The sequence below is a fragment of the Ursus americanus genome, chromosome 1 (genome assembly GCF_024610735.1).
Source record: "Ursus americanus isolate L20-20 chromosome 1, mUrsAme1.1.p, whole genome shotgun sequence".
Lineage (NCBI taxonomy): Eukaryota > Metazoa > Chordata > Mammalia > Carnivora > Ursidae > Ursus > Ursus americanus.
In genome coordinates, this window is record NC_142127.1 from 43,333,517 (window position 1) to 43,455,412 (window position 121,896).

General features: G+C 38.2%; 1 protein-coding gene across 4 annotated transcripts; it reads right to left on the bottom strand.

The window, feature by feature from the left end:
• Nucleotides 1-11,913: 11,913 nt before the first annotated feature.
• On the bottom strand, nt 11,914-121,688 carry GRB14 (growth factor receptor bound protein 14). Of its 4 annotated transcripts, XM_045780709.2 has the most exons (14): nt 121,340-121,688; nt 119,936-120,068; nt 54,112-54,268; nt 38,270-38,391; nt 36,387-36,461; nt 33,470-33,607; nt 28,836-28,946; nt 28,546-28,641; nt 21,906-21,986; nt 16,621-16,737; nt 16,463-16,535; nt 16,239-16,326; nt 14,007-14,100; nt 11,914-12,369 (listed from the first exon to the last, which is right to left on the bottom strand). In XM_045780709.2, exons 1-14 carry the CDS (start codon nt 121,528-121,530, stop codon nt 12,223-12,225), a joined length of 1,623 nt encoding a protein of 540 aa, XP_045636665.1. In that variant the 5' UTR covers nt 121,531-121,688; the 3' UTR covers nt 11,914-12,222. The 4 variants fall into 4 exon arrangements, with proteins under 4 accessions (XP_045636665.1, XP_087717233.1, XP_045636676.1 ...); XM_087861107.1 differs by lacking the exon at nt 28,546-28,641; XM_045780720.2 differs by lacking the exons at nt 119,936-120,068; nt 121,340-121,688 and adding an exon at nt 71,301-71,521.
• Nucleotides 121,689-121,896: the final 208 nt, after the last annotated feature.

Here is a 121,896-nt window from a genome sequence, read left to right on the forward strand (position 1 = left end):
AGACACACTGAAACATAGTGAGAGGAGAAAATATCTTCACTGGTCATGTGATCAGTAAATACCAATATTGTCATTTTATATAATAAAGAGAATGTGGTCAATTGTCTTGCTGCTGTAATTTTGCAAACAGTGGAACATTTGACCAAGACTAGAACTGGGCAGAAATGGTCAAGTGCACTAAGACAGCAGCTCTCGTGTTTAATAAGCATCAGGATTGCTTATTACACATGCAGATTTCTGGGCTCCATTGTAGAGCTACCTCAGAATCTTTGAGAAGTTTCTAGTGCAGTTTGTTCACAAATCACACGAGGAGGAACACTGCACTAAGAGATAGAAGCCCTTATTCTCGATGCTCCGTGGAATTGATGGAATTCCATACAGAATGCAGAACATGAACTATTTTGGACAACCTATTGGGGGCAACATGGAGAAGTGGAACAAATTCTTTAATTATTTTGCATTATGTTACTTTCCAAATGCAATCATCAAATCATTAAAAAATTGTTTTTTTTTAATTTCTTCAAATACTCAGGCAGTGCATAGAAGACGGAAATAATTAATGATTATGTATAAATAAAAGATGCCCAGAAATGAGTGGAAGATAACTAGTGTGAAACACTCAAAGGCAATACTACGTTATTCTCACTCTACATATCAGTGTGTTAGCACGATTATTAGTGGTAGTAAAATGACAGGTGATTTTTGTTTTTTCCTCCCTACTTTTGTCTGATTTTTTCTTTAACGAAGACATGTTACTTCTGTGACTTCTTCTAAGGTTAGGTAGGCGTACCATGCAGGTTCTGGGGAAATCATGCCTGTGCAGGGAGGAGTCAGGGGTGCTTTCAGCAGACCCACGATATTTAATCAATCATCGTCATTATTTTCATCATCATCCCCCTAAATCTCACCACTAAGCCTTCAATCAACCAGAAGCTTGTGGATGATTTTAAGAATTGAGTTAGTGCACAAAGAGTTTGGGTACTTCCTTGGGAACTATGATTTAATAACTTCAAGTTAATAATTATGACCTGGAGTAAAGAACAGTTTTGAGAAGAACCAAGGAGGTAAGAGATGTAAGGGCAAGAAAGGCTAAGGCTAAGCTATTTTCTATGAAAACCACGGAAAAGTTATCACAGAGATGGGGCTATGAACTGGTGAGAGCAGGAGAGACAACATTTAGAACTTAGTTCCCTTTGGGGGGGGGGAAACTATTGTTTTCCTTTTGGGGAAGAGATTGAAAATTAACCAGGGAGCTTGCATTTCCGGGTAAGTTATTTCTCTTTACTGTAGCAAAATGTCACGATGTTGGAATGTACCGCAACAACAACAACAAAAAAGTAATGTCCTTTCAGAAAACATGCTCAAACAACCTGCAGGCTCCCAAGGACCAGGGTGGGTTTCATGTGTGTCTGGGATAATGCTGCTGGAAGAGGACGGGGCCGTTTGATGCCGAAGCCATTTTGTGATCTCTACTTGTCCTTCAGGATAAAAGCTGAAAGCTAGCCTAGACTTGGAAGATAAAAACAGGTTTCTTTTAATGAAAATTCTGTAGTTCCTTTGAGTTACAAAGACCACGGCCTGGTGAGAGAGCCTAAATGTAGATTTCTCTTCTTTCCTTAAGGGAATGGCAGGCGACTGCCGAGATGTGTGTTCATTGTTCATTGAGAATTAATGGGAAATAACGAACCCTCATGTTCTGGCAGACAAGTAACATGCTCAGATTGAAACACTAGATTGGACAGACAAGACACCCCATAATCCACATGTGTATCCTACTAGACAAGAATGCCAATTCACATTAAGAGGTGACAAGCCATTGAAGTAAGCAAACTTAAAAAAGTAGAGAGTATAAAATGACTTAAATAACTTCCCCCAGGTAGGTAAACCTTTTTATCTCTAAAGTGCAAAGAGATTTAGTTTTGTTATTATAAAAAGTATACTCACTCATTAAAAATTATAAAGAAATAAAATAAAGCCAAACGTAAAGCCCCCTAAAAATCTCACTAATTTTATATTCTAGCAGAGCAGGGTCAACTACTTCTACTATCAATTTGTGAACAGCCTTCCAGCATGTGTGCATGTGCACAAGCTTACACAAACACACACATATCCAAACACACACATACACACATGCTTTTTCTCAAAAATTGTGGAGGTTTTTTCCATATCCGTGAATACAGATATATGATCATTCATTATGATGATTATGACAAATCCCCTAGGTATTTCTTGTTGACGATTTTTCACAATATAAATGACACTGCAGTAAACAGTTATTCTTTCCCACTTCCAATCCATTATCCACATACCCTTAGAATAAAATCCAAATCCCTTTCCTTGGTTTAAAAGGGCCTGTCTGGTCTAAATGGTGCCCGTCTCTCTGCTATCTGTACTACTCCCCCTTACACACCATGTTCAACCATTGTGTTCCTCAAACATGTCGTGTTATATTGTGCCTCGGGCTTTCACACATGTTCTTTTCATTGCTTGGAAAGCTCTTCATCCACAGAATTCTCACATGCCTACTTTTTAATTGTTTGTCTCTCCTTAAATGACACTTCCCTAGAGAGGTCTTTTCTGCCATCTTATCTAATGTACATTGCCCATTCTCTTGTTCTTGTGAATAGTTCCTTACAAGTAACTTGAAACCATTTTTTAAATTTGCTTTCTTGGTTTTTGTCCGTATTCTCAACCAGAACTTAAGCTCCACAAGATCAGTGACTCTTTCTTTCATGTACATCCGTTCATAATCAAGCATATAGTGGGCACAAAGTATCTGCTGTGTGAATGAATAAGTAAACAGAAGAACAAATGAATTGATGAGAACGTGTTGATGCATTACCTGACAAATTTTCTCCTCAGAATAAGTTTCTAGAAATAGAGTTTCTAGATAAAGGGGGAATTCACATTTTCTCTTTTATATAAATATTGCCAAGTATTATTCATCCATAAACAAGAAAGAAATCCTGACATTTGTGATAACACGTGTGAACCTTGAGGGCATTATACTAAACAAAATAAGTCTGACAGAGAAAGACAAATACTGTATGATCTCACTTATATGTAGAATCTAAAAAAACAAAACAAAAAACTGAACTCATAGAGAACCGAGAACACATTGGTGGTTGCCAGAGGTGGGGGGTGAGGGTTGGGTGACATGAGTAAAGGTGACCAAAAAGGTACAAACTTTTAGTTATAAGATATATATAAGTCCTGAGAATGTAACGTACAGTATGATGCCTGTAGGTAATACTAAGAGTAGATCTTAAAAGTTTTCATTGCAAGAAAGAAAAGTGTATCATGTGTGGTGGTGAATGTTAACTAAGTTTATCATGGGAATTATTTCACAAAATATACATATAGCAAATCATTATGTTGTACACCTAAAACTAACACAATGTTATATGTCCATTATATCTCAATTTTTTAGTTGCAGATTAAAACTCTTCTACCAAAAGCATGGAGCACTTGAAATTCCCACCAGTAACATAGTAGGGATGTTTAATTTTCCTCCCCACATTCTTGACAATACTTGATACCAATCTATTAGGAAAAGAAATAACTGATCAAAATTTAAATTTTAGTTCTGAATGCTAATGAGGCTGAACATCTTTTTATATGTTTGTTGGCTATCTATTATTTTAATTACCAGTTCGTTTCTTTGCTTTTTTCTCATTGGAATGCATATCTTGCTTATTGATATATAAAGGCATTTTGTATACTAGAAATAATAATCTTATTTCTTGTTAACAATGTTGTTAATATCTTATCCAATTTTTCTTTTGTTACTAAGCCTTATTTATGGTGGTATCCTTTTCTTTTATATAGATTTTAATTTTGTATGTGTCAGTGCTTCTTTTATTTTTGGCTTTAATATCATGTAAATACAACCATAATTTTACAAAAATATTCCCCCATAATTTTTCTAGTTCTTTATGATTTCATATTTTATGTTTAGGTTTTTGAACTATCTAAAATTTATTATGGCATAAAGAGTAAAATAGAGAGCTATGAAATGCTAGTTGTCCCATTAAACCTAAAAAATCAACTCTTCCCTCACTGATTTCTAATTCCATGCATATTCTTGATTTTTTGTGTGTTTCTCTCTTTTTTCATTTTAAAGATATATGGATCTTTATAGAAACCCAAGGCATGATTCCAAGCAATGAGGGCCGTGTCTTGATCTTTCTCTGGTGATTAGTGCCATTTATTCCTTTAGCTAAAAATGTTGCTGTCAAATGGATCTCCTGCCATCAGAAGGCCCGTTAGTGCTCCGGGAAGTCTAGTCCCAGCTAGAGGTTCTGCCACAGAGGCCCTCGTCTCTGCTGTCAGAGATAAAAAACCTCAGAGTCTAGTGTCCCAGGCCTCCTCCACTCACTCACCCATCCGCAGAGCTGTAAGAGGAACACACATTTCTGCTCCTTGAGGAAAACCTCAGTCATGGGCTTCTCAGTTTAGGCTAACCCATATTTCTCTCTCTTTTGGTTAGGCCATTTCTACTTCTTGCAACATAGAAATTCCTTTTCTCCTCTTTGGATAACTAGCTTTACTATCGTTCAGTAGTCAAAATGTTAGCACCTTTTTCCCCCCCAGAAGTGTAAGATAGAGTGTGTTAGAGTAGGCTTGATGTGTACACTCACGATGCTGGTCTCTGCTTCCTGAACTAATAATAGGAAAAGTAGCAGCTTTCTTCTTCTCAACAACAAAAACAAGTTGAATTAACTCAATTACACAATGATCACATCCGTCTATTTAAAAATTATTTTAATCACTTCATGTTTTAATATCTGTTGTACTAACACCTCACCACTTCCTAAGTGTTCCTGCTATTCTTGTATGTTTATACTTCAAGGCAAAATTAGATTATATATATAATATATTCAAAGGCCCAGAATTATTTCCTCACAATGTGTCACAGCAACTCTGGATTTAAGAGTTCCAAAACTGACATTATGTTCAATTCCTCCCCATCATTGTACTGATTCAGTCAACAAATCTCTACTGAGCACTTAATATTAGCCTTAGACACTTTGCTAACTTCTGAGGCTATAGCCAAAAGCAAGAGAATCCTTCCTTGCCAGGAACTTACACTTAATAGGAAAAAAAAAAAAAAAAGAATAATTCAACAAAGACTGAGTGTTATAACAGAAAAGTTGAAGGTAATATGCTGTTGGGTAACCTAACCTAATTCGTAGTCAAGAAAATTGTCCTGAAGAAAGTAGTACTGTTACATGTACTCAAAAAGGGGAAAACGTTATCTGAATTGGAGAGAAGGGTAGAAGAGCTTGTTCGAGATAAAGGGAACACTGTTTACAAAAGCCCAGCATTAAAGAGAACATTTCAGAGTAGAGCTCATTCCAGGGAATAGACTGGTTGGAAAATAGAGTGCAAGGCAGAGTGGCTAAAGATTATACTAGAGATACAAAGGCAAAACCACAAATGCCTCATAGCCATGTTTGGACACTTTATCCAAGGGCAATAGGAAGCCATTGAAGCTTTTAAGTAGTAGAGTGTATGGCCAGTAATTTTGAGAGATCACTCTGACTTTAGAGTGTAGAATGAACGTGGGGAGGGAGAGTAGGTGTGGAAAAAAATCAGAGGAAGAAAGGAAATTCAAGAGCCTGCTGTGGTAGTCTAGGAAAGAAAGTGGCCTCGATTTGTGTAATGGCAATGGGAGTGGAGAGAAGCACGTGGACCCAAGGGACATTTACAACACTTGGTTTTCTTTGGATGTAGAAGGTGACAGTCTCTCAGTACTTTCCAGGTTACTGTTTTGGAAAATTGAATGGTGGTGCCATGTTTACTGAACTGAGAAGCTCTGGTAGCGACCAGGTCTTGGGGGAAGATAAAGAGATCCATGGAAATGTGGCATTTGATGTAACTATAAGATGTCTAAAGGGAGATGTTGAATGGGTCACTGAATACGTGGATCTTAAGTTCAGAAAGGAGGCACAGGTTTTAAAGCCACTTAGACAATATGTGAAGCCAGGACATAAAAGGGAAGAGCCTACAGGGAGGGGGTAAGATAAGAAGGGAGAGCAATTAAGCTGAGGACCTAGCTAAGCATAGCAGCATTGAAGGATGAGCAAAAAGGAAAATGAGTTGTAAAGAAGACCAAAAAGAGGTACCAGAAGGCTAGGAAGAATATAAGGATTCTCTTCACTGGAAACCAAAAGAAGGGAGTGATTCGAGGAGAGAGTGGTTAACAGCACCAACGTTGGTGAAAGAGCAAGTAAGAAAGGCCTGAAAAGTGCCCTTTGAAGTGACCCTACCAGTTCAGTGAGGTAGCGGGTGGTCAGTGATTTTGAGTAACAGCAAGCAAAGCAATGGTGATGTGCAAGAAGGATGAGGCCAGGGAGTGAGTTAGGGTTCATGTTAAAGCAAGCAAGAGGTGACCTTAAAACAAGGTTATAAAAAGTGCAAATTCTTTGTTAGCTGAGGGCAACCTGCCTTTCGGTTTTGGTAAAACAAACTACATCCCCTCAAAAGACCAATGCCCAACTCAAAGTTTCCGTCCTGTGGTCCTATTGTTTGTCCTGTTTCTGCAGAGACTTTAGTGGGGGGCCGCCTTCACATGCCGCCTGAACCCTGACGTGGAGCACGGTCCTTCCTCTGGACTTTCTGCAGCACTCTCCCAGAGCGTGTGTATGTGCGGAGACTTCTGTCAGGTTTGGGAAGAGCAAAGTGGTTAAACTGTAGAAACACAGAGAAAAATCCTAAATATATGTACTCGGTATCTATGTTCTTGGGTGTGTTTTTGCCACCTGGTCTCTGGACTTTTCAATGGCTATTTTTCTCCTCAGCTTCCAGCCTCCCACTGTCTCGTTAGGTCCCTTGATTCGTTCTCTCACCGCCTCCTGTCTCGGCTTTCATCCCTAAATTCTTACTTTCTTACGCTAAATGGAGCTCTTGGTACTTACCTATTTCTTTCAGCATGGAATCTTCAGGGCTCATCTTCATCTAAGAAGATGTTCTAAATAAAACAAGTCTTCCTCTAAGAATTCTGATGACATCTGTTAAAATTGTAACTTTTTTGAAAAAAGATTTTTAAGTTTATAAGAGAGAGAGAAAGAGAGAGCGAGAGTGTGTGTGTGTACGAGCAGAGAGAGGGGCAGGGGAGGAGAGTGCTGAGCAGAGAGCTCTAGGCAGGGCTCCATACCAGGCCCCTGGGATCATGACTTGATCTGAAGGCAGCTGCTTAACCGACTGATCCACTCAGGCACCCCTGCTAAAAAACTCTTATATACAAGTTGGCTTAGTTGGTAGAGTGGGTGACTCTTGATCTCGGGGTTATGAGTTCAAGCCCCCCTTTGGGTGTAGAGATTACTTAAAATCTGAAGAAAAAAAATAAAAAAGAACAACTCTTAAATTCAATCCATGCCCTTGTCAAGCTGCCCTGTGTTGCCACCCCCACCTTTGCAGGTCCCACACAGTTTTTGCTCACAGGTTTTAGAAATGTTAACTCCTGGGGCGCTTGGGTGGCGCAGTTGTTAAGCGTCTGCCTTCGGCTCAGGGCGTGATCCCGGAGTCCCGAAATCGAGCCCCACGTCAGGCTCCTCTCCTGGGAGCCTGCTTCTTCCTCTCCCACTCCCCTTGCTTGTGTTCCCTCTCTCGCTGGCTGTCTCTCTCTGTCAAATAAATAAATAAAATCTTAAAAAAAAAAAAAAAAGTTAACTCCTACATACCTCAGGCTCCCCCCCCCACCCCTCCCATCTTTCAGCAAGTGTAACTAGCGTCTCTCTCCCATTGTACTAACAGTACAACACTTACCCAGCCTGGCTTCTAGGACAGATACTTGTATATCTACACTCTATTCAATTTTGCATCTCAAAGTGTCTTTCACATAATAGGCACTCAATACATGCTGAAGTGAACTTGACAAGCACACAAGGTAAGAACACCGTTTTCAGCTCCTAATCAGATGGCTAACATGACAAGAGCTTCTGAGGGCAGCAGAATCCGCAGGTGTACAAGTAGGGACATATTCATTCAGTGAAACTTTCTTAATTCCTCAGGGATGCACCAATCACCTACGAGTCTGTTCATCTTCCTCCGCTCGGCTGTGCATGAGCCCATTTCCTGTGTTGTCCGGGCAGGGTCTCTAAAGACAGTTTTCAATCTTCTCTATTTCCCATCCTATCAATCCTGGTTATTTGGGGGGGGGGGAAGAGATGGAAACTGTAAGAACCCCAAATCTCCCTTTCTATTTTTTTTTAAGATTTTATTTATTTATTCGACAGGATAGACACAGCCAGCGAGAGAGGGAACACAAGCAGGGGGAGTGGGAGAGGAAGAAGCAGGCTCATAGCGGAGGAGCCTGATGTGGGGCTCGATCCCGAACGCCGGGATCACGCCCTGAGCCGAAGGCAGACGCTTAACCGCTGTGCCACCCAGGCGCCCCTCCCTTTCTATTTTTAATCAGCCAAGTGGCAGAAAGCCTGAGAGTCCATAAGTTCTGGGGCCGGTAGGGACAATTGTCCACAGAGTCCCTATGAATGGGCTGGGCACCCCCCCCACACACACTGTAGTGTAACCACGGCTGCTTCCATCAGCGCAGTCTCACGAGCACTAAAGCCAGGGCAGGGGCACAACACACACTGTGCACGGAATTGTTCCCGGCAGGAGGAAGAAACAAAAAGTGGCAGAGCGAAGGCAGTAGTGGAAAGGACACTATTCCCGGGAGGCGCAGCACCTAAAACACAATCACTAATGTGATAAAAAAGATACCAATTAAAATTCTAGACCGAATCAGACAGTTATGCACTTTACATGACTGATATCTCTTGGGAAGTGACAACAGTGATAACGGTGATCCCTTCTATAGAAATGAAGAAACAGATTTGACCAAGGCTACATAGCCACCACGGGATGGACTGGAATTCAAATCCAAAAAGTAGGATTTCATGGCTATGATCTTAACTCTAGTTTCTAATACCTTATGCATTACGTGGGGTTGAGTTAGGAAGTGGTGCATTTTTTATAATTACGGAAGATATTAACATGGCAAAAGGTTTGCCACCTGGCATCCCCACTGCAGAAAGGCTGGTTAGAAATTCACTTGGATACCTTTCTCGAGTTGGGACATCTTTGCAATGAACTGGGTGAGTATAGTTATGTGCTCAGCCCAAAGTCTGGCTTTTCTCTGGCTCACATCTATAATTCGTGGCCTGTGGTGTATGCAATTAGAGACAACACAAACAGTGCCTGGGTTGCGAGCATCATCCCAGACAGCAAAAATGTGGCAGCCAGGGCTGGCAGGAGGGGGTCCATCCCACGAGAGGGAGGTATGACCGTTTGGCTGAATGTTCAGTAAGTGTTACAAGAATCCTGCATTTCGAGCAAACTATCCTGTGCCCCACTCGTGCGGGTAACCCTGACTGAGGATCACCTGCTGTGTTCTCTAGAAGTTACGAGACAGAAAACTTGGAGGCTTTACACGAGCAATCGTCACCAGAGCCGGGAGACATGGCAGGTCCTAGCACAGCAGTGTTTCCAACTACGGTACAGATAACATGATCGTTATGTTTCTATCATTAGTTTGCTTTGAAATTCTACTATTTTATTTTATGCATTAAAAGACATTCTGTGAAGGGGGTCCAGAAATTTCATCAGGCCGAGAGACAGATCCAGGGCACAGAAAAGCTTAGCTATGCCCGGCAACAGCTTTCTAAACAGAGGAGGCAGCTCAAAGCACCAAGTTGTAACCACCACCAAGGACAAACTTTCCTTTTCAGAGAAGTCATAATCCAGGGAATAGTCTAACGTCATTATCATAATACAACTCCCATGAAGAGTTGCCGTTGCTGGGGATGAGAAGCTAGGGACCGCGTGGGACACTGATTAACCGATGTTGACCAGCCTAAGACAAAGTTAACACAAAAATCTCCAACTCATGAGCTCAGATCAGTCACAGATTATACCATTATACACATAAAACAAGTAATAATTCTGAGTTGAAACACTCCTAAAAATTTTTATCTTGTGTGATTGGGTTTCCTGAATGTTTTCAAAGTAATTACTTAATTCTTCCACATAAGAAATAAAAACAACATAGACCAGACGGTCTGCAGAGTTTCTTTCTAGGAGAGTGAAGCCTGCTAATTTCAATATATGAAAAGAAAAAAGAAAATATGAGCTGGTATGTCCTAATCCTTATCCAAAATGGTACAAGAGAGTAGAACTTCACCAAATTAAATGAAAAATAATCCAAGGATAATTCACATTTTTCTTGGAAATCCATTTTAATACTGTACTAATGCTGAATGTGTCTGATATTTTCAGATTTAATTTCACATCAGATTTACACACATGTACACGCAAACATACACATTTAAAACCCTATTTATCAGAAGGAATCATGAAGGATAATGTCTACCTTTCCTCAGTAATTTTGCTTGACTCATGCTTTAAGATCAAAGTGAGCAGTAACGTACAACATCTGGGCTCCACAATAATAAATTTAGATTGTGAATTAAGTCAGAGACACAAATAACAAAGACAAGCACAGACTGGTCAATTTAGGAGTCTAGTATTTAAAATATGACATTCTCTGATATTGTCAATTTAAACTGGGTGCAAAATGAGAAAATGCATTTCAGTTCATAAGACAAACTATTCTTATAAATTGGAAATAAGTCAGAAATACTCAGGGCTATTCTGAAAGTTTGAAAAGTCTAGTGTGTTTACGTCTCACCCTCCCACGTGGATGGAGGTCCTTTGTGTCTTCCGAGCCCTTGGACACCAGATGGATATTTTATAACATCAGATTCATGTTCTAAGTTTCAGTGTTTTAAGAATTAGGTTTGCCCTGGCTGAAAGTAAACTGAGTATTTTTTTTACATTCCACCAATATTTTTTTCAGTAATAACTGGTTTAGTAGCACTTCATGAATGTTCTCAGATGCTTTCTTGCCAAAAACGTAAAACCAAAGTATGCATTTTTGAAATGTTTTTTAAAAATCTTCCTAACTTGCCCACAGTGTTGTTATAGGATCAATTAGAGGAGATGGGCATATTTTGAATGATTTTAATTTGATGTTTTTCTTTTCTTTTCTTGAACAGTGAATAGCCATCCCACAAAAAGTAGGGAAAAAAGAGTCACAGAATCCCAACAAAAACTTCCCAGATGGTTTTAGAGAGGTGATAAAGGAGGTGAGTGTTTTGAGTTTTTAAAACCTTTGGTTTCCATATTGATGTTGCCAAGAAACTGAAAAGGGGTGAGGCAAAGATAATAGCACAAATTTGCCTATTACAAGCTTTATAAATTTTGAATCTTTGATCTCACCAATTTTGATCAGGTTCATGATCGAGTAGTGAAACAGCAGGGGGCAAGTGTGAAATATTAAGGTGACAACTGTCATAGATTACAGGCCACAAGAAGGCATGTGCAAATTATATAAAGCCCTTCTATATCTTGATCATTTTCTTTGAAAAGATAGTTCTGGTTAGTCTTTTAAATAATGAAATAAAACGCGATCAATAATGTGCCACTAATAGGTAGAGTGTAAATATTACAGTATAGTTAATAATTTAAGAACCTAATAAAAGTCATCCTGAAAAAAAACCCAACGTATTTCAAAATAATTTTAAGCTGATACTTGAAAATATGATTTGATTTTAAGGTTATAATAGACTCAGAAAATATATAATTCAAAATACTTTCTAGTTTTATTAACAAGTTGTGGGTAGCTTTTTCAATTGAGAGCTTGAGATTTTATCATTCTTCTTAAGTTACAAAAAAAGTAGTGTAATTGAAATTCAGTCTGCAAATAATTCATCCAGAACCTTCAAGTGTTTTCCTATTTGTGTTTGAGAATTCAAATGCCACTCTAGTAAATGAGGAGAGAAAGATGGTTTATGGGCATATTTGACGAAAATACTATAGTTACGCAAAATCACACAAGAACACACCAAATCATTTTTTCTGAGGTTTAATTTTAGCTAATGAATTTTAGATGATGAATGTAATGTCAATCCAAATCTTTGCTTATCTGCAATGCACGAGCTATTTTTTGTAACTTCTGGTGAAATAGATTCTTTTCACCATGGCAACCTTTTCTCCCTTGTTTATGGTCTTTTTTCTTTTCTTCTCTTTCTCTTTCTTTCTCTTTATTTTTCTCTTTTCTTTTCTTTTCTTTCTTTCTTTCTTTTTTTTTTTTTTTTGTTGTTGTTGTTGTTGTGAGTCCTTTTTCTTCAACAGCTTAACAAGTCACTTCCGGTTTGGCTAAAGAGCAATCCTAGCACAATAATGTTTCAACTTGCACGGAAGAACGCCCTTATTGAGTTGATAGAACTCCACCAGTTGGATTAGATCCGTAAATCTCGTGTGGCCATCATCCAGGGTGTGGAACAGTTCGCCATCATCTTCCACCTTTTGGAGGGAAAACAACAAACTGGTAAGAAGGGCAAAAACCCCACAAGGACGATCGTACTCTATTGCTTACTGTGTCTTCATACACTAAAATGGACAAGTGGATGAAACTAAAGAGAATGAAAAAAATAAAAAAATCCTTATGATGTGTTCAGTTTTTCCCTGTAACTTCCCTTGTATACAGAAGAAATATCATCTGACCCTAAGGACCCACTGGGTGGCTCTACTTTCCAGACCTCAAATTCTCCCAACGTTCTGTAGTTAGAATAGTATGACTATTGTAAATCAACAAACAGTGAGAAATCTGCACTATTCAGTGTAAAAGTAAACAAAAGATTTTAATACCCCCACAGACAGAAATTAATTTCCGTATCTGAATGTTGTCTATCTAACAGCCTCACTTAGTATATTAGAAACAAATATTCATATAATTTCTACCCGTAAATTGATTCTGAAGCAATCAAACATTTTTTTAATTTTTCTTCTTATTATTTTTTAGTATATATGAGTATTTTATTCCTTTATATTAAGAAATAATACTCCATTGTATGCATGTACATTTCAACTATCAATTCATCAGTTAACCAAAATTTAAGTTGTTTCTCGTTGGGGCTATTAGAATGCCTTTCTGAGCATTACCACATTCTCACCAACACTTTTTTTTAATAATAATTTTTTATTATGTTATGTTAGTCACCATACAGTACATCCCTAGTTTTTGATGTAATGTTCCATGATTCATTACTTGCGTATAACACCCAGTGCACCATGCGATACGTGCCCTCCTTAATATCTATCACTAGCCTATCCCAATCCCCCACCCTCGTCCCTCTGAACATTGTGTTAAGGGGATGACAGCTTCTTTCTTTTTTTTCCCCCCTGGCAGTAAGTTCTTGTGGCATTAAACAACTCATACTCTCACCCAGGGACATTATTTACATACTCAGTGAAGTTGGGAAGATACTTCATATGGACTTTGGGTCATTCCAAACAGAGGCCATTCAAAAGGAAACACTAGCAAGGTAGCAATCCTATGTAAAACTTCCCTGAACACAGACAGAATCTCTCTTCCACGCTACCTGGTTCCGATATACAGATCACATGCATATACCCAGGCACACACACAGAGCATCAGCAGAAGCAACAAAAATCCCAAAGCCCAGCTGTGCCATCCAGATGCAGAATTACAGACATTTCTGAAATGTGCTCAGAAGAGTTTAAATGTGCTCTGGTTCTGCAGCACCTGGGTATCTATGCATAAGGATGAAAAACAAAACTACGAAAAAAAAAAAAGTCTGAGATAAGAAAGGAGGAAGGGTTTGAAAATAATGGTTTTTAAAGAACTGCTAGTAGAATTCAGAAAGAATCTTTAGTGGCCTTTTAACAATAGGTGGCATGGGGTCTATACAATATTGGTAAATCATATTTCATGGAAAAAGGGAAATTTAATTTTTACAATTCCTGTATTTCTTATATTAATTCAGGCTCATAAAACCATTTCTGCCAAACTTAAGTCTAGTCAAAGCATAAGCTCCCCAGTTATATTTAATAAAAGATCCAAAGAAAACCAAAGTTTACAAAAGCTTATACATTAAGATCATGTCTAATATACGAATGTGAAATCACAAATTACTTACTGGTATAATTTGAAAATGCTTTATTTTTTGTCCATGACTCATTGACAGTACGAAAGTTTTGGGGTTGCTCTGACTATCCCGTACCAAGAAAACTCTAAAGAGAGAGAAGGAATTTCAATATGTCTCTATATTTACTCATGTATTTCATAAAAATATAGCATGCAACAAATCCAGGAAATGTATTTATAACTGTAGCCAGAGTTTTCCTTTACTGTGTATTCAATGATAGGATTATCCAACATGGTAAACAATATGGTATAACATAATCTTACACTATAAAACTGTCATCAATGCTAATTTCATTTTAATAGGATAAATATACAGCCCATTTGTCAGATTGTTTGCTCACAATAAGCAATATAATGCTATGCAGACATCAATAATTAGTGTTATGTTCTTTTTCCATTGTAGAATTGGGTATTCACATGTAACGTGTTAGTGCAGAGAATGGGGCATTAGCATATTTACTTCAACTTGTGGGTTATGTTAGCCCCCGAAAAGAGAAAATTACTTAGAATGAAATCATTTTAAACCCCTCTTCAACACAGATGCCCCTTTTTCCTTTTGATTCTGGTTCCTATGTTACATATAAAACAGAAAGTGAGAAATGAATATATTCTAAAAAATCAATCTTGAAATCATCTATTAAATGTTGGAGTACAATGTTTTAAGTAAAAGAAACACCCAAACAACATATATTTTAATCTTGAAGAATGCAGCAGAAAAGCCTCTATAATGTCAGGCTAGCAAAATATAAGACGTGGCCTAATGGCCTAAGAGAAAAACGCTGCCAGGCCTGGGTACTTATTTACTGGCAATACAGTGCAAAACCAGCTTTGTGTTAATTGTTGGCAAACAGATTGTGCAAACGATCCCCTCTGGTGACTCCAGGACTAATCTCACTGTGCCTGGGCACGAAATTTGACCATCACAGATGTCGGATGAGATTATCCATTTCATTTGTACTGTGTGAGATTCCTACATTACATCACTGGGAGATGGGACAAAAGGGAGGTTCACTCATAAAGCAAGCTGTAATTCTTCGCCCATTCCCTAGCGGATCACCACTGCCACCTAGTGGACCGCCTGGCGTCATCGCATCTTTCCAAAGGATTCTGGCCTCCACCCCCGCCCAATTTTTTATTAAAAATCTTAAAAAATAAAGATATTATCATTCTTTATGCAATTATTTCATTCAACTTATAAAAACTAGGCTCTGAAAGTAGGGAAATTATAATTCTCCAAAACATTTTAACAATTCTTTATGATTTATTTCTCTTCTTGGTCTCATCAGATTGTAATTCTGCTGATTGTTCAAATTTATATCTAAAAAGACTGTGCTCCGCATTGAGAAGTATATTAATATCTTCTCTTATTTAGAGTCTCGTGAAATGCTGACTCGCTATTAATAATCTTCCATGTGAAGATGCATTTTTATCCAAATGTCAGTATTAAATCACCTTGAAATCTTGTCATCATCTTAAGCCAACCCTTGAAGATAAAAGACCCCATCACCACTTGTTTAAATTGACGCTGGTTTCATTTCTCATCCAAACCTCCATACAACCTCCTTGATTTGCACTGCATTTGAAAAGGGAATTTAGCCAGTATTACAGGAAATATTTGAAATACCAAGTCATTTGAGAAAAATAAAACTCTACAGATTGTAAATATTTCGTAATACAATTTACATTTCTCTTATATCTCCCATGGCATCCCACTAAAAGGTGGCATGAGAAACACTCAAGCACTCTTTTCATGGATTTATTACTACTTAAGCTATGAAAATTCAGAGAAAATAGGAATGTAAACAGAGAGAAAAAATAAAACAAGCAGTCAAAATATATTTAAAAAAAAGTGTTTTAACTGAATACACTCTGCATCAAACTTAAAACTATATGGAACATGTACGATTGTGTCATAACACAAACCATACGTTGGAATCACATGTTGTTGACACCTCAAAACAAGTTTGGTTTTACCTGAGTTACTAGTATTGGCACAGAAGGGGTAATATTGGTAATTATTAGTTAATAGCAGAGTATCCTATTCAGTTATCTGTTCATTTATGCACAAGTACTATACAGACATTGCTAGGATACAATGGTAACTTCTAGAACAAAGTCACTTCTGTTTTATGATAAGCTGAAGTCAAAACTATGTGTATTAAATACTAAGTAAGTACCGATTCTAAGAGAAATCAAAATCAACACCATTCAAAATTAAACTTACCCATCCACAAGTCCTTGCTGAATAATCAATCGCTGAGCTTCATCTCTAGAAATTTTGTGGTGAAACCATGGCTGGGACCGGTGGATGGCTAAAGAAATTAAATGGAGGAATACAGAGCTTTGTTTGAAATCTTCACAATTTAATTACATATACTTTCCACCCGAGCTACCCAGTCACCTCACCCATGTCATCCAGACATTCAGTCCCTGTGAACACAGACATACCCATGTTTGTGGCAGAGCTCTGGGAAGAGGCAGTTGGGCTACCATGGGTGGCCAGGCGTAAACATCCTTTTTTCTGCGCAAAGAAAGGGGAAACAAATTTCAACTTCTTTGACAAACTCAAATCGTAAATATTTTGAAGAAGGTGAAGCTATTTGTACCCTCCAAGCAAGTCCTTCTTCGACAGCGACTGAAAGGGCTTCCGTGGGATTTTCTATAACTCTGCTTTTCTGTCCTGAGAAGTCCATTGCTACGAGAGAATTCTCTGATATACTTCTCTGGAAAAAACAAAAAACAAAAAACAAAACCACAAAAAAAAAAACAAAAAAAACACGTTTTTACCATGAAAATATCTTTGAGGGGCGTCTGGGTGGCACAGCGGTTAAGCGTCTGCCTTCGGCTCAGGGCGTGATCCCGGCGTTATGGGATCGAGCCCCACATCAGGCTCCTCTGCTATGAGCCTGCTTCTTCCTCTCCCACTCCCCCTGCTTGTGTTCCCTCTCTCGCTGGCTGTCTCTATATCTGTCAAATAAATAAATAAAATCTTTAAAAAAAAAAAAAAAAAAAGAAAATATCTTTGAATGTTATCTCTCAGTGTTTTGCTGGCAATACATTTCCACGCTAGAATGTGATTCCAAAGGTGGCTGGCAGGAAATTTAAAAAGTAAAAAGTGCATATTTAAGATAAAAAGGGTGCTATGAAATATTTTGGTTAAATAAGTTACATAGTTATTTGTTAATGTCACTGAATTAAGTGGTTGAGTAAAGAGACTGAAAGCTTTCAGAGTTAGCATGTCTTTCTCTTAAAAGAACCCTATCTCTTCATATTCTCTGGTAAAATGGGAAAGCACCAATTTGGAAAGGAGTAACCCTTGCTGTAGCTAAAAGACCCACCATTTCTGAATGAATCTCTATTATGATTTGAGATTCACCCATTATCATTTAAATGTCAACTCTATCTACTGACAAAGCAGCTGTTTTATAAGATTCAAGATAGACAAAAGCTGTAACTTAGATTGACTTACATCACTTCTTAAGAAAGAAATCGTACTCCTATTTCATAATGGAATAAACTGTAATATATTTTAAAACTGTATCACATCAATGTTCATCTTACTTAGAAAATAAAATTTAGCGGTGCCTGGGTGGCTCAGTTGGTTAAGCTCTGACTCTTGATTTCAGCTTAGGTCATGATCTCAGGGTCCTGGGATCGAGCCCCGTGATGGGCTCGACACTCAGTGGGGAGTCTGCTTGAGGATTCTCCCCCCCTCCCCCAGCTCATGCACATACGCACGTGCATGCATCCTCTCTCTCCCTCTCTCTCAAATAAATAAATATTTAAAAGAAGACAAGAAAAGAAAATTTAGTGAAATAATGACTCCACTAATTCCATAATACTAAAATTTCTATGATTTACCATATGAATATTTTTTTTCATCTGATGAGGATGCATGTGGAAAACTGAGAGCTGCAAAAACAAATCTGACTGACAAAAAAAAAAAGAACTGATGTAAGAAGGAAGACATCTCCAAACAAACATAATTGAAACAAATAATACAGTCTTCCTTTGGCATTACTTTTTGTTTCCTATTCTCTGAAGGTGAATATGTCCAAACCTGGACTTTATTTTTACTTTTTGTTTGTTTAGGGCTCTACTTTGTGACCATCTTTTAAAAAGACTGCCATTCCCAGTCACGCATCCTAAAAAAACCACAATTATCAAATCTCCAGTCAAAAGTCTCAGTCAGTTTGTAAGAAGTAACACTCTTCCAAAGGAAAAAAACATCCAAAAACAGCACGGACAACATTTAACACTTACTCCCCGCTCATTAACAGAGGAGCGAAACAAAAAATGGAGTTCTAATGGTAAAGGAAGGGCCAGTGTGCCTCTGGAGACTCGCGGCTGAAGACCGTTTTATAGCTCTCCACATGGATTCAGCCTTTCCTAGCTTGTAGTCAAATGTATGCTTGAAAGAACACTTGTCCATGCAAAAAATTGGGGGGCCTCACTTATCGCTGCGTCACACATCCTACGTCATTAGCATTTGCTCTCTCCTCTTTAAAGCCTGCTGTAGTGGCCCACAATCTTATTACGGTTCCTCTGGATTTCCAGAGATCCGGCATGCAATCTTTCATTTGTTACGGAAGCCTTTGTAACTGACAGCTGCTCTTTCCAGACAGATGTTGTCTCTGTAATCTCTATCTGCTGTCACACCTTAGTTTGCCCTTCTCCCCCCCCCCCGCCCCCGCCATGATCTTCTGTGCGGGCTGCAGACCAGTCGGATACACTTCTGCTTTGCCAACATTAATGAAAAGCCTTCACCTGCCCAAAGCACAGAGTAACTAATCTCAATCATAATGATCACTTTATCCTTATAATATCTCTACTTCATGTGCCAAGATGGGCGCTGTAATCACAAGGTCCTGATAACATAAAAATACTGTTAGGAAAGAAAAATAAACATAACCAGTTGTTTTTGTTTTTGTTTGCCTACGATACAATAGGATAGAATGTAAAACAAGGTCCCATGTTCCATAATTATTTGACATTAGTACAGAGTCTACAATACAAATAGATATTTTCATTTGCTACATTACACTAGGGAAAACGCAAGAATACAGCAAATGTTTCCTACTGAATAGCAGGTGGTGGATGAAAAATTAATAGTTTACCTTTGGCGGACAAAGAGATAGAAGTGAAGCCAAATCGGACTTGAACTCAAAAGGTCATTTTCAGCTCAATTTCGTTCACATAAGAAAGCGATGTTGATAACATTCAGAATCAGTGTATTTCTCAAATATTGGTCCCTTATTCTAGCTCTTTCTTCTGGTGGAATAAACAGGGCAAGCCCTGGAAAAGGGTCCATGATTTTAATGGCATCCCTCTTTTTTCAAGAAAGAAAAGGACTGGGTACACCCTGGTTTATCCAGGTCACACTCTGAGATCAGATCCAGTCACTCCTAATGAGCTTTGGACATGAAATGTTTTTCAGGCGGTTTAAGTAGGTGGCAACTAGTGGCCACACACTCTCTGTCACCCCATTAGAAAGATGTAGATAAACCTGCAGCATGATCCTTAGCAAGAGGGCACAGGAGTTCCTGATATCGCTCTCTCTACTCCATACAGAGTCATAGGACATCAGAGATGTAATCGATTCCCAAACTTACATAACCGTCCCCCTTATTTTATACTGCAGGATACCAGTGACTAAACCAAGGTCACAAAGGTAGCTTCCGGTAAAAGCAGTGACGGATAGACCTTCTCCAGGGTCTTTTATGTCCCACAGAGCAGGAGGTGCAGGGAAGAAAGTGCAGTTTTCAACACCTAGCCCAGGGTCAACGTGAGGAATAATAAGGACTTGAGTAGACTGGTTTTCCCCATCCCGGCCCTCCAGGCAGAACCATACTAACAGATGCGCCTTTGTGCTGAAAAGGACCAAATATTTGGCTTCCTGAAATATCTGCTGATGATTCTCATTTCAAAGGCAGACAGGGGTAACTATGATGTGCTGTATTTAGCTAGGGTGTGCCTTATGGTATATGACTTTTTTTTTCTTATTTCCCTCCTCTAAATGTATCCCTAGAGAAGTTAAGAATATTTTTCCTTTAAAAATACATAACTGAAGTATACTCAGTTTTCTAAGATTTGAACTGAAGACAGTGTCTAAAAGAAAACCAGCAGACACAGGCGAGAAGCACTGGCATCCATTATATAGGTCACTGCTTCTTCCCTGATAACCTAGAAAGGTGGGGTGCTGTATAGACATCAAAGTAAACAAAAATACCTCCCAAAACATCTCCGTTTCCTTCATGTAAGTTAAGAAGTGTGGAGATATAATTCTCAAGTGCTATTCTGTTTGACCTTGACAACTGCCATACAGGACAGCCAGGTCCTCGCTACACGGGCCCCCTACAAAATCTCTATCGCCAACCAGATTCACTCAAGAAGTGTCTCTCCCTATACATGGTGTTGAACAAGCAAAGTCACACTAACCAAACTGCCATGTACCTAGTGATCAACAGTGGGACCACTTTCAATGGAAAGTGGCAAGAATAACACCCCACTTATACGCTAATGACAGCGATGAGACTAGACAGTACTTTGTTTATGACAACTGTTTCCTATGATTAAGAGGACACGAGGCAACTGCCTCCAAACGTATGACTGCTATTAACATGCTCATCCTAATAACTTTAGACTCTAAGAGAAATTGAGAAGGATTTAGAAAAGGATTAAGATAATAAAATCCATTATTCTTTATATACATGTGGATTGAAAGATAAAGGTAAGCTGACAAATTATAAAAATACTCACCTAAAGCCATTGCTTTTAGAAAAATTCATTCCAGTCTTTAGTTTCTTATTTTAGGGCTTAAAAGTAATATGATACAAAGATGAAAAGTTACTCTTCCATAACATAAAGCAACGTCACTACAGAATTGGAGTTCTTTTTTTCCTATTAGTCTATCAGACTTTGTAATCAACATTATTTCATGCCTCATTCCTAGAACTGAGCATTTCATCTGCTCCATTACATGTGGGGAAATGCACCTTCCTTGGTCACAGCTATGAGGGGCATATTTTTAACCTAAGTGGAAATGCAGCGTGTTAGCTGATTTGTAACACAGGCGCATACACCTAAATTCCTAATATACTCAATATTAAGGAGCAAGAGCAAAAATAGCCAAACTTTTAAGTTCAGAACTAAATTTCTTGTGTTAATGTACTATAAATCAAACTTAGATTCTAAAGTAGGGAAAAGATGTGTCTGTGTGTATCTGCAAATAAATATTCAAGTTGCAGTTACTATAAATGTGAGAAGTGTTATTAGACTTAATGGAATGCACAAGCTATATTTTGGCTTGCAGTTTTTGGGTTTCCTGAAGAGCAGTTTGCTCTTCAAGGACCTAGACCTTAAAAAATTTTATTGTTAGAAGCCCAGAATGCAAAAGAGCTCACCTGTGTATAGTGCAGCTTTTAAGATTCCAAACCACTGGCATCTTTCTACTAGGCTATGACAATTCCAAAATCAATATTAAAATAAAATAAATAAACCCACGACCAAAATCAATGACTAAGGAAACAGCTATAATCCCAAGGAAAATATTCTAAAAATCATATTAAAATTTAATCCTCAAATGTCGTAATGACACAGAATGATTCACATTAACTCTTTCAAATATTTACAAATTTTCTTTAACATATAACATTATCTATTTTAATCGAATACTTCATGATCTACTGCTGTGACTTGATCACATAGGCTGCAATCATGTGAAATCCAAGAACAAATAATTCAGTAACATTATGTTAGGATGGTGTCAAAGAGTTACTTTACTTGACCAGAAGGAAAGAACGTAAATGTACTGTAATGCACATTTATTATACAATATTATTGCAAGTTGATATAAATATAAAACATATAGATTAATAAATATGGTCCTTACCATGGGTGATATACTCTGAGAACTGCAGCCACTTCTACCTTGATATGGATGCATGTAATTCTGGTACAGCTGCATGCCATACTGCAGAACACATAAATAAAAACACGTTCCCATCACTTTTACCACATAGGTAATTTGGGGGAAAAATCAATACTTTAATCAGTTATATATCATAATACAAAATATAAAAATTATAAGCTTTCCTTAAATTAGTAAAGCAACCATAATTTTGAAAGATAAGCTTTTAGTGCCCTACGATGATACATTTAAAAAGACTGTTTTTTGGGATGCCTGGGTGGCTCAATTGGTTGAACATCTGCCTTCGGCTCAGGCCATGATCCCAGGGTCCTGGGATCAAGTCTGCATTGGGCTCCTTGCTCAGCGGAGAGCCTGCTTCTCCCTCTGCCTGCTGCTCTCCCTGCTTGTGCTCTCTCTCTCTCTCTGACAAGTAAATAAATAAAATCTTAAATAAATAAATAAATAAATAAATAAATAAATAAGAATAAAAAGAGAGTGCTTTTTACCTGAACCCACACTTATGGTCTGGCTCACCAGTATACAGATCTGTAACTAACATTCCTACTCATTATTCTTTTTTTTTTTTTTTTTTTTTAAAGATTTTATTTATTTATTCAACAGAGACAGAGACAGCCAGCGAGAGAAGGAACACAAGCAGGGGGAGTGGGAGAGGAAGAAGCAGGCCCACAGCAGAGGAGCCTGACGTGGGGCTCGATCCCACAACGCTGGGATCACGCCCTGAGCCGAAGGCAGATGCTTAACCGCTGTGCCACCCAGGCGCCCCCCTACTCATTATTCTTAACACCAAAACCACCTGGAATGGTATATCACCTAGTGAAAAGAGAGCTCACTCGGGAAGGATGCCAGATTTTACGGAACAAAGACTGAAAACCTTACACGCGCCTTAGGCAAAACAGGGTAACATTCACCGTAACTCTTCAATGACTGACGAATTATAACGTCTCTTCGGCAAATCCACAACCTTGTCCTTATGTTAAAGATTCTTGACCCTGAAGCATCCTCTACTAACAATACTCTTACCACGTTGTTTAATTTTTGGCTTTAAATTCGGGGAAATCAAAATGGTAGGGATCGTACCCAAAGGGTCACAAAATACACTGTAAACTGCAGTAGGAAAAGAACACAGCATCTTTACTGTCAGGAAGTAGCACTGCAAGACTCAGCTGCCAGGCTACGATTGCAAAGTGGGTCTGGACTGTAAGTGGATTACTAGGCTTGAGAAAATTAAGAATGCTAACTGCCATGACCAAACTTATTTTGGAGGGCTCACCATCTGAAGCTACAAGGTACTCCCCTTAGATTTAATCTACTTTGTTTAAAAAGCAAAAAAACAAAAAACAAAAAAAAATCAAAAAAACAAAAAGGAAAAAGAAAAAGAAAACAAAGCAAAACCACAACAGGACAGAGAGGCCTTTACATTTCTTTTCTTTTCTTTTCTTTTTTCTGGCTACCCTCAGCAATTCTATTTCACAGAGCCACAATGAACTTAGAAGTAGGTCCTATATAAAAGAGATTGAGGAGACACCACGGAATCCAATCTCACCCTTAGGATGAATTCCTTTAAACATTCCAACTGAGCTGTTTCTCTACTGAAGACTATTTCCTTAAAAGCAATTCCAGCAAAGTGGATCTATTTGGTAATTACACAGAAAAATTAGAGGGCGCCTTGGAGAGTCTCTGTTTCCAAGATTTTGCTTTTAACATGAATACAAATCCACATTCATTTAAAATTCTCTATGTTGACTTCTTTATCCAATTATTTCCCAACTTCTAAAAATTATTTTTCAATTTACAGTTTGATTGACATTAATGGGACCTAATGAAATTTACTTTAAAACAACTCTAAACCTACTGTAACTATAAAAAAGAAGACAGAGGAGCTTAATTCCTAGTCAAGTTCATTTTGGAGACGATACAATAACCTCTAAACAATACTTTCACAAGGTACATGCATGCTGTTTGGTCGCCTTTTATTTATCTGCAATGAAAAGCCAGCTACCTACTGATAAGACTGTTTCCTTCAAAGACGTATTGTCCCTGGTACCTGTAGTGTTAGGTCATTGCCTCTGTGCTATTGGTGGTCTTTAGTAGGCATTGAAGTGTGGTGGAGGGGTAGGGCATGAGTCACCTTAACATGTCCCCGTCCTACGGAGGGGCAGACAACGGACCAAACTACGTAAGAAGTGAGCAGAGTTCTAGGTGAAGGGAGGGAGGAAGACAACATGTAACTAGGACACTGTACGTGAGCAATTCTCAGATTTTCTATGAATCTATATGTAACTGGAATTTCTCCAAAGAGAACAGGAGGACCTTCCTTTGCTACCACATGAACAGTTCACACGTGTGTATGAAAAAGAAAAGGAAATAAAAATAAAACAAGAGGTCAAATTCCTCGAGGAGGCAGGTTCTAGTAAGTAGCGTGTGAAAAAATCCGAGGCCCTTTCCATCTCATCAACATAACAGACTCGTCTGTCCCCGCACCTCCAACTAAGTATGGCGATAAACTGGAAATACAATAGACAACCAGAGTTGAAAATCAACCAAAAGATACCTCTAACACCATGTGAGTCCAGGTGCACCAGCTGGGGGATGAAACAGGTGCCCCGTGGACGACAAGCTGCCAGGGGAAACCACCCGGGGAAACTCCCCTATTAGAGTCTTTCAAATGTGTCTGTGCTGGCAAGCCCCGGCTTCCTGTATCTGGGTAATTTAAAGGGCAAAGCAGATCATATCACTTTCCCATTTGAAACTGTTTGGTGGTTTATCATTGCCTCCAGGAAAAAGGTTCTCCCTGATGCCTGCCTCCCTCTCTGCCTCAACTGGAAAAGCTTTACCACAATTAAAAAAGAAAAAAATATACAAGGAACATGGATATGGTAGGCAGAATAATGGCCCCCAGAGATGTCCACATCCTAATTCCTGGAGCCTGTGAATATGTTGGGTTACCTGGCATGGAGGAATTAATGTTGCAGATAAAATTAAGGGTACTAATCAGCTGATGTTGAAATTAAGTGGTTACCTTGGATTATCTATGTAGATCCAATATAATCACAAGGCCCCTTAATAAGTGGAAGGGGGAGGCAGAGAAGAGAACCAAGTCACAGCATGAAAAGGTCTTAGCTCGACATTGCTGGTGGTTGAGGGTAGAGAAAGAGACCACGAGCCAAGGAGTTTGGGCAGCCTCTAAAGTCTGAAACGGGCATGAGAAATGGATTCTCCCCCAGAGTCTCTGGAAGGGAATGCAGGTCACCTTACATTTAGGCCAACAAGACCCATTTCAGACTTCCTGAATGACAACAGTGTAGGATAATAAATCTGTGCTGTTTTAGGTCACTAAAGTGGTAGCCATTTGTTATAGTAGCCACAGAAACTAACACAACAGAGCATCCTCGAAGTGGACATCTGTGCCCTGGAAGAAGCTTCAAAAAGAATCAAATGAGAAAAAAAGTGAGAAGGGGACAATCTTCTAGGAACAGCATTCTGGATATACAAGGATCAAAAAAAAAAAAAAAAAACCACCAGCTTTTAGTATATTTCATCCATTCTTGGACACATGCGTCTTTTCAGATTTCAACATTCATAAATTTGCCTTAACTATAGCATCTTCTATTCACTGTGGACCAGGTGACTTGTCACTGCCTGCAATGTTTAGTGAGATCAAGTAATCACGTACATCAAACCTTGCAGAAGGGATGCCACTAGCTAGAAAGACAACTCCAGAGACCACGGCAGAACACCTGAGAAGTTCTGCCTCCTCGAAGCTCTTGACGGCACAGAGCGAGGAAGTCTGTATGAAATAGGGTATCCATAGTTCTGAGATAAAAATGATTCAGGAAAGCCAGACTTAGAATATGTTTTCCAGCTACCTCACATAATTTATTTCATATATATGCGCGCGCGTGTGTGTGTGTACACAAAATAGATAAATGATGAAAATCTACATCTATAGGCCTAAATAAATCTAAAATAACTAAATGAAAATAAAAATCATAAAGGATATGAAAACATCATATCATAATTTTATTGGCATAATTCTTTTCTTTCTACTTATAGAAAAAAATAATGGTGTTCCTAGTAAAATCAGTCACATTAAAGGGAGTGTGCTTACCACCTGCTTTGGAGTTGGGTGTCTGTCACTGAGATCAAACTAGAAGGGAGGAAGGCTTGACTAACAAGGTTAGAAAGCATCTCCTTTACCAGCCTAGCCTGATTTCCAGAGTTCTGATGGAAGAAAAAAGAAAACCAGAGACCTCAAGGTATTTTCTCTATTACTGTGATGTGTTAAAGTATTCAAAGAGTGTCAGCCTCTTCACCTGTAAAAGGAGAGGACTGGATGAGGTCGTTAATTCTGAATCAGGCAAACATCTGGAGTTCACTCACTAAATTGGGATCCCCAAGGATGGGGCTGGACGCACAGAACTTTAGAACATTCCTCAGGTGACTCCAATGCACATCCGGAGTTAACTAGTTATGACTTCCTTGACTGGTTGGTTCCCAACACTGCCCCTTTCTTTTCTTTCTTTCTTTCTTTTTCTTTCCCTTTCTTTCTTTCTTTCTTTCTTTCTTTCTTTCTTTCTTTCTTTCTTTCTTTCTTTCTTTCTTTCCTTCTTTCTTTCTTTCTTTCTTTCTTTCTTTCTTTCTTTCTTTCTTTCTTTCTTTCTTTCTTTCTTTCCTTTCTTTCCCTTTCCTTTTTCTTTTCCTCTTCCTTCCTTCCTTCCTTCCTTCCTTCCTTCCTTCCTTCCTTCCTTCCTTTCTTTCTTTCTTTCTTTCTTTCTTTCTTTCTTTCTTTCTTTCTTTCTTTCTTTCACATTTTATGACAATGAGAGCAATGTAGAAGCAATTACTTACCATGAGGGTTTCAAAGAATCAAGACTTCTAAGCTTTGTTGAAACCAAAATCATGACAGTCATTTAATAGTAGACTGTCTGAGAAACAAACCTCTTGTAAAAAGGTAACTACGGAGGCTATCTGCAATAACAGCAAAAGGAAGCAAATTTCATAGTTAATCCAAAAGCTTCCTTTAAGCCATTTAAAAATCTTTCTGCTGATACCACTTCACATCCACTAGGATAATTATTTTTTTTTAAAGGAAAATAACAAGTGTTAGTAAGGATATAGAGGAATTGGAATTCTCATACATTGCAGGTGGGACCATTAAACAGTTTAGCCACTGTGGAAAACATTTTGGCAATTCTTCAAAAGGTTAAACGGAATTACCATATGACCAGCAATTCTATTCCTCGGTACGTACCCTCCAAATTGAAAACAGGTACCCAAATAAACACATGAACACATATGTTCATAGCAGTACTATTCACAAAAGATGCAAACAACTCAAATGTCCATTAATGAATAAATGAATAAACAATTGTTTATCTAATATATATATCCAATATATACATACATAAATACATACATACATACAATGGAGTATTATTCAGCCATAAAAAAAGAATCAAGTACTGATCTACACTATAAGGTGGATGAACCACAAAACTATATGCTAAATAAAAAAAGCCAGACACAAAAGGTCAGATACTGTATGATTCCATTTCTATGAAATGTCCAAATAGGGAAATCCTAGAGAGACACACACAGATATGGATGGTTGCCAGGGGCTGGGAGTAACTGTTTAATGGGTATGCAGTTTCCTTTTGAGGTAATAAAAATGTTTTGGAGCTAAGAGCTACATAGAGGGGGCGGGTGCACAACATTTTGAATGAACTAAATGCCACTGTATTGTTCATATAGTTAAAATGAACACAGTTAATAATACATTCATCATGTTAGCATAGTTGATTAAAATAGTTAATTCAGTTGATTTCATGTTTTGTGAGTTTCACCTCAATTAAATAAATTAAAAGAATAAAAAATAAACCTTGCCTTCCCAACCTGGTATGACAACTAATAATTCGGATTCTGATTATTCTGCTCTTCTTCAAAAGGAAACGGTTGATAATTTTTATAATTATGAAGTTGTGTTAAATTTACTAGCATACAAGTTTTGAAATTAAATGTGTTTTCTGTACATTCTAGAAGAAATCGTTCTTTCTTCCCCATGTAACTTTTAGAACACTATTACTCCTTTCAAAATGCTCCCCAGTAAACTATGCTTATTTAAGTTGTAATTTCTACTTAACACAAAGGTTGATGTTTTAATAGTATATTATAGTAAAATTTACATAATAATTTGAAGTAAACTAGAAAGCAATTTATACAACACTTAAATGAAATGTGAAACAGCTGCATTAAACATACCTAAATGGGCACATTTTAAAACACACACGTCATGTTGGAGTGACAGCAATATTTAAAAAATGCAGACTGAGTCATGTATAGAAGTTTTAATCAGTTATATGTAATACTCTTGAAAAAAATAAAATTCAGAGCATTCATAAAAATGGAATACTTACTCCACACGCACAAGATTAATTCGTTAGGCTATTCCACTCTACTAATGTTTATCTTTTAGATAAAAAAAAAAAACATATATTTGGGTACACGGACTTATAGTGAGTCTTCACATTTTGAAATACAGATATTTTCAAACTTTGATGGCACTCACAGCATTAATAGAAATTCACGCCTGCAGTGAGATTACCTTAAGCAATCTAATCGCAGTCACCCAGCACGTCCTACTCTGCTCTTCTTCTGCACAGAGCATTTTCAGGTCTCGGGGCCCTCCCGCTTTGTTAGGCTAGAAGGCCACAGCACATTGTTTATCGTTAATGCATATCTTGAAGGTAACACCTGTTGAAATAAAAGCCACTAAAATTCTCCTATATATAAGAGAAAGCTGTCTCTTTTTTTTAAAAGAAATTAAAAGAAACCCAAGCTTACCTAACAGGCTGAGGCTTGCTTTATTCATCTATCAAAATATTAAGCCTGTACCTTAAAGCCGAATCCATAGTTAGTCGGTGCTCCGTGTTTTTTTTTGCCTGCCAGGGACACATAAATATCACTATTGCCAAATTCGCTGAAAAACTGCAAATGCCGTGGTTCCTTTAAAAAGATACAGATGTGAGTGTTGAAATGAATCCATACTTTTGCACACTCTCTTTTGTATTTTTATTATATCACATAACTTATACCTTGGCAAAAAATTATTCCAAATAATGGCACAGAAACAAAAAGGGAAGAAAAATGAAGTTACTAGATCCTTCAAGAACCAGGAGCTTCATACAATATTATTTGAGAAGTGGTGACTTGTTGATCATTTAACTGCCAATATATGCCAAAAAATTTAACTTCCTATTTTAAAATTATTCTCTTTAAGCACCATTTCAGGTATCTCAGGGAGAGAAGGCAGCAAAGAATGGCTTTTGAAAATGTTTTCCTAGTCCAAATTTCAAATAATGGGAGTTCAACAAAGGCAAGAAGGGTGGTTTGAGCTTCTACAGCAGTGGGAGAAGAAAAAAAGGAGAAAGAGACGAGGATCCCTGCTTCGTTTAGAAAAGATCCCCCGTCACATTTGGGTAGTGCCTACCTCACCACGGCAAGCCATGAAACAGGCGGCATCACTGCCTTCTGCAGGAAAAGAAGGAGGCCTGTGCCGATGAGTTCTGGGAAATTACCTGGCAGTGGAATGTGTCTGATTTTCAAGGTAAAGTGGGATCGTGAACAGCTATTTCTTCTCTGGGAAATCCATGAGTTTTAAAGCTGGTCATGGGAAATCACTGGGTCATATTATTCTGTGACAGGTTAATAACTTGGAGAAGTGCTTAATTCCGGGGTCGGATGTATAATCAAAACTGACCAAAATGCATTTGTTCTTTAAAACCTTGCTTAGTAGTGTGGTCCCAGACCAGGAGCATTGGTGTCACCCAGGAGCTTATTAGAAATGCAAAACTCTGTGGCCCCCACCACAGACCTACTGAATCAAAATCTGCATTTTAACAAGATCCCAGGTGATTCGTAGGCACTGAAAATTGAGAAGCAGTGCTCTAAAACAAAACAAAATGGAAAAGACAGAAAACCCAGGACATTCAGCAATTTGAGCAACCCATTCAAATCCAAACCCAAAAAAATTTCAGTCATTTACCAGCAGGCTATTCCATCCCTGATGATTGGTAGAGCAAGAGTTTCTGTGTATGTCACTGTCCTCTGTGTGTCACTATTCTTAGGCATTTTGATCTAATGAATGACTACAGTTCCCATCTCCATGGGAGAATACGGCAGAAAAGAAAACTGTTAAAAGAGACCCAACCTAGGGCCCTTGGAACAAGGGAAGAGGAAGGAGAAAGGTACTCTTACTGTCATGGCCTTTAAAACTGTCTTTTGATAGAAACTGATTTGCTAGTAAAAATGTCTGATTCCTATGAAGAAAAGATAAAACCAGCCCTGTCCACTGATCCTGTAGAAGTCTATGTAGCTGAGTCTTCTGGATGTAAGAAAAAGGCAGCTTGAGAAACTTCTAGAAGGCTACAGAGGCATGATGAGTTTCATCTCTTGGCTGACTTTGGCTCCATTAGTGCAGATGTATCAAGGCTCATGATACTGTAAGACCACAAGCCTGGCACGGTCAGCAAAGGCTACACGTGCACACGTGTATACAAGGGGAGAGCTGGAGAGAGGCAGAGTACTTAGTCGTTTCTCTGTAAATAAAAGTCACGGCCACATCTCCAAGGCTTGTAGCTGTGGTTAACTAACTCCCATGCAGCCCACATCTTCAGAAAGTATAATAAATCGAGACCTTCTCACAGAAAAAGGACAGGAAATGGTCTCTTTCCCAGGCAGAAATGTCATATTAGACATTAGATAACATGCATAATTTATATCGAGGTCATAATCCTTGAGGTTACTTAATACCTTGTATTTCTTTCTTTTTTTTTTTTTTTTGAGAGGAAACTTAAAATGATTTTCATGTATAGACTGTGGAACATGAGCTCATTAGACACAGGCTAGAGAGAAGAATATTATATACTGAAGTACAGCAGAGTCAGACACTATGTTGAAAAGAGCTAAAATATATACTGAGAAGAGAGGTTTGATGCTTGTAATTCTGCCTGGCCAAGGGGAAGACCATTGCAAGCATAAAAGCATGGATCCAGTAGAAGGAATAAGGAGTCTTTTGTATAATGGGTGGGCAGGGAAAGGAGGTGAAGGCTGGAGTAAAAATATAATGGGCAGTTGATTTTAAGGAGAAACCAGTTGAAGAAATAAGAATTTAGGAATTAAAGAAACATCCTATCTTCCAGTGAAGGTTCACTGGGAAGAGTGCGGTCAATATGATTACTGGATTTAGAAGCCAGTTTTCTCTGATGTGAAAAGTATAAAGATATGTATGTATTTGTTAAAAAAACACTTTCATATGTAATTTCATACTTAGGAACACAGGGAAAAAAGGCAACCTCACTAAAATTTAGACTAGAGAAAGTCTAAAACCTTAATTACAGAAATAGGTAATTAGGTATTCTAACATTATTCCTGATAGAAAAATTTGAAAACTAGTTTAAATGTTCAAGAAAAATTAGTTGAATACTAGTAGTCAAATGATATATACTTAAAAACAAAACATTTCTGTAAGAGATTGTGATGCTAAATTTGTAGAGCTCCGTTCCATCACTTACACTTCAAGGGGACACACACACGTGACATGCACACAGGTGAACAGCAACAAGGAAAACCGCGTATGAGGGAAATCTGAGGAAAGTATGGAGGAGTCAACTATTACTCCTTGTGGCTCCGTGTCACCCAAATATCTGGTCGCTGTCATTAACTGTATTCTGGGCATTTCCATTTGGATTCTTCACCCTTAACACAATATATCTAGAACTAAGATCATTATCTTCCTTCTAAGACAATGTGATAGCAAACCTCCTATTCCTGTTTACTGCATTAAATCATTGACTATTTCTTATTTCTTTCTCCAAGAACATTTAAAAATGCTTCCTCTCCTTTCACATCAAGCAGTCTGCAAAACCTGGCCAGCTGCCGTTTAATCTTGTATCCATCTCTTTCTTCCCCCTCCACTGCTCATCCTAAATTAGATCCCATCACCTCCACTCTAGATTACTGAATGACCATCTAATTGGCATCTGTGCCTCTAGTCAATCTCTCTCTCTCTCTCTCTCCTCCCACTCCCTGCCTCCTTTGCTCCCTTCCCCTTATTCTCTTTTTTCTCTCTCTCCCTCTATCTACCTGATTTTTTAAAGCTCCCTATGACCATAGCAATCTTACAACTTGATCATCTCACTCTCTTGCTCAAAATTTTCCACTGGCTTTCTATAGTGAGTTGAGTGATTGCCCTCCCCCCAAATATGTCCATGCCCCATCCCAAGAAACTGTGACTACCACCTGATTTGGAAAAAGGGTCTTTGCAAATATCATTAGGTTAAGAATCTCAAGATGAGACCATCTCAAATTATCTGGGTGGGCCCTAAATCCAATGACAAGTGTCCTTAGTGAGAAGGAGAAAAAGAAGGCCATGTAAAGACAGGGAGGCTGGAGGGAGGCTGCCATAAGCCAATGGGTGCCTGGAGCCATGACTAGCCAAGACAGAAAAGCCTACAGAAATTTAAAGGATCACATAATGAGAGTGAGAAATAAATAATGGATGAACATTTCCAGCATAAAAGAAAAACAGAAATCTGCAGTTTGAATGCATATGTTGAGAATCGAGTAAGATTTATCAGAATACATTTGAATGCATCTAGAAATATGGTCAGGGAAATTACTGAACAATGACTATCATAATATTTGGAAAACAGCCAGAGAAAAATGACAGATCACCCACAAAGAATTAACAATATTGTTTGACCATAACAGATGCATGAAAACAGAATTAAAATAGCCACCCATGAAAACTCTCAAAAGTAGTTTTACTAGAAAGAGATCAATGCTTTGCATAAAACCTCAGCACTTACAAAACACGGCGTAGTTGACCTTGACTAGACCACACAGACGTACAGACAACCCAGTGCTGAGCATGGAGGGAATAACATGGGCGAGTGGTGGTGTGTGGGAGCATCTGCACAAGTGTGTCTATGTGACTGTATGCACAGGCATATGCACACCAGCACACAAGTGAACATGTGCATCCACCCCGGTCATAGTACGACTCCCTTAAGAACCTAAACTCTAGCTAAGGAGACAGAACTACCGCATGCACAAAGGAATTAAGGAGCAATTACAGACTCAGCGGACTGCTACTAACTACATCAACAAAAAGAAGTTCAGAAGTGGGCAAAATTAGCAGGATGACCTGGGGGGGAAAGAGGAGACGTGAACTGTGCCGGGTCTCACCATCTAGAGCCAAGGGTAAGGAGGAGAGGGTGAATGTGCAGCGGAGAAGAAATGGGCACAGTATGTGGTCCTGAAATAAGAGCGTCTAGATTCCATCACAGGATATATATTGAAATTAGCGGGGAACGAAGCTGAATAGTCAGTTTTTAAACAGATTATGGCAAACGTTTGGGATCTAAACTCAATGTACCAACTCTTGATATCTAGTAAGAAACTAATAAAAACAAAGGAAAACCCACTTTCACTTGTAATTCATAATACATCATGGACATTTCAATTACCTTTGATGTCCCTTTAGTAGAAAAATATAAACCAGATCTTCTTAGAAGGAAGTAAATCTTTTTCCAGGACTTCTTTCCCTGCTCTTTTGCATGTAAGAAGCCATGGATTTCAGGGTATGTGCTTGAACTCAGAAACATCTGCAAGAAAAGTTAGACACCCTCATGCTGTTTCTTGAATCGGTAATACTGTAGCCTTATAATAACCTAAGATTTCAAATATAAACATGTAAACTCTAACGGTGTCAGTACCACTTAAATGTATCATTACAGGTATGGCAATATAAATACAACAGAAAATAAATCAGTTTTTTGATAACCTGAGGCAAGTTCCAAATGAAAATCTGTTCACAGAATATACATTCTAAGCAGTCAGGACTTAGCCAAACACCAAAATGATAACTTATTTGAATGTCTATTATTTGAACATCTAAGAGCTAAGTCCTGATACTTTTCATCCTTTTCTATGATTTTCCCTGAGAACCTATCAACTTCTTACAGTATAAGTAAAAGACCGCAATCTTAACTTCAATTATTCAATTGTTTAGAAAGTTGAGCAGAGTTCACCTCTCCTTGATGAGGTAAAGCAAACAATCTTTTCTTTGTCCTCTGCGGGGCTCAGTGGGGGGTGGCTACAGCACATTGTGTTTTCCAAAGAGAACTGCAACACTATCTCCCATCCCACCTGCTCTTCTGCAAAGTGATCTTGCCACCTAACGGTGAAGAGCTGGAGTCTTGTTTCTCTACCCCTTTGAATCTAGGCAAGGCTTATTAAGGCTGCTTTGATCAATGGTATATAGCAGAAGTGACAGCTCATTCTAGTTCTAGTCTGTAACTAGCCCAATGGCCTCCACTAGCTAACTCCTGGAAGCTAGCGGTCACTAAGAAATGTGACTACCCTGAGACAGCTCTGTGGTGAGAAGCCCAATGCACTAGTAAAGCCCTTGAGGATGGGGACCCCAAGTGGAGAAAAGAGAGGCCAAGGGGTAGCAGGGACACAGAGTGAAAAGCCATCTTAGAAGGGGATCCTCAACCCCCAGAGAGTCAATGTGCCTCAGACATGACCCACCCAGCTAAACCCTCTCAAATTCCTGACCCACAAAATTGTTGGCAAAATGTGAGTGGGTACTTAAGCCATTAAGGTTTGGAATAGTTTGTTACAAAGTACTAATGAACTGAGAGAGTAGGCATGTGTTGGTCAGGAAAATGAGAATGAAAAGGAATAGCTCTGTAGGAGTGGTTGTACTCAGCATCCTTAATGAGACAATGGAAATGCATTAGCATCTCATTAAAAGAAGAAAACAGAAATCCCTGTGAATAAACAAATGCAAAATGGAAAAACTGAAAGTAAGAGAAATTACTACCTAAAATGATGTGACATATTTTAAAAGGCTACTCAGGGAAATGCTGAGAGTAGATATGTATGTTTTTAAGTAAATTATTAAAAAATTTTTTAATTTAATGAGCCACAGTTATTAATTAATTGACATGCAAAACAGGCAAGTAGGTTTTTTAGTTTGAGTGCTTTCCAAGTTATTAAACCAAACCAATTAAATTTTAAAAAGGGAGTCATGGAGGTCATACTAGAAAGAGAAGAAACGTTTTAAAAAGTGGAAACATTGCCTCAGTGGAGAGAAAAGGTCAGGTGCACATGCAGGACTATCTGATTCCAAAGCTATGATTTTTCTTGTTTTTGTAATTTCACATTAAAGTAATATAACTACATTAGAGGAGAACTGGGGAAAGGAGGCAGAATAAAAACTCCAACCCACCACCCTGTCACAATCCAGTAGTGAAGCACTGAGAGGGCCTGGGAGCTGGGGGTCCTCGGGCACAACTGCTGCTGCCCCTGCATTCAGCCTAGTATTCTGATGGGGTGTCTGTGAAACCCGGTGGCATAGAAGCTTTTAGGAAAATCTTTTGAGACTAATCATAGTTCTAAAATATTATGAAGAGCAAAAATGAAATATAACCTATTAAAAAGCCCATAGAAAACAGATCTGTACCACCCAATATATTTACTATTTAAATACCAATATATTTAAAGTAGTATCTATATTGGAAATATTAAAAGTTGTCTTCTTTAAAGATCAGAGAATACGGAGTGGGTCTGAAGATACCCGCGGGCTTAGATCAAACAGTAACCATTATAAAGACATTGTTGAACATTAACCCGTTAACAACTGCAGAGCTTCTGATGTGAAATCTACTGATCTACAAAAAATAAAATAACGAAATTCATTCTTTTGTTGTAATGAAAATATCTTTTGGACCATGTAAAGCCACTGCCAGTTTGGAAGAAATGAGCCCCAAAGATGCAAAACTAAGGAGATTTTTAATTACATCACTAGGATTCTTAATTCAGCTAAGACATTTCAGAATTCTGCTCAAGGATCCAATGTAGCTATGACACATGTCAGTGAACAAAATATATATATTTTTATATCTTTGTTTCTCCTTTCACTTAGTTGCTAAATATTTTATCACAAATAGGATTGGGAGCATTTGTTATAAAAGTTAATACTAAATATCTGTTAGCAAAATGTCTACAATTTACTGGGGATTTTGATTTTTCAAAAAGACTAACATGGTCTTTAAACACATCACAGAGCAAAATTCTGCAAGTTTCCTTTCATGATACACATTTTTTGAACACATTTTTTAAACACTGAAAATCCTTTGACAATTGGCCAAAACTAGAAAGAAAAATGGTGTTAGGAGCCTTTCCGGATTTAGGGACTTCTTTTTTCAGGTTTTGTTCTTTTCTTTCCTATTCTTTCTTTTCTTTGCAGGTTCACCTCCAGCAAAAATTCATCCATCAAGGTATAACATTTCAAAATCTGGGCATGTAAAAATATGGACCTTAAAGTTTCCCTTTATTACACTGTTACTTACATACTTTAATAGAAATATGTTTTACCTGCAAAATCTGTGTGGGGGATATTTCACCATTGGTTTCAGTTGCAAAAGACACCATATGCTCTGGAAAAAAATACTGACGAAAAGATAACAGGTTACATTATCTCAAAAGCCATGCTAGAAAAGATTCAATTATGACCGATATAGTAAGCTAGAACAAAAGTTCTTTAAATCAGTGTGTTGAAAATTCACCTAAAGTGCTTCTTAAAATGCTAATCCCTGGACTCTACATTCAGGGGTCTTAATGAGAAGGTAGGAGTAGGGCCCAAAGTTAGGAAACACCCTCAGATAATGCGGATGCAGAGAGAGCCACATTCGTCAAGTTCAAAACACTGCCTTCAGGATGACGGCGTGCTGTGTCCCATATCTCTTTCCTGAGTCCTGTGGCCGCTCTAGCGGGTACTAAAGGACCATCAACTCCAGGTCACAAAGCCAAGGCTCCTAGAAGTAAAGGGTATACCCAAGGTCATAGCCCCATGTAGAAGAACCAGGACTTGCCGTGGGGCCAGGGAGCTAAAAGTCAGGACCGCTCCAACCTTGTTCAATCATAAAATTCACCCAGGGCAGTTGTTTAAAATAGGAATTCCCAGGACTCATTCCTGGAGTGTCTGATTCAGCAGGTCTGGGTACTTTCTCCTCCCCTAGGGAATTTTTATGATCGGACACATTTGGGGAAATAGAGACTACTCTACTTCCTCCAAGGACAGGGTTTTACAACCATTCTATTATCATTTGGTCTAATACTGTGGTCAGTATTAGTTAATAGCATTCCTGGCCTCTACCCACTAGCAGCCCCTCTCCCCCTCCACCCCCAGAATGACAAGCAAAAACATCCCCAGACATTGTCAAATCACCCCTAGTTGAGAAGCACTGCTCTAGGTCTACAAAATGAGTGTACAGCTCTGTTCAAATAATAAGAACAATAAAAAATATAACTCAAAACAAGCACTAAAACCATATGTCTTTAACTATACTTTTAAATTCTTTCTTTTAACAAAGATTCACAACAAGAAAACAGTTTCCCTTCAAATTCTAATTCTATTTAATTTTTACTAGGACTCTTTTATTTTCTTTGTCAAAGATCATCCTATTATGTTTTTATTAATAGGTTCAAATAAAAGAGAACATAAGAGGTCTTTCAGGGTTTGAAAATATTCTATTATAGTGTGTATCATATATTTTTCATAAAGGATCATTTCAATCCAATTATCCAAAACTTCGTGTAAAAATATGCTACAGCTGCAGAGACAAAAACAATTTAAAATAATGAGCCCAGAGGCTATTCTGACTTCTCCAGATCCCTAGTCTTCACTAGAATGTGACACACATTTCTTTTCTTTAAAGAGAACTATCATGAAAGTAGTATTTATTAGATAATGCTCTGGTCTTTATCTCATTTCTACTTAGCTCAGTCATTACTGCACTGAAAAATTATTTTGGAACAGCAAGATTCATGTCAATCTGAAATTTTTGGGTAAGATATAGCACTCCTAACAATCATCAATCTGTCTTTACTTTAGAAATTTTCTTATTTAAATTTCCTAAATTCTGTAAAAAGTGTTAAAACTATAGTATTTTGGAGCTGCTTAAAGATATCTGATAACTGATACCCCGAATTAAATGTACAATAGTTTCCTTTTCTTTAAAAGCAAGAAAAAGAAGAAATAGCTCCCAAAACAGTTCATCTGAACTTCTGTCATAATTCTGACTAATCATTGTTAGAGTATGAAGAAATGTGACTATGATGTTCATGGAACAGAATTTTTACCTAGAATTTATTGTAAGGGGAATCCTATTGGATTTGTGATGACTCTTTTCTTCACATAAAATAACATTTAACAAATTCATTTATTTCCCAAAACTATTAATGAGGATTTTACTTACCATTGGGTTTTTAAAGAATTCATATTTGGCATAATTTTTTCTAAAGTATAGTTTATTTTCTTCTTCCATTCCCCAGTTAGATAGCACTTCAATCACCAGCTCATGGTCTTCCATTGTTCTTTCTGTAAGGAATGTTTCCATGAGTATGTCAACAGATGAATGGATGGGTGGATGGATGGATGGATGGATGGATGGATGGACAAATGAACAGAGAGAAAGACAGACAAACAGGTAGGTAGAAAGAAATATATATGGATACATGTATCCATACAAATTTATAAATTATATTATGTATGTATCTTTATTAAATATAGCAAATTTCACCTCAATTCTAGAATAGCCAGATTGATAATGTTTTAGCAATTTTGAATTAGTAATGTTGATTTTTTATACCTAAGCAGACTGTAACCTGAGGAGAAAAGTGACAAAATATCACAATGCACTTTTTGCTAATTCTCAATTCCTTTTATTGCTATGTAAATTATAATTAAGTTTGATAATAAATCTGCATTAAAAATGCAGGAGCTATTCTTTTTTCTCCAATTCGTCGTGATGCCAAAATTAAAATATTTGCCTCAAGGTTGAACAATTCACCCCATTAAGAGATGAAAAATTTTGACAGGTTCAAAATGCATGTAAGATACATAGTCTAGATAGTTGAAAAAAATTAAAATAAATGCTTTAAAAGGAAAAATTTGAATGCAAGCACATATAATTTTTAAGAAACCTAATTTCTTGTGGCACTTTATCCTTTCAAAGCTAATGTTCAGGCAAATATATTTTAGGTAAGGTGGGAAGGCACTTGGAAGGAAAGGTACTTAGATGAAATAAGCAAAAACAACTTTACAGAGGGGAACAGAACATGCACAATTCCTATTTTAATAAGAAACTTGATGTCCATAGTAGTGCTATTCATAATAGCCTCAAACTGGAATCTACCCAAATGCCAATCAACATGAGAATGAATGAATAGTGTAAACAGTGTAATAAATAGTGGATATACTACAACAACACACAACTGTATGAGTGAATTTCACAAGCATGATATTAAATGAAAGAAGTCAGGCACAAAGAGTACATACTACATGATTACACTTACATAAAGTTCAACACAGGTAAAATAAATCTATAGTGTTCGAAATCAAGATAATGGGGAGAGTGAGTGAGGGGGCAAAAGCATGAACGGTGTGGGAGATACTGTTTTGTTCTGGGTGTTGGATAGCCAAGTTTATGCAACATCTGAGAGTTCACTGAGTTGTCCACATATGGCTTGTTCACTTTCCTTAAGGTATATCATATTTTAATAAAAGGTTAAAGAAAAGTTACTATGAAATTACGAATGAAAACAGGAAGTGAAGAACAGTCAATTAAGGAATATAGACACCCTCTGCTTTTTTTTTTAGGTGCTTCTAGGACCTTTTTGAAAAGTATCGGTGTCTCAAACATTCAACACTCAGTAGTGATCTGCGACCTACAACACCTGAACCCTTGAAAGTAATGTCATACTTAAATAGAAGCTTATTCATCTGAAAGGAAGTTCTTGTAAGGGTTCTCAATGAATATGAATGACTTTGAGCTAAGTGTACATCAGCACTCTGGGTTCTGTTCCTAACTCCAATTGCTCTTTTTCTGTCTCATTGACGAGTTCCCATAGCTCCTCCTCCCTCCTAAGATGCAATCCTTGGCTAAAATCTTTTCTTTCCCTTTCTTAAGCTAACTCACTCTCCCTTCTTCAGCCATCCCATCTGCTGAGTCCCTTGAGATGAACCCTCTGGCTACAGTTGCTTTTACTCATGTTCTAGTCCCGACCTTCCACCACTTCAAACACTGTTTGTCTAAATCCAAAGTCAGTATGGTGGTTCCCCCAAAATATTAAACAAGTCCAGCAATGCCAAACCTGAGCATATAAGCAAAAGAAATGAAAGCAGGGACTAGAACAGATGTTTGTACACCAATGTTCATATAGTAGCATTCACAATAGGTAGAAACACCCCAATGTCCACCAACAGATGAAGGGACAAACAACATGTAGGACACACATACAATGGAATTTTAGCCTTAAAAAGGAATGAAATTCTGACACATGCTACAACATGGATGGACCTTAAATATATCATATGTAAAATAAGAAGACGTAAGAAGAGATATATGATTCCATTTATATGTGATACCTGGAATAGACAAACTCGTAGAGACAGAAAGTAGAATGGTGGTTACAGGGACTGGGGAGCAAGAAGTTATTGTTTAATGGGCTCAGAGTTTCACTATGAGAAGATAAAAATGTTCTGGAGATGGGTAGTGGTGATGGTTGTACAAGAGTGTGAATGTACATAATGCCAATGAATTATACCCTTAAAATGGTAAATTTTATGTACATTTTATCAAAATAAAAATAAACTTGAAAACAAAGTTGTTTTGCTTTTTCTCTCTCAAACTGCTTTTTTCCTAAATTTTCCTATCTTCACTGCATCTTTATATCCTTTATATGCTCCACTTCCGCTATCCCCAGATACCAGGGATTTTCCCTCCAAATGTCTCTCAACAACCCCTTACTCATTCCCATTGTTACAATCCCAGTTTAGATCTTTGCTTTTTCTTAACTAATGTCCAAACTTCTAGTTTCTCGTTCTTCCAATCCAACCTGGACACTGATACCATAGCAAACCTCATAGAACACACGTGTCAGTGTGATCCTTGCTCAAAATTTTGTCTACTCCCTACTTACTTCCTATATCTGGCAGAGTCTGGCAGCTATCCTATTCATTCATCCATTCGACAAATATTTATTGATGGCCTACCATGTGTCAGACATTCGTCCTGGGGCTTGGAATTTTGTAGTGCATAAAACAGTCAGAAATCACTGCCTCATGGAGCTTTCATTCTAATGGGAAGACACGGACTATAAATAAAATGTAAATCTTAATAGTCAGCGATAAACACTACAGAGAAAAAATAGAACAGGGCTTAGGGAGAGAGGAGACCACAGGGGAAAAGAATTCATTTTCACCAGCTTGCCAGGATAGGTCTCATTGAGAAGGAAATGTTTGAACAAAGACCCAAAGGAGAAGAGGGCATGCGCCAAGCAGACCCCTACAGGAAGAACAAGAACAAAGCCTCTGAGGTAAGAGTGAGACTCTATGTTTGAAGTGTCCCAAGAAGGTTAATGTGGCTGAAGCTGACCGAGCAAAGGGGCAAGTACTAGGAAAAGAGGTTCGAGAAGCAATGGTGATGAGCTGGGAGGACTGGAGAAAGCCCTGCAGTTCATAGTGAGGTTCTGGCTTTTCCTTGGAGTCAGATGAGAAGTCATTTTGAACAGAGAAATAACATGAACTGACTTATATTTTCATTGGATCACACTGGTTGTGGAGAAGAACTGATTTTAAAAGGTGAAAAGGTGGAAGCAGGAAGACCGTTTGGTAGAATACTGTGATCAATGAGAGGAGAGAGGATATGGCTTGGATTAAAGCAGTAGCAGTGGAATGGAGGAAGCAGGCAGAAGCTGGATATAATCTGAAGGTAGAGCCAACAGGATTTGTGGACCAATTGGACATGAAGTGGGAGAGAGAGGGTACTTAGGGGAGACATCAAGTTCTCCAACAAGGCTGTTGGAAGGATTGTGTTGCTATTAATGAGTTTGAAAAACTGTAAGAGAAGTGGATTGGGGAGAGTCAACGGTTACTGAGATATCCAGTGGCAAGTCGCATCCCTAACAATCTCTCTCTTCTTACTTTCGTCTATTTCTCACACAAACCAGCTGGCATTTTCAGGCTTATTAAACATAGGTTCACATTAAACATACTATATGCCAAGCATGATGTCCATATTTTTTGCAACTGCAGAGGAAGAAAATTTCAAGGTAGTGAGCAAGATGTTTGCTGGTTGTTTTACCAACCTGTGTTTCTTTGTACCCATTACCTCTCTCCTCCACTGAAGAATCCTATGTTCTGCCCTCAAGATACACTATGCAGAGAGGGAAAAACTTTACAGAAATGCATTTTATTTACTTTTGAGCTTCACAGTAGACCTTATCAATTTTCGACCAATATAAGTGTTTGGGAAGAATCATGCCTAGCCAATCTTTGCCCCATACAGGGACCCACCTTCTGTCTTCTGAGAAAGGAACTGCAGTTAAGAGGTTGGTGCAGGAGAGGATGGAGTACAGACTGAGCTAGATAAAAGTGGACAGTGTAGGTCCCAAGTGACCCTGTATCCTGTCCCCTTCCAGAAGGAGAACGCTTTCAGGGTGATGAGTTGATGGTGATAAAACACCAAATAAGTTTAATGATGCTATGCGGCTCAAGCCAGAGGGTAGCCTTAGGAGACTTATAGCTTCCAATAGAAACTCTACATCTAGCATGGTGGAGAAGCCACAACTGAGGGCAACACTGAGGCAGATGAGTCCATAGCATCCCATTATGGAGAAAGAGCCTGGCAACAGTACCACATCCCCCATCGGGAACACGGAAGAGCTAAGAGAAGGGTATGAACTCAAGTGGCTTTATGGTACAGTCAATAAACTTGAGAGGAACAAGAGTTTCCAGAACATGAAGAGCTGGACAAGCGTTAGGCAAATACCCGTGCTGGGACTTAATGCCTCACCAGCATGTTGCAGAAGTGGAAATAGGTCTAAACCTTCAATTGAGAATATTTAAGCCTATATGTAACTCATTTATAAAACCCAATAAGATGGAGAACAATCCATAAAAAAACAAATAATAGAAGATTAAGCTGCTGTTAAGGAGACTGAGAATAAAAAATTATTCAAGTTATTGAAATAAAAGAAGTTACATCTCTGCAAGTCTCCATCTGAGACATTTTTCATTGCTATACTTAATTCTCATAATATTTTTTAAAGGTTTTATTTATTTGTTTGACAGAGAATGCAGAGCGAAAGAGAGAGCACAAGCAGGGGAAGGTGCAGAAGAGAAGCAGGACCCGCTGAACAGGGAGCCCGATGCAGGACTCCATCGCAGGACCCTGGAATCATGACCTGAGCCAAAGGCAGACGCTTACCAACTGAGCCACCCAGGTGCCCTTTTAATTCTTATGATATTTTCAGTAGGCTGAATAATGGCCCCAAAGACATCTGGAACCTATAAATGTTGCCTTATATGGCAAAGTCTTTGCAGATGTCATTCACTTAAAGATACTGAGAGGAAGAGATTATCCTGAATTATCCAGGTAGGCTCTAAGTCCAATTACAAGGACCTTTATAAGATAGAGACAGAAAGAGATGTGACCCAAACAGCAGAGGAAAAGGCAATGTGACCACAGAGGCAGACTTAAGTGACACAGACACAAGTTGAGGAATGATGGCAGCCACCAGAAGCTGGAAGAGGCAAGGAACGGAATCTCTCAAAAGCCCCAGAAAGAGCCTGCCATCATCTTGAGTTCAGCCCAGTGACCTTAATTTTGGACTTCTCACCTCCAGAACAGCTACAGATTACACTTCTATTCCTTGAAGCCACCAGGTCTGTGGTAAAGCAATAACACTGTCTAACGAGCAAGTTCTAGTTCCAGCTTACAGAAAAGGAACCTGAAGTTCAGAGCAGCGAACATCTCAGGATTTGAACGGCAGCCGCATGTCTGATCCCAAGTCAATGCTCTTCCTCTGCAAGCACTCCGTCTGCCTCTGCCTACAGCTCCCACTGGAGGGGCGTCCCCTGCTGCCTCTGCTAAGCCTAGTTACAGCCGTTCATTCTTTCCACATCCACTAACATCTTCTCTCGTGTCCCTGTAGCTCTCAGGTTTCAAATGCCTCCCATTCTTTTATTTTGAAATGTGTTCAATAAATATTTGCTAATTAAGTGAAAATAAACAACCACATTTTGAGTGTAAGGGGAACGAAAATAATGGGCAGTATTTCAAATTCTATCAATCTTAATCTCAAATGAAAGTAACATAAATCACTTGAATTGGGACTGCACCAAAAAAGGAAATAAAACAAAAAGGGCAGAAAAGCCAGGCTGTATTTGAACAGTTATGACAAATGTGTAATGAAAAGCACTTTGGGTAATATCTGGGATCACCAACCAAGCGGCAATCTACATGCAAACAAAGCCCAGCAAACCAATCTAGAAAGGAAAAATAACATTCAATATTCACGAAAAATTTCACAGAACTATAATACTGAATGTCTAAATAACACATAACTAACACGGGGAAAATATCCTGGTAATCTTAAGGAGAAAAATTTCTTCAAAGAAAGCCAGACTAACTAGAGTATGTGAGAAAGCAGAAGACATATTTTTCTTTCTTTTTTTACTTTTTAAGATTTTGTTTATTTATTTGACAGAGAGACAGCCAGCAAGAGAGGGAACACAAGCAGGGGGGAGTGGGAGAGGAAGAAGCAGGCTCCCAGCAGAGCAGGGAGCCCGATGCGGGGCTCGATTCCAGGACCCTGGAATCACGCCCTGAGCCGAGGCAGACGCTTAACGACTGAGCCACCCAGGTGCCCCCAGAAGACATATTTTTCATTCCTTCAAAGATGATTTCTTGATATTCTATTGAAAATTCAGATAACGTATAAGAAAGCAAATAAACAAAGTCCAGAGAATCAGATGCGGCTTCAGGTTCTCACCTCATACACTCCTCTGGTAATGAAGCTGAAACTTCCTTATCACAGAATCAGGCTTTTCAAAATTATATTATATTAATAATCTTTGTAAATTTATACATTCCTAGCCCAATTTGGATGCACCATCATATGCCATCCCCCAATCAAGTCTCATTATGTTAAAGGATTAATGTTACAATAATCCAAATAATCCTAAAAGAGATGATTATCAGTTAATCACGTCTTGCAGACAATTCATGGTTTCTTTTTTTAAAGGCAGATACCTAACTAAATGCAGACCTTAACAGGGCGGAGTTCAACATGAAGATGCAAGATGCCTAGACAGACAACTTGGAGAGGAAAAGAAGAATGCATAAAGGGAGGTGAAATATTGCTGAAGACCAGCTTTGTTTTGCTTACGCTAGGCCTGGGACATCAACACCGAGATCTGAGAATGGGGGAAAAACAAAACATACTAGTCCAGATGGCTTCTAATTAACTTTCTATTGACTCTTCTCTTCAGTGACATTCTAAAACCAAGTGGGTTTTAACCAACTGACTGATCCTACTAAGTAACTTATAACACATGTTTTAAATACCAAAAAGAAACAAATTAATTCTGTAACTGGGGGCTCTCTGCTGCAAAACTCAAAAAAGGGATAACTAAGTAGTGTCACCCAGAATGAACTCAGATACTTTTTGGATTACCATGTGATAAATGACCCTAGTAACTTTCTTGTAAATTCATCATGATTCTTTTAAAGACCTTACTTTTAAAACTTAATAAATCCACCTAAAATACTATATTAAGTATACTATCAAAACTTTATAGATACAAGTCTACTTAGAAAACGTTCTGTAGTATTTGTCAGGCATTGGAAAGTGAATGACAATGACCGAATAGCAGTTCTCTGTAGGTAGAAAGAGGCGAGAAGCCCTCCCATATCACTTCGGAACAGTATCCAAAAAGGAAAAGAAAAGGGGGAGAAGCCTCTGAAGGAGTAAAGAAAAGCTTTCTTAAAACTAAAACAAAAGCTTTATGTCACTTTAAGTTTTATCTTTGTTTCTGACAGACCAGTGTGCAGGGTCATAGCAATACAATGAAATATGACCAAATAATAACTACATGCAATTGTTTTCTATTTAATTTCCAGAAACTTTTTCTTTAAAAAAAAAAAAGAGAGAAGAAGAAGAAAAGAGGAAAGAAGTTTCTTCTGAAACTGTTGATTTCACTTCAAAGTCTTTTAAAAACCCTCAATCCTCCCAGAATGGAAAGTGTTCACCTGTGACCTTCTGCCTGGATTTCTTCGCTGAATCTACTGAAAGTACAGCGTGGGGCTCAAATAGAAACCTGAGTCCCTACTCTTCTCATCACTTGATAAGAGAAGAAACAAAAGTCGCTTTTACCTCTAATTCGCCCAGAAAACAATTCTTTGTGTACCTTTGTTACAGGAAACTCCAGGAGACAAACGGTCCTTGTACTTCTCTGGGCGAGGCAGAAACTACATACGTTCTGTCAATCTTATTTTCAGATAAAAATGAACAGCCTTTGACCAAGCAAAACAAAAACTGGAGAAGCAAAGAATAAAAATGGGGCTCAATTCTGAAAGATTCCTTAACCCAGGAAAACCACCTAATACCAGTGAGCTCGCCTGGAAAAATTGCTAGCACCATATTCAGCTCCCCAAGAGCAATTAATAGGAAAATCTTGACACTTAAGCTTGATGGGTATAAAGGCCTTGCAGATCAATCTTCAACAAACTGAAGTAGTCTTCATATTAACTACACACTCACCGATCACAACTTGTATTCACAGAAATCCTTACTACACATCACCTCAAGCTGATTGATAAATACCCGAAGGGTTTAGCAACCACTTCCATAAATTCTAAGTTACCTAATGCGTCCTTTAAAGACAGAGCGAATTTGCATCTGGGCACGGCATGTCACTCCTTTGGCTTCTTTTCCCAGTCTCTTCCTTCTATGTACCTTGTTATCCATCTTTGAACTGCTTGATATAAGTACCTTACAGTTTAGTACAGTGTAATTCAAAATCCATATTTGTCATAGACCCTGGGTTACAAAGAAGTATACAAAGAGTTCCAGCTCTCGTGGAATTACTGTCTAGTTTTAATAATATGATCACTATTAAGATAGTTGCAAAAAATGTTAACAACAGCTCAGAAGATGGGTATTTGGCCCAACCTGGAGCTTCAGGAAGACGTCTAAATCTTTAAATATCTCTTAAGTTTTTAAAATTGTGTTTGCTTCCTTTTTTCTGATTTCTAAAATGATATGTTTCCATTATTGGAAATTTGAAAACCATGGACAGCAGACAATCACAATCCATCTTTAAACCTATCAATCATGAATTAGCACTTAACATGTCAGTATATTCTTAGTTTTTCTCTGGGTCTAGATGAATGTATTTGTATATATTTTTCACAAAATTTAGGAAACACTGTATATATGTTTATATATATATATATATGTTCAATCAATCAATCATCTTTAAAATCTTATTTCTGTCCACATCAGTCTTCGAAGGAAGAACTCCAAAAACATGACCAAAAGCTGCATAACTTTTATCCTATGGATATGCTGTAATTTATTACAGTATAGGCTTTATTTTTTCTGATTAATATTATAAATAATCCTGTTTGAACAGCCTTATATCTATTACTTGGCCAAATCTGCTTTTTTTTCCACACCCCAGTCTAGCATGTACTTGTGGAAACATCCCCTTCCCAGGACACAACTCATCACTCACTCCCGGGGCTTCTGTTATTTTCAGGATTTGCAATTTCCTAAAGGATGTATGAAAAACGGTGGTGCCAGCAAGTACCCTAATTGTCTTGAGGAACGGCTGCTTGGAACATAGAAGAGACAGATCTGTCTCCTACCTGCTCTCCATTGGGAGGAGCGACTCCACAAGGTTGAGCGTGGGGTGCCTCCAGTTGCTTTTCTCTCTCTCCTCTAAGACTGTGGCACAAGGTTAGCTGGCTGTCAGCTTCGACAGTTGAGGGTTTTCACCTTGCTTTGTTTCCGTAATATTTTTAGGAAATGGCGAGCAGTTATACTTTGCTACCATTTTTGACTAAGATTCCAAGGAAGCCTTGGAAAAGGCAGAGCCAGGCAAAGATGGATGAGGAAGAACTCGCTGAGAATCCTAATGGCAGAAGCAAGGAAACCAAGGCGTAGAAACTGTAGCGTATGAGGGCAACCATGGGCACTTCTTTAATGTATAAACTTAGAGGAGGGAGAGAGGAGACACAAGGCTGGAGATAGGAGGGGTAGGCAGGTCACAGGTGCTACAAGCCCTGCAAAGGACCTCAGACCTTAACACACGAAGAACCAGGTCTGTATTCCCATGGATAACCTTGGTGTTACCGGAGGCAAGGGGACCAGTCACAAGGCTAAAATAATCCCTGAGGAGAGAGATGATAAAACCCGAACTTCGGCTATGAGACACTGAGAAGGAAAAATCAGTTGCAGCAGGAAGCAGATTTAGTTACAAGCACTGTTCACTGGTTCATATTTTCTGCCTCCAGCCTCAGTGTGCCACCAGAACACTGTGCCTCCTCGAAGCTCAGGTCAGTGTAAGTAGAGAAGGAAGCCCAAAGCCACATATCCTACAGGCTTCATGGTTATTTGTGCTGGTGATAAGGGCGGTCGCAACTCTGAGGGCTGGCAGGTTACAAACAGCGCTGAAAGTACAACTACATATCAGCTCCAGACAACAGGAAAAACACTTGTGCCTCTGTTGTAAAAAAAAAAAAAAAAAAGAGAAAGAAAGAACGAAAGAAAGAAAGAAAAGAAAAAGAAAAAGAAAAAGTGAAGAGGCAGCTTCAAAGCAGGCAGCTGTGAAGCGTTTCCTCGCCACTGCTGTGCACTGCTTCTGTCTTTAAGAGATCACGTGGGTAGAGCTGCACACATAAAAATGGTTTCATTAAAAGCCTCCAGTCATTCATTTTGCTTATTAAAGCCACTCCACAATGATATTCACAATGGAACTCTCAGCTGTCCCTAGCAATGACACTAAAATACAATTAATTCCTCTTCCCGAGGAGTCTATAGGTACGCGCTTGAGGTATTGTGTTAATTGCCACTGCTTCATACCATGGCTTCAATTAGGACTCAAAATGGGAGCAAGACAAACATGGATCCCATTAAGTTCCAGAGGACTTAAGACTGAAGTTTCTGCCCCCACCGACTCCCCCCTCAATCCTCACGCTGATTAAAAACGCTGAAGGTTCCATCTGGGGAACGACAGTGACATCCAGTGGCCACGAACTAGAACACACCAGTTACAAAACGTCATTATATGAGAGAAGGGCAAATATTTGTTGATGTACTGTTATATTAAATTCAGTGTCCATAAAACTGTGTGCAACTGGAACCTCATCATAACATGATCTCAAATTAGGATAATCAGAGACTCATAACAAAATCAGGATGTTTCCCTGCCTCTGATGATGAACTCTGCCTATTAAAATTCCCAGCAGCATATTACTAATAATTATTTGCCAGAAGAGATGAAATACTGATATTATATTCAGAATTCCAAATGTCATATGACCATTTATGTTGCATACATATTCCAGGATAAGTCATTTCCAATGTGATCCTCTTGCTCTGCCAAAAGAAATAGCTGGCTCTGTTATACAGTGAACCGGGTTAGATCAGTTGGACCCGGCAATTTCAATACTACCTTAGTAAGAAAAATTTATCTGAAAATGTTTTCAAGGGTTCCAGATTTTAACCTGTACTCATACCACAGATGAGAGACAAAGACAGAGAGTGAGAAAGGGACAAACCAACCACGGGATCCCAGGAACATGAGGGGAAACAAACTCACTTCAGTGGAAAATGCAGAGACTTTAGAATCTGAAAGGACCTACATTTGAGCAATGCTTGACTCTGGGCAAGGACTTTCATCACTGAGTCTTTGTATTCCTATATGTCAAAGGGAGATTAGAAGACACATCTTGCAGGGTTGCTATGAGGCTAAGTGATGAGAGTGTCTATCAAGATTAATGTTAAGCCTCTCACTCCATGCCCTGCACATATAAGATGCACGTTAACAGTAGCTATCACACATATGCATTCATATTAAAACTACTACTAAGACTGAAGTTGCGTTTGCCACAGAAAATGTCACTCTGAAAACAGACTTTCGATTCCATAAACCTACCATATTTTGAATGTCAAGTGCTCCTCCATCTGACTTTAGCAATTTGTGATGTGTTTTAACGGATCAAAAGCAACAATGGCAGCACACTTATTAACAAAATAAAACATCTCTGACACTTTCCTAAGCTTATGTTGGTCATTAAAGTGACCTCAAGTACAGGAAATGCTTAACTTTCATCTATCCGAGTCACAACGTTCTCACCTGGAAGGCTTCTGGTTCTCACAAATACCACACCTCTTACCAGTGTAGACCACCCTGTGCAGACGGTCCAACAGGGCATGTGCAACTAGGAGAAAGACAGATGGGCCAGGATTGACCCTGGAAGCCGCCGGAAATTGGATGTAGAAGCAAAACAAAGTTGCTCAGCCTCGGAGAGGTTCAATTCTGGCCTTCTGAGTAGTATACAGTTGACTCCTGAACGATGTGAAACATAAGGGTGCAGACCTTCCCTTGCAGCCAAAAATCTGTATGAAAATTTTGACTCCCCCAAACGTAACTACTAATAAAGAGCCTACTGTTGACTGCAAAGCTCACTGATGACATACCCAGCCGATTAATGCATATTGTGACATTATATGTACTATATACTGTATTCTTACAAAAGTAAGCTAGAGAAAAGAAATGTTATCAAGAAAATCATAAAGAAGAGAAAAGAAATGGACAGTACTGGGCTGAATTTATAAAAAAAACAAAAACAAAAACCCACATATTGTAAGTGGACCCACGGAGTTCAAACCCATGTTACTCAAGGGTCGATGGTACTTTCAAAACTAAATCAGGATCATATTGCTGTCTGACTCCAAGACCTCCAGTCACTTTTTCTCTCACTCAGTGTAAAAGTCAAGCCCCTCCGTGGTCTAGGAGACCCTACACAAGCTGGCTGGCGGTAGCCCTACGGAAGTCTACTCCATCACCCCCCACCTTACCCGGAAGGGCTGGCCTCTGGCTGCTGCCTGAACACAAGCACGCTGCCACAAATATTCTCCCAACATCACGCTTCGGGGACAGCTCCCTGACCCCTCTAAAGAGCATCTCGCACTCTCCCTCAGCGTGCTCCTTCCTTCTGCCCGGCCTTCCTTTTCTCCGCAGTACAGGCAACTCCAGCTTTTCCAAAGTTCACATGACACCACTTTGCTTTCACAAAAGACCTACATTAGTATCTGTTTTTGCTAACCAACAGAAATCCAAAGATGACTTCTGAGGTGTAAAGTGAAAATGCCATTCAGCAATTGCTTTGCAGGGAGCCCTTATAACGGCCACACGCACCACGGAGCGGCAGCAAGAGTGGTCCCGTGAAGCTCCTTCCAGGGAACCACACACAGCGTCTCAGCATCAAGCCCCCATAGCTCTGAACTTCGTGAGCATCTGCGCTTTATCTTGATTTACTTTGCGCATCTGTTGGCGAGATGTGTCCTAAGATACCACAGACTGCTAAGAGACTTTATTTCTGGGGTCTGGGAATGCTCAAATATTTTCCCATATAAATTAACGGTAAATGCTTCTTTGCTTTACACCATTTCAGCTTACAAAAGTTTTCACAGGCGTGCTCTACTTTCACATAACAGGAGAAACCCGCACTTATCACCTGAGGGATTACAAATTTTAGTCATGTGTCTCGTATCTTTCTCCTCCCAGGAGATGCAAACTCGCAAGGGCAGTGTTTTTTGCCTATTATGTTCATACTGTATCCCCAAGATCCACACACAAAATAGGCTTGGTATAAAACAGTCAATAAATATCTGCTAAACTGTGTGGGGAAGTCAACAGGAAAAGGCAGGGAGAGCTCCTAGTGTTTGTGGAATCTATAAAGTGAAAAGAAAAAAAAACACTCAAGATGTATTTTTGGGTGCACACACACACACAAAAAGAAGGTAGTCTACAAAATTACACACAGACTATGTATTTAGGTGCACGCATGCACACAGAGAGGGTAGTCTACAAAAGTACACACAGATTATGTTAAAACACAGAAATTAAATTAAAAATAAATAAGAAAATAGAGATATTAGCTATCATCATCTAATGTTTAGTGTATCTTTATTGAAATAAAGCAGCTAATAAATAAATAAGCAAAAAAATATAAGCTGGTAAATCTAATATGCATTAGTATCTGGATAGCATTATGTCAGCAATTTTTCTACTGTTTAAAGATATTATCTGTGGGGCACCTCTGTGGCTCAGGCAGTTAAGTGGCCCTGGGACTGAGCCCCATGTTAGGCTCCACGCTCAGTGCAGAGGTTGCTTGTCCCTCCCCCTTCCTCCCCAGCTCCTCCCCTGTCATGTGTACACAGGACATGCTCTCTCTCTCTCAAATAAATAAATAAAATCTCTTTTAAAAAAGATATAATCTGAGTGAAAACAAAAGGAAAGAAAAAGAACACAAGAAAGCTGTGGAACTCAATTTCTTTCTCATAATCTTTGGTCTAATGCATGGTTGATGAAGCCAGGAGACAATATTCTCACATCTTTGATTTTATTTCAGCATGTCCAGAAAATACAGTAATGGAAAAATATATTTCTATTTGATGCCTAAATGTTTAAATTTAGTATGTAACTCAAATTAATTCTCAATGTTCCATTTTAAGCCTCCACATTGAAAGAACCTGTGCATTTTATTCCTTAATATAACTTTCCGTGGTCTCAGTGAAAACTGGTGTTTGATTTACACAGCAGATTTTTATTATCAAACTTCAGGCTATCTGTTAGGGATAAACTGTAGTGACAATAACTTAAAAAATGTAAAGTTGCTCCAAAAGAAAAAATTAAGGGCATAAAATACTGTAATTACATATTATGCTAATTAAGAGCTATATTCTCACAAGCATATGTAAAACTAGTTTAGAATATGGTGGATATTTATTGAGAGTTAACACTATACTTATAGGAGATGAATGGTCATGAATAGAAACTAAATTAGTCACAAACAGCAATGCAGAAAATATTATGTTGAACTTTTTCTGCCCTGGGAAGACGAGAAGGCACAGGGCACTGGCCAGTACGGCATACCTTCAGAATTCAGGTTTTCTGTGAACGTTACTTGATATGAAGTGGGGGGGGGAAGGATTTTGCAGGTATGATTAAGGGATCTTGAAATGAAGAGATTATTTTGGATTATCCGGGTAATCTCCAACCGGTACCATTTTTACAGGAGAGAGGCAGAGGGTGACTTGACACAGACAGAAGAGGGAAATCCATTTTGACCACAGAGGTAGAGAAGGAAGCGATGCAGCCAGAGGCCAGCATTAACTGGAATAGACAAGGAACAGACTCTTTCCTCGAGCCTCCGGAGGAAGTGCGTCCCTGGCAATACCCTGATTTCAAGCTAGCGTCACTGATTTCAGACTTCTGACCTCCAGAACTGGGAGAGCACCAATCTGGGTTGTTGTAAGCCACCAGGTTCGTGGTCTTTTGTTACCGCAGCCACAGGGAACTCATATGGCATCCAAAGGATCAAATGGCATGACCGTAACAAACTCCTTTCCTTCTCACTACTTATTATGGGAACATGTTTTTTAACACTAATATCTGTAATAATAAGAAAAGGTGAAAAAAAATTGTTGCCAAATTCTCACTCTAGTAGAAGAATGAAAATCTTTAATACCTTATTAAAAATATATTTTTAAAGATTACTCTTTATGTTTATGACTTTAAAATGTAAAGGAGTTACTTAATTCTTCAAGAAAAATTTAGGGTACACACACCCATAAAGAGAGCCACCAGTGTGGATCCTTTCCATGTCTGCATGACAACCAATTTAAAAAGTAGTTCAAATAACAGCTTATTTTATTAACTTCTCAAAAAATGTTCATTGTGCTACCAAAGATTTATCTATCAATTTGGACTCTATGTTTTGGCTCCCAAATTCTCATAGATCATTATTTAAATAAAGAAGTGTGGGAAATGTGCAATACTTCTACCCTTACTTTCATTTTGTTACATTCTTTGTCTCCCAATCACCAACACCAAAGATAAAGAAAATGACTATTCATAATTGTCTTCTATTTTTCTATGTCTGAAGAAAATCTTTGCCATATGATTGAAACTATAACAAACAGAAAAGCAATGATGTGGGCTATGGTTCTGTATCCTTACCTAGACCTATGTGAGGCAGATGCTCAAAAAGGGTCCAGCTGTGGTCATCAATGTAATGATTCTTCAGGATCAACAGCTGGCAAACATCTCGGGCAGTTATGTCACTGGGTACCTCTAAAGCCCTGCTGGTTTCATCTTCACTGTATACTTTAATTACCTGCATAGGTAGAAATAAGAAAATGAGCTAATATATCCTATTAAAAATATCATTCTAATAAGTCATCAAACTTATTGATTGAGTTGATTACAAAGTCCTTATATGGGTTTTTGTACATGTAATTTTCTAAAACACTGAATAAATGTTGCCTCTCCAAGCCTTGTCACCTGTCAAAATTGCTTTGTCCGATAACTTCCACCTTCTTCTCTTCAGTGTCTAAATGAGAGGACATTCAGTGACCATTCGATGTCATTTCTCTACCATTCCGGTCTATTAAAAAGCTACATATCTCTTAACAATATATAAAATGTTCAATTCCATATTTATATCCTGTAAATTATCCAAGTAACATGGTCAATTTATTCCCAGATATATACAGGTAGTAAAAGCAGTAAGTAAAATGAGCCTTTATGAAAAGATGTCTCTATTTCAGGTTATAGAAACTTTAGCAAAGACTGGCTAGATGTATACCCGATCCTTTTTCTTTTTTCCTTTGCAATGAGTTGTGTCCATGGGATTGAGTTTTAGTTAATGAAATGTAAGCACATTTAATGTTGCACTTTCAGGGCTAGTCCATAAACACCTATCACATATTTTTGCCCATTCTCTTATGTTACCCTCCCACTGAGTGGAAATGACAAGGACCGAGAGGGGAAAAAAGCCATGGGACAGAAGGAGTCTTCATCCCTTAATGATCACATGAAAGCAGCCCAACTAAGAACACCTATATAGAACTTTGACATGAGCAAGAAATAAGCTTTTACTGTGTTCAGTTACTGTGAATTTGTAATTATCTATTACAGCAGCTAAAGTTACCCTAAATTACACAGAATTAGGGAGAATTTCATACACAACACTTCCCTCAACATTTACCAAGTTGTGCTATGTGCTAGAATTTCCACTATTATATAATCATTCCACTAATTATATCAATTAATTATAAGAAGATATATACCACAGAGCAACATACACATATAACACAAGTGGGAAATGGTAAGAAAATTCACTATAAGAAATACACTTGTTACAAAAATATAGACATTTCAACATTTTTAGTAATTCAAACAAATGTAAATTAAAATGATATATTAATTCTGTCCTACCAATTTTTTAAATTACACTTAATTACAGTGCGATGAAATACTTGCTCTCTTACAGTGATGGGAGTGATATAAATTGGCAAAACTATTTTGTACACCTGTTGGAAAGTATTCAAAAGCATTAAAGGTCCTTTCCTTTGACTTAGTAATTTCACATAAGTAAACTATCTCAGTAACTCTATCCTAAATGTGGAAAATGGCTTCATGCATAGACTGATCCAGCAAAGCATTACATATCATTCTATCCATCTAAATATTCAACAATGAAAGAATGGTAAATGACAGTATTTTCCTAGAATGGAATATTATATAGTGCTTAAAATATTATTCAAAGAAATGATACAGGAACTTTTAAAAATTCTTAGGTAAAATAAAATCATGACACCAAAGTATATTTTGCATGGTACAGGGCAAGTTTCCTTGTGGGACCGGGCACCTACCAGGCACACTACCCGTCTTCTTCTAACAATATTCTGATTGCCTTTTAGAGCACACTCCCTCCCTCGCCGCGAGTCTTAGTGATTGCAGTAGCCCCGCCATCGGCTCAGCCACGGAGAGCTGCAGTTGTGGGGACTGACTGGTGAGAGCCAGTTGTTAAACATTCAGGAACTGCAAGCCAGGCATCCGTCTTGTAATCAGCCACAGTAGGAGCATTGGCTATATATATATTTTAGGGCCAGTTTACCAGTGCACCACTGCCTCAGATCTGATAGTTATCCAGACTGATCAACCAGCACCCAGAACCCCTCTGGCAACAGTAGTTATTTCAGAGAAGGGCTTATGACCCAATCAGAGCCAGTTTGACACCATTCTAGGTATCTGTTCACAACACCATACAGTGAACCCTCTTTTCTACTAGTCTGATGTAGGACGAAGCTGTTACTGTTCACAAAGAGAAAGACTGTGGGAAAATGAGGCCCACTTGGAATAAGCCATGCTGAGAGACAGAAAGAGTCCGGAGAATATCTCTGAGCTCCTGGATCAACTGAATTTGATTTCTTTGTGTTTTCATCATATATGTGCTGTGAGGCTGTAAGTGTCTGGGTTAACACCCACCTCCTTATCTCGCTTGCTCTAGCCGTGGACCCCCTCCAATTCAGTCTCCATACTGCTAGCAGAATAAATTTGCTAATTGCCAATTCAGTCAGCTGGATTAGTGCCTGCTACTAAAGTTCTTCAATGGCTCCTCACTGCCCTAACTCAAGCAGCTCATCGTATTTACTAATACCCCTTACAAGGCGCATATCCTTTGCTAAGTGTTTTAATACAACGCTGTCACAGAGACTGTTGTTTCCTTCAGACAGCTTAAAGTCTAGCAGGGAAAGTGGTACTTAAAAAAAATAATTATAAACGAGGGCATAAAAATGCAGCATATTACTAATCATAAAATGGGGTTAGGAGAGACCTGGAAGATATCTGTGAAAAAGTGATATTTAAACCAAGGCCTGAAGGAAGAGTGGGCAATAGCTAGGCAAAGAGAAGGTGAAAGCACTTCAAGCTAAGGGAACAGAAGTCCCTGGGTGCACTGGGAAAGAAGGAATTTGGCAGGTTCTAAGGCCTGGGAGGAGTCAGGGATGGCAGTTGCAGCAAACAGCAAGCCTGGTCCTAAGGAAACTGAAGTGGTAGGCAGGATGGTGGTAACAGGGATACACAGTCCTACGTTCAGAACTGATTTAAGAACCACTGAGCTCTTAAGTAGTAAACGAACACAGAGACATGGATATATCTGGCGAGGGAGAAAAGAAAAAACAAAGGAAAAAGAGAATCTAGGACTGAACCCTGAGAAATACCAATATGTAATGGTGACTTAGAGGCAAGAAAGTCTGAAAGATCAAGCGAGGTAGAAAGAGCACCGGGAAAATGGGAACCCATGGCATAAAGCCCAAACTAGCACACACACAGCATGTAGACCCTCCAGGAAACCAGCCTACAGAACAGGGCATTCTGTGATCCTAGCCAGATACGACAGGTACTTGCAACCTGTTCTTTCTTAGGTGCGTGTGAGTTATCCTCTACTCGGAATCGACACTTCAACCTCTAACAACACGCTTTATTTGGCCAATTCCTACTTATCATTTGGCCCCAGTTTCCATGGCTCTGCCTTCAGAAAGGCTTCCCTGACTGCTTTGTAATTTACAGTGCCCTTTTTCCATGCTCTTATTTTGTAATCTTCTATTTGCATGTCTTTCTCCTCGATGGTACTAATAAATTCCTTCAAGGAAAATCTCTGCTTATTTATCATTTGACATCATATTTCAGGTACCTAGCCCAGGGCAGTGTATGACTTACTAAAGATCTTTGAAACAAATGAACTTTGTACCCCTATAGTGGCAATCAAAGTGTTTTTGACATAGGAGGGACTCAATACATGTTTATAAACTTTACTTCAAAAATATTGTGTCACAAAGTGTGTGATTAAATTGTTATGCTTGGTAAATTAAAATCCTCATTCTACAAAGGGGGCCTTGGATCATTTTATTACTGGTTTTTTTTTCTCCTTAAAATCAATGGAGAGAGGAAAGATCATCTAAGCCTTAACTCTCTAGTAGAGTTGAATATGCCTCTTGCCAAAAGTATTACTACACAAAACTGTCTTATTTAAGAAAAGAAATCAAGTCATCTGAAAACCTCCATACCTAGTATGATTTAAACTAAATTAAAAACGTGATCAGGTAAGAAAACAAACAGCAGGGCTGTTCTTAAGAATCATTAGAGCAAAATAGTGGTATCCTGTTTCCTCTACCTACTGAGTGGTAAAAAAGAGATTTTAAAATCATATAATTATGCTACTTAATAAAGGGATATTATAACTTCCAGTTTGGTGATCCCAATTCCCAGCTTGCTTTAATAAGTGAAAAATAGGGGCAGGAAAATATTATTCATATCAACTGATCATTTGAAATTATATGCCAGTAGGAAGAAATCCTGCCTGACGCTAAAGAAGAATAGGAACTTTCTTTGTTTCATCAATGAATAAATACTTGACCAGCAAGAAAGACATGTACTGATAAGGTCTGTCCATAACATCCCCACAGCATAAACAGAGAGAGTGCCCAAGGACGGCCGACAGTGTACACACAGGCTGTGTTTAGGCAACCCTTCCATGTCACTGTCATCCTGACAGTCGGGCAACCTTGGCCTTTGGAGTGGTTTACAGCTTCAAAAACTGCGCTGGGAACACGGGGCATCTAGCAGTGCAAAATGTACTACACAGACACAGTCACGCCTGCAGGGGGTGTGCTCGAATGTGGGGGGAGCAGTTTGGGCTGACATCTTTATCAAGGTAGTTTATACACTTTATACCTCAATTCCCCTCGATTGCCCTCCATAAGAGTGGAGGCAAGAGATTAAACACTTTTCAAAGCAGTAGACACAACAACGTTCAAATACATAGAGGTGACAAGACACGGTTAACTTTTTAGAAGAAAGCTTGAGGTCCCTAAATCCTTGAGAACAAAAATGATAAAATATTTAAAATATAAGACAATGGCTATTTCTGAAAAATAAAGAGATCAAATTTGAAAGTCAATTCAGTACATATCACCTTGCCCCCCAAAGCATGCATCGTACTCATCTGCTACAATCACCAGAAATTCTGATTCTCAGAACAGATTATTCAAAAAGCCTTGAGAAAGCACTGGGCAGGGGCCAAACCGTCAGCCTTCCTCCTGCTCTCTGCAGCCCTCAGGAAGGAGATGGCATGAGACAGCTAGTTTCTTCCCAAGCTGGATTCATCCTGGAATATGCGAGACAAACTCAGGGTTGTCATCTGGTCATGGGGCAATGTCACTCAGCAGAAGAGGGCAGTGGACTCCTTGGTAAGTAATTAGCTACAGGGTAGCTTCCCCCCACCTACCCTTTGTTTTTTCAGAGATGGGAGGAGGGAGGAGGAAAAATCATTCAGCAGGTAAAACGTGAGCATGGATTAAGCATATATGACCAAGAATCCACAGAATGAAGTCAGAAAAATTAAAAGAAAAGGAGAAGGAGGAGGAGGAGGGAAAGAAAGAAAGAGGAAAAGAGAAGAAAAAAGATCATTGGGACATGGTTATCGTTTGTGTCAAAGTTTCTACTTTGGAAAAATTTAAATTTAATTTTTAAATTAACTACATTTAAAAACTACACTTAATATTTAATTAAACATTGATTCTTGTTCATTACTATTTAACTTAAAATAATTTAAACGGCACATTTAAATACCAAGACCTTACCATGATGAAAAGTATATAACTTCTAAAAAGAAACATTAATTTATTAATCTATTAATTACATATGTTGTTTACATATGGTTAATAAAAAGTAAAAAATAAGGCTCATAGAGGTGTGATGTCACCTAGGTCCCGAAGTAAAGCTTATTTCTACAGCTCTTTAAAAGTTTGCCATCCAAGTACAGTAGGATTATAAAGCAATCTTTTAAGGTTTCCAGGGTTTTTTTTCCTATTATTTTCAACAGACAGGCAATGTACCTAGATCATGAGAAATATTTTTGTATCAAGGTCAGAGTAGCCCTGGAATTTTACATTCTTCTAAATAAGGAATGCAGTGTCCTAAGATAAAAGAAGACATTCTTAGATATTTTGAATTAAGCAACTCAGTGTGTTCCCTTGAAGGAAATGGAAAATAATATATTCAGTATTATTTATTCCAAATCTCTAACAAAATGATATATTTTAAAAACAAAACCTGTTCCAAAAGACCCAAACAGCTCAAGGAAAGCTACTGCTTCTTTATTGCCACCTTGTGTCATTTTTCTAGCTGTCAAATATTTATTAAGAGCAAAATAGTACATAGTTTAGAGAAATCAGGTTGTAGAGTGTCTTAAATTCTCTCCACTAAAAAATATTTCAAAAACACATTTTGCTTGAGCATGAAGAGTACGCATTCAGTTAGTTATAAGATATTAACTCAAAATAGATATTGTCACCAATTTCAGAACTACAGAAAATGACCAGCACAAACAAGTCCATTCCATATCCCGTGGCTCCTTTTAAATTTATGCCCTGTAATCCTCTCCTTATTCTCTAACTCCAAACATACTATTTTTCTCAGTTTCTTGAAACAGCCATGCTCCTTCCTGACACAGGGCCTTTGCATACACTACTAGAGCTGCTTTGTACACTGTCTCCCCACCTTCTACTTTTCATCCCTCAGATGAACCATTATTTCTGTGGGGAAATTTCAATGACCCTTCCAGTTTAGTTCAGACCCTTTGTTCCACGTATGTGTGTCCACAACAACCATGTAATTACTATCCATCAGCCTCCAGTGCTCAGAATACTGCACGACAGCAGAAATGATGTCAATGTTTGCTTCCCATTGTGTCCCCAGCAGTTGCTACAGTGCCTGGCACACAGCTGAAAACCAAAACTATTCTTTTAGTGATGAATGAACCCATCATGCACAGGTCTGTAGAAGACAACATTAGGGATTCCAAAACAGTAGCTTTGAAACCTCATAGGGTTTGGAAAACCCCCAGGGGAGGAAAAAATGCATTGAGACCAAAGAGAAAGCATAGGGAAGTTTTCATAAAATCTGTGGACTGAACAAAGGTGGATATCCACAAAGGTGGATAAGGTGATTTCTCCGGCCCATTTCAATCCTGGTATTCTATGAGAATTCAAAAAAAAAAAAAAAGGGTCAGAGGACATCTGGGCAGGACAGATATTTATGAGCAAAGACACCAAGGACTTGAGAAGCAAAAAAGTATGCATGCACCAATAGACAGGCCACTCTGCCAAGAGCAGAGGGACTAAGTTATGAGGAGCAGGTGAGGACGTGCAGGGGTCAGGAGGCCTGCAGAAGGAGGGTCCTCCCCCAGCACTGCTGGGGACTGGTTTCTATCAATGCAAACCAGTGAGGAGGCCACCACAGATGGGATCATTTTTTAGATACACAAATGACAGAATGCCTTTTCTCCATGGTTGGAAATAGAGAATTAAGTTTTAAATGATGATTTTAGAAGACTATGATTACAAAGTGGTAAGAAAATAATGATAAATAACCACATGATGACCTAACCATTTAGAAGCAGGTTCCATAAGTAACATACAGCCTACCCTACAATGGCCTATTGACCAAACTGAGGTTAATTTTTCTTTCACATTCAAAATCAGAGGCAGACGGCTCTGAGTTCACTGAGGCAAGTCCATCACGTCACCACTGACTGAGCCAGGCTCTTTCCATTAGTTTGCAGTCCTCAGGGTCACAAGCTGGGTCATCCCCACAGCATCTCTGTAAAAACTCTGAACATGTCTACATTTGTATGCCATTTCATCTCAACGGGAAAACCACAGGGCATGCCTGGATACACAGATAAACGAATCCAGAGTTGAAGGACCTCCAGAAGTTCTCATCAATTCAAAATGTAAGGATAGAGATTTAGGATGTCTTAATTTGTTTCCCATCCAGCATCGAGACGAAGGGGTCCCGTGTGGAAATGGCCCATGGCTGGCGTGGTGGGGGACTGAGCACTGCCACACCTGACAGTATGGAAGAGCGACACTGCCAAATTGTGACCTTGCCAGGCTTCCAACCAAGAGAAGAAAGCCAGTCTGCAGGCCAAGGGGGATGCAGAAAGTCTCCTTGATGCCCCTCTACTTTATCTGAGCCTCCAACTCTGTTCCTGACCATTGCTGCTCTCCTTCTCAGGCCAAGAGCCCCACAGGCTGCTCCTTCCTTGGGCTTCCTTTCTTCCTCCAGGGTAGCAAAGAAAGACTCAAGTGGGGGTTCAGTTTTGCAAAGAAGAAGTTGGAAGCCCTTTCAGTGTGCTCTGTTATGTGGGGGGAGGGGGAAGAAACAGCTCCAATTTCATCATAAAAGAAGGCAAACATTAAAAACGAAGTCTAAAGATATCCTAAACCACGCATACACACATCTACATATGTATATAGACGTGTTATTTTAGGACCTAAATCCAATATGAATAAAGAGGGTCAAATCCCAAATCCCACACTCATGTTTCCAATGACTTCATCAAAGGAGTGTTCTCTGAAGCCTCAGTGTTTTTTAAACTCATGTAATTCCTGTGAAGATGCCAGTGCTGACTAATTCATCTTTGAAGTAAAAAAAAAAAAACCTTCACAAGTGCTAATGCTTATTCATATTTAAAGCAGAAAACCACTGGTCATGCTTATGTTGGACACAATGTTATTCCAGTAACTCATTTCAGGCTTTAAGCAATCGTTTATTCCCAGAATACCCATAAGACATGTCTAAGCTAAAAAGTTAAAAACGGTGTCACACAGTGAGAAGGACAAGTTGGGGAGGGGTGGCAGAAGGGTTAAGAAGGGAGAGGGACAAACAGGAAGAGAGGAAAGAGAATATTTTTTAGTGCCCGGGATACACTGGACTTTTTACTGTAATTCTTGGGCTGCCTGGCATTAATTGAAGCACTTTTAGGAACTACCTTGTTTTACTAATTTTTAAAAGCATGCTTCCTCACATTTAACGTCTCTGAAACTTGGATGTAACTTACCATCAGTGGTATGTCAGATTTAATTGGAAACATATAAAATAATGACACTTCTTGTAATTTAAAGTGCCATAGGATCAATGAAATATGTTGTGTTTAGCCTTTCAGGGACATATGGGAGGTATTATAATAGTATATATAGTATACACTTTTTACAAAATATCACTTTCTAGACCTCACATTCCCATGCTGTGACAGCACTAGGGGCAAGTGATTTATAGCCACTTTTGTCATTTTACTTTTCCTTCATTTTTCTAAATATTTATTTTATATCAGTGCAAAACACATATAGAACACATTCCTGTAAAAGAAATGTAATCAATACTGTTCGAAACACAAAATAGTAAAGGTCAAAAGGACTCTTGGAGAACCTCCACCGAAATCTTCTCATTTTACAAACAAAGAAGCGGCTACTGAGGAGGGTCTGATTGCCTAGGGAAGCCCAGCTATTCACGGGCACAGCCAGCCGGGGCATCTGTCTCTGGGCTCCTACCTCATCCTGTTCTTGCCATTCTGCTCCTCCAACTTCCATGCTGCGTGAAGCCGCGGCGTCTATATGGCATCTCAGATAAAAGTATCAGATAACTAAAACCACAACATGAAGATGCAAATATGTCCCCATGCACCTCGCTTTTTGAACATCAAGACATGTCGTTCTTTGGGTTTCACTTTTCGCAGCGTTAACTTGCCAGAAAAATGGCATGTTCTGAAACAGCCAGCAGAGGGAGTCTTGACTTCCCAGTGAGCACAAATAGAGAAAACAGGATGTTTTGAAAATTACAACTTTCACATTGTTAACCCTACGGAGGTCCTATTATAATTACAAGCTTTTAAAAAGTTTAAAGCCATTCTAAAATATTCTTAACAATTTGAATGTTTCAGATAAACCATGTGTACATCTTCAATAAGGATTTTTTTTTTTTTGGTTCATATATATACACTATACACTCACACTATATATAAAATCAACTCAGTAACAATCTTTCCTAGAATTCAAGCTGAAAGTTGTCCCTGGCATTTTAGAGAGGTGATGTCAAAATATTTCTTTGAATCTTGATAGAATGACCCAAACGAATCTGACTTCTGAAACTATAAAATTCCTAATATTTTCACAAACATAACTGAATGTATATGTCCAAACATGCACGGCCGATCAGGAAGCGTTTATATTCACTTTCTGACAATGGCATTTGTGCCAAAAATGATTTTCGAATTCCTCTTCAGGAACTGCCTGAAGAGCAAGTATGTTTAACAACCTCCAGGGGTAGAAAATCTTTACCTTATCCTCTCAGAAGGTTCAATATCTGAAATTACCAAGTCTGGCTTCTTTCTTCTGCCAAAAAGAGATTATTATTTTCTAGATTTGACTTGGGGTGCTGCGGCACAGCCCAGAGAGCCAGCCCTAAGACTGCCCCCAAGGGAGAGTCTGAGACAGTTGATCAGCCCGATGATTTTTAATCTGCCTTCATTGCCAAGTGCGGACCAGGCATTGTGGTTTACAAAACAACATGAGTTGGGACTCCTGGGTGGCTCAGTCAGGTAAGTGTCTGCCTTATGCTCAGGTCACGATCCCAGGATCTTTGGATCAAGCACTGCATCCAGCTCCTTGCTCAGCAGGGAGCCTGCATCTCCCTATGCCCGCCTCTCTCTTTCTTTCTCTCTGACAAATAAATAAAGAAAATCTTTTTAAAAACACCAAAACAAGAGTTACGGCCCCATTCACACGGAGGTTCTGCCCAGGTGTTCATGGTGATGGTGTACTTTGAAGTCTGCTCTGTGATCAGATCCTAAACCACCAGGGCACCAGTGATGAGTCCTAGATTCCTCATTCTATAGAATGGGCAAATAGCTGGCAAAGTGATAGAACTCAATTAATATAAGTGATTTTTACTATAAATTTTTGAAAGCAAAAAAGGAATTTAGTAAGTCTCAAGAGACTCCTACAGTCCCACTGAGCTCTATGGAGCTCCGAATACGGTTTAGTCACTACATCTTTGAAGCAAGATTGAATGCGTAACAAGGGAAAAGGACAAGAGGGAAAAAGAGACGCAGAAAGGTGGGACTTTGTGCGATGAGAAGACTGCAGGAGGGGGCAGAGCGCACTGGGAGAGGCGGCCTCCTGCAGGCATGGCGCTGACCCGGAGCTCAGTCCTACCTGGTCACTGAGCAGACATGCGCTTTGGGCAGGACACTTAACCACCCCCCACCCCAAGCCTCACATTCCTCATCCCAAACTGGATTCGGGTTCTTATGAGGCCTAAAGAGAATGCGTCGTCAGAGGTGTGTGTCGAGGGCAGTGAGTATACCAAGTTGTCCACAGCAGCAAGCTGGAGCTGGATAAAACGTCATGAAGAGGCAGGGGTGGACCAGCGGCGGTGGGCCCTGAGAGCACGGCTTTTTACCCCAGCTGTGAAACCAGGGAAGAATGAAGCAAATGCAACAGGGAGACAAATGTATCAACTAATAGTAATTACGTACCAACTTTGTACCTTTCCTATGCTGGGCACTTGAGTCCAGAGATGATCAAGTGACACAGCTCCTGCCGTCATATAGTTAACATTCCAATAATGTCACCTTTGTCTACTGAAACAATGTCTTTGTATTAGGTACAATTTTACCTCTTTCAAATACATAACCCTGCCTGATTCTTCCCAGGACAGTGAAAGGAAAAACAAGCTAACCTATCTTATTATAGTTAAATCTAGGTTCCCAGATTTTTAAAAAAATTCACCAGCATTTAGTAGTCAGATTAATTTCTTTAAATTCAATTAGAGCCCCCCCACCAAAGTTACAGAAAAGGAGCTGAGGGAACCGGCACATGGAAAGCACACCGTCTTTCTCTCCCTGGCTGCATTATTTCAAGGACAACTACTTTTTGTTTGATTCATTTGTTACAAGGGAATTTTTAGATAACTACCTTAATAGGATAGGGCACAAAAAAATTTAAATTCGTAGTAATAGGGAGATTTTAAACTGTTTATGAAACTAACAAAACATGCCATTTCATAGATGGGGGGGGGAATAGAGTTTGCTGAGCTTCTACTAGGTGTCAAGTACTACTTCTAAATACTCATCCTATTTAACCCTCACAACTGTTCTGTGAGGAGGCATCACTACCCTCAGCACAGAGAAGCTGTTTTTCAGAAAAGTTTAAAAGAAGGCACCCGAAGTCACACCCCTGGTCAGTGAGAGAGCTGAGCTCAAACTCAGAACCTCCTGGCTCTAAAACACACAGTCTCTACGATACCACACTTCCTAAAAACTCACTTCTCAGGAACAGAAACATTTTGTGAAAACACAAAATCCATTTGTCTGTGTGGTACCTTTCCTGGATGGATATGCAGCAAAGTTACCCTGTAAACAATTAAAAGGGCAGAAGAAAGATCAAGGTTTAGCAAGAATGAGAACTCCGGGTAAACGGCAACAATCATACTCATTACCACATCACAACCACCTTCCAAGCCAGCCAGCCATCTGCGGGTTTCCTTTACCCTCCCCTCCTCAGGAAATCTACTCTCTCGCCATATACTACACCTTCTCCCGTCCCATGCAAGTAACAGAATACACTTGTTTAAAAAGCATAACCATATTGTGTATCTAGAAACACAATAATAAAAATCCAAGGGACAAATATTTACGGAACACCTAATACGTTGGAGGCACTTGTAGTGGGATGGCGAGCTGCCCGCCAAGAGCCCCTGTTCCCCTCTTCCTTCCAGGTGAGTCCTGACTCTGATGAGAAGGGCACTGTGTGTAGCTCAAGGCCGACATTTCCTGGCTTCCCCTGTCACCAGGGTTGACCACATGACAGAATCCCAGCTCGTAAAATGTAAATAAAATCTCCTGGTTACCTCAGGGTGCCATGTTAACATCAGACAGAGCAGGCCGCCATGCCCTTGGTGCTTCCCAGTTTGTATGCCAGGAATGTGAACAGGATGACTAGAGATTTGCATTATCTTCCCATAAAAGGAAAAGAGACCCACACTAAGGAAGACACAATAGAAAGCAAGAAGGAGCTTGGTTGCCTCAGGACGTTGTCATGCAGCTACATTAGCTGTGGACGGAGTCTTCTTGTAAAGTGAAAGAAAAATAAATCTCCCTGTTTAATGTGCTGTCATTTCAGTTTTCTGGGTACATGAAATGAAAATCCAGCTCGTAACTGACAAAGCACTTTATTTAAGGAGTCTCTTAAATTTTTAAAATCTGGATGTAAGACCAAAAAAGACACATTTTGCATTTTGAAAACCAAATAGTACAAGATTTATAAAAAACAAAAACAAAAACAAAAACAAAAACAAAACAAAACTAAACCAGACACACAGAAAGCCTGCCTAAAAGTCAAATCTGAGTCGTCAGAAAGCGTAAGTATGATCCACAACTATGGAAGGCGAGTAAGACTTCAGTATCAGAAAAGGTAATCCTAAAACTGATGTCACGTGGCAGTACGTACTGAATTAGGAAACCGGGGGCAAAGCCACGTCCACGGATACTGAATCAAGACACCACTAAGATGTGCTGAGAAAGTCCTGAAAAGCTTCAGAATGGTACCACAGCTTGAGCTGGGACACAGACAACAGCCTCTGGGAAAGTAGACCGAACCCTGGAGCTGTCTCCAGGCCATGGAGCATAAAACTGGGGGCAGATGTACAGAGGGACCAACATCAAACAGTGTTTCCAGCACAAGGAAGAAAGGCACGTACTGAGCAAAGGCTTCCCACAAGGCTGGCGAAGCCACTGTGCACCCAGGCCCCAAAGCACAGGCAATACGTCCATGTGGACTGATTTTGTATAAACTTAAAAATTTCTGGGCAAAATAGTGATATGAAAATCTGTATTCTTTCATTCTTTACAAAATTATTTTTAGAAAGTCATAGCAATGATTCTAACTGTATGAGGAAGGAAATGAATATAACATAAACTATTCCCTTGTATAGACAGAGAATTGAATCTTCTGATAAATGGCATTGCTCCATATTATACTCATGAATTTCAGATTTTCAAAAGGATTTGAATCTTGAGGAAAATGTATTCAAAAAATTATCCCTTTTTCTCTCAGAGATTTCAGAAGATGCTTCAGGATCATGTATGCTTATGAATATCTCTCATAATTGTAGTACAGATAAAAAATGCAGAAATGTTGTAAACATAATTTGCAAAACAATGTAAATCTGATCAAGGCATGAAACATGCCTACTCACAGAATCAGAATACGGACATCTGGCCTTCTGATCTTGAAGGCTTTCTATAAAAAGAATACGAATTTTATATTACACTTAATGTATACTTCACAATCCTTGAATCTTTTGTTAATTCTCTGGGACCTTAAAATAGTTTCTTGATGTAATGTACCAATCTAGACAACTGGGTATAAATTCTCTCTCTCTCTCTCTCTACACATACACACACACACACACACACACACACACACTTTGCTGCTTACAATTGCTTTCTGAATAAAATGTTTTCTACACTAGAACATATGGGAGTTGGTGGAGGTGCAGAGGGAGATGAAAGGATTTGCCTAAGCTAATTCCAGACTAGAAGTTGAATGGCAATTATACACCCCATAAGGCAATTTCATTAACATATTAATTTCAGGAGGTAACATATATCTAGGAGAAACACACTGGAAGTCACAAGACCTAGATTCTATTTCTAGCTTTGCCAATGACCTTCTGGGTGACCTTGCATAAGTCACTCAACACCCAAGAGACTCAGACTTCTCTCATTAAGAAAAAAAAAAAAAAAAGATATAACCTAGTAGTTATCTGAGGAAAATGCTATGAGGTAAAAGATTCATTCAGAGCATTTGGTGAGGATGTGTGAGAGATACGATGAAATCTTCGCTAGAACCATGATTAACCAGAATCAAGGAAATAGGACTCTAATAGAATTGGAGGAAACCAAAAATTGTTTCCTAAAAATTTACTTGATAGAAAATCTACCAAAATTCTCTGTTCCTCAAAGATCAAAGTATATTTGATCTTCTACAAAAAAGACCCATACTGTGTTAAGAGGCCACGTTTGAAGTTCAAGTTCCTAGCCACTCTCAGGAGAATCTCATGGCCATTTAGAGCAGATACACAGGCTGATAAGAAAATTACTCCCTAGTGCTATTAGCATTTTCAGAAATGCCCTCAGCCTTTCAAATGATTAGGATTCCAGCTGGCAAATTATTTTTCAAGAGCCACTCATTCAGGATGAGCAAAGTTTATGCCAAACTTACAGAAAAAGCACCTGCTGCCTTCTCAGGAAAATGAGAAGCTGCCCCCGAAATACTCCAAGAAATGCGTGTACTAATTTGTCAGATCATCTTAAATTATGGTGCATATAGAAAATGACAAGTTAATTACAAGCATGGAATAATTTTCTATCTTGGAAAAAAAAAGGCATGGTGTGACCAGAGCAGATGGATGTTTTTTAGTCAGAAACATGCCCAGTTCCTAAAATAAGAGATATTAAGATTTTCACAGAATAGTCTTCTAGATATGGGGTCCTTTGGGGGTTAAAATGCCAGGAGAAAGAAATAGTGTAAGTACTTTTGGCAAATGGTGATGTCCTAAATTATATGGAAATTTAATATGCGTACTCACTGGAAAGCAATAGCGTGGACCTGGGCGCAGGGAATTTTGACTTACGTAATTATTATAATAAAACCCTGACAAGCAGCTTATTATAAAAGACCAAGAGAAATCACAATGACGTGACCATCGGCAGCTCGAACTTAACATCAATTATAATCACAGCTTTCCAGAGTAGTTTCATTCTGCTATTTAACCAGTCAGTGCTGGATTTTCTAACCAACTGCTCCTGGACTAAGTGCTCAAAGTTCTTGAAAATGATAGCATCTCTTTCTAATGTTTTACACTCTAATAAGAAATGGTTTAAATATTTTAACTATGAAAATACAGACTATATTATCTGAGTCACAGAATTACAGACACCAGTAAGACTGCAGAAAGCATTTAATGAAAAGCTCTCAACTCTTTATGTTACAGGTGAGGAAGTAATGACCACGAGTTTAAGTGACTTGCCCAAGGCCACACAGCTAGTAAACAGAGAGTCCAGGTGCTATGCCTCCTACCACACCAACATGTCATCCGAAAGGACATGATGAAAGCTTCTTGGTTATTCTAAACTGCAATATTAACTGTATAAAGAAGAACTCAGACACACATTTGATATATATTAGTATACCTTTCACATTCCAGTGAGTCAGGGAATCTCTTCAGTCATTATTAATGCTTAGTCTAAATCAAATAAAGATTCAAGCTCACAGCAAAATATTTTTAATTCAATTTGCTTAAGATGAGAGAAAGGCATCAAGAAAGATAAAGAACAAATGTTGGCAAAATTACCATATACGATTCCAATGCCAAGTAAAAATGTCCCTAGTGAATAAATGGTCGACGGCATAAGAGAATAACCTGAAAACCTAAAAATTAAAAGCAATAAAAAAGAAATACTTCTTTCTTTAAAAAACACCCTAATTGTTACATTTGTCATTTTCAAACAAATTAAACCATGACCTTTGACTTACGGAATACACTAATAGTTAACTAACAGTTAACTATTAAAAGTCAGATACAGAAATAAACATTCCAGTTTCTAATGTCACCAAAACCATTCAGAAAGCATATTGCCAAAGATGTGTTTTGGTGCCTTCTTTTTCTATACTAGAGATGTGATTATTTAAGGATCTCAAGACATTGTTCTTATTTGGTCTATTTACAAGAAAAGTTTAGTATATTCAATTTTACTTAAATGCTACATTGCATGGTGTATTTATTAGTATCTTATAAAATATAATGCTGCAAGTAAGACATGGAAATAAACTTTACAAAAAACTAATAGATATAGATATAATATTTTCATACACAGGATTGACTGCATTAATAATTAACAGAAAGCTCTTTCACAAGAGAATATAATGGAAAGTTTTTCTTAAGCAAATAGGCAGCAACTCAATAGAAGTTGGTAGAAACCAGAGGATAATTAACTGGTGACATATGTTTAAACAGAAAAACAATTAGATAGTCCATTCAACAATGAAGATGGATGTATTATGAATTACAGTGAAACAAAGAAACTGCTTCTCAGTAAACAAATATAAAACATAATAGCTAACAGATTTCCTATTGAACTAAAGGCAAAGAGGCCTAAAGTTACAGAAAGAAAAAAAAAAAAAAAGCAAAAGCTTCAATATACACTCTAAATCACAATGCCCCGAAATAGAGACCAAACTGCTTTTACACGGAGCTTTTTTCACCACAGAGCTATTCTAGCATGGCATTTTCCCCCTTTGTCTAATTTCACTAATATACCCTTTAATTACCTCTAGCCTGACAGACTCTGTCAGGATATGTAACTAAAGTTCCCAACATATTAATAAACACACAGTAACAGAAAGAAAGAAAAACAGCAAGGAAAAGGAAAGAAAAAGGCAAAAGAAGTCACATACCCTTTTCTGTAGGACTATTGGCGTTATCGTAGGCAGAGTGACTCTTCTTGCACTCAGACTCATGCCTGCTCTTCGTAGAAGGATCCCCTCTCATAGATCATGGACGAAATGAAAGAAATCTTTTACAGTTACTCCTTGGGAATCTCAGGGCTCAGTGCAAAGAAACTAGGGAAGTAATAAATGTCACTCCGCTTATGTGATTCCAATCTACCCAAAGCCAATTAAGGATGGCTGTGGGACAGGACAAGGCAGCGACCAATCAAAGCCGGGAAAACTCCGCCTTTGTCCTTGGAAACACATTCTGATACTTTTGTTTATGATATTTAAAGAACTAGATTAACAGGCATCTAGTTCGCTTAACTTTTTTTTTCCAAAACAGTGCAATTTAATGCCATCTTTGTTGACTAAGCAGCTATGCCTTTAGTTTACTAAAACATTTCAACATATGGCAGATAAGAAACTGTTTACATGAGTCTATTTAAAGTACATAAATATGCAGATGAGCTAAATTTACTTATGCAACTCATAGATTTGATAAATGGGTCGATTAGAACATATTATATAAGGTGCAAAAAATAATCCTGAGGTTAGAACTGGTCTCAAAGTGTTAATTTATGTGTTACAATAAAAGGTTTTTAAGATTTTTTTTTTAAATTTATTTATTTGACAGAGATAGAGACAGCCAGCGAGAGAGGGAACACAAGCAGGGGGAGTGGGAGAGGAAGAAGCAGGCTCATAGGAGAGGAGCCTGATGTGGGGCTCGATCCCATAACTCCGGGATCACGCCCTGAGCCGAAGGCAGACGTTTAACCGCTGGGCCACTCAGGCGCCCCACAATAAAATGTTTTTAATATTCATTGATGCATTTCAATTCTTAAACAGCTAAAATTTTTGTATTATGGACGTTTCAGCTATCCTTAAGGTTATACCCTTAAGTATTTCTGTTAAATATTACCTTAACAATCAACCTAAAAATAATAACATTAAATATAAAGTGGCATTAAACCACAATATATGAACTTCAAATGCTTATCAGGTTTTTAAAAAGCACAGATCTCTAACTCAGCATCTTTCACTCAAATAAAAGCATTTAGACAATAATAATTGCTCAATGCAAACACAAATTTTAACAACCATTGTGCCTTTATTCTTACCATAACTGAACACTATATTCTAATATTTAGGAGGTTGGAGGAGGGTCACAACTAAAGTCATTGGTGGCTAACAAGAAAATTTTCAAAATGTCAGTGACTAAATAGAGAGTAAAAGAAACACTCAACATGACAAAAAGTATCATAATAGTAAAACTACTCTGAGTTATCATGATGATAAGATCCCTGCTGGACTGATGACTTCACAAGCATCTACCCTGTGCTCCTCAACCACAGCACATGGAATCAGTATGGGGGAAACTCCTTGTAATTTCTAGCTTACAAGGTGGTTGTTGTAGTAACAAGGCAAAATGGAAGATTCTAAGCAACCCAGACACAAATTTTCCATTTCATTATCTAGACGGCTACTAAAGCGGGGTTTGCTTAACTGCTTTACACTTACGCTTTTGGGTGTGTGTTTATGCATGATGATCTCATACTCTTCAAAAGGAAAATAGACACTACAAACTCTAGAGTTCCCTACTTGGAATTTCAAAAGCTATGTAGATCCCTCAAAGGTAGCTGGGGGGGAAATTCACTTGATACAGAAAGTCGCAGATGGATCTAGTTTGGGGGCATTCATTTGATCCTTATCCAATTAGGTTTATTATGGCCTTCTGAAATAAAAGTATCAATAAAAACCTACTAGTACTGGGATGGGAGTTACCATTTGTAAAGTGGAAGATTCTGGTTTAACCTTAAGTCACTCTTTTGGCAGACCAACAATAACAAAGCCCACAGTAACTACATCATTTCGAGATCATTATCTGCATTATTTGGCTTTTTCTTTCTTCTTTTCTCAATTTAGTCTTTGGACATTACAAAGAAGTTTTATCTGTGGTCTCAAAAAGGGGGTTCCACCACAATCAAAGCAATTCATTTCACTAAATAATGAGGCAAAGTCCCCCTTATGTGTGAGGCGGTATGTTTGGTGGTAGGAACACACTGTTGAATAAGATATGGTCACTGTCTCAAAGTGGAATAGAGAGAATTCATTTCTAAATTTAAAAAAATTGCACTCAATAGTGGGCTGAGTCTAATAGTGATTAAACTTCAAGTACCAGGGATGCACCAAGGTCGAAGAAACTACACATCATAGGTGAGATCAACACTTCAAGGAGGAAATGACATTTTCTTTGACAAGTGATTAGGAGAAAAGACTATGCAGCACTTGATGCCTGATGGGGAGATAAAGTGAGGTTCCCAAAGCTCATTCCACATTTTGAGGTCTAGGCAAGTGGGAAGTCAAAGACGCTGTTTTACTTCACACTATAGAGCGTTTTACACCTAAAATGAATCCTTCAAGTCAAAATGATGTCCAGGCTCTATATTTATTACAGTGCAATATACCTGCCCTATAAGGGCTTTAAAAAACACTTGACAGACAACTAGTGTGATAGGTCATCTCTTTAGAACACTTGAAAATTGAAGTTTATAAATTTTCAGTGAAAACCATGAAGAGCAAAATGTGGCATTTTGTGACTCTATGTTGCCAAAAAGGTCACTGTCTTTGAAAAAATGAGACTTGCATACACTTTTCCTAGTCAATAGGCTGAAAGACTAATGAGATGACATTCACGCTTACGACAGGCAGAGTCTCATTTTTCAGTGATCTTTCCAAGTGTTCATATTGACTATGCTTTATCTTACCTCCCACTTATTGTAGACACTGATTCAAAATTCAACTTTAGCCTATGCGTTTTTTACCATTATTATAAATGACTTTCACACTCACTAACCTTGTCACCTGATCCTTAATTTCTTAAGCTTCTGCAAAATGAGGATAAAAAGCCATGGCCAACAATTTTCGAACTGCTATGAGGGTCAAGGAAATCAAGTTTGTAGAGGGCCTGGAAAGGACCAAGCAGGGGCTGAAAAACCCTGCTGCTGCAGAGAATGGGGCCTACGATACGTTCTCCTTAGACTGTGTCACAGGTTGTTGTTTCTTTTTTTTTTTTTTTGAAGATTTTATTTATTTATTTGACAGAGATAGAGACAGCCAGCGAGAGAGGGAACACAAGCAGGGGGAGTGGGAGAGGAAGAAGCAGGCTCATAGCGGAGGAGCCTGATGTGGGGCTCGATCCCACAACGCCAGGATCACGCCCTGAGCCGAAGGCAGACGCTTAACCGCTGTGCCACCCAGGCGCCCCCACAGGTTGTTGTTTCTAAAACCAAAATTTGATAAAACGAGGTTTTGAGCTCAATACAGCAGGATCAACAATGAAATATGTAGAATAGCACCGTACATTATTTTGGTTCTTGCTCAATACTTTGATCACAAGAGTGCATTTTGCCACTCAAAACATGCATATCGAGGTGTCGGTGTGAATTAAAAATAACAAAAAATAACCACTGTTATGATTGTTAATAATAGTTATGTGAACACCCAATATGAGCCAGGCACTAAGCCAGTTTTCACTGAATCCTTACAACAGTATGAGGGAGGCACTGGCTCTTCAGTAGATAAGGAAACGAAGGCCAGAAGAACAGGCAGCTAAGAAATGGTCCCAGGTATCAGTCCATATTGCAAAAGAACCTGCGCAGGCTCACAAAGTGCATGAGTCAATGAAACATGGTGAAAACTCGACTTGGCCCTCTCCACGACACCCCACTATTCTACTCTACAATATTCTCTCCCCCACATTGTGCTATATCATTTGATATACTATCAGCATATAATGTCATCATACGGTGCTGTATATACCTTAACATTTATTAGTTCTCCTAATTCAATAAATATGTATTATGGGCCCTACTACGTGTGAAGTCCTATGCTATTTGCTGTGGGGAATTCAAAGTTGATAGCTCCGGATTCCTATTTGCCAAAGGAGCAGACTCATGAAGACGTGCAAACCATTAGTCGAAGTAGTATACAAGGTAGGATCCAGGCAGAAGACAATGCTACATAGGCACCAACCAACCTCTAGGTTCCAAGCCTGCCTTTCAAAGCTCTTTCCCCAGTCAATGCCAATAAAAGCTTCCTAGAGTTCCCAAAGGCACATTCCATATGGCCACCTCTTTGTTCTTAATGTTCACTCACTAAACCCCACCAGTCTTTCAAGGCCCAAGACAAGGCACACCTCTTCTGAAAGTGTCATTCATCACGCTTCCTTCAAACATCTCTCATTTTGGGGGGGGGGGGGGCACAAGTCTACCTTAGAATTGACAGGTGGAAAAGAAGGAAGAGACAATACACATACTTAAGTTTCCTATCAAGGGTTACACACTTTACATATGTTATTTCATCTTATTCTGATAACCCTGTAAAGCAAGTATTATTTAATCCTGTTTTACAGATTCCAAACATATCCATCTTCTTTGTGCTGTCTCTCTACCCTCTGTCATATACTAATTTGGTCAAGCTACTGCTGTGTACACTTTCTGTCACTTCAAATGCAGGCTCTTTAAAGGTAAGGATATGTCTAATTTCTTATAACCATCACGCTGTCTTACTCAGTGGCTTTGTACCCAAGAAACAAATGCTATAAGGTAGAAGAATGGTTCTTGATTAAGAAGTTCTACAAATAATTCTTTGGCTAACCAATAGACCAATCTCCTGCCTTACACAAAACGCAACTTGTTCTGCCGCAGCCTCCCTCTTCCGCCTGTGTATTGTGCTATTCTGCTGCCCACTCTGGGGCAGCTCATTGCCCATCCAGTTCATCAACTCCCTCAAAATCTCACATCAATGTTCACCCCTCCAAGTCATTCCTCCACCTAGATTATACCATTCTTTATTTTGCGCATTTTTAAAATTTAAACTTTTCTATTGCTCATGTCTTGCTCTGCACATACTAATACACGGTTTTGATAACTAATAAATCCTTCCCTAGACCCTAGTTTCCTGCCTAACGAAAATACAGTCCTTAAGGGTGGGACTCAGTCTCTTATTTCCTCTGCTACTCCCAGAATACCTAGCAGAGTACTTTCTGTACACAGTAGGCATTATGTTCACTCACAATCATCCTGGAACGACTAGCCACTCCAGTTGCATAGTGGACAAGCCTCCTTTCTCATCTTAACAATTGTTCACCTTATGATTTATTCTGAACAAAAGCACAGTCTTCTTCACAGGAGCATTTGGATGTTCTTTTGCCAGCTGACATAGTTCTAGTGGTCAGTAATGTAAACACTAAATTTAACTGTTGTCCTAAGGACACTGATTTCAGAAAAATCTTAAAATATTTTATTATAGCAACTAACAGTCTAGATCATTAGACATAAAATCAGTACCTCCAGCTCAGCAGCTCACACTAAAGTGCATGGCTTCCCTATGTATGTGACATTTCATCAGGCTTCTCACCTGATGAGCCTGAACTGATCTAACTCTATCCTATTTCCCCCCTCCACTCTAACAGCTACTTCCTTCCATCAGGAATGGCTATGTTTTTTTCAGCGATTCAAAGTCTAATAGAAAATTTTTTCTTTCGAAGAAATTACTGAATGGCTTATAAGCACTAGTGATGATAAATATTACCAATCCACAGTTCATTCAAGTATTTGAAAGTGTCTATGTTTTCTATACCTAACATAGTTTTCTAGGAGCATTATGCCTGCCTACCAAGGAACTACTATCTGTAGGAGGGCAGACGGACACTTAAAAACAATTACGACAAAGTGTTAAGTTCTATATATAAGCACAAATAGAGTGCTGGAACGACAAAAGAAGAAGAGCTAACTTCACCATGAGAGAGCAAACAAGTTCCATAAATGAAAAAAAAGATTCAAGAATGAAGATAATTCTGGGGACCCCTGGGTGGCTCAGTTCGTTATGCATCCGACTCTTGATTTCAGCTTAAAGGGTCATGACGGTCATGAGATCGAGCCCCACATTGGGCTCAGCACTCCCCCAAGGAATCTGCTTGAGATTCTCTCTCTTTACCCCTCTCCCCTGCTGCGCACATGCTCTCTCTCTCTAAAATAAATAAATAAATCTTTAAAAAAAAAAAGAATGAAGGTATTTCCAGGTAAAGAAAACATATACAAAGATGAATTTGGGAAAACATGGAGGAAAGAGCCAGGCAAGAATGGTCATTCTATGTCACACTGAGCAGTCTGACTCTCATTCTTGAAGGGAGCAATATTTGATAAGATGTGAATTTTATCTCAGGGTGGAAGATGAAGTGTGTTGTTTCTGAGAATGGCAACTAGAAGGAAGGAAACCAGTTAGAAAGACCTAAATGAGTCCAAGAGAGAAATGGAAAGTATCAGATTAGAAAGAAGTCAAGATTTCAAAGATAACAGGAGATAGAAACAGCAAGATCAAGTAGCCAAATACATACAAAAGTCATTAATTGTTTCCTATATATGGCTTACAACATAAGTTACACAAGTATAGGCTATAAAAAGATAAACACCTTGCCTACACTCTTCATATTTCATATACTTTAAGGTTTTCTTAAGAAAAATAGTCTGAAATTTTGGAGAGATAAGATAAAGAGAACAGACAGAAAACAAGCACCTACCTTTCTTCATGTTCCCAAAACCTTAAATTGACAACAAGAAGAAGAAAGAGTAGCTTGAAAAAAAAGAAACAATTTCCTTGGTAAGAAAGAAGAAATCCTTTCTCTCTTTTTTTTTTAACTGTGCTGGGATACAAGAAAGGTATTTCAGCTGACCATGCACTAAAATAGTTTCTAGAAGCTAGAAAGTCATTCGGATTAGACTGAGAAGAATACAAGAAATTATAGCAGGAATTTATGTATAAGAGAAATGATGGTGTTTTAATAGATTAAAAGAAAGTAAGTTTAGAGTATATTTTTAAAAAAAATAGAAGATCATTATAAATACCATTCCTTAAGAGTAAAGGAATGCGGAAGCTGAGGCAACCCAAAACTTCCCCAAAAAGACCAAAAAAAGGGGAAACAAATCTAACTAAGTACTTCCACATAAATAAACAGACAACCAAGGATTACTAAACATTCAAAGAAAACAAAGAACAGGAAAAAGGATATAAATATGAACAAAAAATAAACCCCCTCCCAAAATATCAGAGATAATTCAGAAGAAAATTAGAATATTAAAATGTCTAATCGGACCACTCAGATCAGGTGAAGATTCAAGGTGCTACGGCCTTGATAAAATAGAATGCTGTGTAACAAGAGCAATCAAAGAACCACAGACCATTCCTGACTAGTATAAATAGTATGGAAATATAATATATTATTATAATAAAACTAAAAGCTAATAAGTGGTATGGATGATAAAGATGAGAGAGGGTCTCCCACAATGGAAAGTTCAAAGAAATGAAGAAAAAAGAAAGAAAGAAAACCACGGAGGAACAATTCAGAAAGATCAATACATAAAATATGAGTCACAGAAGGAGTATGAAAAGGAAGTAAAAGAAATAGAAAAGGCAGAAGAGAAGATCCCTGAGCAAATGAAAGTTACAAACCATTAAACTAAAAAGGCCCACAGATGGCTAAATAATTTGAATGAAAAAGGAATCATGCTAGACAAATAGTGGCAAATGGGACAACTTCAAAGAGAAAAGATAAAATTCCTAACACTTCAAAATCTAATCCCATTTATCATTAATATCCTCCATGAACATAAGCACAAAAATCCTCAAAAAAAATAATAAAAGCAGGGGCACCTGACTGGCTCAGTTGGTAGAGTGTGCAACTCTTGATCTCAGGGTCATGATTTCGAGCCCCACGTTGGGCATAGAGATCACTTAAAAAACAAATAAAGACTTTTTTTAAATAGAGAAAAAAATAATAAAAACCAAAGGAAGTCAGAAATCCATTTTTGCAGGGAACATCATACCCCAGTAGCAGTAGGAAGTCATTATATTAAGAAAACTTCACACTTTCTCATTTCCATTAACACAGAAGAATCAAAGACTGAAAGAAAAAAAAATTCAAACACAAAAATGAAAAGGCTTCTTAATTTAGTACTTGGACCTTGACTCTCTTCCTTGTGAAACCCTCACAAATACATTCCAAGAACCTTCCCCCCCTTGAAGATGAATAATAAAATGGAACTATCACTGAATCCATATAAATATACTAACAATGGGGGAGAAAGGAGTAAAGGTACAGAAGAAACTAACGGCGGAAGAGGACTACTTGGAAGAAAAGTTCTGCCAAGTCTGGATAAAATGTAAGACCATACATTAAACCAAGAATAAAAAATAACTAATGAAGCAAAAGCATGTATGTTCGCCCAGAAAATTAAAGGCAATACGGAAGAAACAACAAGACAGTAAGAGGAGGTGAAACATCTGCTGGTGGAGCTCAAGAGATTTAATTGCTCTATCGAAACCACTTGAAACCAGAGTTAAGGTAAACAAACGAGAGATATAAGAAAAGCAGCCAAAGAGAGAAGAAAAACCGTTTAACTTTAAGAAGCATTAGAAACAGAGGCAAAGTTAAGGAGATCTCTACATCTGTAACTGGAATCTCCACAGAAGAAAACCAAAATAATGAAAAAGAATACATGTATTTAGATAAAATATAAGAAAAATGGGGGGGGGGGGCACCTGGGTGGTTCAATCGGTTAAGCGTCTGCCTTCAGCTTGGGTCATAATCCCAGGGTCCTGACATTGAGTCCCACATATGGCTCCCTCCTCAGCAGGGAGTCTGCTTCTCCCTCTGCCCCACCCCCGCTGGTGCCCTCACACTTCGTGCGTGAGCGCACACAAAAATAATAAAATATTTATTAAAAAAAAAAAGGAAAGAAAATTTTTTCAATAAAATACCTATCAAAAGGGCATACTTCCCCAGAGAAACTCATTTTAAGAATCAACAGTAAGTTACCTCAGTAAATTTACTGGACTTCAAATTTAAAGAATTCTTAGGCATCAAGACAAAAGAGCTCTAGTAGCTTTAAGGGGTGAATCCATCAGTTGTGGTATTTCTCCACAACACAACACAACACAACACAACACAACCACAGGCTTCAGGCTTTGGTGGACCTCACTTCCTCTGGTTACACCACCGGATGGAGGAAGGCCCATGAAATCCTTGAGGAAAGAAATATAAATGAGATTTTAAAATCTAGCCAAACTCATTAATTATAAAGGCAACAGCCAAAGTTCAAAAGTTTTGAACATATGCAAACACATAAAATCTTGTCCCCATGGGATCTTCTTGAGGAATTTACTAGAAGATAAACTGTAGTCATCTAAGAGATGGCTAAAAAAATCAGAGTAAAAGGACTATAATAAATAACGACACTACTTATGGGACTAGCTCACTATGTCATTATGTTGCAATAATAAAATATAAGTAGTATAAGCCTTAACAGTGCAGAAATGATAAAACAAACAAAGAAAGATGAAAGTTGAAGGAGGAAAAACATGGAACGTTACTCAGATCAAAAGATATTATTTAAAATTGATAAATCACAAAAGAATTTAAGCAAATTATTTTATAATGCTAAAATCAGCTAGTAGAAAAGGGAGAATCAAAGGGAGAAAAATATTAATTTTATTATTGCTCCTTAGAGGAGATTAATAAATAATCTTTAAATAAATAAGAGGATTAAGGTTTTTTGTATTTTTGCAGTCATGACAACAGAAACATAAACCTTCCTAATTAAAACAACACAATGCTAAAAAGGCAGAACACACTGTGAATTCTTTTCCAAAACCTGTAAGAAATATATTGTAAAATAAAAGAACAGTATTCATACCAAACTTTTGTTATCTCAGTATTTAAGAGAGCCAAGCTTACTTATTGAAAAGAAAAAAAAATCTCCACATTTGAATTATAAAGCAGATTCCAGTCTATTCTGTGGGAAAGAGAGCACTATAACTAAGTGAGAAAGTTTGAAAAGAAAAGAATGGGTGGTGAGAAAGGGGAAAATAAAGGAGGGAAGGAGGGGTGGAGAAAGACAGGAGAAACAGACAGGAGGGAAGGAAGGAAAGAATGTGGCGGTCAAACCATGCAAGGCTGACTCAAGGCAGAAGAGCACTACAACAAGCAATGAAGAAAATTTATAATGCTGCATGATGTGAATCACAATGAAAGTATGTTGACTATGAATATCTAGGTGTCATATAATACACATTTATAAAGCATACATTATAGGAGATATAAGGAAAATCAGATAGAAACATTATTAACCAACCCTCTCAAACCATGAAGAATAAGCAGATTTTTTTTTTTTTTTTTTTTTTTTAAGTAGGCTTCATGCCCAACACGGGGCTTGAACTCATGACCCCAAAACCAAGAATCGCAGCCTCGGCCAACTGAACCAGCCAGGCATCCTGAAGAAGCCGACTTAAAAGTACCTATAAATGTAAAAAAATATAAGTAGGCTAATATAATTATTAAAAGATTTAACTGTTACATATTGAATTCTCAAGTTAAATCAGGGATTATAACTTCTCTTTAAGAAAGTGATTTAAACAATAAAAATCTGGTCACATTTCAGGTCACAGATAAAACCCTCCAAAATTCTAATACTGGAAGGAGGACAAACAACAGTTTCTGATCACAATACAATGAAATGAAAATTATTACTAAATCTGGGGTTAGGAAGCATCTAAAAATTTTAAGACTCTTCACATAACTCTTCCATCAAAGAAAAAACAAGAGTTGAAATTACAGAATATCTATGAAATAATAATAATGAATATAATGAAAATACTACAAATCACATCTTGTACTGCTAAAAGAGTTCTCATACTATAATTCACAACCCTTAAACAACATATCTATTAATAAATAAGAATGGAAACAAACTCATTAGCATCCAAAAATTAGAAAATATCATTAAATTAAACCTGAGCAAAGCAGAAGGAATAAACTAACAAAGGCAGAAGTAGAAACTAAAACTTGGAAAAAAACAAAATGGTAGAAAGACTAAATAAGATCTGTTCTCTGGGGACAACAACAACAACAAAAAATAGTTGGGGAAATAAAGTATCAACATACAAAAGAAAAAATAATACCAAAGAAATGAAGAAATAATTAAAAGAATATTAAGAAACTACTTCCTCCAATTTTATGTGAATTAAAACATGGACAAAATGATTAATTCTCTAGGACAATATAATTTATATATAGTGAATCCCCCCCCCCCAAAAAAAAAAAACCAGAAAATTCAGAGACATCAATTACCATAGAAGAAAGCTGTCAAGGAGCTCGGCCCAAAAAGCTGGGCCAATTCCAGATAGCTTGTTTCACAGATAAATTCTGTGTAACCTTTCATGAACAGATCATTTCCGTGCTATTCAAACTGTTTCAGAGTAAAGAAAACATGCAACTGCAGCCAAGAAAGTGAGAAGAACAAGATCAGTGAGGAGTGTCTTTCCATACCTGATATACCTAACACAAGATAAAGCCACAGTCACATATTTTTGTAAAAAGTACTGACACATCCATGTGTGTATGCAACAGCTGGTACTGAAAAACAACAGAAAAGAATGAGATAATCAAAATACATTGACTGTCCCCATCTGAGTAAACTAAGAATACAGATTCTTTACCTGATATACTAAAATGGGCTCCAAAATAAGAACACTAAAGAGAAATGTCTAAAAATTAACTAATTTTATAAACACGTTGGAAGAAATAACCAAAAAATGGTTTAACAATCTTGTGGTGGGAAAAGCCTTACTAAGTAAGCCCTACAAGCCATAAACAAGTTAACATATTTAACGCATAAATATTTGTAATGTTTATAGTATGAAAGACTCCATACATAAAACCAAAGTGCAAGGCACAGATTGAGAGTAAGTATGTGCAACACACTTGAGAGGACTAATACCCAGAATATATACAGAGTTCCTAAAAATTAACAGAAAAACAAAATACCCCTTTCCCAAAATGGACAAAGGGCAGAAATGAGCATATAATTCATAAACGCATAAACATTTTATACCAGGAATATAAAAACTTGAAAAGATATTCCTAGTAATAAGTGAGACATGCATTAAAATAAGGCATTTTCAGAACTGGACAAAAATTTAAGAAGGATAATGTCAAATGCTGGCACTGGTGTTCGGAAAAGAGTGATACTCTCAAGCACTGATGAACGTGGAACACAAGGCAACAAACTTTAAGGATGGAAATTCAGCAGCATCTATAAAAATCCTGAGAAGTCAGAGGTGCCTGGGTGGCTCAGCCAGTTAGGTGTCACCTTCCGCTCAGGGCATGATCCTGCTCAGCGGGGAGTCTGCTTCTCCCTCTCCCTCTGCCCCTCCGACTGTTCATGCTCTCTCGTTTGCACGCTCTCTCTCTCAAATAAATAAAATCTTAAAAAAAAAAAAGTTCCTAAGAAGCCATACCCTTTGATTCAACTACTCCTTTCCTTGTTCTCTACCAACAAAGTAGCATAAATATTAAAAAGGCATCTGGAGGATTGTTCATTGCATCATTGTTTACCAGGAAAAAAGTTAGAAACAACTGACATATTGAAAATGGTTGCATATTAATAAAATATATTGCATTCAAACTATGGAATACTAAGTAGCAATTAATACTACTAAGGTATGGATTAACAAAAAAGATTGCGAAACCATACTGTTGAAATTTTTAAATTACAGAACAATAATTTAGTATCACCTCATTTGTGTAAAAACAAAGAAAATAGCTATACTTATACATATACACATTAAGTGTAGGTAAGCACATAGAAGACCTAGGAGAATTCATACCAAATTTTTAACAATCTGATCTCAAAAGAGGAAAGTGAAATTTAGGAGAAATATGATCATGAAGTGGTTATTTTCAATGTATTTATTTTTATAATTTTATATTAGTTACTATTCTGAAAATTAAAATATAAAAAGCTATAATACTACTCAAGTTAAAGGTCAAGTACTTAATGAAATTAGTGTGCCATGAGCTCTGACTGCTTAAATATTGACAATAGCTCCTTCAGAATCTTTAGTGTATTCTTTACATTTGAGCAATTATCTCTGGTATTGACATTTAATACATTTTATGATATATTACCCATTTCTTTAAAATATATTGTATTTAAGAAGTATGCATTACTTATACAATCAGCAGATATTAGAGCTGTCTATAAGATCATCTTGTATAATGTAGTACCCAGGAATCCTTTCTAAACTCCGCTGGCCAAATGATCGTTCAGCACACCTTGGAATACAGAAAAATAATAACTACTGTGTGTTGGTATCTTTGTATCTCTGTGCCCATTGGGTTCCCAACAGGTTATTATAAACTATTAGCTAAATGGAGGAGTGCTCTAGTTTTTAGGGTGGTACTTTCTTCTGGTACAGATCTCTTCAGGCAGAGATCTCCTGTCTGTGCCCTCTGCCCTCAAGCAAGTGAAACAAGATTGATTTTAAAGAGGGAAAAGTGAATAGCAGCCATAAAATATATTTCCACTACCAGACATACATACCACCTCTCTCTTGCACATGTTCTACCTTCTATCTTTCTAATTAAATTGGAAACTGTTCCCTTCTATCTTCTAAAGACCATCATTTTGTCTCCTGCGGCAAGTTGAGTAATGCCCCTTACCACCACCAAAAAAGTCCACAGTCTAATCCCTGGAAGCCGTGTATATGTTATCTTACGTGTTAAAAAAGAATTTTGCAGATGTGATTAAGTTAAAGATCTTGATAAGGGAAGATTATCCTGAGTTATCCAGGTGGTCCCAAAGTATTCATGGGGTCCTTATAAGACGGGGTCAGGAGGGTCAGAGTCAGGGAAGGCTTTGTGCCCGTGGAAGCTGAGAGAAAGTGAAAAAGATATAAATGCTGAAGCAGAGGTCAGAATTATGTGGAACCAAGAGCCAAGGAGTGCAGGTGGCCTCCAGACACTAGAAAAGGCAAGGAATGGAGCCACCAGAAAGAATAAGGCCCTGCTGACACCTTGGCTTCAGATTTCTGAAGTTGAAAGAGAATAAACGCGTGCTGTTTGAAGCTACTAAATATGTTGTAATTTGTTACAACAAAAATAGGAAAGTAATATATCCCTCTTTCCCTCTCAGCTTCTTAGGAGCCTTTATTTATATTCTCCTTTCTCTTCTAGTATTTAAGCTTTTCGCAACCAAATTCCTCAAGTTGGCTTTTAAACATACTGAAGCCCCTAGATCTGAAAACAAAGGATGCTAAAGTTTCCCTCCACCTAAAACATCTATCTTTTCTTTCTTTCACCAACAAGCTTCTCCAAATCTAGTCTAAGGGCTCTACTCTGAAGGTCTTAATCCACCCTGTCATCAATGATCTCTTTGAAGCTAAGGAAAATGGACATTTTTCATCTTGCTTTTTATTTACCCTTCATTATCATTTGGACAGTCTTGGCTAGCCTCTCCCTGTTGACTCTACTTTGGCTACCTTATTCAAACCAGATTGCAATTACTGCATTATAGGCAGATACTAATTTACATCTCTTGCTCAGATATCTCTGTGAAACAGTATATCCCTATATTTAATTGGCTGTGTGATATCCCCATTTGAATGACTCAAACGCACCTTGAACTCAAAAAAATCCAAATAAAACTCATAATGTCACTGTCTACCACCCAAACCTGGTCCTCTTCCAGTGTTTCTGGCTCAGTGAATGGCATCACCATCCATCCAGTTGCATAAGCCAGAAATTTCATAGTAATTCTGACATGCCCCACTTTTCACATCCTATATCCACTTTTTTCACCAAGTCCTGCTAATTTTACTTCCTAAATATCTTCAAAATCAATCTATTTATTTTTATCTCTTATAAAACACTCTAGGAATGAAGTGGAAGCTTCTGAACTCCATGACCACTCACCTCCCCTTCCCCATGGTCATTGGAATAGCTATTAGGAGAACACGGAATTTTGAATGCTTATAGGAAGATTCTCCCTTCTTACAGTTTTCACCATGCGTATCTGTCTGAGTCCCTCAAAACTAATCTCTTTATGCCCTTTTCCCTATTCATGTCAATCACTTCAGGCCCAGAACACCTACATCACATTCTTGGGCCCCACACTCTCTGCTTAGGATATGTACATCACCTCCTCTCACCTCATCACCCAACTACTGAAATCCTTTACTATGCCTCTGGATCTCCCAGTCAATGATGAACAAAATCTCACAAAATTCAACCACTTCTCTCAACTTCTCCTTCATTCTAACAAACTTCTGACTTCTAACAAACCCTGACTATCCATGAAGATCACCATTCCATACTTAATGGCCTTGGACCCAGAGGTGGGCAGAAGTGTTCTTGTTCCTCATTGCTCTTTTTTAGACAGATCTCCCTTCTTCTTTTCTAAATTTGCCTACCATTAAATCTTTTATCATTAAACTATACCGCCCGCTATTCCTCCTCATGGCTGTTATCTTTGGTCATCTGAGCTACTCTCATGAATGGATTAAGGTTATCCATCAGATCAGAGAATAGAGTGAATATCTTCCGGGAAAATGTGACTTCATCTAGAATTGCTTCAATTTTTCATACACGAGGTCCAACAGTTGATCAGAAATCCACTGGCATCCAAAGTAACAGAGGCAGGGTGGGGAAGGAGGGAAACAGATCATGGAAAAAGATCTAGATATTGAAGTTACCAGATATAGACTTCAAAATAATTGCAACTACTGTGCTCAAGAACATAGAAGACAAAATGCAGAATTCATAAAAAACTCAAATCTGTAAAAATGAATGAAATAGATATTTTAAAACACTTTAAACGTTTATTTTAAAACATGGATATTTTAAAAATATTATTGAAAAGGACAAAAACAGAATTAAAAACTCAATATGGCCTTAATAGCAGATTGGATATAGCCAAAAAGATGATTGAACTGGAATATCTCAGTAAAAACATTCAGACTGATATAAGAGCAGAGTAGAAGGGAAAAAAGAACATATGTATATGAAAGGTATGTATGTGGGAAGAAAAAAAGGTCATAATGGCAGCTGAGAAAGAACTAGAAGAACAATATTTAAAAGAACTTTCTTCATTTGGTCAAGACACTCCAAAACTGAGGAAAGCCATCAAGTCAAAGAATTAAAAGCACTATGCATGTTAAGCAGATAAATATCTAAAAACAATAATTATGCTCAAGGAAAGATAAGGGAAAATCTTAAAAGCAGTCTAGGGAGTGGGTGGGGGGTGCAATCTTTGAAAATCCAATGACAAGACTGACAGCTAATTTCTTAGCAAAAATGATAGGAGTCAGAAGACAATGAAAAGACATCTATGAAATGTTAATAGGAAATAATGCCAGAAGTTTACATGCAATAAAAATATCCTTCAAAATAAAGACATTTCTGGGCAAAGAAAATCAGAGATAATTTGTTACTGGCAGAATAGCATTAAAATAAATATTAAGGGGAATTCTTCAGGCAAAAAGAAATTTATTCCAGATTTTTTTAAATTGCAGAATATAAGGGAGAGCAATGGAAAAGGTAAATATATTGGTAACTCAAAATGAATTTTGAATGAACATATCATGAACATATCAACATCTTATGAAATTTAAAATATGTGTATAATGAAAATATATGACAACATTCACACAAAAGATGAAAGGACAATAATAAACCTAAGTGATCTGAGTTGTGGTGACAGGACCCCTTGGGTAAAGTCAAAGATGCATGTTATAAAGTCAAGGACAGTCACAAAGGAATTGCAAAATACTGTAAAACTATAAGATAATAGAGTGAAATAGTTAAATAATTTAAAAATACTTGATTAGTCCAAAAGAAAGCAGAAAAGGAAAAATAAGTAACATAAAATGGGTGGGAAAAATAGTGAAAGGGTATACAATAAACCATTTGCAGTTGTAAAACATTGTATTCAATTTTACATTAAAATTGAAATAATTTCTTCATAGATTTACTAATCGTAAAAAAATTCTAGGGGCACCTGGGTGGCTCAGATGGTTAAGCGTCTGCCTTTGGCTCAGGTCTTGATCTCGGGGTCCTGGGATCAAGCCCTGGATCTGGTTCCCTGCTCAGCGGGGAGCCTGCTTCTCCCTCTCCCTCTACTGTTCCCCCTGTTCCCTCTGCTTGTGTTCTCTTGTTTTCTCTGTCAAATAAATAAATAAATAATCTTTAAAAAAAAAACCATTCTAGGTAAGTTTAATGAAGTCGAGTTTTTCTTATCTGAAGGTGTCTCCTTTACTGGTGCTGAAAAACATACTTGTTTTGTCTTCCTGTGAAACTAAAAAAATTAGTTGACCTCATTTGCACTTTGGCATTAAATCAAATTCTGTGTTAACTCTGATCCAGAGTTTAGAATGGATTACATTTAACTTGATTTATAAACTACAAAATGTTTAACCCAATTTCAATTTCCATTATCTTTTTATTTTAAATAGGAAATTTTTATTTGGCCCAATAATAAAAGAGTTTTATTCTATTTTTATGATTCTGACATAGATGTGCTATGCGATGAAATGAAATAACATTTAGGTGACCAGCGCTAATGCTGATGTTGTGCTGTCAGGTTTAAAATAATTCCTATTTTCTTAGAGAATTTGTATCTACTCAAAAGCTTTGCTGAAAGAGTTAAACCACCTCTATTTACTAGATGTGATGCTGTCTGATTCATGAATTATTTAATAAAGCCAATTAGATCTTCAATCAATTAATCAATAATGAAAGGTGAAACCACAGATTACTCCATCTTTGGGTTATATTGAGGTAACCTGTATTTGAACACTCTTAATGATTGTGTGACTCAGGTAAGGTACTTAACTTCCCATGCTCAGTCTCCTTACAGTAATAGCACATGGAAATAATATGCATGATACATATTAGCTGCTAATATAATTATATATGTTGTTAATATTGTTGGTATTATGTTAGAAGACTTGAGTTTTCATCCCTTGTCCTCTACCAACTCTCAGAGCATCTATCCCTATCTGCAAAATACATTTTTACAAAATGGACTGTAAGTATTTTTCCATTTATAAGGGGGAAAACATCAATACAAATTTGAAAACACTCACTTCCTGAAAGAAACTAAAATATTTGTCTATTAGTCAGAGAGATGACGAGGATTAAATCCCTACAACTTAAAAGTCCTTTTCAGGAGACTTAAGCATTTTTCTCTTATCATTACTACTGCAAAAATACAAAGGAACACATTGACTTGCCACAGATCAATGTCACCCTGATGACTGAAGACACACAATTAAAGCAGCTCTTCTCGCAAATATAAATCACACCTAACAAACTGCCATAAAATGTCTTGCCTATTCCTCTTCCTCATATCCATCAAGAAGCTGCTAATATGTTTATAAAAGTTACACACTTCCTTATAGGGAAAGCTACAACTTAAAGAATAAGATATTTCACTATCTTCAATTTCATTGGTGGAAAAGAAGCAGAAGAGAAAATGCATTTTGAAAGAGACCATCACTCTCAATGGATTTATTACCACCGACCCCAAGTAACAAGTCAGTTTCTTCTCAAACTATTTCCCCAGGCAAAATCAGTTAGATGGCATAAGAAATATCATTAAAATGCACAATATTTTCAGTCACAGATGTATGATATTTGATTTTAATTTGTCTTCATATAAACGCTTGAAAGTACAGGACTAAAAGCTAAGTAAGTATGTCTCAAATATCTGACAGTATTCCTGTTTCATTAGCAAAGTGCTTATAGCTATCGATAAAAAGCAGAAAGTGGTCATGTAGGTAATATAAAAACTTCTAATCAAAATAGTCAGCAAAGCACAATCTGGTCATTAGTCAGCTCCACCAAAATAAACAAACCACTCCAAACTTACTCTGTTCCGTGTAAAACATTACAGTGCACCACGACCACAATGCCTCCGTTCACTTACTCATTCAACCATACTTACTGAGCCAAATTACAAGTGAAGCACTGTTAATTCGACCTTAGCAGATCACAGATGAGCACGCCATAGCTCCTACCTAAAATCACTTGCATGCCGCGTGTTAGGTGCCACACGGGATACACGAATCATGTATGTTGGGCCAGGCAGAGAAACAGAACATGGAGTTACAGAGATTAGAAGAAGCTTTGTAAAGGAAGAGGCTGTGGAGCCAGACCTAAAGAGAGAAGGACTTCGCTGGAATAAACAGGTGGGAGGGAGAATCACACTCAACAGAACGGCATGGGCTAGATCTAGGAAACAGAGTACTATATTTTTATTAGACTGAAGGAATGTATAGAGAATAGCAGGATATACGATTGGAAAATTTCCCTGGAGCCAATCTTTTAGACAACTTAAATATTAAGTGTAAGAGTCTGCTGTTAATTTTATAGACAACAGAATCCAATGAAGGTTTTTAAGGAGTGTGACGTGACCAGAGCTGTTCTTTTGGGAAGACTAATCTGGCAGCCATCCATCAGATGAACTCATATGGAAATACTGTAGGTCCCCTGTTTGCTTTTACAGACTTCTACCTTTTAACAGACTCTAAGTGTTGCCTTGTTTTTAACATTCTAGCTCACATTTCATATATACTTTGACTCTTTTCTTTGTGCTGACCTCTGTATTTGCCATACAACATGTGCTATAGTATTCAAAGAAACTTTCAGAAATGAGCCAGTGCTACCTTGAGGAAGACCAGAGTCATGTTCAATAACCTTCATGCTAAAAACAGCCCAGACATCACTTCAAGAGCCAGAAGTCTATATTTAGATTCAAGCGCCTTGATCAAAACGATAAGCTTAGGGGAGCAAGCCATCTGAAGGAGAAAGAATAATTACCATATTGGGTACGGGCCTCCTGGGGATTATAATTTCCACTTTATAATGATGCAATTGATGATCAAAGATGTTAGAGGTTAACTCGCTCAAAACCACAAGGCTGACATAATGCTTGGCAAAATTTGGACCCAGAAGGGGAAAACAGAAGAGAGAAAATAATGAAACACATAATGTTCTCTTAGCTGAATAAAAGACTGTAGGCTTGAGATTAAATGAGCCTACCAAGTACAGAGCAAAACAGTGTGTTTTTTAAGGCAATTTTTAACATATTTTAATGAAATATCATAATCCCAACAGTAAGAGAAAAACTGCAAAGCTTCCAGAGAGAAAATTAAAAAAAAAAAAAATCAAAACAAAAAGTCTTACTTACAAATAAACAGGAATCAGATCGTCCAACAAGCTTTTTATCTTCAGAACTAGGTGCTGAGTGACAGTGGATTAATATCTTCCAAGTTCTGAGAGCAAAATTATTTTGAACCTAAAGTGCTATAACTAACCAAATTATTAAAAAAGATTGAGGGTTAAGGGAAGACATCCTTAAAAATGGAGCCCATTTCTCTAGTAATTATAGCTGAACACCCTTTCTGTCTCAGGCATGGTGCTGGGTATTCATTCTCTCAGGTGCGTTACTTTGTTCAAGACAGTTTTTCTCCATAAAAAAAAGTTGTCTTTTAGTGTTAAAAAAAAAAAAATCAGTTTACTGGAACGCTGCATTCCCCGGACATGCTAACTCCAATATTTTTACAGATGAGCTATTTTTAATACTGGAATTGACACAATAATGTAATATTGTTTATATTACCAACTCTCATACCACAGATGAACAAAAAACTTTACTGACAGTAAAAGAAAGGAAGGAAGGAGGGAGTCAGTCAGACAGTCAATGAGTTGAAACTCTTAATAAATACCTCGAGGCAAAGATCTTGACTCATTTTTATTTTCCCTAATTCAAAGTCTGCTAACCTTACCGATCAGAAACTGACATTTGGAATGTTCTTCCAAAGCAAATTTTCATTCTAGATATCAGAACCATTATAAAGAAAACTGCCCCTAACATAAAATTTCCTCACAGAAGTAAAAGCACTGTATCAGTAGGGAGTGACGTGGAATGACCGCAGACAGCACCAGAAGGAGGTGAGCACTCCAAGGGTCTTCCCAAATGTTGTGTTTGTCACGGCTACTTCTGATGTAAACAGCCAGTTCCAAAGACAGCCCCAGCATTTGTGCAGGGCTTCACTCCTACTCCTTCCGATCCTTCCACCTCAGAACCGCGGTGGTTACCAAAATATTTAAGCCAAATGAGATGGTCAGCTTCTCATCAATTGTTAGATAAATCTGTTCCCAAGCTTCACAAGTTCTCTACCAGTACGAAGAGTTAAACCTCAAGCCACTTTAAAAAAAATATTATCCCACGTGGGAAAAAAGCTTTTATTATTTAAATGATCCATTTAATGGTTTTATAAAGACAAGAAAACTACTGACAATGCCCAGCCATGTGTAGGCAAGAAATGCAGAAATGTTGCCAACGTACCTCATCTTAACAGCAGCATCCTTATGTTCTCTCATTAGACTCTCCTGAGCAGACTGAGTACAGCTACTGAATTAAATAAAGGCCAAAGAATTTTTCTACTCAAATCAACAGACCATCTGGTCTGCTATGCTGTTTCTGCCAGTGGTCACAGCAGAAACTTCGAGAAAGCAAATGTGGACATCATTATAGAGCTGTATGTAGGTGGAGAGAGAAAAGTATTCTTAACTGTAATTGTGGGAGAATATGCGTTTTCGGACCACAAGTTCAAATAATTATGAGGAGTGCCTATGTGATAATGATACAGATTTAACAAATATACCAGAATATATACATGCGGCATGAGGGTGAGATCCTTCAAAAGTGACGGTCTCAGAAGTTAGTCGGGTAAATCTCGTCATGTGGAGCTTCATTCCAAATTGTTTCGAATAAACCTGTATTTTTATTTTCAGCCACGTTTATCCATTTGACAGTTTATTAACAAATGAGAGACCATTATTTTCTGGCATAAATGGGAGGAGTTGCAAGCTATTTTAAGTAACATGGTTCTAAAGTCAAAGCAGGAGTTTTGAATATTCAGCTTGCTGCAGGGAAAGCTATTTTGAGAAAAAGATGGTTTCTGTTTAAACCTCTCAGACACCTTTATTAAAATCCCCAATTCAGAGAAATCATTTCAAAAATTTCTTTGGGATAGCATTCATTTAAAGGTACATATCAGTTGCATGACAAAATTGACGAGGTTGAAGTACACTCTGTGTATGTTGAATGGACACATCACAGTACAGAGAAGTCTTTCCTGGAATCAGTGCATACATTTACAGACATTTTACAGGAGCTAGAATAGAAGACTGCACTCAAGTGCTATTTATAATGATTTGTGGTTATTGTCGTTTTTGCTTTCACGAAACTATCCTACTAGGATGTATTTAGTTCAAATTACAGCTATAATAATACCTTGCCCTTGGAAAAAAAATACTATCCCCAGTTAAAATATTTCACCTTGCAGTTCCACAGAAAATGTCACAGAAAAAGTTTTCACGTATCCTACATCCTTATTCGAACAATGTTCCTGTCCACGAGCGATTTTTGTATTCTTCCTAGGGAATACCAAAGTGCTCAAGTCCAGCAAGAAACTCAGAGCCTCATTACCTTCAGAGATTTCCTAGTGTGGGTGCTCATGTCACTCTCTAGAATTGGCCCGAAACAAATTTTCACTCTTTCTCAAAATCAGATAGTCACAAGGAATTAAGATCAGTCACCAATGGGAAGGCTTAAAGATGCTTATCGACTTCCCAAGAACAAGTCAGTTGTTCCAAAACTACTGAGCAGTAACACCGCCACTAGAAACAATGTTGCCTCCCAGGGAACTGGATGAGACTGCACTCTTTCAGATGTATCGATTCTGGAATAAAATAAATAAATGGCATGACCTTAAACCACGCCCAAAAGAAGCTAAATCCAATAGTTCGGGGGGGGGGGGGGAGCAACGAAACTATTATTGAGATCATAAACTGGTGCAAATTGACGTTTAATTTATGCTCTACACATAGCGCAGAGCACCTTGATGAGGGTCCACATAGCAGGGGATGGAGACGGAACGTGTCTTTTACAGCAGTTTCATCTGAGCATATGGCTGCAACTACTTTGATTAGGCTTTGTAGTAGTTTCACTTTTTAAAAAGTTCACAAACAAGACATACTCACATTCTTCACTACATGAAAAGAAAATATTAACTCCACTATTTGCTATTAAGAGCGCTCTAAATTCACAGCTGCACTTGTTCTATTCTAATCCACATTTGCAAAACTGCTCCTTGATTTCTTTTGTGAACAGCTCCATCGTATATGCAATAACATGGCAATATTTGGCTGTAATCCTATATCAATTATGCTGTTTGTTAACCTAGTAAAATTATTTGGCCTAATGAATTTCTATCAGCCCTAAGAAATTGCTTTCAGCTCTAATATTAAGCTGATTAGAGATAATACATAGGAATTTCTGTGTTTTTAATTGAGAGTTCCTCTCAAACCCAGTGGTTAATGAGATAAATTGGCACTTAAAAATACTCTTCCACACCAGTCTTCTGTGTAGAATGTAGACTTCCTAAGACTAGGGATGGAAAAAGAGTGCACAGGGAGATTATCCCGTCATTTGCATCTCAATTAGGTGCCTTCCACCCCAGGAAGCAAAGGGTTTTGACAGAAGTATTACCTTGAGAGTATCTGCAGAGTGACAAAAGTCTTGGAATATTTCAGGACTAAAGCAAACAAACTAATTAATTAATTAAAAATAAATAAATACATAGGGGCACCTGGGTAGCCCAGACGGGTGAGCATCCGATCCTGATTTCAGTGCCGGTCATGATCTCAGGGTTGTGAGATCGGCTCCATGCTGGGCTGCTGGGCATGAAGCCTGCTGAAGATTCTCTCTTCCTCTACCTCTGTCCTCTTCCCCCCACCAAAATAAATATTAGAAAAAATAGAATAAATAGAATAATTATTGCTCCCCCCACCCCCAACATCATAGTAACCACAAGCAGTGCTTTGGGTCCAGGGTATCTTAACAGTACTTACATTCTTCAACAAAGGAAAGAAGGAGAAAAAGCTATCCTGCTCAGGTCCAACGGGGTCCTGTAACACCCATCTTGCGATTTTGTTGATTTTCAGAGAATTTGGATGTATGAAGGCCTAGTATCCTCCAATCCTCCGTGTTATTGGTCTGAAGGCCAAAGGTTTCCAGAGACCTCAGGGCATTTTAATTCCCTATCATTCCTCACTAATCCTCAGAAACTACTTCCTGATCCCACTGCCCTCTCCAAAGCAGTATCTATTATTCTGGGCCACTGGGCGGACATACTTGATGAGCTTGGCCCAGAGCCCCTGCTTCATAGGCTACTGATCTCAGCGAGGCCTTCAGGACCCAATGCTGAACAAGCCAGCTCTCACTTGGAGGTCCTGCCTCTTGGGCACCGCTAACCCGGGATCCAAGCAGGTGGCTGGCACGAGCCACTAGGCACACTGTGTTCATGCAGCCTTCGTCTTCACAGTCTGGCACTCGTGTACATAGCAACCTGCTAACAGTCTGAGAAATTAAAGGGTGGGACCTGCATGCAGTGACACTGTAAAAAGATTAGAAAATGTGAGTTCTATTCTTGCCTCTCTTCCACTTGATAAAGGATTATGGCCAAGTACTAGCAGGTAATTTAATTCACTTGGGTCTCGGTCTCTACATTTGTAAAGCAAGAAAACAATTAATAGGAACCCTTACTGCTAAAAGTTTACGATTTTAGATCAATGTACAGTATTTAATCAAAAATTTAAAAATTATGTTCAGATGCATTAAAAAGTTAGAAAAAGATGAAGTACCCAAGATGTTAGCAAGAGTTATTTCTGAGCAATGGGACTGTGCTTTTAGTTTTTGTTCAGTGGTTTAGGTCTATCTTTTGTTTGTACATAATTTCTAGTTTTCCATAATATTTTTTTTAAAGAATATTTTTTAAGATTTTATTTATTTATTTGAGAGAAAGAGACAGTGATCATGAGCAGTGGGAGGGGCAGAGAGAGAGGGAGAAGCAGTCTCCCTGCTGAGCAGGGAGCCCACTGGCCCTGAGTGGAGGGCAGACCCTTAACCGACTGAGCCACCCAGGAACCATATAGTTTTCCATAGTATTTAATAGTTTATTTAAACACATTATTTAAATGTAAATATTTATTTAAAATTTAAAAATATAAAATAAAATTGTATTATTTTCCAACTAAAGATTGAGGTGTAAGATCACTCAGGTAGGATTCTTCTAAATCACTGAACTTTTTTGTATTGTTCTGGTAGAGCTTTCTTATTTACATATAGACAAAGCCTGATGGAACTACTTACTCGGCATCATTAATTCAAGTCCAACCAGCAAAGTCTTTGCATAATTTTTTTTTGTAGAATAGAGTTTTAGATGCTTGGAAAATAATTCCCTTGAAGGCATCATCCTCGTTTTGAATCACTGAATACATATTCATTGCTGAATATACATAAATAAGCCAAAAGTCATAGAGACTTTTTAATAGTCTCAAGTCTATCAAAACTTTTCCAGATGTGTACAGAGATGTATTCTCTTTTGGAAGGTACAGAAATTTCTGGAGCAAACTTTGCTAGTCACTGCAGATCTTTGGGGAGGCATATGGTAAGACTAAGTCTCTTCTCTCTGCTTACTTGGTGTAGTGGAGCACTGTGCTCTATGACCTTTTTTTTTCCATCTGTAGAAATGGTCCTCAGTTTATGAATGTTGCCCTAAATTCCCACCTCTCTTTTTCTTTTTCCCTTTCAGCATCATGTTTCTTCTCTCATAGTATCTCAGCTCTGCCTCCACACTCCTCCTTGATCTGTTATTCTCCAGTTGTTTGCATTTCCTGGTGATAAGCCTTCAGTTTCATAGAAATGTCATTGCCAACTGTGCAAGAACCAATCCTAAGTCATAAATTAATACAAATCACTTTATGTTATATAGTCGTCTGTTCCTTTAAAGTACTTTCATATAAAGATATCCAGAGAAACAGTTAAGCCAAAAAAACAAAGTAAATAGGGCATGTGTGTGTGTGTGCGTATACACAACCATATATAACTATATATCCGACTATATATAGTGATTAATATTTACATAAATGAATACAGCACAATATGTAAAAGACATTGATAAAAGTGGATTCCTGTAGGGATTGGGGGGACACCATGAGCCAATGGATTCAAGAATGGGAGCAAAACTTCTCAAGGAGTAATTTTAATGTATTTTTATATTGTGAACTACATGTTATACCTACTCAAGAGAATAAGATTACAAATTAAGGGGCACCTGAGTGGCTCAGTCGGTTAAGCATCTGCCTTCGGCTCAGGTCATGATCCCAGGGTACTGGGACTGAGCCCCGCATTGGTCTCCCTGCTCAGCGGGGAGTCTGCTTCCTGCTCTGCCTGCTGCTCCCCCTGCTTGTGCTCTCTCTCTCTCTGACAAATAAATAAACAAAATCTTTAAAAAAAAGGTTACAAATTAAAAGAATAAGTGAATTAATAAATGTGTTTCGAGACTATAGAATAATGCATTCTCTCTTCCTTCTCAAATCCCCCAACAAGAACAATGAACACAAACACTAAGGCCATCTACAAAGAGACTAGGAAGCAAATTTAACCATGAACTTTAATATATGAAAACATAAAATGGCTGGAAGAGTGGTAGATGACTTAGAAGAATGGAGGGCAGTCAAACCTGAGGGCAGAAACAATGATAAGAAATCCAGTATGTCCTGCAAACCCTGAAATACTCAGAAATTAGAAATATAAGCCATGTACACAGGAGGTGTTATTAGAAATTAAAAAAAAAAAAAAAGATCATGGCCCGTAGGTCTGTATAAAGGGCCTTTACAATCCCAAGTTCTCCTTCCAAGATGTGGAGAGGAGACAGCAGGCAAGGGCAGCGTTGTCAGAAGACAGATCATTGAAGGCCTTGTAAGCAACAGTAAAGAGTTTAGGCTCTATTTTATAGGTAGTGGACAGTCATCCAAGAATTAACATAGAAGAATGTCATGTTTGGATTTAGGCTTTTAGAAAGAGTGCTCTAGCACTAACAGAAAATGAAAAGAAGGGTATGACCTGGGAGACCAGCTGATGCCATTTAGAGACTACCGCAATGGTACAGAATAAGATCATGAGTCTAAGAAGAATAAACTGAACAGAAAACTTAAACAGAGCTGCATTCTATATTTGATACCCACACATAAACTTCCAGCTTGCAGTAAACTGTAGGTACTCCACTCCATCCATGATTACAAATACATTTTCCCAAACAGGAGTGATTAAACTGTAATAGAAGGACACAATAACACTCGTAATAAAATCTGTAACATTAATAAGTTTTAGTAAAGCAAATAGCATTGCTTCATCTTTTGAAACACTGGGTTTCTAATGAATTTGTGCCCCAACAAAAGTCTGAAGAATCCTGAACCCCAACATAAAGAAGGTAATTAATGCTTCTCAAATGATTAAATGCCAGTTTTTCTTAAGGAAAAAAAAAAAAAGAAAGAAAGAAAGAAAAAAAGGACAGAATTAACCAAAATCCTTAATAAAAAGTTTCCTTGCACATTATTCTAAGTTTGTCTTAAAATTACTATTTGGAATTCTCTCCTTGCATATTTTCCTTCTTGATTACTGAGGAATTATTTAAAGTACATTTGGTCTAAGAAGATAAAAATAGCAAATAGTTTAGAATGGCTAGAGCAAAAAACTGATAAATACACAAAGATAACATTTGGTGGAATAATATGTTCTTCAAGTTGGGACTTTTTGGCATCTTATTTTTACACTTCAAATCAGGCTGAAGGAAACATAAAACACAAAAATTACCTTGAACTTTTCAGCACAATTTTTGTCTTATCCTGAGGAAAGCTGGAACTGTCACACTGCAAATTACTCTGCTTGAGTAAAGAACTAGAGTCACTCGTCATCCAAAACACTGCTGAAAATATTGTTTCCTAGATCTAGACTTTAATCCTCGAAATATACTCCAAACTTTCGTTTACTTAATCTTACTCTAAGGAACAGAAGTAATGTCAGATATTCCCCTTATTATTAGTGAATTAAGTACACCACATCTATGGCTTTACACAGCTCCACTTTTTGATGGTATCATAACAAGAAAGCCAAACACTATTGCCAGAACATCAGTGAAAGTGAAAAATACAGGTAAAAGAGAAAACCAAAGGCAAAATTTGGCTCTAAAATATCACATATACTTGCATTAAACACACAGGCTAGAAAGGTGGACAACATGCATACAGTCACAGGTTTTTAAAATAATCTTCATCAGTGCATTTCACCCTCTTTCTTAGCTCAGATACATAATCACCGAGAAAGGTCATAACTGGGATCCTTTATTTTTATTCATTTACACAATAAATATTGCTAAGTATTTCAAATTATGTGAAAAGGGATTAGAGAAAAATTAGCTGTAGTCCCTCTTACCAAGGGCTTACAATCTAGAAGTACCTATAACTTGTCTTAGTTACATAAGCAGTAAAGGTGCCACTCACTTTCCCTGAATTTAAAAATAAACTGAAGGATTTAATTAACTATACTAACTAACAACTCCCAAGGCATAAAAGAAATTAGGTTGATTTTAAGAGAAATAAGACAATGGGTGGAGAGGAAGGATGGAAGCGTGGGTGAGTAGATGGACAGAAAAAAGAAAGGACAGAAGGAGGGAAGAACTAAGGAAGAAAGGGAGGAAGGGAGGGGAGAGAAGGAAAGAGAGACAACAAGAGAAGAAAAAGGAAAAGAAAAGAAAATTAAAGAGGGGCACCTGGGTGGCCCAGTCAGTTGAGCATCTGACTCTTGGTTTTGGCTTGGGTCATAGTCTCAGGGTGGTGGGATCGGGTCCCATGTGGGGCTCTGCTCTGGGCGTGGAGCCTGTTTGGGATTCTCTCTCTCCCTCTCCCTCTCTACCCCTGCCCCCCCCACCTCGTATGCACGTGCGCTCTCTCTAAAAAAAAAAAAAAAAAAATAGGGAAAATCATTGTTTCATCTTTAGAAATAGGAATGTATAGAAAAATAGAAAGATTCCATTTTGTTGCCTAGTGAGTTTAAGAATTGATACCTTGAAAGGAGGAAGCTGTTGGGAAGGATGAAAATGAAAGCAATCTCCAGGACACTTGGAAGAAAGAGGGGAGGGAAAACTGCAGGAGCTGACCTGAACTAAGAAATTTAACCAACAATACGTCCTGAACCACACTCTCTTTTTTCTCCTTACACCAAGTAGAGCACACTCTCCAACTGCATGGAGGCCCCAGAACCTTCTCTCCTTCATCCTTAGTCATAAGGAGACATCTGCCATCAGCAGGTGCTAAGAGCAAGGTAAGTAAGTGCTCACCCCCACTGCTCATAGAAAGAGTAGAACCCAGTTCTTCTGCCAAAGACTAATCAAGGGGGAGGTTGGACTGATGGGTTCATAGATACTAAGCCGGGATTTGGAAAGCATTTTCCCACAGAAAACTGATAAATAAGGTGATGATTTAAACAGTAGGCACATTATATATTAAAGTAAAATTTTAAAATCATTGATCCTATGGAAAAATGCATCCAAAGTTTCCAAAGTTACCAAAGAATTTCTGAAATACAAATTGCGTACATGTTGAGATTGCCTGTATAGGAAGTGAGCATTCATTATTTGTGTGCAGGCTTATTTTTCTAGTATTATTTACTATATTTGAATATTAAGTAAAACATACATTTATTTATACTAGAATGTAACTTTTTGTCATAGCAGTTAAGTAATAAAAAATAGTTGGACTAAGTATTTCTGGAATAAATACTATTTTGGGGTCAGGTCCTTTTTGAGGTTGCAAAAATTCTTTCGGTCATTGTAGCAGTTCTTTAGGTGATCTCAGGGCTCTATCTATAGGTCTTTACTTACCAGTTCTGAAGTGTAAAATTAATGATCTTATAGAGTCCTCCAGAGGCAAGAGCAACAAAGACAGATTAGAATACTGACTGTGACCATAACTGTCTGTCTGGATGACCTTGAAGTGAAAATGTCCCTTTCTCTCTCTGAATGCAGTTTTTCCCTACAAAGGGGAATGGTTAAATAAGATATCCTCCCAGGTTCCTTCCAGTTTCCACCATCTATTCTTCTCTCAGGTGCTCTTTGTTCTGGTTATCCTATTGCTGCATAACAAATTGCCCCAAAACATGGTGACTTAAAACGACAACTCTTTTATTGTATCTCATGCTTTTGTGGATAGGAAGGCAGACTTAACTAAGTAATTCTTCAGTTCCGCATGGTGTCAAGGTATGCAGCTGGTGGATGGGCTAGTCTGGAGGATCCAAGACTGCCTCACTCTCATGTCCAGCATCTTGGCAGGGATGGCTAAATAGACGGGCTTAACTGAGACTACTGATCAGAGAGACTTCCCATGGCCTCTCTGGTGGTCTCAGTACAGTCATACAAGGCTCACATAAGAAAGATCACGTTTCGTAAAGACGGTATTCCAGGAAACAGGAAATGGAGGCTGCCAGTCCCTTAAAGCTTTAGACCAGGCACTGTCACAGTGTCACCTCCACTATATTATAAGTCAAAGAATCAGATCCCTCCAAGATTCTGAAGGACAAGACAGGAATGTGAGGCATAGCAAAGAATCTATAGCCATCTTTAATCCATCATAGCTTGTATCTAGGAATTGACGCCAGGGGTGACACTCCTTATTCTGTCCAATATTTCACAGTAGAAACTGAGGAGATAAAAAAGGACAGTCTCTGCCTTCAAAAAGGTCACAATTTAACAAAAATAATGGCAAAAGAGGCACTCCATTTCTGCTTAACCTAATTCAAGTTGATTTATTCTATTGTTACTAATAGAGCATTAATTGACAAAAGCAAGTATGGAAAAATGCCATATAAAAAAGAACACCAAATTATAAACAAAAGTATCTATATATGCACAGAGTCTGAAAGGAAAGAGAAAAAAGTTCTGGGATGTGGGACTCATTTCCAATTTTGAATGATAGAATATGGACTGAATGACATATATCTTCAATTCTTAGGCAAAATATTACAGAACTGTATTCAACAATCTGTAGGAAACATCTGTCAATTCTAGTTTTACCATCAACTAACTCTTTAGCATATCAGACTCTTAATTCTTACAACTAAAAATAAAAACCCAACCTATATGAGATACTAGCTAGAACCATTGTTCAGATCATAATATGAAAATGGGAAAAGAAACCAGAATTATTTAAATACATAATTAAAATATTTTTCTTCAAATAATTAACTTACAAAAACTTCCAATCACATGGTCCCTTCTAAAACAGATCATTTGTTTCAACAAATGATACTTCTCTAATAGTCTAAATGAAATAAATTAACGATGCAATCTAGAGTACTTCATATTAAAACAATCAGGTCACAGGTTCTTTGGGTCAGCTAAAGCATGCCCCCTCTGCTGTCTGTATTTGGAACTAAGCACAGACAAAAACATATTTCAAGAGCGCCCCCGAGTGTGGTCTATTTCAACAGCCACTTTTGCAGTCATAGAGCCCTGACAATTCCCATTGCCATGGAGGGTTTTTATTAAACAACAAATAGGCCTTTTAAAAACATTTTTTTTTTTTTTTAGTAGAGTGGACCTACAATGGTGCATTAGTTTCAGGTGTATAACATAGTGACTCAATATCTTTATGCATTAGGCTATGCTTGCCACACTCTTTCCCTCCAGCAATCATTCATTTGTTCTGTGTTTATAAGTCTGATTCTACTTTTTGTTTGTTTATTCATTTGTTTTGTTTTTTTAGATTCTACATATGAGTAAAATCATATGGTATTTGTCTTTTGCAGTCTGACCTACTTCACTTAGCGTAATAACCTCTAGGTCTATCCATGTTGTCACTAATAGCAAGATCTCATCCTCTTTTCATGGCTGTATAATATTCCACTATATATATAAACCACATCTTCTTTATCTATTCATCTAGTGATGGACATTTAGGTTACTTCCCTATCTTGGCTATTATAAATAATGCTACAATAAACATAAGGGTGCTTATATCTTTTCGAATTAGAAATACTCTATTTTTAAAGTGACTCAAACAAAAATTCAAGCAAAAGCTAAATCCAGACCCATTCCAGACCTACAGAAACAGACTCCCCAGGGATAAGGCTCAGGAACCTGCATTTATATCAAATACTCTAGGTATGTGTCATCCCTGAGAAAGTTTGTGAATTGCTACCCTAAAGCATTATATATATACAAAAAAACTTTTTTTTTCTTTAAGGATTTTATTTATTTGACAGATATAGCCAGCGAGAGAGGGAACACAAGCAGGGGGACGGGAGAGGAAGAAGCAGGCTCATAGTGGAGGAGCCTGATGTGGGGCTCGATCCCATAACGCCGGGATCATGCCCTGAGCCGAAGGCAGGCGCTTAACCGCCGCGCCACCCAGGCGCCCCTAAAAAAACTTTTCTAAGGTTAAAGGTTAATCATATTGTTAAGTGAAGGACTGCTAACTTCTTTTTATTAAATGGAATTTAATTCAATCTCTAAATACTTGAATCATTTTTTTAATCCCATATGTTATAAACCAGTAATCTCTGCACTGATATTTATAGCCTTGCATTTATTCTAATGACGTGTGTCTGACTTGCTAATGGGGGACAGGTCTGCATCCTGATCTCTGCAGGTGACCTGGGTTCTGTCCAAGGGGAAAGAAAAAGACTGAGAAAATACATTCCTCTCTACTTCATCTACTTCGTCCAATTGCTCTCTAGGCCACAAGGCTGGGTTTTTACTAACTTAAATCTCAATTAAATCCTAGGCAAGTGTCTGTCAATGAAAATTAATTTAACACCCCAGAGTACAGCTGAACTCTTTCAGTCAGAATGCATCCTGATTTGAGAATGATCCAGTTTCCCTGGTAGTTTCAAAAAAATCATTAAAAATCCTACAAATTAAAAAATAATAATAAGGGATTTCTGACATTTCCTGAAATAACAATAAAAAGGACTTCTGTTATTTCCTAAAAGCAATATACCACTACCACAAGAAAAACACTAGAGGTAAAGGAAGATCAGGATATATTAAAGTTGGGTTTCACATGCAGTTTAAAAGACAACTCTTTCCTACTATCACAGACCATGTTTCACCAATAATATCTGTAATCATTGAAAACACAAAGGGGGTATTTTATATGCAGTTTTTAAACAGAATGCTACCTATCAATTTTGTGTTAGGTACTCAGGGCTAGAACTGAAATCTGAAAATCTGGGTTCAAGTCCCGGCTCTGTCATACAATACAGTATGATTTAACTCTTGAGTGAAAGTTTATGTTGAGTGAAAAGAACCTTTGGAATAATCTAAAACTGGTTCTGTTCCCTTAGGCACATTGGTTATGCCACGTAAGAGTGACGTCTCAGCAATGTCCACCTCTAGAACTGTACCCTTTAATGCTACTCATAGTATAGGCCTGGCCTATTAAAAACATTCCTTTATTGTTTTCAAATATTTTTGAAAGTTAAAAAAAAAAAAAGAAGAAGGAGGAGGAGGGAAGGAAGAAAGGGTTAATAAGAGTCTGTAAATCTTACTGATACAGGACAGTCTGAGTTTAGATCTGGCTTCTGTCACTTCCCTGCTGTGCAATTTTGATCAAATTATAGAATATTTCTTAAACTTAAATGTCCTCCACTTTAAGATGGATATAATGATAGTGTCTACCTCACTGACGTATTGGGAAAAGGGGATGTTATAAAACTTATTATCTTCTTAGCACAGCATCTGGTGCATTGTAAGAACTGAATAAACATTACTGATAATAATCCCTAAGTTATTACCATTTAAGTAAGCCTCTGTATCAATAGGTCAAAGGAATATCTAGAACTGAATATATCTTGATGTCTAAAGAATAACTGAGAAATGCCTCATAATGCTGCTGATAGACAAGATAGAGTAAGACAAGTATGACAACATAATTATATGGTTGACCCTTGAACGATGCAGGTGGTTAGGGACACCAACCCCCCAAACAGTCAAAAATCCACATATAACTTTTGACTCCCCAAAAACTTAATTACTAGTAACCCGCTGTTTACCAGAAGATTTACCTGTAACGTTAATAGTCGATAAACACATATTTTTTTTAAAGATTTTATTTATTTATTTGACAGAGATAGAGACAGCCAGCGAGAGAGGGAACACAAGCAGGGGGAGTGGGAAAGGAAGAAGCAGGCTCATAGTGGAGGAGCCTGATGTGGGGCTCGATCCCATAACGCCAGGATCACGCTCTGAGCCGAAGGCAGACGCTTAACTGCTGTGCCACCCAGGCGCCCCGATAAACACATATTTTAGGTGTTATATGTATTATGTACTGTATTATCACAATAAAGTAAGCTAGAGAAAAGAAAAACTATTAAGAAAATCATAAGTCAGAGAAAGTATGCTTACAGTATTACCAAAAAAAATCCCTGGATAAGTGGACCCACATAGTTCAAATCCATGTTGTTCAAGGGACAAATGTAAACACAATGACTAGTACAAAGAAGACAACAAATATTGTTTGAATGGATTAGCAACATGTTGAGGAAACTTAGTGTTGACTAATCCACCAGCATCACCCTTGAGGGCAGGCTAACAGGGCAAGGTTTTCTTTCCTTCTTGAATGAAGATATTAATGTCATCTATTCCCATGTGCATACGAAGCAAAGCTGAGTGGGACAATTACTGTAATAAAAGAATACAATTCAATAATATTCTGACATACGGGGAAAGCAGATCAAAATTAAGATTTAAATAGGGAAAGGTAAAAATCCTACCAAAAAACTAAGCAACTAAATTTTATTCTAACAAATTAGACACAACCTTGGTTTTCATGCAGTTCATAAGAAGGCATTTATATAGGGGTTTTATTGATCACAAGCAAAATAAACTCATTATCATTGAAAATGCTCAAGGAGACCATATGGATGGTCATCTATCAGATATTTTAGAAATGAATCCTACTTTGGGTAAAGGTGCTGCTATCTGAACCTTCTGTTCATTCAGCAAGTATTTACAGAGGACCTACGATGTGCCAGGCACAACGCTAAGGTCTGGAAATGCATTGATGTCCAAGGCAGACTTGGCTCTTGCTGCCTCTACAGAGCTTCCTGGAGAGCAGAACACTGATAAGTAAACAGACTGATAATGCAACAGAACTGACCTGGTAGTTTATCTCAAAGCAGGACACCTAATGCAGAATGGATAAAGTCAAGAGTTGTTTTTCCAAGAGGACTTTGTAACCAATCAGATGAAGAGAGAGAGGAATAGTGAAGAGATTAAGAAGACCTAAGATTTTTTATTTTTAGTATGGGTAGAGTATGCCACGCCCAAGAGAGACATAGAAGGAACAAGTTGAAGAGGAAAAAGGATTAATTCTGTTTGGAATATGCAGAGCCTGAGATGTCAATGGATTGTATAAGTGAAGATATCTAGCAGGCAGCCCAGGATAACTGACGTCTATGTATATTGTTGTTGAGGCCATGGGAGTAGGTGAGATCACTCGAGCAATAAAAGGAAACTATGATGAAAACAAAAAGTTCTAGGGCAAAACCCTAAAGAAACCAACACTGAGATCCTACACAGAAGTCCATAAGAGACAGAAGTCAAGAAAGTGTTTCAAGAAGGGAAGAATAGTTAAAAATGCCCCAAACTGCTGAGACATCAAAATAAGCACAGAAGTAGGTCTTCAAAATAAGGTGGTCTTCAGAGACTTTGGTGAGAGCCACACTTCCGGCTTCCTGCTTCCTGCTGCAGGAAAGCAGAGTGGAAAAAACACCTCAAATGGTTAACAACCCAAAAGCCTCAATACTAAATGATATAGGTATCAATAAAATCAGAGAAGCTTTAGAGAGAAAGAATTTTAGTTAGAGAAAAGCTGGGAAGGAAAAGAGAGTTGATAACCAATCCTCCAAGGGTTACAAAAAGCCACTTCCCACAACACTGAAAACAACACTAGTGTTTCTCAAATTTTTCCACCAGAACTAATGAAAATGCAAAAGAAAGTAACTTACACAGCCCTTGCCATCTCTGGGTAGGTAATGATGTTAAGGTATTAAATTTGTTCTTAAAAATTCATGTAAATTGTGCATTCTGCTCATAAAACAGGAGTGTTTATTTTAATATAAAAATATTTCCCCCTATTTTCAATTAAAATGATTGTTCCAGAAAGGTGTTCCATGTTTATCATGCAACTTCCCATATGGACCTCCCACAATCCTCACACACCCCATATGTATACGCACATCATATAGTCTCACTTTGAGAAATATGGAGGAGGTGCTTCATTCCACAAAAGTGACATCCTCTGGCAATCTCTGTAGAAAGCATCTGCCAGAACCCAAGTCCCATGAACTGCTACATGACCTGTAAACACTTCTTCCTTTCATCTTTCTTAAAAATACCCCCTTGAACCATCAAAGTATGTTTCAGACATCATGGAATCTGATGGCTACAACGATGTTGAAGGGACTTGAATTATACGCCCTCTTCGTTTTCCTTAACTAATGAGTCATCACTTATCAAGTACTCTGTACGTGGAGGTTGACCCAATGCCTTCAAATATTTAGTCACTTTTCTCTAAAACTTACCCATGTATTTCCCAAGGTGCAGACATGGTTTTGTAAAGAGGCTCTTATGCCTTTGGGACAAAGACAGGTTTAGCCTAAATGAGGTCATTAAAACAAAACATCAAGTTCCCAGTGCCCTGAGATTCCAAGCCAGTGACCTACAGAGTGTTCCAGCTGATCTTAATTTCCCTGGCACAGCACAGTAAGAGTACTGTAACATAATGCAAAATGTCTCTGAAGAGAAACTAGATACTGGCTCAAGTCTTGCCAATACACAGTTAAATAATACCAAAGTACTCCTTTCATCTGAATACTGGGCTTCACACGCATATGTCACCCTTCCCAAGAATGAAAGTAATCTTCCACTATGAATGTGGGTTGATTGAAAAGCTTTTATTGGACTCAGCCCCATAAAGTATACGTGCTTTTTAACTGGCACACACAGGCTGGTAAGACTGAAAACACCCACAAGGGGACCAAGAGACAAAGAACAGAACTTATTCTGAGTAAGGGTAATCCAAATTTAGAACGTGCTAATAGTGGTAAATCAATACTCAAACGTTTATCCTGACTTGGATCTCTAACATCTAACAATATCGGACCCCTCCCAGGAACTAAACTAAAGTTCACTTTTCTAAGTTTTCTTGCAAACTCTTTATCTTTCATATTAAAATATCAGTACATTCCCAAATATTCCCTCATTCTTTCACTTAATAATAACCACTTCTTCTGCTCCTCCCCCACTCATTAATTTATTAATTTATTTTTTGATTCAGCAAAATTTATTGAGGGCCTATTAAATGTCAGGCATCGTTCGATCAGCTGGAGATTGAGTAGTTTATAAAACAAAGTTCCCGCCGTTACAGGGCTTATGTTTCAGTGGGAAAAAGACAGAAAATAAACACATATATGCGGGAGCATATAATATGCCGGATGATATGTACCAGAGAGAAATATTAAGCTGGGTAAGGGAGAAAAAAAAGAGAGTGCAGAGTTGGTAGAAAGCAATGTCGATCATCAAATTCCATCTGAGCTAAAATTCATTTTTCATGGTCCATCATCCAATAAATCAATTAGGGCCTCTAATAACATAACTGAAAACAATGAATTGGAAACCATCTGAGTTGAAAAAGATTTGTTACTGATCAGATTCATTCACTTTCTCAATTTCTGGATAGTTTATCAATGAGGATTTACCATTAATGATATGTTACTCTCTCACTTAAAGGCAGTTTGTTCAAACTAATACACAGAAAAATTGGGGGGTAAAGCGTTGATTTTATCACACCTTGGCCAAACCAACATACAAGTGAGGTTTTTGCATGACTTCTTCCCAATTTTTTAAATAAAATGCCATTGTCTTCTAATGAGCTTTAAATACATTTTCATCAAAAGTTTAGAGCTATAAATTTAGTTTATTCAATCTAAGGAAAATGTCAGCCATATAATTAAAAAAGGTAGTCCTCACTCTCGAATCAGTCAGCCAAATTAGACTTATATTCTATCAAATAAGGTCCAACTTTACTTTTCAATTCAAATAAAGGTATGCATTCTGAGAAAAAAATATATTTAAAAACACTGAAAATTAATTACAGATTATATCTTATAAGAGAAATAGGTGAAAACAGTCAAAATTAAAATAATACAGAACTAAGAGCGCTGAGGTGTATCATGAAGTGGTAGGAAGGACATGGAATTCCTTTGGTAATTGTGTAAGCTTACATTCCTACCTCGATTTTCAGCCTTTGGATGTAATTAAATAAAAACCAAGTATAAAATTAAAAATAACTCCATTAACACACTATCCGTCAAGATAAAAATTTCTGATGTTTTTAATGAAAGCAAATGATGTATATACCCTAAAGAAATTAGTCTAATAGCCAGTATATTTGTTATTAAAAGAAAGTGGAAAATATTAAAGTATTTTATGATAAAATGGGATGGTAATTGATTGGCCTATTAAAATACATTCCTCATGTGATTTGATATGATTTTACAAAGTCAGTTTTAAACACAATATTGAATAACACACACAAAATCTAAAAAAAAATCATGTACAAAGTATTTCCTCGAGTTTATCCAATTATCTTCAAAAATCTTGTAGCTTCAGAAAGGATTTCTGTGGCATTTAGAAGAATCAGAATTACTAACTATTAGATGCTGTGGCACCCTCCAGACCTGCCCACTTCAGGGCTGAAGCACTCAGCCTCCCATCTGCAAGCACCAGCCACCAAGCCCTCTGAGCTAAGTCCTCCCTTCCTGCCATTGCACTCAGCTGAAGAGAGCTGCCATGGGCAGGCCCTTCCTGGGGAGCCCAGTCCCTTTGCCCCAATTTTGAACAAATCTGTAAGGCCCACCCAGCTCCAGAGCTCCCATGGGATCTACTGAGGCCTTTGCTGTGGCTGCACTGAAGCCCAGCTTCTCCCTCTGTCCGTTCCCACAGGCAGTTTTCAAGACCTCTCTCCAGTAAACTCCTTGCAGGCAAACTTGTGCTCCAAGTCGGCTTCCCAGGGAACCTCACCTGCAGCACAAACCCACAGCACCTCAGGTGTTCACAGGCACATTTTCTTTCAGCTATTGGTTTATCCCAAGTATTGAAAATAGCAGAAAATACATTTAAATACGTGACAAAATACTATTTCAGTATTTCATGCTGATGCGCTATTTACTTTGTTCTTAGGAAACTTTCCCTCAAAGGTTACATATTCTCTGACAAGAATCAGGAGAGAGAGAAATTAAAGTCAATAATTAAAAACTGAAAAATAAGAAGTAAAAGCTGTTGTCAGTCCCCTCACGCAATCATATATCTGAATTCAGAACATTTCAACACTAACCAAAATTCTCATTCCTCATCATGTCTCTCCTTAACAGAAATTCATTTACCGCGTAAAAAGACAGGAACCCCTTCTGATTTGTGGTGCTTTGATTAATCATCAAAGGAAGCTCTCCCTGTGTGTGACGCCCTGGAGGTTTACATGCCCCAGGGGAATGCACCAGCTGAGAATGTTATTAGGAACGCAGGTGGGTTCTCAGAAAGGTAAGTTTTAGGAAAAAGTACATGTGGAACATGAGGATCCGAAAACGATTCTCTTAAACCTGTGAGTTTGCACATCCCTTGGAAAGTTTTATATAGTCAAGGGATATATGTCTGCATTTCTACATCATGAGCACTGGCCCAAGTCGTTCCGCAATGATATTAATAGTTAATAATTAAAACATTTGCTAACACCTACCACTCCTTGCTCTGAGAGATTTGTATTATGAACCCAACTGATATTTCCACTTAATTTTTTCTAATGTGGGGTTTTTAAAATACACACAGTAAGCTGGAAGGAAGTATAGCAGTTCACCAAACACTTTTTATTTATAATCTCATTAAATAAGTATAATGTACAAAATCAGAAATATATCCATTAATTTTGTTACACATGAACAAAATGTCTAAGTGTGTAATAAAAGCAAAAGATATATACTGTTAAAAATCTTATTGGCCCAGGATCTTAGCATATAATTTAATTTTTTTAATAAATACTGTCAATAGAATTAGAAATACTTTTTTAATTTTTTTTTTTTAAAGATTTTATTTATTTATTTGACAGAGATAGAGACAGCCAGCGAGAGAGGGAACACAAGCAGGGGGAGTGGGAGAGGAAGAAGCAGGCTCATAGCTGAAGAGCCTGATGTGGGGCTCGATCCCATAACGCCGGGACCACGCCCTGAGCCAAAGGCAGGCGCTTAACCGCTGTGCCACCCAGGTGCCCCATACTTTTTTAATTTGATGAAGAAGATAACTAATCATGATTAGAATAAATATGTCAAACACAATTTATTAACATTTATTTGAACTATTTATCTTCAATAATCCACTTACTCATTCATTCTTTTCATGAAAGAACCCAAGAACAAGGAACACAAGATACTTCACTTGGAGGGAAAAACAATAAATAATTAGACCAAATAGATAAATGCAACAATTCATATTATGTTAAGTACAGCCAAGGAAATGCACTGGAAAAGGTGATGGATTGGGGGAAAATAAGATAAAACAAAAGCAAGTGTGGAGGGGTGAGGGATACTGTAGGTAGTCTAGTCAAAAGGCTCTGAGGTAGAATAAAAGATGCCAAGTTCACAAACAGGTAGGACTGTCCCTCCTCTGTGGCTGGAATATAATCAACAAAAAGTAGAATGCAGAAGAGGTTTGTGAGGTAGACAGAAAGCCAAATCAGGTAGAATCCTAGCAGGCCAAGGTACAAAGTTGAACTTCATGCTAATTGATCAAAAAGTTTTCAACCAGGCAGTGACATGATGTGATCTACATTTCTAAGAGTTCATTTCTAACAAGTGTATGGAGAATGGACCAAAATAGACTGACACAGACAAAGGCCGTTTTATGCCTCTAGAATGTGAGAAGGTAGTGGCTGAAGTTGGGATGGTAGCAGTGAAGACAGAAAGACATTTATGGATTCCAGAATATTGCCATGAAAAGTGTGGCAGTACTTGACAAAAGATCAGAAAGAGGTCTCCTTGGATTCTGTCTTGAGCGACCAAATAGATTACTAGAGGGTAGAGCAAGAGAAATTTGGAGAAGGACTTAGAGGTTATGACCATCTCAACCCTTTAAGCCAAGCAGAACCAAATGCACTGGACCTATGCCAGCCTCAAATGTTTCACATCTTATGTCACCTCCTTATTTCCAAGATTAAATAGAATTTCACCACCTAACATGGCCCATCTCAGATGTGACACCTTTTCTGACTCTCTACTATTTGGACCTTGACTTTGACATGCAATTTCTAGTTTAACTAGCCCCTCCTGCCCCTATCATCACCATAAAGGTGGCTACTGTGCTCCTTGTCCTATGACACCCAAATGTACCCTTTATCACAGGAGGGATGGTGAACACGTAGGAAGATCTGAACAAAGGCTAAGAGGAAAATTCTGAGGCCAGTGGGACCAAACAAGCCTCCTAAAAGTTCTGTACCTACTAGATGGAGTCATTAGTACTTCAAAACCCACCAGAATCACTCACTCTACGAATAGAATAAAATTGTAGCACTCTCAGGGCCTAGAAAGTGTGGGCAAAAGGCTCATATCACATCACTCAGCAGCAGCAAGATATTATTAAAAACTAGGTTTGCAGATTTCCAGTCCAGTATTTTGAATCGCATCATACTGACTCCTATCTTTCCATAGAAACAATATTAAACATGGTGCCCAGGATGTTGTAAATGTACCATTCTTTGGAACTATTATAGATTTAAAAACTTTTATTGGCTCCCTAACAACATAACCACCACATGTAACATTTCATCTATGGACGAAGGTATGTGAATAAACAGTCCTCTTATAAATGATCTTTTGGAATTGAGGAACTAGTTAAGAATGTAAATCCTCCTGGGGCACCTGGCTGGCTCAGTTGGTAGAGCATGAGACTCTTGATCATGGGGTTGTGAGTTCGAGCCCCATAATAGGTGTAGAAATTACTTAAAAATAAAACCTTAAAAAAAAAAAGAATATTAATCCTCCTGTGTTTATTTTCTCTGTAGCTTTGAAAAATGCTAAATGAGTGGAACCAAAGGGAAGGACAAGAAGTAAAGAATGCTCTCCCTCTATCAGCTTTCCCATTTCTCTCCTAAATTGATTTTGAAAGGCTCTCTTCTGCTCCCGTGCCTTGACAAAGACTTATGGCCATTTCCTAGGTTCTCCATTGAGCTATCCCTTATCTAGAGTGCCAAAAGGACAATGCCCAAGTCTGCCTATCCCCGCTCAAATACACATCCGTGTATCCTTACACAATGGAATTTCTTACTATTCTATATAAGCTAACATGCTTAAAAGCAACATCCACAAGACTGCAGAAAGCTTTTCTATATTAATTAAGATCCACATTTATATTGAACCATGAATGGCTCCAATTTTCCTTCTGTTGAAAGAACATAATATATGCCCCTAGGGAAAAACAAACCAGAGGCTGAGCTTTTAGGAGCAGTGAAAAATAAAACCCATATTGCAGATAAAGGTTGGATTGCAAATGTACCCTGCAAATTAACCAAGAATTAGAGGCAACCTTCAAACTGGAAATAAAACCTTGACAAGCAGATCTGCTGGGAGATTTAAGTTTTAAAATAGGAAGAGACAGCTGTCTTCTGTTACAAATGAAAGTAACCAGCATGCAGTAGGGAGAATCCTGAGTTGGTAGCTCCTGTCAGCAGAGGCTAAGGGACATCACTAAGATGCAAGTTCAAGACAATGGCCAAGAAAGAGAACCATCACTGAAGGGTGGCATGAACTGAAGCCACTGTCAGGTAAATATGCTTCAATTGAATTAAGTGAATTCAAGCAAAGGAAGTAGACACTATGAACTGTCTAGGCCAGTCAGCTAAACTAACTGGTAGATCACCATATATCATAGGTATATAAAAAGGCTTTGATTTTGTGTCCACTGTTGTTTGTTTGAGATCTTTTTTTCCTGGGGCACTAGTCATCCATTGTATCTTCCCCACCTTCATACACCATATCTGTTGAAGCTGAACTTCCTGCTCACAGAATGTGTTCTCACAAACTTGGCTGAGCAGTGGTCCAGGCCCTTGAGCTCCTTTGGTTACAGCTGACTCAATAAGAGCTGGACAGACCGAGCCAAAAGCTCTCTCCAGATGTAGACTCCAGTCACTTACCAAGTGCTGAACCACGAACAGGAGGAAAGATTTACTCTAATGGGGTGGCCATCAGGGGCCAGGTGCACTGACATGCAATCAGGACAAGCAAGACTGAAGACAAATGTGAGAATAAATTGGACATAGAAGGAGAAGCAGAGATTATGTGCTGTGCTTGTAGAAGAATGGAGAAAGTGGCTGCCTTGATCTTGGCTAACTTTCTACTCCCCGATTCCAATCTCTCATGAGATCAGTGGACTTTTGGCCTTCAGGGACTATAGCATAACCTTTCAGACTAGTTCATGTGAGGCTGTTTCTTCCAAACAATCAATACCTGGATAAAATACCAACTAAAGTCCGTTCGTAATATTCCTACCTTTTCTCAACTAAATGATATTGTGCACAATTTTGAAAGGTCAGACTGCCCCAGAGTCTAAAAGTGACAGGGAATAGGAATACCCCTGATTTTCCACAGAAGTCAAAGAGAAAAAAAATTAGTCTAATTCCTATGCCCTTCACCAGGACACTGTCATTCAGTGGGCTTTACAAGAGGTCTGAGTATCAACATTTTTAACAAGCATTCCTGCTGATTCTGAGAAAGGTGGTCCAGTGACTACCCTTTAAGAGTCCTCCTCTAATGCCCGCTTCAATACTGCTACAAAGATCTGCGTACTTTCAAATTCCTCCTAAGAAAAATGATATTCATCAAGTGCCAACATTCAGAAGTAGCAAATTGCTGTTGGAAAGACATATTTGTTTGAAACCCTAATAGGAGCAAGTATTGTTTCTATTTATTTTTTTCTGCATATATAAGATATTTGCATTTCATTTCACATTAAATGGGAATTTGTAAAATGGCCTGGGGGAACCTAAATGCAACTTATGATGCTGTTTCCATCTGAAAATGAATTTAAATTTCCAAAGAGCTAATTTAAGGACTTTTGAAATATAACCAGTTTATAAATTGAGGATTTCATGTATCATTCCAATTGAGACAATCTGATTATGATACCAAGAAATTATTGTTATTTTTGTTATAGACGATACCGACATTTTGGTTATAGGAGACAATATATTATTCAGGGTGCATACAAAACTAGTAGGGATGCAATGAGAGGATGTTTAGGATTCATTTTAAAATACTTCAACAAAGACAAAAAAAATTTCAAAAAGGAATAGATGAAGCAAATGAAGCAAAATCTTGCTAATTGCTGAATCTGGAAAATGGGAATACGAGACTATAATTTATTGCTTTCTACTCCTGTGAATATTGGAGAAATGAGTATAGGACAGTTTGGTTAATGTAACAGCCATGCAAGATTCCTACAGGACTATGCAAATTGGGTTAATTACTAGCATCACAAAGGAATGACATCAGAGGCCCATTAATCTGGGGAGAGATGAACTTGTCTTTTGATAGTTCCTGATATGTGAGAGAAAAAATAAATCAAAGGCAGAGCATATGAAAACTAATTTCCTAATTATTTGAAAGATATTTTGTTTTTCTGAGATGTACAAAAAGGCTGAATTCAATACAGAATAGATCGGAAACAGTGTGGTAAGGGGCAAAGCACAGTCAGACATGATAGTCTTTTGATCTCCCTTTATTTAAATTTTAAGAGTACAAGCAAATCATTTCTGGTTTTTGCACTTTTCAAAAAACTCATAAAATGTGGATAACAGACAACTTCTTGGTATTCTAACTGTGGACTGTAAGCTACACACAAAAGCTGGTTATTAGTAATACTAGTAAATCCTATTTGGTGATAAGTCAATTATTTGATAAATTGTTCATACCAATTTTAGGGAGAAGGTGGAGAAGAAAGTTAGAAGATAAAAACACAAAGAGATAGTTATGGTTGAAGAAGAAGGAAAAAAAAAAAGAATCTACGTCCTTAAATGAGTATTAACTAACGGTACCATTACCCCTGCTCTGGTATTATGAGCAGTTATAACTAACAGCACTGGCATGTTTATTCCTTGTGCTACTCTTACAGTTTTCGACTTCTGTGGAAATTGGACCTTCCTTAAAAAGACTCTTCAAAGCCTCAAGAAATGCAGATTCCAGGTCCTCACTGTGCCACCATCAGCCACACAGCATTTCTTAGCCTCAGTTTACTAATCTGTAAAACAGCATTCAACTAGATGACCTCAAAGTTCTTTTCCAGCTCGAACACTCCACAACACAGTTTTTCATGGGTATCTTTTTATCTTTAAAATCTTCAGATACTTTATTTTGAATAAGTTGTACTACAAAGTCCTGGGAAGCAATTAACCAGAACTACAGCACAAGCTAAGTCCCAGCACAGAAATTACCTGAGGGTAGACAAACACAAGACAAACACTGATTCTTCTGCAAGGGCTAAGGATCTCTTATTCTTTCCCTTTCTTCAAATAGTAAGTGCTAAGGGATGATTTCCTGGTAAATTTCAATCAGAAATAGAAAAAAAAAAAAAAAGAAAGAGAGAGAGATCTAAATTCATAAGTTAAGTCACTTTTAATATAAAGTCTAGATTGCAAGTAATTTTTCTGGACCATATATTTAAAGGAATCTGCTTTAAATCTGCTTTATTGGTAAACACAAGGAAATATGCCTAGGAAATATATCTGGGCAGGATTATAACAAGAAGGAGAGAGAAGGAAGAATCCATATTCTATCTTATTCTAGCTCTTATTTTAAAATAAAAATACTGAAAGCCTACAGTAAGTATTATACACTTGAGGCATTTTATTTTCCAACAGAGATAAAGCATATCCTGTTTGTGGCTTCAGTGCACTTTACTACTCATGCATTATGTAGGTGCCTCAAGTTGTAAAAAAAAAAAAAAGAAAAAAAGAAAAGAAAAATTATGGCCTGTAAAATGATTTTTGACTGTGGTTTTGAAAGGCCACATGAAATTTAACATGTCTAGTCTGGATTCTTTCAAACTTTCTGGTCAATTATTCGTAAATAACAAGCGCAATTCTTCACTTTTTCTACAGGGAGAAAAGAATTGCTAAAATGACTGGAATGGTTAAACAAAACAAATGGAAGAGAGAATATAAAGAAAAGAGACATCAGCTCCTGTAATGTGTCAACCATAAATAATAGTCAATAGAAACCTATCACATCCAGTCATTTACATCATCTCAACTGAAGGTCAGAGATAATCAGGCCAGAAATACCAGCTTGAAAAAGGGTCATCTGTGTCACAAAGATACTGAGCCTGGGAAATTACTGACATAGAGTCAGCTGTTTCCGAAGCATCACTCAGTCCAAAGAACTGAGCAATACATAAAGGAATAAAAACAAAGGATCTGTTCTAAATGCAAAGTGTAGGTGGGAAACATAAAAGAATGTAAAAAGGAACCTTCCTCTTTCCCAACTTTGGGACATCCTTCTCCTCACAGAGATCTCAACCCTTGGGCAAAGGAAGAGATCAGCGCGAAGGGCCCTTCCCGGGTGGGATCACCCCTCTGGGACTGGTCTCCAGGAGGTGGGCCAGAACTCTCTGCTCATGAAACAGCACCGCTGTCTGTGTGGGTGTACTGCTCTCTGAGAAGGTCACTGTGGAAATAGGACACAAGGCCAGAGCAGGAAACCAGCTGGAGTCAAGAGTAACATATCACCCTTTTCCCATTTTGCCAATTTGCTAAACCTGACCTGAAGAAATGCTATCATTCCCCAAGACAAGATGTCTTACTCTAGGATGATGACTACACACCGTTAGGGCACACCCTGACTAGACCCTGGCACCCAGAGCCACCCTCTCTTTGATTCTCCCTCTATTAGCATATTTGCTCTCTATTCAGAACAAACCTTGCCCCACTGACATCTCTCACACACAGGCATTCTCCCAGTGTTCATTCTAGAAATCAAAGTGAGAATAAGCCTGAACCTCTCCCCTTCTACTCCTCTTCTTCTGTTCAACTCCTAAGTCATAACCCAACTCCAAATCAAAGCCCCATCATGGTAAGCACCCTTTGTATTGGATTTTTGCTTAGCTCAGTGCCCCAGAACCTAGGATAGTGCAAGGAACACAGCAGGCCGTCCATAAATAGGGAAATAATCTATTAAATTCCCCAGGTGACTATTATGTCATCATCAGACATTTCCTTTTCCCATTCTGGATCCCACAGGCAATCATCAATTTTTCCACCATCATGACACACAATCAAATCTATCACCCATACTCCCATCTTATATCCTGACCCAAAAGCCAAGCTCTTAAAAGGCCCAGATATTTCAGCAGGGCTGTTCTTCGCTTGGGTTCTGACTTTAAACCTCATCCTGATAATAAAGCTCTCAAGAATCTCCTCCTTGTTCATCTCCTCATCCAAAGTCACAGTCCCGCCCACTTAAGGACTTGCCTCCCCCATCAGAGTCTCTAATTGAGAACATACCTCTGCTCCGGGAATATTTACTCCCACTTTCTCGAGTCCTTTTCCAAAAAGCACATGCACCAATTAAACTTCAAACCGCCCCCCTCAAATATATATATATATATATATATATATATATATATATATATATATATATATATATATGCCTTGTTATACCAGACTTCTATCAAAACCCAACAGACCATGGAATGCTTCCCTCCTGTCTTTATTATTGCTTTATGTTATCAAGAACCTATTTATTCCTTAGGGTATTTCCTTCATTCCTAAAACCATAAACATACATTATTGAACACATCATAGGTGGTAAAAGTGCAGAAAAAAGGAAAGAGAACAACAGATGTGGGGAAATGATCAACTGTCTTCTCTCCACTCCTCACTGCAAGTATCTAACTGTTAAAATTTATTGCTTCTATCCTTCAAGAACAAGGTACATTTTGCCTAGTGAAGCCTCTTTTTGTTTTGCTGATTCAAAATTGGGAGAGAATATATTAAGAAGAGATGGGATTATTCTAGGATACACTAATTTTTCTTTTCAAAATGTATAATCATGATGGATCTCCCCATAGTTGCTGGGTCCTTGAAATCTAATTTGCCTAAGTCAGTCTCAAACTAGAAACTGAGAAAGAAAGCAAAATCATAAAAGTAAAGTCCATCTTCTCATCATCACTAAGAAGTCACCTGTCTTCCGTAGCCAGAAGCCTCCAAACGGAGGAATTTACTGGTAAGGAAGTCATGTTGCGTTCTCAATTCCAATTACCTTTTGCCACAGAATCACTATACTATTTTCCTTTAGTAAATGAGGTTGGCTTGGGTTGAAAATGTGGAAAATTAAAGAAGGTATTAAAGCAATCAGCCAATCCCTTTCACACCCCAATACCTTCCTCCAATTTCTGACTAATCTATTATCACATATAACTCTCCCACCTACCCTGTAACTAATAATAGCTCCCAGACTCTGTACTTTACATACATTCTCTCATTTAACCCATCCCAAAAGCCTGGTAGGTAAGTTTTAACATTCCCATTTTACAGCTGTGAAAACTGAGGCCTCAAAGGCCAAAAACTTTGTCAGCCAATAGTCATTTAAAATAGGCCATACCGCTCCTTTGTTAATATTATTAATTACTAAATATCTTAAAAAATTGTATGGATTTAGAACTCCTAAGATTTTTGAATTAGAAAATTTTAAAATGCATACCTGCTTTTTCCTTGAATTTGCTTTGGGAAACAGGCCTGCTGACAACACAGATGTAAATGGAGAACAGCATAGCTCAGGAAAAGGGTTTGGAATAGATGGCATTTCCAGAACATCAAGATCTTTCTTTTTTCTCCTACACCAAGAGAACATAGGAGGTAATTTACATAAAGCGGAATGTAAAATATAATTGCTGACAGGATTAAGAAGTTAAGGCCAACATGTACCACTCTGTGACAACACTAATATATAAAGTATACAGCAAAACTCTGTGATGTACTTTCTGTGGGTCAAAATAAAATTTGTTAATTGATATAAATCAATTTTCTATAGTATTCCTATCCTTTTTTGGGGGGGGGACCTTTAAAAAAATCACTAGGTATAGAAACCCCATTACCAGCATTTTTGATAATTTTCCAAGCTGAAATACAGACTATATAATTATTGATGCAAAAACCATCCTGAGAAGTTAGACATTTTTATGGATCCATTAAATTGACAAAGTCTACAAACATTTAATGAATTCATCCCTATGCTATTTTACTAATCACTTTTGGAAGTTATGGTTTATTAATTATAGCTGTGGTTCATCTCACTTCAAATTTCATTCACAATGTTGCCCACACACAGTCTGTTGATTTTTCAAGTGCTTATAGATACTAAACCGCAAGGCAGTGTTTTTGAAGAGGTAAGTGAATAGAACTTGCTAGTATAAATGTACTCTAGTCCACTGCAGAGTAATTTTAACTTCAGTGAAGTTGAAGCACTTTGAAAATCTGGGGGGAAAAAAAGTACCATTTCAATGTATGAACATAAAGGACTACAGATTTTTGTATTATTGCAGTCTTTTTCTTTCCTAAAGTATGTGCAAAATTGTGAACTCTAAAGGCACTTAGTGCTGAATGCTATGGAGATTGGGAAACCTTTTAAAGCCTCTATTCTTTCCTGCTGAACAGCAAGACTGCTCAAATGTCAATCCCTGCTTTGCCTCTCCAGGGTCGCTGTAAGACTCTATGTGGGAGGTGAACTCATTTATACTATGATTTTTTTAAATATATAAAATAAAAAAGATTAGGGTTTTTTTGTTTTGGTTTGGGTTTTTTTTTTTAGTACAGGGCCACGAAGGGAGGAAGGGGGTGGTTAGCCTGGCCTCCTAGTTCACACGGATGGGCAGAGGTGAGAGCGCCCAGGAGCTCTCAATGAAACGGTGATGCTATTTATAAGGCGCTGGGAGATCGCAATGTCCTGCTGAGCCGGTAGGAGCCAGCTCAAAGGGAATTGTCTTCAGAGACTTTCACAAACTTGGCCCAGCTCTGGGCACATGGCTCACCCCCTAGGACCGCCTCCTCAGCCCCTCGCCGGCTGCCAACCCAGGACACTCCCCCGCGCCCTCCGAGGGCTGCCTACCTGTCTGCAGCACAGCCGCGGGTCCCGTCCGGAGGGGGCAGGAGCGCCCGCGCGTGCAACCAGGGGGCAGGCGCCAGGTCGCGGGCGTCGCCCCTCCCCTGGGCAGCGCCGCACACCTGGGCGGCCAGCGGCGAGTCCTGGGCAGCCGCCCTACCCGCGGCGCTCTGCCCATCTTGCAGGGAAGTGGTCATTGTCGTCGGCCGGGGGGGTCTCGGGTGTCACGGGAGACCCGGCGCGGGGGGAGTGGGAGGCCGGGCGGCGGGAGGCGAAGCGCCTGCTTGGCAGCCCGAGCGCGCTGCAGGTGCGGTGGCCTCGCCGCCTGCGCTCCGGGCCCGGGCGGCTCAGACGCTCGGCCGAGCAGTCGGCGAGGCGGCGGGGGAGGGGAGGGGGCGGAGGAGGAGGGTGGGGAGAGGGGAGGAGCGGCCGGTGGGTGGGGGCCGCGGGCGGCGGGGCGAGGCGCGGAGGGGGCGGGGAGGGCGCCGAGCGCCGGGCGGGCCCCGCACCCGGCCCGGGACTCGCCGGGGCGCTGGCGGAGGTCCCGCGCCGCCGGGACTCGG

What these genes read in the sequence shown, in the direction of transcription:
- GRB14 (XM_045780709.2), bottom strand. Translation starts at nt 121,530, where the DNA reads ATGACCACTTCCCTGCAAGATGGGCAGAGCGCCGCGGGTAGGGCGGCT. An exon ending in ACTATGGATTCGGCTTTAAG is followed by an intron (nt 28,642 to 28,835) that starts GTACAGGCTTAA and finishes GTGGCCTTCTAG; the next exon opens with CCTAACAAAGCGGGAGGGCC. An exon ending in CTGCGATTAGATTGCTTAAG is followed by an intron (nt 21,987 to 28,545) that starts GTAATCTCACTG and finishes TGTGTTCTGCAG; the next exon opens with TATGGCATGCAGCTGTACCA.